Raw genomic sequence first — 133,002 nt, 5'->3', positions numbered from 1 at the left:
AAGAAAAACTTCCCCGTCTGACACTACATCCCTGCTTCTCTTCTCAAGGGCTCATTTTATTTTGGATCCTTGTAAAATCTTCTCTTTTCCTGTGTTCAAATATGTCTGTGGAGTTATATTATGGAAAACAACCCTGTTCCAATCCCTGAGCTGTCTCCATGCCATCTGTGAGCTTAATGTTCGAAAGGATGAGAGTGGCCCAACAAAGCTGCTTTCCTGTGTCCACAGGGCTCGGGAGCGAGAAGGCTTGTCAAGAGGCCACAGGGGCTGAGGGGCACCAGGGTCCACTGAGGATGCCCTTCTTTGATGGAGTCATGAATATGCAAATGTGAGAATGACACACCAAGTCTACAAGCCCCGGAATCTCAAACCCACTTTAGGGGTGTAGCCTGGGGATTTATTTCTGTCTAGAATAGGTTCTGCAGAGTGGGTCAGCTACCTTTCACGGACACATGACAATGGTTTCTATGGATTGTGACATACACTGCATGTTCCTTTCTCTCTCTCTGTCTTTTTCTTTCTTTCCTCTCTCTCACTCTTTTGCTTTCTTAACTCTTGTCATGGAAAATTTTGCCCCTCTATAACTGTAGAGAGAACTGTATGTTGAACTCCCGTGGATTCCTCAGCAGCTGTGACAATTACTCACCCAGGGCCAATCTTGTTTCACCTCTAGCCCCCGACACCCCCATTTCCAAGATTATTTTGAGGCAAATACCAGATATTATATAATTTTATTTGGAAACATTTAAAGAAGTATCTCTAAAAGACTAAGACTCATTAAAAAAAAAACAAACATAGCACAACACCATTATCACAACTAAAAAACAATAATATTAATTCCTTAGTATCATCAAAAACCCAGAAAGTGCTCGTTGATCTTGCAATGTGCTTTTCGGTTTGTTTGTTTGAATTAGGAGGCAAACACGTTTCATACGTTGCCATTGGTTGATAGCTTTTATTTTACTGTTTATCTTTTCATTAAAAAATATAAATATATTATATAGTCATACCTTCCCTTTCTTAGATAAATGGTAGCATACGATATACTTTTTAAACTTAATGAAACATCCTAGAGATCACTCACAGGAACACAGGGAGAGCTCCCTCCTTCCCTTTTCAGCGGCACAGTGCTCCACTGTGTGGACGCAGCACAGTTCACTGAACCCATCCCCTGCTGATGGACACGGGTTGTTTCCAGTCTTTTGCTGTAACCAACAGTGTTGCAATGAGCTGGTTAAGTATTTTTACATTTTTGTGAGTGAATCTTTGGAATAAATTCCTAGAGGTAGGATTGCTGTGTCAAAGGGCAAATACTTAATGTCCTTTTGCTGGGTATTGCCAAATCTCCCTCCCTAGGATTGTACCATTTTGCCTTCCCAGCAGCAACACATGACAGTGTCTGTTTCCTCACTAACAGGTTATGTTGTCAAACTCTTGGATTTTTGCTGGGTGAAAAAGGGTGTCTCAGGGTAGTTTCATTTGCATTTGGGGAGGGTTTTGATACCAAAAAGTGAGCTGTCATTTTCTTATTTAGCCAGGATTGTAGAAACCCCAGTTGATGCCCTCTGTACCTGTGAATGACCAACAGAATGGGGTGGAACTGCAGAGCACAGATGCGACTTCTGGGTTTGTTTTAGTAAATTCTGTCTATAAACTCCATCTGTAGCCCTTATTCCTGCACGTTACCTCAGGTGAATGACTCCTCGATGTAACATGCTACCAGAAATGGCATACCAGGCTCAGGGCTCCAAGGAGAGCAGGGCCTCCCAGGCCTGGGAAGATGAGAGGTGCCCCATGGGCAGCCATGTCTGTCTACCATCTTGGTAGACTTCCCACTGAGTCAGGCCAGGACCCAGTTTTAGGGAGGGGGGCCCCTTTTCACATGCCTTCCTGCTATTCCAGCCACAGGGGGGTATGGTAGCTCCCCTGGGTTGCTGGCAGATGGCTAGAGCACCTTGGAAAAGGTGGTTCAGCAGGTGAGGACTGGCAACGATCTTGCCCACAGTGAGGACGTGCTCCGGTGGGCAGATTCAGGACACTCAATGAGGAGATGCTGTTGGTTGTGACAGTTTTGTGAAGAATAGAACACTCTCTACGTTATCTACCCCTGCCTACCTCCCCAGTCTAACATCCTTCTGCAAAGAAACCTGGGTCCCAACTTTCCAATCCTGTGGCCCCATAGACATCTATTTGCAAGGAAAATGCCTCCTGGAGAAGAATCCTGGGTCCTGTGGAATCCTGTGATTTCTGTTGGGCAGGCATTGATGTCGGGGTTAGGGGTGTTGCCCATAAGCTGGTGGAAGCCCACACATGAGTTCCAAGGCTGTGCCAGGGAGGTGATTGTGCTGCATGTCTCCTGACCTGACAGCCCTACACAGGGGTGGAGACCTCATGGTGTAGAGGCCCACCAACCCAGATGACACGACCGGGAGGATTTTGGTGGAGTTACAGACACCGAACAGGATGGTCCCTCAAGGCACTGGTTCAGCTGAGAGACAGCATCTTGTACAGTGGCATAGCTGGGAGGAAATCAAGAAGTCAGTCTTTGAGTTTCAGTCTTATTTCAGTCTTTAAATGGCCATTTCATCCTATGGGAGATGGAAAGCCTGGAGATGTCATGATTCCAGGCCTTGCCATGTCTTGACAGTGTTGTGGGAATGGTCTTTGGTCAGAAGCAATTACTAAAGGAATTTTTAAGTGCAATGTCATTAGCAATTAGGTTATACCAGAGTCACTAAGAGGTGAGGAAAAGGTCAATATAGTTTATCTGCCTACTGGTGGCCAGTCAGAGTACCTCCCCTGGGGACATGCCCACAAAAGTACTAAAGTGGGAGGTGGAGGCAGGTTATCTGAGAAGCTGGGCAACCATGAGCAGCCATCGCCAAGTTTTAGACAGAAGACAGGTGTAGGCAGACTCTTGTTCCTCACGGTGTTTGGTTTTGGTACTCCTACTGGGCCAGCGGCTGGGTAGAGGTGGCCAAGGTTTGCTCGGTTTTTAATCACTTCTCTTGAGCAATCTTTCTCAAGTAGTTGGTGTACTTGGGCCTTTAGGGTTTGAGACTTAACAGAAGATTTGTAAATTTTATGTTTTCACTTTGATGATATTCTTAAAATATATTTTTGGTCAGTAATAAATTTGAAAACAATATGAATTATATATATTCACAACTTTCCCCACTTCCCTGACTTTTAAGGAAGATGGTGGCTTTGTGTACTTAACCCCGGCCTTCTTATGGAGCTGAATTATTCAGAGGTGCTGGGTGGAGGGGAGGATTGGAGGTGGCCCTGAAGGGCTGACAGTGGACAGAGAAAGAGTAGGCAGCTGCCCTTCCAAGAAGAGGGGCAACTGGACAAGGGTGAGGGATGGGGGTGTGGTGAGGAGACAGGGCGCCTGGCACAGGGTTAAGGACTTTTCAGAATTGTTATGACCATATATAGGCTTTGTGCTGAGTATGGAACCCTGGGTAAGACATGACTCCACTGGGTCTCCATTTTCAGAAGAGAATGAGATTAAGAGAGGCTTTCTGATGTGCTCGAGATCACATGGGTGGAGTTGCAGGGCTGGGGACTGATTTGTGTCTGGCTCTCTCTGACCCCAAAGCCCAAGGTCTTAACCCCCTATTGTCTCCTGAGTGAGGCATGATCTATAGGGATCTTGGCATGAGGGATCTGATAAATAAGTCCACAGAGGAAAATCCCAGAGAGGAAATAATTCTCCCACGTCATCGTCAATATGGAAGCAGAACTTGAACCCCTGTGTGAAATGAAAGGGCAGGGCATATATTGTAAGCAGAAAAATCTATAAACAGTTAAAGATTAATGTACCTTAGTGAGGCTCTGGCCAGATTTAAAAAGAACAGATCTTGCCAGACCAATGTTTTTGTGTTCTTGGGGTGGAATTACACAATGAAGAGATGAAAGGGAAGCAGCTGGTCAAACACACGTTGATTTCTAGGAAGCACACGACCAAGGCCTCGGAGGACTTCCCTGGGAGTGAATAGAATCAGGGCTGGCACTGACCCATCACGTGGGAGGGGGTCTCGAGGGGAGGAGGGCAGGGGTAGGGTGGGCCACGATCACCGGTCAGTTCAGGGCCAGCCTCAAGGCCTCAGACTATGCCCTGTCTCCTTAGAAGCAGTGGAGGGTAAACACGCTTTTTAGGAAGCTTGGGAAGGGTTTGTGCTTCCTAAAAGGGAAGGAATAGGCCAGGAGCTCACTGATTCAGGGACAGAAAACACATTCCAAAGAGCCTTATAATCATCTTTGTAAAGACCCTTCTCATCTGTCCCCTTCCTTCCTGTGATCCTGCCCACTGCCTCTGGATTGATAGAGTCCAGTGGAATGAACTGAGCTGGGTTTTAGAGTCAGACTGGTTTTGAATCCCAGGTTCACCATTTCCTAGCTGTGTGATCTTGGATAAGTCAATTAATGTCTCTGAGCCATCACCTCTTAGGGTAGTTTTGAGGAGTCTGGCACACACATCCTCAATAAATTCTAGTTTCCTTCTCTTCTTTGTCACATGAGGTCCTTGACCATCTGCCCTCAACGTCTTTTCCCAGCCTTATACTCTTTTCCCTTCCAGTCACCCGCCACTGCTCGTAGGTTTGTCTTCTGTGCCCTCACAGCCAAGCCCGACTCCTGTAGGTTCCTCGGCCCAAATATCCCCCCCTTGCCTTCTCCACCCATCAAAGTCATCATATTCCAATTCACCACGATCTCTTCCCTGAACTCTGAGAGCTGAGCTCACCCATCATGTCGTTTTTGCCTGCACTGCCTCGGTGGACAGAGCTTTCTCGTGTGTGTACACTTGTGCCCGCCTGCTGCGGCTCCCTCAACAGGACTGTCGATGCTTTGTGGCCAGTGACTGTGTCTGACGTTCCTTCACGCGCCTGGTCATGGGCTGGACACACAGTAAGAAGAGCCCAGGGGACACTCACCAAGAGAACTGGGGGACGTGCCAGGGCTGCGGGTTTACAGATCCTTTTAGTGAACACTTACTGAGCCTGGAACTGGGCTGGGTGCTGAGGACGCTGCCGTGAGTGAGACACGACCCTAAGGAAGTCAGTCTAGTGGAGACAGAAACATAAAAAGTAGAGGCTTGTACAAAGCGTTTCAAGGACTAGTTGGCGGGCGAGCACAGGGACAAAGTTGAGAAGGAGGAGTGGGCGTTTGCCTGACTGAGGGTGGAGGGGAACTCCCACGGGGGAATGGCACATGCCGAGGCAGGGAGGTGTGGGAAAGCCTGGCATCTCCAGGGAAAGTGGGATGATCCACTGTGGCTACAGCACGGCTGAGGGGAGTCGTGGGGGGCGGGAGGGGCGGCTGGTCTCATACAGGGGGAGAAAATATGGGAGAGACTAGTGGGGCCAGGCCATGGAGAGCCTTCTCTGCTGGAACAAGCACTTGGACTCTATCCTGTAGGAAATGGGGAGCCACTGAGAAGTTTAAGTACAGTAGTGTCACCCTGAGCGAAAGGAGGAAAGGAGAGACATGCAGTCATGGCAACAGGCCCCGGGAGGGAGCCTCTGTGCAAGCCAGCCAGCCCACAACAGAGCACATGGTGGGGGCGCAGTGGGTGACTCATTCCGCCTGCCAGGAGATTGCAAGGACTGTACAATGGCAAGCACCGTTGTCATCTTCCTGTGTCACCATGCCCTCGGATCTAGGGATGAGTAGAATGTGAAAGTGATCTGCCCACCCATCCGCAAATCCACATCCATCTAAACCACCTCCTTCTACCCACCATCTAACACACTGCCACAGAATGCACCCAACCACCTACCCTTCACCGTCTACCCACTCACTTGTTCATATAGAGCACTGCCCACCCACCCAGCCATCCATCCATCCTTACTTTAAAACAGTTTTCACTTCAAGGCATCACTAGGAACAGAGGGGTGCAGAGAAATCCTTGACGCCTGTAGTATATTGCAACAGTGGCCATAATACACAATACTTTGTAGCTATTCTCATCAAGAGATGGGGGATATTTTCTCACCCCCTTGAATCTGGGCTGGCCTCCTGACTTGCTTTGACCAGTAGAATTTGTGGCAGAATGAATGTTGTAACAGTTGTGAGCAAGTACCTTTCGGCTTCTGCTCTCGTGCTCTTGGAATTCTGCCACCTTCTTTCAAGTGAACGACCCTGGGCTGGTCCAGTGGATTATAAAGAGATGCATGGCCCAGTCACTCCTGTTGCCCCAGCCAACAACCAGTCAGCCACTAGACATGTAAATGAGCCCAGCCAAGATCAGCTGATAGCAGCACAGACGCACCCAGCTAACTGCTAGACTCATGAGAAATAATGAATGGTTCTTGCCACCAAGTTTTGGAGAGATTTGTTTCACAGCAAAAGCCAACCAATACAAGGACTCAAGGGAGTAGCATATTCAAAATCCTGCCTATCTGCACTTGGAAGAATTCTATCTGCACTTAGGTTCCCAGGGCCCTCGCCATGGCACTTGCTTTTATTTTTCCTGGCAGACCAGTAAGCGGATGTGGAGCGGCCCCAGACAAGATGTGGTAGCCTTAGAATGGCTGGTGATAAGCGTCAAGGAACAGCGAAAGAATTTCCTTTCCACAGGCCTGATGAAGAGGATGATGAAGATGATCCCAGTGTCTGGGTGCTCATGTGACAAACATGTTGCATCATTATCTCCCACACTGTGGGGCAGGTAGTCATATCATTCTTTTACAGATATGAACAATGAAGTTTGGAGAGATTAAGAAAGGGGCTCAAGGTCACAAAGTTTTAAGTAAAAAACCTGTGATTCTAACCCAGTTCTGTGTGGTCCCAAATCCTGCGTCCTTTTCTGTTATTGGTGCTCTGTGGAGTCATTTCTTTGGGTCACTTCCTTGGAGGCGTGGGGTAGGTTTCGTGAATTTTGTTGAACTCACATCTTTCAGTTAGTTCTTTCTATCTGTTGGGGGTCTAGCTAAGGAACTAAGGGAACCGTTGTGTTTGGGCCTCTGGATGATTGGGCAACCACGTTGGATCCGAGGACCAGAGGGCACAGTGCAGCTTATAGCAGAGAGAAGACAGGAACAAGGAAGGAGGTTCAGAGAGGAAGGGGGTGATAAAACAGGAATGCAGTTGGTCAACTTTGGGCTTAGGATTGGGCCGAGACGTCCAGTGTACCACTGAGAATCCACGTAGTCGGCTGGAGACCCCAAGAGTCTAACTGAGAATTGGTCTGGAAATCTGCCCACCCAACCACCCTCAGTCCATTCCAGTCTTTCCAGGTTAGACAGTGTGATTGGATTTCTCTTTGTTGACTCTCTGACCTTTCTCTGCTTCAGAGGGACAGAGAAGCCCCTTGTCAGCCTCAGTCATCCAATACAAAGTGATACCAACACGAGCCGGGAGCTTGGAGAAGGGGAGGTCCCTGTGGACCAGAGTGGGCAGGGAGGGCTTTCTGGAAGGCCTGGGGCTTGAGAGGGTACCAAGGACTAAGTGGTATTCTGAGAGGTTTAGAGCAGAGGGAAGGGCATTCCAGGTTAGAAAGATGGCTCTCGCAAAACTTGGGGGGTGGGAAACCCATGGTTGGAGGAGATCTCCAGCTGTCCAGAGGAGAGGGCTCATGGAGGAGCACTCGGAGAACAGACAGGAGCGAGAGGGAGTGACTGGACTTGGAAGCTCAAACACTGACTGAGAAGAAGAGCCTTTTTCCTTGAGGTGATGCGAGGATGTTGAATGTTTTTGACACCAGAGTGACAGCAGCACAATATGAAGCTATTCCAGGACGAATTATCTGGGGAGGGGTGAAGGACAGATGCCCTCCATCCTCTAAAAGCCCAACAGAGGATCAGCCAAGCTGCTGGCCGCCTCAGGACACACCCATCTGCATTCCTTCTTCCTTCTCCCTACTCTCAGATAGTGTCTCCCAAAGAGAGACCGCTTGCCTCAGAGTCCTGGGGCGTTGTTATACCTCAGATTCCTGGGCCCGCTCCAACTTACTGAATCATAGTCTGGGTGAGCCCAGAAAATGGCACCTTTACCAGGCTCTCCAGATGATTCTTACGCTCCCTGATTTTGAAGACCTGACCCCTGGCCTCTTTACTGCTGGGTGGTTCTGGCCCCTTCCTGCACCCTGACCCTGGCACTAGAGAATTGCTGTGTGTATGCTGGATACAGGGGCTCTCCTAAAATCCTGGGAGCAATCTGACGGTGGGGGCCTTGGCTTTCCTGCCTCTATCAGCCGGAGCTCTGTAGCTGTCTGTTAGTCATTACCATAATGGGGGAGGACACCATGAGCTGGGGACATTTGTGAGAGCTAAGAGAATTTTCTAAAATCATTTCCACAGCTGGCCCAATGTTAACATAGACATGAATGTCGGGCTTGGCCTGGCTATTCCAGGAAAAATAATATTGCTTATCACGGCTACCATCACCATTGCCTACCACCACCTTGCTGACGGCAGGCTTTCCCGCTGGACTGGGGTCTTGTCCACTCATTCACTCACTGAGGGTTTGAGTTAGTCTTCCTTCCTTCCTTCCTCCTTCCTCCCTCCCTCCTCTTCCTCCTCCTTTTCCTCTCTCCCTCTCCGCCTCTGCCTCTTTCCCCCTTGCCACCCCCCTCTCTCTGCCCCTCCCTCTCTCCCTCTCCCCACTGCAAGCAACAGAAACAAATTCTGGAGAACTTAAGAAATAAGGAAATTTACTAGAAGGATTACCAAGGGATCACAGAATTCTGGGGAGAGAAATAGGAAACAGAAGTGGGACCTCGTGTCGGGAACTGGTTAGGACACGGCCACAGGACAAACTGCAGCCGTTTTTAGTTGTCACTGTGTTCTAGGTTTAAATTCGGGGGAGTGAGCATCTGGGTATGCCCCACCAGACTGAGTCCAGTGAGGAAGAGAAGTCCTTAAAAGGAACTCACGTGCCGTTAGGAAGGGGGAGTGGATGGCAGCCTACTAGACCATCCGGATGTCCACTCCACGGGGCACTGAGCCGATTCTGACACAGCCCCTGTCTTCACAGGGCGCAGTCAGGTTGAGGAGACAGCCACGGAAATGTGGCGACCAGGGTGAGTGGGGCTGTGATGGAGGGATACAGAGGGCTGTGGGAGCATAGAGGAGAGGGCACCCCAGCTTTGGTGGGAGGTAGGAGCGGGGAGGATGTTAGGAAACGTCTCTGGACGACATGACATCTTGAGATGAGAGGGAAATCCACACCTCACAAACACCCATTTGTACAAACTTGCCATCCTGCTGCCCTGAAGCCAGTTGAGTTTTGGCCGAGTTACGGCTCTCAGGGAGGTTGTGAGAGTCGAGACAAGGCTCTGGGGCTGCTACGGAGGATTGGGACCCCACGCCTGGCTCGACACCCCGTGTCCTGTGCCCGATGCAGCCTCTGGGGAAGGAAGACTCTGGCTCCTCTGCAGGATCAGCCCGAAGGTGAGCGGCCCCCAGTCCAGTTGCGGTACACTCACTCTGCCATCCTCTGTGGAAGCCAGACTCCCCAGACCCACGCTCACTCAAGCACAAGCTGCCTGTAGGCCCAGGGGGAGTTCCCTCTAACTTCTGCCAAACCCACCCTTGGCCCAGCTCCGTCTGCACACAGTGGAGGGACGAGTAGAGAAGGAGTGACTGACACCCAGGTGCCATCTCACCCATCCTTCCCATTCCCTCCAGGGGCATGTCTCTTCCACCAGCATCCCTTCTTACTGCACCCCCTCCGGCAAAACAGGAGCAAGAGGGGGGGCGCACACAAACATGGGGTTACTCTGCGATTTTGTGGGCGCCTACCTGAGTGTTGGAAGTGCTCATCACTTCTTGCCTGCCTGCCCATCCTCTGCCCTTACAGAAACGTCACTGCCACATGGACCTGGTGGAAAAGTCCATCCAGGGCCAGTGAGTCTCCCTCTGGGAATCTGGAATTGTGACACTGAGACGAGAGGTTAAGGTGGGAGGGTGCACGGGCACAGGTGTGAGGGCTGCTAGAGGATGAGCAGCGGCTGTGCTGGGGAGGGGGTCCAGGGCGAGAGGGAGGGAGGAAGAGAGAGAGGAAGAGGAGAAGAAGGGAGAATAACGGGGGAGGGAACTTCAATTTCTTCTTTCCTCCTTGCTTCTTGTGATCCCTGTACATATGTCCTGTCCTTGGGTCCTCCCCATTCCTGACATCCTCACGACACTGGTGCCCCCATGTCTCGTATTTAGGCTGGTCTGAGGAGCTCCTGTTTACCAAGCAGAAAAAAGAATCCTTGACCAGGGCAGCCAGCAAACACCAGGAACAACGTTTGCCTACAGATTGCTATGTCTCTCAATGGCCAGTGATTCCTGAGATTCTTCACCACAGATTATCTACTGAAATAAAGGGATGGATATTGCTTTGCTTGTATAGAAGATAATGAAGGATAGTCCCTGCAAGGAATAACAAAATTAGAATTTCAGCAGCTCCATGAGAATCTGCTTTTTTAAAAAAAATTCAATTTACTTAAAAAAAAAATCTAGTGTCTACAATCTGGTTAACATCGATTAGAATAAAAAGTACACATACCATTTGACCCAGCACTACCACTCCTGGGAATCTGTCCCACAAAAGCACAGGTGTGTAAGGGCTTATGTTTCGGGGTGTTGATTGCAGCATTGTTTGTAGCAGCAAAAAATTGGGAAAAATCTTTAGATAAGAACTTCCTGACCTGCTCCTTTGAGTACTGCGTTCCACACAGCATGAAGTGTACGCGTGTAAAAAGGACTGTGCAAGCATGCTTTAAACACACCGATTTATGCAAAGTTCAACAGGTATGTTTCCTATGGGCTTCTCAGAGCTGCTAAGGTGCTGGTTCAGATACTATTTGATGAACTATTTATTGCGCACCCACCATGAGCCAGGAGCTGCGCTGGGGAGAAAAGCAATGATCAAGATAAATTCTTGCTTTCAGGGAACTTCGAGTCACCATTGGATCAGTAATTTCAAGAGTGATGAGATTCTCTTACAAAAGAGAAAGGCGGGGAGCTGGGAGTACACCGGGCAAATCCAACTTGATGGGGACTCAGAGAGGGCTTCCTGGAAGAAGTGACGTGGGGTGGAGAACTGAAGAAGAAATGGAAATTAGCTCAAAGAAGGGGAGAAGGGAGACAGCATGCCAGGCGGAGGGAACCACATATGCAAAAGCCCTGAGGAGAAAGAGAAGGGTGGGTGTGAGAAACTGGAAAAAGCCAGCATGGCTGGAGCAGAGAGAAGGAGGTGAGGGGCGGAGTGGGATGATTCGGGGGTGGGAGGAGTCAGGCCTTCACTCCAAGGGCAAGCAAAGGAAGCTCAGAGGATTTTTGAAAACACATTTATTGAGGTATAATTTAAATACCACAACATTTACCCATTTTACGGGCATAGTTTGATGAGATTTAGTACATTTATATAGTTGTGCAACCACTACCACTGTTTAGTTTTAGCACATCCTTACCACCCCAAAAGTTCCCTTGTGCCCAGTTGCAGTCCATCCCCACTCCGGCAACCTCAGGCAGGTCTGCTTTCCGCCTCTATAGTTTTGCGTTTCCTAGAAATTTCATATAAATGGAATCATACAGTGTGTCGTCTTCTATGTCTGGCTTCTTTCACTGAGCATGTTCTTTGATATTCATCCACTTTGTTGCAGGTACCTATCACTAGTTCCTTCTTTTAAGTGCTGGATAGTATTCTCTTGCATGGATATAATACATTTGTTTATCCATTCATCATTGATGGACATCTGAATTTTCCCCGTTTTTGGCTATAATGAATGATGCTGCTATAAACATTCACACACAAGTCTGAGTGGACACCTGTTTTCATCTCTTTTGGGCGAATACCTGGGAGTGGCGTTGCTGGATTGACTTTAACGGTTGTAGCGGATGCGAAGTGCTATCTCATTGTGGCTCTCTACAGACTAAGGGTGCCGAGCATCTCTTCTGTGCTTATTTGTCATCATATATTTTCTTTGGTGAAGTGTCTTGTTTCTGGGATTCCACACTTGGTGACTTGCTTGAAAGACTCACAGGACTGAGAGGCACTTATACTCATGGCAATGCGTTAGTTACAGCAAAAGGACACGCAGCTGGACTAGCCAGGGAAAAAGACACATCAGGCGGAGTCTGGAGGAGCCCAGGGGAAGGCTTCCAAAGTTCTCCCTCCTGGGGCGGGGGCCACACAGAACAACCTGCTTCCTCCAGCAGTGAAATGCAGCAATAGTGCGCATTGTTTCTGCCCAGGAAAGCCTGCTTGAGACTCAGAATCAGGGTTTTTTATTGTGGGCTGGTGATGTAGGCACTCTGCCTGCACGACCAGCTGTGGTTACTGAAATTCCAAACTCCTAGAAGGAGGGCAGGTGTTCAGTATAAATCACATTGCCTGTACAAACAGTCTAGGCACGCTGGTACAGTAGGATTCAGTGCCCCAGGCAGACAAAACAGACTTATCAGTTAGAAACGTAGGCAACATTCCAAAAGCCAATTTCTCAGATGCCAGCCAAGGGCCAGCCTCACAAGCAGGCTCTTAGAAAAGAGTAACATCAGGCCTCCTGCACCTGTCCAGTCAAATCTTCCGATCATTTTTTTAATTGGCTTTTTAGTCTTCTTATTTTGAATTGTTAGAGTTCTTTACATATTCTGGACACAAGTCATTATTAGATACACATTTTGTAAATGTGTTCTCCAAGTCTGTGGCTTGTCTTCCATTTTCTTCATGGTGTCCCTTGGAAGGAGCTAGACAGGGAAGTAATATGACCAGATTTGCACACACACACAAACTGCTCTGGTTCCTATGTGAAAAATGAATTGCAGGGGCTGGGAGTGGATTGGGGAGGCCATTACAGTGGTCCAGGGAAGAGATGATGGTGGTCTGGACTGGGAGGTGACAAAAGGGATGGAGACAAGCGGCTGCAGATGAGCGATGTACAGAAAGGAAGACTGACAGGGCATACAGACACTTATTACGGATTTCCAACAGGAGAAAGAAGGGTAGGGCTCCTCAAACTTGTCCACAGAACACAATTATTGTTTTTAATAGTGAAACTCTCATAAATTTGTGGGATTCTAGTGGTTTGATAATTTGGGAAAGGTGGACCAGATGAATTTTAGGGTCCCTTCTAGTTTTCACAGTCTATGGTGCCATGAACAAGTCCTTTTGGGGTTATTTTAACAATTCTAAAACATTCTGAGGTGTGTGCCCAGGTGCATTATTTGTTTATTAGTCACACGTATGTGTATCCATAATGCTGAGTTTTGTCCAAGAAAATAATTTCATGACTGAAATTGAACACCGTCTATGCATGGAGACCATTGCGTAAAGGGAAGGCAGAAACACTGTTAGCAGGAGGACGGGGATGAGGAAATTCATATTCATGTATTAACCCAATTACCAAATGTACCTTGCAAATCCAGAGTGCTATAGGTTTCAAATGGGATTTCACATCATTCTGTCCCAAGTGACACAGACAGTATTACAAATGAGAAATCCTTCCCTCAAGCTGGTGTATGGGGCTCCTCTCATCTGGGCAGCAGATGCCACCACAGGAGAACCGTTATTTAAGGCTGGAAATTCTATTTACCCAGGGGCCCAAACGACTGGTTTTCTGTTCTTGCAAAATAAACAAAACTCCCTGGCAAACTAGATGCAAAGAAGGCCTCAGGGAATGGAAAGGAATGTGAAATCAGGTATGCAGGGCAGTGTCAACGCAATAAATCAGGGGCACAGCCGTGATACAAATTTTCTCTTCTGATACCAAGAAAGGGAGGCTACATGAATCAATGAGACAAAGTGAGAGCACAGAAATTGAGACATATATACAGAAGGTAGGTTTTGTTGTGTTGTTTTATTTTAGACGAGAACAATGTAAAGGCTCAGAAAGTGATGTTTCGCTTGGTGGGAGCCATATGATGCAGTCATGAAACAGAGAAATGAAAGCATCTCCTCCAAGCCTAGTTGGGCCTGGTGCCCTGAGACTGTGGGAAGGCTGGACAGGGAGATGGTGGCACACAAGGACACTTGCTCTCAGGTGCACATCATAATAAACCCCTTCTTAAGGAGGCGATGATGGATCTAGCTCATCGCGCTGGTCATTTTGCCCTCTCCTGCCTCAGGGCCTTTGTACATGCTGTTCATGCTGCCTGAAAGCCCAGTTGCCTCCACCCATCCCCAAGTCTCCTGAATTCATCTTTCAGGTCTCAAATCCATTCTCTCTTCCCTGCTGTCTACACTTTGTCATCAGGGTGAATCCCTGTGCAATTTTGAAGGCCCCTTTTCGGAAAAAGAGTAAAAATCATGAATGTGAAATTAGATACCCACATAATTCGGGCCCCTCCAGGGTGCTGGAAAGGCCTGGGCAAGTGAGGGACCAGAGCTTAAGCTTCATGAGCTCCGGAGGAACCTACTGCCTCTGCTGTTGGAGCACACATGTATTTGCCATCAGAGCCTGGATCGCAGTTTGTAATCATATGTTTAGTCATGTGAATTTCTGAATCCTTCCATCTCCCACTGGCCTGTGAGCCTCTTGAGGATAGAGACTGTGTCTGTTTTGCTCACATTGTACCCGTGGTGTTTAGTCTAGTGCCTGGCACATGAGAAGTCCTCAATAAAGATGATTTGAATAAATGCATCCTGAGTTTTGAATCATAATAACCATAATCATGAAACTACCAGCTTCCCCTCATTGGGAGTCTCCACTTGCCAGGCCCCAGGTGTCAGCACTGAGGCGCAGGGTGTATTGGGAGCCTCCGCCTGCAAACACACGGGAGAGAAAGCCATTATGGGCACTTGGAAGTAAAGGGAGACTGAAGTTGGGGGTGCCTCTGAGTCAGGACGTGGCTTCTAGTTCCTACTGTCCACAGCACTGTGTCCCCCAGAATCAGCACGACTTCATGAGTGGTAGGGACCCACCTCCAAACTAGTCCTTTATCAAAGGAGACTATTCTTTTTTTTTTTTTGATTTTTTTTTTTATTGATGTTTTAATGGTTTCTAACATTGTGAAATTTTGGGTTGTACATTTTTGTTTGTCCATCACCCCATATATGACTCCCTTCACCCCTTGTGCCCACCCCCCACCCCCACTGCCTGGGTAACCACAGTCCAGTTTTCTCTGTCCATGTGTTGGTTTATATTCCACATATGAGTGAGATCATACAGTGTTTGTCTTTCTCAAAGGAGACTATTCTAAAGCTGCTGCTTCCTGATTGTCCCTTTTGGGAAACAGAGCCCTGTTTCACATACAAACCTCCCACAGCCATGTCCTTAAACCAGCGGGTCTCAACCAGGGTGATTATTTTGTGCCCCAGGGGCATTTGGTAATGTCTGGGGGCATTTTTGTTGTTACAGTGCGGGGGTACCACTCTATCCAATGGATAGAGACCAGAGACTCTGCTAAGCATCCTACAATGCACAGGGCAGCCTCCTGCAACAACGCATGATCCGGCCTAGAATGTCAATAACGTCCAAGTTGAGAAACCCTGCCTCAAACGCACAAGCTCCCTCTTGATTGCTTTTTCTGGACACCACAGCTGTTGGCAGGTTTTTTTTTTTTTTTTTTTCCTCCTTTGCCTTCCATACTCCACACAGACCAGTGGGGCAACGATGCTCAGAGGGTAAGGAGGAAGATATTCACCAGAGTAAATGTGATGTAATTTCATACATTCAGTTGATTAAAATAAACTAATATTTATTGTAACAGGCACTGTTCTAGGCCAGGGCATCGAATGGCTTGGGAATCTCATTAAAACACAGATTCTGAGTCAGCAGCTCTGGGGAGGAGCCTGAGAGTCTGCATTTCTAACAGTTCCCAGGAGATGCAAACACCAATGGCCAGGGACCACACTTCGAGGAGCAAATTTCTAGGCCCTTGGGATATATCAACAAACACACAGAGACCCCTGCCCTTGGGGAGCTTCCAGTCTGGCTAGAAGTGTACTGGATGCAAAGAAGGGTGGACAGGCTGAAGTCAGAGGCACTCAGAGTCTTAGAAAATCAGAGCTGGAAAAGAATTTAGAGGATATCTAATCAAACCTCCTCATTTTACAGGTAGGGAAACTGAGGCTCACAGTGGAGAAGGGAGCTAGTCAAAGTCTCCCCGCTTGCTGTGGCAGCTTTTGAACAAGGCTGTTTGATTCCTTTTCCCCTGAATTATCAGGGTCCTTAGTGACCTCTTGAGGTGGAGCTCAATCAGGATGGGGAATGGCCAGCAGCTGTGGAGGCTGCAGCGGTGGAAATCTGGGGACCCCCACAGGAGGGTCCCACTATTCTAGACCCAGGAAACTGATTTCCTGCTTCGCTCATCTCCGTCCGGACACACATGCAAACCCTGGGACATATCTGGGGAGACAACAGATTCTCCCTGGCTGGCCCTTTGTGTTTCTGCACGACTACATCTGCACAAGGATGCACCCGGGTAGAAGGGTGGAGAAGGAAATTCTGGAGGCATTCAGTCCTCTGGTCAGCAAGTGTAGAGTAAACTCAAACAGAATTAGGCCAATCAAAACCTCCTCCTAATTGGCAGTGGCATCACAAATCCTGAACACACTTGAGGCTCCTGTTCTCCTCTCTCAGGGCCCGCCTGAAGAGAGCCACAGACCCAGATTAGAGCCCTGTTTGCATGGTGTGGAAAAGCGATTGCTTCCTCCACTGCTAGTACCCAGGAACATAAACTTTTAAATTCATGCTAGTTCGATTGGAACAGTAGCAAATTTCATGGAGTAGCTAAAAAGAAGGGCAACCACCAGGACAGCAGGCATGAATAATATAACAAAAGAAGAAAAAAGAGAAAGTTTTCATTAGTACTTTTTGATGTCAATTTATTATTTATTCCTTTGCCAATATTCAAACAGGCAGGCAGTCATAAAACATTCAAAAAGATCCTCTAAAACAGTCAAGGCATCTGTTTTACCTCAGTTCCTTTTTAGAAACTTGGAAATCAGGAGCCCTGGCATTTATAGAAGAGCTGTGTTAAAAATATCTGCTGTATCAAAAATACTGTTTGAGGATCACTACTTAGAAAGAATTTAGTTTAAACTTTAGTAACGGCCAGTAGGCAGGCAGACAGTAGTTCATGAGGGAAGGTTCAATGTAAATCAGCAAAGTGCTGCTTCCAAATTTTTGACTCAATTAGTATTATTTTGTTTGAAGTGAGGCGTTGACAAAGCCCACTGTTTGGTAATTAGCATCCTGTCAGGTCTCTCCAATCAAGCCCCGCAAGCTGCACCTGGTCTGAGTTAAAAATCGCACCTTGGGCAATTCTGACCTGACCCTCGGGGGCCCTGCCATGCGCAGAACTGCCTTCAGTGGCACGCACGCCATGAAACCATTTACGAAATACGGCCTCTGCAGCCAGAGGTTCTGAGAGCTTCTGCCTAAGCCTAATGACCTGCCACGCCGTTTTAACTTCTCTGTCCATCCCTATGATGTACACACCTGCTCCTCCCAAAAGAAGGTGTCTCTTCCTGGGACAGAAGATGCCTCGGAAGTAAAATCACTGTCAAAATAGAACAAATGAAAGATGGAAAAGCAAAAAAAGGAACACAAAGGCCCTAACAGCGTCTCCTCAGGCGGAGCTCGGTGGAGGAGGAGTGGCTGGCCCTCCCCCGCTCGTCTTTCCCTCGTTCCTCTGGGTGCTATTGTCTTTCCAGGAACTGTCCTTGGTGTAGAGGTTGTGTTCCTTGATGTAGTCGATGACGGCATCGGGGAGCAGGTACTTCACGCTCTGCCCTTGGCTCAAGGCCCGCCGGATGTACGTGGCGCTGATCTCGTTCTGCACGGGCTCCCTGGCCAGGTGAACGTTGTGCCGGTACTTCTGCAGGATGGGCAGGCCCAAGATGGACCGCTCTGGGTCGTGACCTGCCCGGCCCACGCACACCAAGCCAAATTTCTCCACTATTTCCTGGATGTGCGCATCCTTCCAGAGGTGGGGAGTCTGGAAGGTCTTGAGGACATCTGCCCCGCAGAGGAGCTTCAGCTCAGGCACAGCTGGAAAAACAAGGGCGGGTCCCAGCAAAGTTACAGAAGGGTCATGGCCAGTAAAGACAACGTCATCTTCTGTTTGAAAATTATGCAAAATGCTGTTCTTGGAATGTATGGGGGAACTCAGTGCCTCTGTGTTCATGACTTAAAAAGAAAAAGCATATAAATGAATCTGAAGCTACTTCAGAGACATACAGTTATAAGTAATAATCAATAAATCTTTTGTTTAATATTGGCAAAGTGCCAAGTAATACAAGACAGTTTTTTTCTTTTTTCCAGTGTTATACCACAGGTCTGTCTATGGTTGCTGGATCCCATGGCAGAGTGGTCCAGAGTATGCTGGACCCTGAACCCCATCTTCTGATAGAAGATATTGTCGTGAGAGCCCTGGGACCACCAAGGGCAAGTCACTGCCCTTCTTGAAATCTATTTCAGCCTGAACACTTGGTCCTTCTATAAGTAAAATCTCACCATAAAGGTTAGTTATAAAAGATCTGTGGATAACCAATAGATCTCTAAGACCCCAGCTGGTGACCTTTTCATCTGTTTTCAATAAAACAAAGCTCTAGAAAAACTGATCAGTGTGGATAATCCTCTGGCATTTGTTCTAACAGAATCATGATTGTGATGATAAAATACCTAACATTTCCCAGGAGCTCACAATAAGCACTGCTGGCAAGCACCCTGTGTGTGTCATTTCATTTGATTCTCAGAACAGCTTCATGAGGCAGGAGTTATTGTTGTGCCCATTTTGCGGAGGGTGAAACTGAGGCCAGAGAGGCAAGTGACTGTAGGCCGAGTCAGGATTCAGACCTGACAGCCAGCCAACAGGTGGGGCATTTGTAACCCTGAGGCTCTGCCGCCTCCTGCTGGCAGGCACCGTACATGCATCAGACCCGAGAAGCCCTTCCTCGGTTTTCCTGGCTAGTTCAGGCTCACGGCCCTTTTGAATGGGCAAAGCTGGGAAGCAAAATTCAAGTCCAGGTTAGAAGCATCCAGCAGGATCTCTGGTCCTTCTGGAAGCTGATTCTAGCTTCAGTAAACAGCAAAGGCTGGGCTCCTAGAGCACTGGCATCTCGCAGTCACCTTGAAACCTCAGCTGGGAGGGGCTTCAGGGATCCCCCTGCTGGGGAAAGGCCATCAGTTTAGGCTCCTCTACTGTGAAGCCTTTGCAGGAATCTGGACGTGGACCAGAGAGACAAGTGTACAAAGGACTGCAAGACCAGCTACGGACTGGAAAGTGAAAAACTGGAGGTGTCACGGAGAGGTCTGAGTTCCGGCCTCAGTTGGGCACAGTCAGCTCTGGGGCTGGAGCCATAATCCTTCCTTCTCTGGGCCTCAGTTTCCCCATCCATGAAATCATGGGCACCAGACTTGTTTCCTCATTTTAAAGCAGCAGATGTAATTACGGAAACACACTTTGCAAACACTCCAGCAGCCTAAGATTGGTATAATGACACGATATTCAAACATTTATTAATGCACAGATTCATGAATTCTCCATGGCTAAGAACTAGGACTCTGGAGCCAGACACCTTAGATTCCAATCCTGGCTCTGCCATTCAACAGCTGGGTGACCTCAACTTTAAAATGAGGATATTAATAATACTTATCTTATAGGATTATTTTACAATTGAACAAGTTTATAAATGTAAAATACTTAGAGCACTGCTTGGACTACAGTGTGATATGTGTTAACTACCATCCATCCATCCATCCACCCACCCACCTACTTAGCCACCAATTCATTCATCGACACATCCATTCAGCACTTATGGAGTATCTCCTAAGTGCCTGGCCTTTTAAAATCAATAAAACCGCATTTAAAAATTATTCAATAACTCACATTTTCACTAATTTGGGCTGGTACCATTGCACACAACATATACATGGATTTGAACTGTTCTGCATCTGTGAGGTCTTATTCTAATTTCATATTTATTCAACCATTGTAATATAGCAAGAGACCAGCATTTGACCTTTCAAAAAACTGGGTGATTTGTATGTGGTCTTCCTATGGGGGAGGTTAAATGATGTGCATTTAATTCCAGGGTCTCCTGAGGCCTGGGGCACACACCCTGCTGTTCTCACAGGTCAGAGAACAGAGAACACATCCCTTTCTTCTCCCAGTGGATTTTTGTGGGGACGATTTCCACATATCATCTTTGATATTAGATTCTGTTTGATTCATTAACAATGATGGTAAGGAATACGATTCACTCTGAGCCCTTGCCTACAGGCACAGTGCCCACACCCCGCCTCGTCCCTCAAGTCAGAGGCATGTCTGTGGGGCTGGTGCCTCAGACCCCAGCTCTGGGCCGTCCTGCCGTCAGGCCTCACAGAGGCACGCCCACACCCCTTCAAATCCAGTCACGTCACCACTAGAGTCTTCAGATCTAGTGACTGACTGTCCAAGTCCCAAGTACGTACCTTTGAGGCGTTGAACAAAGGCTGCCAATGTGATTTGTCTTAACAGTGATATAAATAGGATGTGGGGAGTGTTTGGGGGGCAGTGTGCTGCCTTTGAATAGCTGCAGGCTTTGAAAAGCAGATGAAGCAGAGATTTACACAGAATGTGAGGGAAGTGCCACCAGGACCTTTTCTTTGAATGTCCAGTTGCTGCAACTCTTTGACATAAAGGGCACCGACCCTGCGGTCAGTCAGCCTGGGTTTGAGTTTCCCATCTCCTGGGACCCGGGATGGCTGTAGCCGATGGCCTGTTTCCTCAGCTGTGAAAAGGGGATAATAAAGCCTCCTTTGGCAGTTATGGAAGTTGAGGGATGGAGCGAACGCAGTGTGAATTTCCTGCCCAGTGCAGCGTGTGAACACGGCCACACAGGCCACGTAGACACACACAGGAGTGTGGGACCTCTGAGTCTAAACAGGAGGACACCAGAGATGAAGCCAGGTACTGGCATCTGAAGGGCAGCACCCAGAGGAACCAGACAAAGCTGCCCTGGAACAGTCAGTGCAAAATGGAACCAGGGGAAGTCCTGCTCTGGTCTGTGGGGAGGAGATCTTCTGAAGGTTGCTGAGCTGTGCTCAGCCCCACCAGCCGAGGGCAGGGACCACCTTCACAAAAGACAAGACATCACAGGACTGAGACATCATTCATCCCAAAGGGTCACACGCGAGTAGCACCCACGTGACTCTGGGTGAGTCCGAGGAGGACTGCACATCACAGGAGTGACGGGAAGGCAGGCTCCGGCAGCCAGGAAGCGCTGAGCCCAGCCCATAGCCTGCAATCCCAGAGCAGAAGAGCACACAGCAAAATACACAGCACACAAAAGGGCCCTTTGGAAATAGGTCACGGGAAACATGCAAGTCGTCTCATCAAAAGCCACACTTAATGCGGAGAAAATGTCTACCTTTCTTTTTTTAATCACCCTAGTTGTTTTTTCGATTATAAACAGGAAACCCGTGTCAATTATGGAATGTATGGAAAATACATATTTAAAATAGAAAACAACAATTAACAATAATTCTGCTTTCTACAAAAACTGTTAATATTTTGGTGTACTTTTTAGTCTTTTCTATCAATTTAGACATGTAAATAGATGTGAATGTATATTTACATATTTTTTATATAATATGTATTGTATCCTGATTTTTTTCCACTTACCTCATAAGTGTTTCTCCATATCATGAAAACCTTTTGTGTAGATTCTTCGTCCTATGTATACAGTATCATCTACTTACACATTCCCTTATATTTAAATATTGAGGTTGCTTTTATTTTCGGCTCTTATAAAGATTGCTGTGATAAACATCTTTCTGCATAAATCTTTGTCCCAATCTCTAATTATTTCCTCAGCCAGATTCCTGGAGGGGAATACATTGAGCAAAGGGCATGAACATTTTTAAAGCCCCTGATATATTTTGGTAAAGCGAAAAGCCCACTTTTCATTCAACGTAAACTTCCTTTTCTAACAGTTGCTTTAGAAGAGAATAAGGTGAGTAGGATTTAGGGTTTGAACAGAAAGAGAAGGGATACAGGAAAAACTCCCAACCTTATAGGGCTAAGCAGAGTAGGCTAGTAGCCCCTACAGAAATCAATCTGCAAAGAACGTGGGGTGAGCTTTGGTGGACGGAAGGAGAGAGCCCATCTCAGGGAAGCAGCGGGGGCTGGTTCCATGGGGAAGGTAGGTTCCAAACTGGGCCTCACAGGACAGATAGGTTTTCAATAGGGGAGCCAAGAAGGGAAGGGGGAGAAGGGCAGGCCAGGCAAAGAGACAGGGATTCTGGAAGCACTTGCAGAGACGGGAAGTGTGAGAAGGTGGAGCCTCAGCGTGGCATCCCTCCCACCTCACTGGCAGTTCCTGCCTCTCACTGGAGCCCCGGCATGCCCACTGGCACGGAAGGCCCAACTAAGCTTACACTTTGTGCCTTGCTCAGCTGCCCTTCTGCCCAGAAATGCTCCAACCCCAGATAACCTACTGATCCTATGAGTCTCGTGCAGGTGTCTCCTCCTCCAGGCAGCCTTCCTCATCTGTGCCTGGACTCCACCATTCACAGCTTGGCTCCAGCCAGGGTCAGGGGCTGGGGCAGGCTGTCTCTGTTCTCACCCTGAGGCTCTGGGCTGTACTCTGCGAGCTTCTCGAGAATCCTATTAGGAGTGACTGCTGAGCCAGAGATAATTCAGGGAGAAGGCAGAAGGCTGAGAATTAATGCTCCGCTGTGCTCATGAGTGGGGGCGGTGGGGAGAAGCCCATGCAGGCAACAGAGGAGAGGCAGGCAGAGACCAGAGGAACACAATAAACACTGTGTAAACTGATTATACAGGAGACTCCCTAACTTGTTTTTTTTCTGATTCATACTCTAGTACAGTTCCCTAAACTGCAGTAAAGCAGATCCCCCAAGTGCCTATTAAACATCCCAATTCCCAGGCCCCATTCCCACTCAGGAGGTCTGGGGCCGGCCCCGGAATTAGTGTTTTTAATAAGCCTCTCAGGCGATTCTGCAGTGAGTGATCCCTCCACCAGCATTTGGGGACTGCTGCATGACACCTTCAGGGCCTGGTGGCTTTTTCAAGTCTTTTTGGAAGAGCGTTTCCCAGTCTGTGTTCTGGGGATCCTAGTTCTGAGAACTACTAATATGCATTCAAAAGAGTCTCATGATTAACAAGTGATAATGGCTGCAGGCTATGTCCCTTTCCTGTAGGGTCACAATGCACTTGAACAGAGTCAAGGCTCTGAAAAGTCCTGCCGGAAAGAGAGCATCTTAGGTTTGTTTAACCGTGACATTCCCCAGCCCTTCTGATCTGGAAATAGGGTCCCACCAACCCAAGGTGGGGGAGCCACAGTGGGAAACCCTGCAGATGGGCCTGCCGGAATGTCAGCCAGTGGGACCGGTGACTCCCTGCTCGTGTCACATCCTGCCCTCCCATCTCCTGGTGCTCCTGTGGATTTGCATGAGGGGCATTTGACCCCAGCACCAGGGCTGCCCTTAGAGAAGGAAGAGACTTGGAAATCACAGCTGACAAGGTTCCATCAAACACCAGGAGCTGACAAGAGGGTGGAAACCCAGGGTTACACATTGAAAAGATAATCCAAATCGACTTTATATTCCCTTAAAAATGGTTTCCTCTTCTGAGTAAACCACTGAGTAACACTGCTACAAGCACCCGTCTCTCACCTTCAGGGTTATAATGGCACATTTTGTGTGCAAAAGGCTAAGGATTTTAAAAGAGCCCCGGCGTCACACTCCCCAGTGTGTAGCCCTGACAGTAATCCACGTCACAAGCACAGGTCACAAGGCAGAAAATCCCACATTAGCATAACGGTTTACAAGGGGTGGTGGTGGATTGTTTAATTTGGCCTTTCAACCTGGGAAGTGTCACCCCACCCAGGCGGGCCTCAGAATCCTCCATGCCCAGAGGGGTGTGACTGCCATCAGTCCTCACCCGAGTCCCTGACAGACAAGGTCACACCCACCTGTGGGGGCCGCAGGGAGAGCCTTGTCTCGGTCCGGGCCTTCCTTCTGGGGCAGGGATCTGAGCAGTTCGCGGTGGTGGTGCCTGCGTGGTAAACAGACGCTCAGGGCGTGTCCGAGGGGCCCACAGTCCCCCAAAGCCACCCAGTGGGTCTTGGATCTTCAGTCTCAACCTGCTTTGGTCCATTTTAGGTGGCTCAGCCCACAAATATTTGTTGAGGGCCTACTATGTCCCAGGCCCTGGGCCAGATGCCAGGACAGAAAGCAGAGGTGTCGGGGTCCTCCCAGAGCGCGCTAACCAAGACGGCTCACTGCCTCCTGCGAGCCCAGGGTGACAGCGGGGAAAGAGCATATTTCTACTCTTTTAACATTTTCTTTCAATATCTCACTTAAAAAAAAATGTTGAGTAGGGATTAAGGACATGGTCTATCAGGATCAGACAGGCTTGAGTTCAAAATACAAATTTCCATTTGTAAAGCTGGGATAAGAACACCTCTTTTTTAGACTTTTGTGAAGGTAAATGAGCTGCTACACAGGAAGCACTGGCACGGGGCCTGGCCCCCAGCTGGCTCTCAAAACACAGGCTCGCTCTCATCATAAGCTAGTATCTTGGAAGTCCACAGCGGGATGGATGGCTAAGAGTCTGGCTGGGAGCCAGACTGCCTCAGAGAATCCCAGCTCCTCTCCAGTTAGCTGTGTGACCCTGGGCGGGTGGTTCAGGTCTCTGTGTGGATGGCTCAGCACCTGCAAAACGAGGAACGACAGTGCCTGCCTCTGGCGGGTGGTCGTGAAGATTCAAGGAGTTAGGCACGAAAAGGCACCGCAGAGTGCGAAGCACAAGCAGATCTCATTACACGTCAGCAGCTCAGACGTGATTAGACTTACACCAACTGGGCACGCGCGCTCTTTTAGCAATCTATCTTCTGCGAATCAAGAGGTACCTGCATCTTCTTTTTACTCAAACAACGTAATCGCTACGTCTTGTATCAACATGATTTTCCCTCTTCCACCTACTGTATTATGCACTTATTAGAGCTGTACTTGGGAGGGACCAGTGCCTGGTGGAAGACGCATGTGCTTTGCAGCCAGAATGGGTGGGTTCAAGTTGAGGTTCTCCTTCGTGTATGACCTTGGATGCATCACTAACATCTCAGAGGCTCATTGACCTTGTCTGTTAATTGGTCATGAAAGTTAATGCCGGCCGTATACACAGAGCATCACAAGACCATGAAGGAGAAAGTGCTTCTACCCTCCAGATGCTGGGCAAGGGCTCAATGCTGATTACTATGGGGAGAGGGGCAGCATACAGGTTATGTTCCAGGATTAGACTGCCCGGGTTGGAATTCTGGTTCCAGCTTGTAGCTGTGCAATCTTGGTGGGTTCCTCGGTCAATCTGCCTCCAGTTTTCTCATCTGTGGAATGGGGCATAAGGACAGGACCCGCCCCAGAGAGCTGCTGTGAGGATTAACTGAAGAGCTTAGCACCGGCCCATATACAGAAGGCGCCCAATAAACATCAGCTATTCTTACCATCATTATTCTCAGTCTACCTTCCCCACCCGACTGTGAACAGGGAGCTCATTTAATTCATCCTTATATTCTTAGTACCTAGGAACTGCTGACCTAAAGTCGAACGATGGAAGAATAAACATTTAATTCTGATCCAAAGTCCTTTCTGGTGATCTCAGAGACTTGGATGAGTCTTCTCAGGGCCCCGCTGGACTCTGTCTGTGTGTCGTTCACGTCTTATTACTGTGGTTCAGGAAGCTCCATCTGTGAGGAGTCTCTCCTGGGTTATTCCGGAATCTAGCATCAGACTGAAGGAGCCTGGAGGCTCACCTCCACCTTCTAACTGTAGGACTTTGAGGATGTTACTGACCCTTTCAGAGCCTCTATTTCCTCATCTGTAAAATGGGGCTAAACCCCCCTACTCCTCAGAGTTGCTGAGCTGAGTAGATATATGCTGGAAAGAGCCTGGCACACATAGTAGGGGATCAATAAAAGGTGGTGATCAGGGCTGGCCCCGTGGCTTAGCGGTTAAGTGCACGCGCTCCGCTACTGGCGGCCCGGGTTTGGATCCAGGTGCGCACCGACGCACCGCTTCTACGGCCACGCTGAAGCCGCGTCCCACATACAGCAACTAGCAGGATGTGCAACTATGACATACAACTATCTACTAGGGCTTTGGGGGAAAAAAAGGAGGAGGATTGGCAATAGATGTTAGCTCAGAGCCGGTCTTCCTCAGCAAAAAGAGGAGGATTAGCATGGATGTTAGCTCAGGGCTGATCTTCCTCACACACACACAAAAAAAGGTGGTGATCATCATCTTATTTTACTTACCTTGAAGCTCCTAGTTCAAGTTGCCCCTACTTTGAATGTTAGCTGGATCTCTGAACTCTGGTGTGCAAGTGATTACTCTCAGTGCCAACTGCGTCCTCCTCACAGACCTCCACCCTGCCCTGTGGGGCAGTGGCCACTGCTTCCTCTTGTCGCCTGCCTGCCCTGTCCCCTGGTGTGCCTAGCCCTGGGCCTGACCCTGAGAGGGTGTTCCCTGTGGTCAGTAGCCCCACTGTTCTCCAGGGATGCCCGATCAGAGGGTCACTGTGGCAGGAGCAAAGGCAGCCACATTATGCCCCCACCTGTAGATCACTGGTTTTGAAGATGGCCATAAGCATGGCTTCAGAGTCAAACAGACTGGGGCTCCACCACTTGCTCATTTGTTGTGTGACTGTGATTATCTTAGCCTCTCTGAACCTCAGTTTCTTCATCTGTAAAATGAGGACAACATAAGGTCATGTATGCAAAGGGGTACATGAGACGACGACGATGATGATGGACCACGTCAAGTGGCAGTGTGACCAAGGCCCTCCCCCCACAACATGGGGAAAAGGTGAGTGAAATAAGTTATCAAATGCTCTAAAAGCATGAAAGCTGGCCTAGATTAAAAAAATTAGAGTAAAAGTAAGCAACGTGATAAGGAGAAAAAGAATCCTCAGTAAGCCTCACAGCGAATTTATTTCATAGTGACATCTGTCACTGTCGCCATGATGTAAACGCACTGTTGCCTCTATCAAGAAGGTACTAAATGGAGCAAAGCGTGGGGTAGACTTCTACCACGTTTCTAAAATCACCTAACTTTATAATTTTAACCAGATTTTCAACTTAAAAAAAATGCTTTTGGTAGTTTTAGGAAAACATTAGCAATCAAATTTTCTAATGCAATGGATACACTCTGGAAATGAAGCTCACTCCAAATACTGAAAAAAAAAACAAACTCTTAATCAGTTATCTGATAAAATGGCATTGACTATTTATATCAGTAGATTCTCAACCTTGGCTGCACAAAATAAATCATTTCAGAACATTTTAAAAAATACCCATGCTTAGACACCACCCCAGACAAATCATAATCTGGAGGGGTTGGGGGGAGGAGTTTGAGTATTTAAAAAAGCTTCCCAACTTCTACAGCCAGAGTTGAGACCCCTGGTTTGGATGGATCTTAGTACTAATCAGAGGCATGATTCACATACTTGGTGACTGCGGTTGTGACCTCAATCCTGGCCACACGTTAAAATCACCAAGGAGCTCTAAAAATCCTGATGTTCTACTCCAGGCCAATGACATCCCATCTCTGGGGTAAGACTCAGGCATCGATAATTCTGAAACCTCCCTAGGTGATTCAATGTGCAGCTAGGGCTGAGAAGCACTGAACTAAAGGATAAAGTAAAAAAAGGAAAAGAATGTGTTGGGTAAAATCTTAGCTCACACCTGCATTTTGCAGCAGAAGCACTAGTAGTATTATGTAGTGCTGTGGCAGTTTCAATTTACCTGAGAATGGCTTATCTGTTTTGAGGATAAGTTATGGGCTAGTGCTAGGGATACAGTGAAGGGAACGAACATTAAGCACCTGCCATAAACCAGGTGTTCTGCCTACACCATCCCATTTAATTCACACTGTACCCAGTGAAGTAGGTGGTGTCATCCCCACTTTATCAGGGGAGGAATTGAGGCTCAGAGAGGCTAACTCACTTTATGCCAAGTCACTCAACTAGTAAAGTGGGCTCCAAAATCTGGGCCCTCGGCCCCACTGCCTCTCACAGGGTGGAGGTGGAAAGTGTCTATTTGCTCTGACCACTGTTAATGCTGAATGATTTGTCGGATTATCTGTTGTTTTGTTTCTAGTCCCCTCTGTTAGACTAGATAAATGAGAGCTGACTATACTGCTTATTCTGAGGGGATGATCTAGGTGTAAACTTATTCCTTATGTTAAAAAAAAAGCATGTGTCCTAACAATTATTTCATATTTGCTCTCCTTTCAATTGGCAACAGCTTCTGAAGTAGCACTGTAACTGCTGAATTCCTTCCCAAGTAAAAGGTAAATAATAAGAACCAGGATATGTACCTAAATGTTTACTTCTACTAAAAAGGTAAACATTTTTCTCCCGAGTGACTTTGAAGATATAAAAAACAAAAACCAAAACAGATTATGAACAGGCCTGCTAGTTATTCAACCTTTCCCTTGTGCTTCCTATTCCCTGATGATCCTAGTGCTCCCAAATAGAGAAGAGAGACAGCCCACAGTCTGCAAACCCTTCAGGCAGAGCCGGCTGTCATTAGTGACAGACAGGTCCACCTCACAGTTTCCACCGACAGCCAGGACAGAGGGACTTCCTGCCTCTCCAGCAAACTCCTGGTCAGGTTTCCCAGACACGAGGCAGTGACCCATCGTCCTACATGCGGGACTTGTAGGACTTTCAAACAGCAAATTACTTACGCTGAATGCTAACAGCAATTCCAAAAGAAAAAAATCCCGAACACCTATGTCTAGATTTATAGTCTTCTTTCCTTCAGTTTTACATAAAAGTCTAGATTTATAGAACCCAGGATTTGTACAATTAGAAAAGATGACTTATTCAGTAGATGCTGTTTTCAACCTACTCAGTGAAGACAATAAAAAAGGTCCCATTTACTGAATATTCTTATGTGGTTCTGGGTCAGAAAAGTTTTTTACATTTTTAAAATCCTCATTAGGTTTTATTGTCCCCATTTTGCAAGTGAGAAATGTGTCTCAGAGAAGTTAAGTCAAGTGCCTAAAGTCATACAGCCTCTAAGTGGCGGCACTGGGGCCCCGATGCTACAGCCCTCGGAAACAAGACTAGACCTTTCCACAAAGTGCCTCTTGCAGGGCAGGCAGTGGTTAGTGATGTTCTTCGCCCAGGACCTCTCTGAGACCGTGTCTGTTGGTCTCTCTCCCTCTAAGGAGAAACACATCTCGGATTCTGGCTGAGAAGGCCTGGCTGATGGCCCACTCACCACTCCGCCCCTACCTTTCACCCCACGGGTTCTGCAGATGCGTCCTGTGGCCTCTGTCATCACAGGAGAGCGTGCCCACCATTACCTCAGCACCTTCACCGTCTCCATCCACTGCGCCTGCTCACTCTCCCAGGGGTCCACCCGGATCCAGTCGGACGTCTGCAGGGCCAGCCGGGCCATGGCCACCCGGTGCCGGGCAGCCACGAGGTCTTTCTTCCCGTACTTGTCGTTGACAGGAGAGATGATACCCCCGATCACCTGGTACATCCCTACGCAAGGGAGAACGGTGGTGCTGCCCAAACGCTCGCCACCTGGCAGCCTGAGTTCAGGCAGGTGCTAAAAATCTCCGTGCCTCATCCTGAGTGGGAGCAGACCCCCCCCACCAACACCGGCATTCTCTCTGGGGGGGCCAGCTCCCCTGAGCAAGGTAAAGGCACCACCTCAGGGACCATGTGCCTCTCCTCCAGAGTCTTCTACAACCCAGAGAAGTACTTCTCCTGAGAGGATGGCTGTGAGGGAGGAGCCAGGCGAGGCTCCCATATAGCAATGCAGATAGTTAGGGTCAGAATACGTCTGAGGAACATGATGACTTCCCCTCTGTGGGACTTCACAGGGGCACTATCATCCTCGAATCATGTATGGGAGAATAGTTACATACAGTTTCTTAGGAAAAAATAGGGGATTTTGTGGATCAAAGATGAAGGGATGGGGTTTAGCATGAACTAGGCAGGTGGGTGATGGGAAGTAGATTGCATAGACCCACGACTGGCTTTGGAGGAATGTGCTGCTAAGGTAATGGGAAGGCCTACTTTGGAAAAGACATGGGCTGTGCTGATGAGCGATGCTGCGTGGTGCAGGGACTGGAGAATTTTAAGTATAGAGCTACAAGGACATTGAAGAAGCTACAGAGAACCATCATGGAAAAAGTATGACTGGGACTCAAGGAGCCTGGGGTGGGAGCTGCAGCCCCATCACTTACTAGGATGCCTTAGGTGAATTATTGAGCTATTTGGAAAAATAAAATACTTAGCCATTTGAACTTCAGGTTTCCTATCTGTAAAATGGGATAATACCTGCTTGGTAGGACCTTGTGGTAAGGATGAAATTAGATAATGTTTATGTAGTGAGATAATATTTTAATTTAGTATATATCAAAAATGTATTATGAAATATAACAGGCACATAAAAGGGCATAAAACACATACGGTTTGATGAAGAGTTATAAAGTCTATCCCGCTTTAATCATCACCTAGGTTAAGATACAGAACATTCTGGAACACCAGAATTCCCTATCACAACCCCTACTCTGTCGGAAGTTAATCGTTATTCTTATTTTTATAACATTCTCTTGCTTTCTTTTATAGCTTTACCATGTATTTATGCATCCTTAAAAAACAGATTCATTTTGCCTGCTTCTGAAACTTTTATAAACGGATTCATACTAGATGTATTCTTTTGTTAAGCCTTTTTCACTTTATGTAAATAAAATTCATGTAGTCCAACCAGTTTTATTGCTGCAAAATATTCCACTGCAGGATTATATACCAAATAATTGATTTTACTGTTTTAATATTTTACTGTTGACGGACTTGGTTTGATTAGACAATTACAAACAATGCTGCTGTGAAAATGCTTGCATTAAGTCTCCCTGTGCACAAAAGCACATATTATTTCTTAGGTTACTTACTTAAGAGTGGAACTGCTGAGTCATGAGTGGGTGTCTTTGCAGCTTTACTGGATAATGTCAAACAGTCTTCTAAAGTGGTTGTAGCTCTTTACCCTCCCACCAGCGGGTGTCTGAGTTTCCTTTGCTCCACACCAGGCCATATGGGGTTATTCTCAGGATATTCCCACCCTGACAGATGTGTTGTTACATCTCATTGTGGTTTTAATGTTCATTTTCCTGCTTACTAATGAGGCTGAGCATTTATTCATATATATTATTAAACATTCAAGCTTAATTTTTTGTGAAGTGCTTGTTCAAATCTTTTGCCCATATTTTGGGTTGTCTGCCTTTTTATCATTCATTTGTAGAGTACTTCACATATTCCAAATACTAACCCTTTGTTGGCTGGTTATTGTGTCATGAATATCTTCTCTTAATTTATGGCTTGTCTTACTCTTTTACGGAATCTTTTGAAAACAAAAGTTCTTAATTTTAATGTAGTTGGGTTATTAGTTTTTTCCTTTATGGCTAGTGCATTTTGTGTTATGAAGACATTTTCCTGTATTATCTCATAATATAATATTTTTTTATAGTTTTGTTTTTCACACTTGGGTCTTTGTGCATGATGTGAGTTCTATTAAGTTATTTTCCATTTGGATAGTCAATTATTCCAGCAATGTTTAATAAAAAGACCCCCTCCACTCTGCTGTGTGCATTGCCACCCATGTAGAACATCAAGTGTCCACAGGTACAGAAACAGTCTCTCTCTCTATTCTGTCTTGTTGCTCTATATGCCTGTCTTTGCTCAAGGTCACACTACTTTGCTTAGTTTAGCTTTATTGTACATCTTGACATCTAGTTAAGAAAACCCTCCCACTTTGTTCTTTTTTAATAGTGTCAGCAATTCTTGACTTTTTGCATTTTCCATATAAATTTTAGAAAGAGCTTGCCAAGCTCCAGAAAAATGAAATTGTCACCACCAAAAAAAAAAACCAAAATGCTGAAATTTTTATAGGAATTGAATTGAAGCTATAATTCAATTTAGAGAGAACTGATATCCTTACAATATTGAGCCTTCCACTCCACGAGCATGGTATATCTTTCCATTTATTTAGGTCTTCTTAAATGTCTCTAAATAAAGTTTTACAATTTTTCTTGTAGAGTACTTACAAATCTTTTGTAAGATTTATTCCTAGATATTTGATTTTTTTGATGCCACTGTAAATGGCATTTTTAAAAAATACTTTTTTTCTGTTTGTTGCTGATAAGTAGAAATATAATTGATTTAGGTATCTTCAATGTGTATTGGTAACCTTGCTAAACTCTCTTATTAATTCTAACAGTTTATCTGCAGAATCTTTTCATTCTTCCATGTCCAAAATAATACCATTTGAAAATACTGACAATTTTGCTGCTTCATTTCCAATCCTTATCTTTTATTTATTTTTCTTGTTGTATTACCTAAGACCTCTAGTATAATGCTGAATAGAGATGGTGTTAGCAGGCATCCTTGTCTTACTCGCACGATTAGAGGCAAAGCTTTCATGTTTCATTATTACATATGATGTTTGCTGTGAGTTTTCTGTAGATATCCTTTTTCAGTTGTGGTACAGACAATGCCATGTGTTCATTAAGACCTATTTTTATTTTCCTCTTTCTGGGCACATAGTAAGCTAATAATTCTGTTCCTCTTGAAATCAGGTTGGGTTTATGTAATTTGACTGAGTGACAGTCAATGGGATGTGGGTGGAAGTGAGGTATGCCCCATCTAGCCTTGGCCATAAAAACTCTTGTGTGACCCTCCAACTCTCTCGTGGTGAACCTGAAAGCAACTATTAAGTTAGCAAAGCCACAGATGGGGCCTGCTAGGATCTCTGAGACACAGCTTGGAAAGGAACTGCCCTGTAGACCTGCTGGACCTACATGGGATTTATCTGATGAGAGACAAACTTTATTTAACGTTTTAAGCTCCCGAAATTGGGGGATTTGTTATTGCAGCCTAGCCTGATCCTGACAAACATGTTACTTTAAGAAACACTCCCAGCTATTCCTAGTTTAAGAGCTTTCCTCATAAATGAGTTTTGTTAAGTGCTTTTTCTGCAACTCTTGAAATGATTGTGTGATTTTTCTCCTTTAGTCAGTTAACCTAGTGGATTGCATTGATTAACTTTCTAATCTTTACATTGCATTCCTGAGATAAACTCGATTAGGTCAAGATATATTATCTTTTTAATGTATGGATGGATTCATTTTGCTATTTTTTTTATTAGGAAGTAAGAGAGGTCTATAATTTCCTGTTCCCCTAATGTCCTAATGAGGTTCTGGTACCAAGGTTATGCCTTATAAAAAGTGTTGGGGAGTTCTCTCTCTTTATATGCTCTAAAGAGCTTGGGTAGGACTGAAATAACACTTTTTTCTTAAGTGTTTGGTAGAACTCACCAGTGAAGTCTTATGAGACTGGAGTTTGATTTATGTGAAATTTCTTGACTACTGATTTCATTTCTTTAATGGTGATAAAATGATCCAGATTTTTATTTTTTCATTATAATTTTTGGCAACTTACATTTTTCTAGGATTTTGTCCATTATATCTGAAATTTGAAATTTATTGACATAAGGTTGTTCACAATATTTTCTTATCTGTTTACTGTCTACACCATCTGTAGTGATGTCCTTTTCATTCCTAATGTGGGTTGTGTCTCCGTTATTTTTCCTTGCTCAATCTTGCTACAGGTTTGTCATTTTATTAGTCCTTTCAAAGAACCAATTTTTGGCTTTATTGATCTTCTCTACTGGATGTTTCTTTTCCATTTCATCAATTTCTGTTCTTATTTTTATTAATTTCATCCTCCTACTTTTTTGGTGTTATTTTGCTGGTCTTTTTCTAACTTCGTGTGATGGATGCTCAGCTAACTAATATGCAGCTTGTCTTATTTTCTAATATAATCAGTTCCAGCTATAAAATTTCCCTCTAAGCATGTCTTTACAAGCATCCCACAAGTTTTTTTTTTTTTTTTTTATAATTTTATTTATTTATTTTTCCCCCAAAGCCCCAGTAGATAGTTGTATGTCATAGTTGCACATCCTTCTAGTTGCTGTATGTGGGACACAGCCTCAGCATGGCCGGAGAAGCGGTGCATTGGTGCGCACCCGGGATCCGAACCCAGGCCGACAGTAGCGGAGAGCGCGCACTTCACCGCTAAGCCACAGAGCCGGCCCTCACAAGTGTTGATATGTAGTGTTTTCATGATCATTCCGTTCAAAATATTTCTAATTTCCATTATTATGTCTTTTTTGATCCCTGAGTTATTTAGAAGCATTTTTCCTAATTACCAAACATATTGAGATTTTGGTTATCTTTTTGTTATTGATTTCTAGCTTAGTTGCACTGTAGTCAGAGAACATACTCTACATTGATTTCAGCCATTTGACATGTGTTGATACTTGCTTTATGTCCCAGGTTATGGCCAGTTTTGGTAAATGATCTATGTGTGCTTGAAAAGAATGTGTAATCTATGATTGTTGGGTGCCATGTTCTGTCCACTTAGTCAAGATTGCTAATTGGTTTGTTTAAATCTATGTTCTTACTGATTTTTTGTTTGCCTCTTGTATTAGTTACTGAGAGAGGCATGTTAAAACTTCCCACTATGATTGTGGATTTTTCTATTTTTCCTTTTAGTTCTTTCAACTTTTGTTTCATATATTTTAAGAATATGTTACTGCCTACATGTGTAGTATTCTTACACATCTTTCTGTGAACTGAGCCTCTTTTATCTCCAGTAATGCTTCTTGACTTCAAGTCGTATGTGTGATATTAATAGAGCCTCAACGGCTTTATTTTGGTTGGTATATGCATGGCATATTTTTTTTCTCCTTTTTTCTTTCAACCTTCTATACTTCTGTTCTAGGCAAGTCTTTTGTAAATGGCCTATAGTTGGATTTTAAAATTTTTTTGTCTAGTTTGACAATTATTGACTTTTAACTGCAACATTAAATTCACTTACATTTAATGTGAATGTTGATATATTTAAGTGTCAAGCTACCATCTTATTTTGTTTCTTTTTTGTCACACTAGTTTCATGTTTTTTTTTCTCTTTTCCTGCCTCTCTTTTGACTTTATTTCATTTTTTATTCTCAGATTGGAAGTTACATATACAGTTTTATATCCAAAGTAAACCCAGACCTTTAACCTCTTCCTCAACAAGACAAGGACTTTAGACTCTGTAACTCCATTTACCACCTACTGACTTACATGTCATTGTTACAGATATTTTAAGTCTATTTTTCCTTAACCCTCTTAGAACTTATTCTGTTTTATACAACAGTGCTCATTTAAATTTACCTACGTATTTGTCATTTTCTTTGCACCCCATTTCTTCTTGCATATCAGACCCTCTATCTGGGAATCCCTCTCCTACTGACAGAATACATCCTGCAGAATTTCCTTAAGTTAGTGACTTCACTCTTGAAAGACATTTTCAAAATATTACCCTCATTCCTGAAAGAGATTTTCACTGGGTTTAAAATAATTGATTAGCAATCATTTTTCTACAATACTCTGAAGTTCCACTGTCTTCTGACTTCAATTGCTGCTGTGGAGAAGTCATCTATAATCTAACCTCCATTCTTATGAAGGTAATCTGTATATTGTGGTTGCTTTCAATTTTTTCTTTGTCTACATATGGATTTCTTTTTACTTATCCTGCTTCTGAATCACAGGACCTTTTAAATCTGTGGATGGGTGTCTTTTATTAGATCTGGAAAATTCTTAGTTGTTATCTCTTCACAAATTGCCTCTGCCTCCTTCCCTCTTCCCTTTGCTTCTAGTTCTCTGATTGTATATATGTAGCCTCCACGTCTCTTACCCTCTCTTCTGGAATTAAAAAAAAAAAAGACAAAAAAGAACCCCTCTTTCTCTCTGCTCCACTCTGGAGAATTTAGTTTGATCACTACTCCAGTTCACTAAGGCTATATTTTGCTTTCTCTAACCAGATTCCAAATCATTCATTGAACTTTTGAGTCTTCTAATCTATGAACATGTATATCTCTCCTTCTGTCTAGGTCTTTGATTTCTTTCATAAGCATCTTGCAATTTTCAGGACACAAATTCTATACATGTTTTGTTGATTTATACCTAAGTATTTCATTTTCTTTAGATCAATTGTAAATGGCATTGTGTTTTTAATTTTGGTTTTCACATATTTGTTATTATATAGTATACAGAAATATACATATAGTATATAGTATATAGAAATGTGATTGATTTTTGTTTGTTGATCTTTATCTTACAACTGAACTCCCTCATTCTAGGAGGTTTTTTTTTTTTTTCTTTCTTATAGATTCTTTGAGATTGTCTACATAGACAATTACGTCACATGCAAATAGGGAAAGTTGTCTTTCTTCCTTTCCAATATATATGCCTTTAATTTCTTGATTTGAGACTTTTCCTTTTTTTCTAATATAAGCATTTAATGTTATAAATTTCCTTCTTAGTACTGCTTTAGCTGCATCAACATATTTTGATATGTTGTATTTTCACTTTCATTCAGTTCTATGTATTTTTTTTTGTAAGGAAGATTAGTCCTGAGCTAACACTGATGCCAATCCTCCTCTTTTTTGCTGAGGAAGATTGGCCCTGGGCTAACATCTGTGCCCATCTTCCTCTACCTTATATGGGACGCCACCACAGGATGGCTTGATAAGTGGTGTGTCTGTGTGCGCCTGGGTGTATCGATGTGCGCCTGGGATTTGAACCGGTGAACCCCTAGCCGCTGTTGAAGTGGAAGCGTGTGCACTTAACTGCTATGCCACTGGGCCAGCCCCTAGTTCTATGTATTTTTAAAAATTTTCTTTGAAACTTTCTTTTTGATCCACAGATTACTTAGTTGTTTAATTTCCAAGTGTTTTAATATTTTCCTATTGTCTTTCTTTTATTGATTTCAGTTTTATTCCATTATGGTCAGAGACCATAATCTGTATGACTTCAATTCTTTTAAACTTGTTGAAGTTGTTTTATGACTTAGAATATGGCCTTTCTTAGTGAATGTTCCATGGGTGTTTGAAAAAAATGTGTATTCTGCTATTGTTAGGTGGAGAGTTCTATACATATCAATTAGATCCTGTTGGTGCACTGTGTTGCTCAGTTCTTCTATATCCTTGCTGATTTTTTTTTGTGTGTGTGTGAGGAAGATCAGCTCTGAGCTAACATCCATGCCAATCCTCCTCTTTTTTTTTGCTGAGGAAGACCGGCCTAAGCTAACATCTATTGCCAATCCTCCTCCTTTTTTTCCCTTTTTCTCCCCAAAGCCCCAGTAGATAGTTGTATGTCATAGTTGCACATCCTTCTAGTTGCTGTATGTGGGACGCGGCCTCAGCATGGCCGGAGAAGCGGTGTGTCGGTGCACGCCCGGGATCCAAACCCAGGCCGCCAGTAGCGGAGCGCATGCACTTAACCGCTAAGCCACGGGGCTTAGCTTGCTGATTTTGTCTAGCATTTCTGTCAGCCGCTGAGGTGGAGTGTGAAGTCCCCATCTATAACTGTGAATTTCTCTGTTTTGCCTTTCAGCTCTATCAATTTTTGCTTCGTGTGTTTTGAGTCTTTGTTTTTTGGTGTACACACATTTAGGATTCTTATGTCTTCTTAGTGGACCGTCACTGAGCTTTTAATTTTGTTTATTTTAGTCATCATTTCTAGAAGTTCTGATTGGTTCTTCATCAAATCTGGTAAGTCACTTATAGTTTCTTTTTGCTTTAAATAAAACCAAAACTTTTAAAATCTGTGTCTGACAATGCCAATTTCAAAGTCTGTACAGGTTATTTTTGCTTGTCTGTTGTTTCTGCTAGCTCTTATTCATATTGTTTTGTTTCTTTTGTGCTTAGTTATTTTTGACTGCTTGCTGATCAATGCCCCTGACTAGTTACTTGGGGGCCTCCCCAGGCCTAAGATAGATATGCCCTCCAACAGAGAGGCTTCATGCTTGATTTTTCCAGGCACCTGGAGTTATTAAAGTCACAGATGACCTTAAATCAAGTTCTTGACTTGAGCTTCTTTGACTAATCCAGGCAAAAGGTTGCAAATCTGAGCAAAGGCTGATGTGTGGCCATTTCTCCTTAGCAATATTTTATCCTTTCCTTTTTCTTCTTCGGCTTGCCTTAGTACCAAGGCACTAAGTCTTCTCTGAAGTCCTCTAGGATTGGGGAAAGGATGTGGGATCTAGTTCACACACGTGTGGGTGTAGCTTCTTGGGAGAGATCCGTAAAAATTCCCAAGGCTCCTTGAGAAGAGTAGTGAAGGAGGCTGAGAATTAACAGTCAGCAGGGCTACTGGCGGGGGAGGGGTACTGGGTAGAGGGTGTGCCGCCCAAAGCCAAGGACCATGGCATTGGCAGTACCAGGGAAAGCCCAGGCATGGGCCCAGATGCCAGTGGTAGTGCCTGAGCCAAGAGAAGCTGAGGAGGCCTCAAGAGTGGAGGCAGAGAGCATAGAGGCCAATGCCCAAGGTCAAGGGCAGACCACTCAGCTAGAGGGCATTGAGGGCTGATGCCTCTTTTCAGATGCCAGGAAGATAAGCCACCCAGGATGCTTAACTCACTCTTGGGGAAGTAGGCAGGAAAAGATGAACCTGATTAAAAACTGATCTATAAGAGAATAAGCTTTAAAATCGGAAGATAGTTACCTTGAAGTGGCAAATTTTTGCACCATTCATGGAAATAGTGGCTTAAGAGCAAGTTGAGTGTTATAGAAAGCAAAGTAAGTTATATTTCTGCACATTCGAGTCCCATGTTATACATGGAACGTGTTAGTTCTTTCTCTTTTCCTTTACAAACAGTGGGGGCTGGAGGACCAATTCTGTTGGGTGCCAACTCTCTTGGGCAACTTGCATACATTTAACCTTCACCTTAATCTCTGTTTTACCGGAGGAAACTGAGGGTGGGGGGTCAGGGGCCCCTCCAAGAAGCTCTCCTGGCATCTTGGATACTCAGGTGTCACCTGTAATGGTTTAGCTCATCTTGATAAGGCAGGTCGTACACTGAGAAATCAATGCTTTGTTATAGCACCCAGGAGAGAAGAGTCAATACAAATAACAATTTAGGCTAAAACTTCCTCTTGCCCTCCAAATGGTCATGAGTTCAAGGTTTTCGCTTTCTCCAAATCCCAGTGTTGCCTCTCATGTGACTCCCTCTCCCCCTGGTTAGATGCAGGTACTTCTCTGGTGACACTACTGCCGTCCAGACACACCTCCATTACAGCACTTGTATGGTAAGGATCTGTTTGCCTTTGTCTTTTCCGTGAGACTGATATGTCCTTAAGGACGTGAACCTGTCTTCTCATTGTGGGTAACATGCCTAGCACATCGCTTAGTCGGAAGTACTGTCCTTACCTTGGGGTTACTAGAGCAACACATGGCTGTGCGTTTAACATGGTGGATAGAACTCCTTGTTTATCTCCACTCCCTCTGGAAACTCTAATAAAATGGCAATAAAGGAATGAAAGAAGTATGAAATCACAAGGGCAAAGAGAGTGGGAAAGGAGACAACAGAAGATGGGAAAGGGCATCAAGGTTTTGGAAGCTGGACAGCTGATGAACAATGGTTCCCAGGTAGAGTTTGCGGCAGGGAAGGCAGTAAGAGGCAAGCCGCTCTGCGCGGTGGAAGCCTAGAGTGGCGCAGGAACTGGAGGAGCCAGCAACCTCTCCAGGTGGCGGTGCCAGGGGGCCTGAACACAGGAAGAGTAGTTGAGAGTTTGTCTAAGGAGCCCTTAGATCCAATCGTCTACCTTGTTCTCCCATCCTGGCAGAAAGCCAGATATCTGCTTTCCAGCGACGTTGGACCAGAGACACCCTGGATTCCCAGATACAGGCAGAGCTGAGGGGAGGGGGAAGTACCATCCTTAAGGCAGGACCATTAAGTGCGGCTCCCAGAATACCAGGCTGGACATGTCTCTCTGGGCAACAGACGCACCTGGGAGAAGACACTTAATGGACACTCCCATTCAGGGGTCTTGGACCTAGGGCCTGATCATATGGCCATGATGCCTGCCAGCTTCACGCACACACCCAGAGCTTCTGGCCAGCATCTAGGGCCTATTTGCAAATATGAGTGGACAGCCTAGGACCAAATTTCAGAAAGGCTCTGACTACGAAAGACAGAGACCAAAACAACCCCCAGGAGAAAAGGCACTCGGAGGACACACAGGCAAGGCAGAGAGCAAACAAAATTCCAAAAATCTCCAAATAACGTCGTCAGAAAGATAAGAGATGACAGCCCACCCATGAAACAAGAATGGGACGCTTTATAAGGGAACTATCAGAAGGCAGGAAGAAGTTCTTAGAAATTAAAAAACATTCACTCATTCAACCACATTCACCAACTGCCTGTTACATGCCAGGCCCTGTGCTAGGTGCTGGGGAAATAGTGGTGATGAAGCAGACCAAATCTTGTCCTCAGGGAACTTATACTCTGGTGGATGACAGCAGCAATAAAATCAATTAGTAGAAGAACTGGAAGATAAATTTGAGGAAATTATATGCTAAAAGAGAAAATAAAATTAGAGGCTTGATCAAGGAGGTCCAATAGCTAACTAACAGAAATTCCTGAAAGAGAACAGAGGGAGGAAAACATCGAAGAAACAATATAAATATCTTTCCAAACGAGAAGGACATAAAATTTCATAATCGAAGGCCCTTTGAGTGCTCAGCACTTTGAACAAAAGAAGGTCCACACACTGGCAAACCATTTTCAACTTCAGACCACCAGGTTTAATGAGAAGATTCTAGAAGTTTCCAGAGAGAAAACCAGAGGTCGATTACACAGGACTGGGAAGCAGGGCAGCACTGGATTTCCAACAGCAATTCTGGGATCCAGAAGACAGTGGAGCCAAGTCTTCAAAATGGAAAAGGAAAATTATTTCCAACCTAGAATTCTATATTCGGCCAAACAACCAATCAATTAGAACAGGGGTCAGGAAATTTTTTCTATTAAGGGACAGATAGTAAATAGTTTAAGCTTTGTGGGCTACATATAGTCTTTGTGTCATATAGTCCAAAAAAATCATTCTCAGCTCACAGAAAGAATGAAAACAGACTATGGGCCAGATTTGGCCTGTGGGCTATAGACTACTGACCTCTGAATTGGAGTGTGGAATACAGTTGTGTTCAGATATGCAGGGTCTCAGAAAATTTATCTCCCATAGATCCTGTCTCAGAAAGATGCTGAAGGATGCATTCCACCAAAACAAAACAGTAAACCAAAAAAGCAGATGGCAAGGGATCCAAGAAACCAGGGTTTGAAATCAGGAGACAGGCAAAGGGAGTCTCCAGGAAAACAGTGAAGGGAAATATCCCAGATGACAGTGGTGTAGCAGACACCAGGAGCTAGCCATCCAGACAGGAGCCAGAGGCCTCCAGGAAGGAGATGAGCAGAAACAAAACGGAACAGACAAATTACCCAATGAGTCTGTTTGCACTAAGACGAGTTTTAGAGATCTCTTGGAAAATTTAGGACTGAATTAGTGATAGGTATAAGGAACTTATGGAAACAAGTAAATGAGGCAACTATTAACTCTAGGAAAAACCGAAGTTAATATGAGAGGCAATGGAATCACAATGTGCTACATGGCTTAGTTAATGCCATTTACACAGACATAAATGTACACAGTAAATATTAATGTAACCCAAAGTTGTGAGCTAATTAATTTGGGAGCATGTGGTGGGGGGAAGTGTGAGTGAGAGGGTGGAGGTGTGAGAGAGATGAATCTTCATTTTTCATAATTGGAAGCCAACGGATAACATCTAAATCTGAAAAATCAAGAAGCAACAATATAAGCTTATGATTTAGAAACAGGGAGTCAAACACTAGAGAAAACAGCCAACAAAGTTAAATGTGATTGCTCTGGGACCAGGACGCAAGGGTGGGGAGGGAGAGAACAAAGTTACTATAAGCCTTATAGTAACTCCACTTTTATTACATATATGTTTATAAATATAGAAAATAAGTTTAAAAATTGATGCACTTTGTAGAAATACTTCAGTATACTGAAAAATGTAAAGAATCAAAAATTAACAAAACATATCTAAGAGGTTAATACTGTTTATATTTTTGTTTTCTTTGTCTTTTTCTTCTATATATTTTTCTTCATATAATGTAAATTCAATTTTTTATCTTCTTTATTTAGATTATATCATAAGCATTTTTCTTGACCATTAGCACTCTTGAAAACACCATTTGTAATGGCTGCATAATAATGGAGATTAAAAAAATAAAAACAAATTTTTTTGTGTGCTAGAATCAGTATATTGTGACCATTTTTGTAGATCTTGGTTGCAAGTTTTACATAATTTTTTAAGATAAATTATTAGATAGGAAAATTACTGGCTTGACTCTTTTGGGGGCTTTTGCTACATCTTGCTAAACCACTTTTCTGAACAAGGGGAGAGAGCCACCGGCAGGGTATGAGAGCCCATATTGCCCCATGCTGGCTGGTACTGGGACTAGTCATTAAAAACATCTTTGCCAATTTGTAGGATTTTTGTGGCTTACAATTTGTATTTAAAATTACTCGTGTGATTTTTATTACTTATTAGACATTTATATTTCTCCTTTTGTGAACTGCCTGTTCATATCCATTGCTCACTGTCTACTGATGTGTATGAACTATTTTTAACAAGCATATTGAATGTTTGCCTGTTGGGTCTGTTGGCAGCCACATCGAGAGGATTCTCCTCCCAATCTAGACCCTCCCCCAGCTGCCGTCTGGCTGAGAGGACTTAGGTCTGGGTCTTCAACCAACTGAGACCCTCCATATGCACATGGAGTACAGCCTCAAGTCTTCCTCAGGGATACCTTCTTCTGCCATTTCTTTGATTGTTATTCCTCCTCTGCTCTGTTCTCTCGCATCTATTCTGTCTCAACTCATAATTTTCATATCCTTATCTTTTTCCTCAGTTCTGGAAGAATTCCTTGTACTAGTCTTCTACTTCTCTATTTAGTTGCCAGAACTCGCCCCCCTGCTGCCCTGTCACAGTGAGCACGAATTTGGCGATGATGTTTTTCATTCCAAAAGCCCTTCTCTATCCTCAGAAGGGGGCTCCTTTTTCACGACAGACTGCTCTTCTGCTATTGTCACATTCTCCTCATGAATCTCACGGAGAACCGGAGATTTAAAAATGTCCTTTTCTTAAGTGGAGGGCCATTGGCCTGAATCTGCAGGCTGGGACTTTCTTTGGAACTGAGGTGCCTTCTCAGATGACCTGCGACTTCCCTCTGACCGGTCAGCCACCTCCAGAAAGGTCTATCTGTCCAGTAGGGCTGCTGCACAGCCCTGTCAGAGCCTGGGTAGGTGCCTGTTTAATTATTTTGTTCACAGCAAAAGGATAACGGCAACACTTAGGTTTACTGTAATTTTTCTTTGCATCTTAGAAACAGACTTGCTCTGTAGTTCAAGGAGGGAGCTGCAGGTCAAAGGAAACAGCCATTGACAGGGAATTCTCCACTCCTAAGGTTGATCTTTAGTCTACTGACTGAAATATATAAGGTAGGAAATCAAATTGATTTTTTCCTTCAAATACTTAAGTGATTGTCCCGTTTCCTTTTATTAAATAACCTGTCCCCGCCACCTCTGATTTCTTCATTTTCCCTTACCACCTATTTTCTTTTTTTTTTTTTTTTGTAAGGAACATTGGCCCTGAGCTAACATCTGTCAATCCTCCTCTTTTTGCTGAGGAAGACTGACCCTGGGCTAACATCCATGCCCATCTTCCCCCACTTTACATGGAATGCCGCCACAGCACGGCTTGCCAAGTGGTGCGTCGGTGCCCGTCTGGGATCCGAACTGGCGAACCCCGGGCCGCTGCAGTGGAGCGCGCGCACTTACCTGCTTGCGCCACCGGGCCGGCCCCCCACCTATTTTCTTTTTATATAGACTTGATGTTCTACGGTGCTGTCTAGAGTCAGTATCACACTCATTTCATCACTTTTTAAAAAATTACATTTTAATGTCTGAGAGAGCTTTCTGAGCACTGGTTAGTCTTCCAGGAGAACGCTGGGATACTTTTCTCAAGTTAAATAAAGAAAAATAGCCATGGATAGTCTCACTGGAAAGCCAATCAATAAATGACCATTCCCTGAGCAGCTGGTCATTTTCCCATTCAGTCAAGCTCTCTGCAGAGGGCAGAGCCGCTGCCCTCAGGGCCCTCACTTTCCTAGTTCAGGTTAACCCTGGGGACACACATCCTTGCCTGGTTCTCTTGTGCATGGATCTTTTTACCCCTCATATTTTATTTTTTATATATATATATATTTTTTTTTCATTACAGTGTATTACAACTGTTATATAGAAAACTCTGTACTTTATTTTGAATCTGGGCTACCTTACCGAACTTATTCGTTCTAATAGTTTTTCTCCTGGATTTTCCAGGGCTATAGTAACATCACCCGCAAATAATGAAAACCGAGTCTCCTCGCTGTAAGTATATTTCTTATTTTTGACTGAGCCATTGGAAAATAACAGTGGTGAGCAGGCATTCTTTTCTATTTCCTTGCTCCTGTGGGAATGCCTCTGAAGTGTTATGCCATTATGTATCATGCTAGATAAGTATCCTTATAGTTCTAATTTACTAAGAGCTTAAAAAAAAGTCCCTGAGAGGTGTTGGATATTACTGAATGACTTTTAAGTGTGTATCGAGATGATGATTTAGGTTTCATAAAAATACATTGTCTTAGTAATGTGATACATTAATAGACATCTTTACGGTATATTGTCCTTGAAGACCTGGGATAAATGCTACCTGGGCATGTTGAATTATTCTTTTATTAGAAATTTGATAACCTACTACGTTATATGGGTATTTTGCATCCAAGATAATACTGTTAAACACTCACTGTAATGCCACAATATCCGTATCCAATTTTCTTTGTTCTAGAAAATGGTTATGGTAGATTGAATTACTGGTCCTAATTCCTCACTCTGCCATTACAGTATGACACACCCACACCTCTGCCGCAGCCTCACAAAGGCAGGAGGTACTTCCTCGCCCTTGACTTTGGGCTCGTCCCTGAGACTTGCTTTGGCCAATGGGATATTAGCAGATGTGAAATGAACAGAAACTTAAAACTTGTTTCCTTGTGCCATCCCCATGAGAGAATCCAGAAGGTAGCCACTACCCCTTCTATTCTCCTAGACGCCAGAATTATTGAAATACTTTAAACTTGCAAGAATTAGATGACAGATGAGCAGTTTGTGGCACTTAGCTGGTGCTCAGCAATTATTACTCCCTCTACTTCCTGGCCTGTTTCGGTCAGCAGAGGAGGGAATTGTGGCAGATTGTATTTTCCAAAGATGACTACATTACTCCCAGCCCGCACGCTCTTCTAGAACCCTGACACTCCTCCATTGAGAGGTGAAGTCTGTGCCCCTCACCTTGGACGTGGGTGGGCACCTTTGCTTGTGGCAGAAGTTATACTGTGTGACTTCCGAGGCTGGGTCACAGAAATGCTGTGCACTTTCACCCCATGATCTGGGGACACTTGGTCTTTGAACCCAACTGCCAGGCTGTGGAAGCTCAAACTAGCCTACGCAGAGAGACCCCACAGCACAGCCACGTGCACATGTTATGCTTAATGTCACCATCCCACCTGACATCCTGCTGATACGCAGCATGAACTGTCAGGTCGATGTGATGAAGTGAAGAAGTCTCCAGATGATTCCTGCTCTCAGCTGTCAGTCACTCCCAGCCAAGTCCCCAAACATCGTGGAGCAGAGACAAGCCACACTGTGCTCTGTCCAAATTCCTGAGCCACTAAATCTCTGAGACTAACAAAATGGTCAGTTTAAAAACTAATTTTGTGGTGGTTTGTTATGTAGTAATAACACTGGAACAGGAACGGAGATTCAGAAAGGTTATGTGATTTTCCCATGTTTACACCACCAGAAAATGGCAGGATTGCGATTTGAACCCAGGTCTGCCTGTACTGATGCACTGACAGTGAGGTTTGGAGAGCCCTAAGCCAGCCAGGGCTAAAGAAGGGTACCACTGGGTAGCCCCACCTCTGTCTATGTGCAGCCCCAAACCAGGTCCTTCTGGCGTATGACAGAGATTCCGCCCCCTCTAGAGCTGACCTGAACAGACGAGATCATCTCCCCCAGCAAAGACTGGGCTTCAATAACATGTTACTGCTGCTTAAAATGCTAGCAGCCTCACAAACCATGAAGCAAAGACTATATAGTACTCCAAAGTGTAAAGACTTCATTATTTCCACAGAGAATGCTCTGGCATTCTTTTTGTTTTATTTTTTTATATTTATTTTATTATATTTTATTTTATCAGCATTTTATTAAGAATTATCCTACACATTTAAACAAAACTACACTTATCCAAACAACTAAGAAGAGTGTCAGGTAATGCTCAGACTTGGCTGCCCTGTCGTGCAGGCTGATCCCTAGTCCTCCGCCCTTTGGCAGACTCCAGTTCTGGGCTTCTGCTGGGAGAAGCTCAGCGTCGCCGTGCGCACAGGCACAGTCCAACCCTGACCGCTTCATAGACTCTTTTGTCCATTTTCTTCTTGCTTTCCTTGTGTGCTGAAAAGCACCCTTAGAAACAGGCCTTGAAAGGCAGAAATCTTTCCAGAAATATCAAGAGTGCTGTTAGGAATCAAGTGAATAAGAAAAAGTGGCCAGAGTGATGATAAGCAGTTTGAAAACAGAAAGACTAGGATCTCAGCCAAACGGATCCACATGCTTTTAAAAAGCGGTCATTGTGATTAAGCTTGGCCTCCACGCCGTCTGGGAAAGACGAGGCCACTGAGGCTTTGAGGCCATTTTAGCATCCTTTTCTTTATTTTCTTCACCAGATTTGAACCTAATTTAACAAGTTTTGCTCTTTGTTGTTTGTTTCTTCAGCCAGATTTCTCTCAGCTCTTTGGTCCAAAGGAACTTGAGACCGCCTATTTATCGCTCTGCTGGCCAGAAGCACTCAATAATTTTGAGGCCACTGCGTGCCTGGATCGCAGACACCTGGAGCAGGGAGACCAGACCCAGGCATTCTCCATAACCCAAAGTAGAGTCCTCTAGAACCAGTGGGCCGGCTAGGACTGTGGCAGCCTTCACTGGAAGTGTAATCATCCCCCTTCCCTCTTCAGGGCCCTTGGAGTATGTGGCTCTTCTGTCTGCTCTCCGTCTCCCTCACTTCTTTCTGTGCGAAGAGTCTTGCTCTCAAGCAGCAACTCCCTGCACGCTACAAAGCCCCCTCTGGTCTAAAGAATCTTTCAATGCCTGCGCTTGTCAGCGTGAGGCTTCTCTTTCTTTCATTTCCAAATGTCCTGCTTTCTTTGTGTGCAACTTCTTAAAAACTTGGCAAAGTAAACAACCAAGCAGCAATATTTCATGGGGTCTAAACTTCGCTTCTGGTCCTGGATAGGACTTTTTTGTCCTCTCTCCTGCCCGTTTCTCTACAACTGTTTCTCTGAGTCTCAGGCACCTGGTGCTGATCAGCTGGCAGCGCCTTCTGCTGATCTGAGCATGGACAGAGCCTCCGACGCGCTGCGGGCTCCCCGGGGTCCTGCGTGCTTGCGGGGTGTTAGACCCTCCTGTCTTTGCATGCCTCTGTCTTCCACCATTTAACTCCAGGCTGCGTCTCTCTGCCTACCGAACTGAATGTGTGTCCCTTCAGAGCAGGTAGGTTTTAAAAAGAACTCACCAGAACTCCCAAATGCTAGGGTCTCATGGCTCCTCAGAAACTCGTTACCTTCTCTTTGGGGGCCTCAGATCTGGCAGGAACCTCACACGGGAAGAAAGGCAGCGGGGGGCAGGTTGTCATCAGGCAGTGCTGGCCTGGTGTGCAGTCCACTGAAGGAGTCGGGAAAGCAGCTCACAGCACCGCCCTGGGCAGCCTCGGTGTGAGCGGAAACTGTGCAGAGCAGCCTGGCTTCCCATGAATGAATAACCAGTCCTGGGCAATCCTCACTTCAACTGTCCTCTCCAGACAGGCTTTGCAGTGGCGGGAACTTGAGGGCGAGCCAGCAGAGGGACACCTGAGCAAGAGACTCAGCTCGTGCAAATTATTTAACCTCTCTGTTCCCATCTCTTCACCTGAATCAAATGAGCTAACAGAGGAGATGGAGACCAGTGCACGGCAAACACACGGCTGGAGAACACCCTAGAAATACCAGATGAATCTGCATTTTCCCCCACCTCTCCCTGTTTTTACTACAAACACTATTTCTCTTCTTCTGAAGGCAAGAGGGGGCCACACTCATTTATTTAGCCGACAGCTTGGCTGACTTTAAGCCAGGTAGTGCGCCAGCACTGTGAATTCTGAAATATATACAGTGGGAGCCTTGCCCTCAGGCGGCGATCAGTCCTGGGGAGCCGGACAGTCACCATAAGGTGATCAGCGTGGGGCAGAGGCACATGGGGAGCCTGGAAGAGTCTCTGAGGAGGTGGGGCAGATTTTCTAGGGGAGGGGACATCTAAGCTGAATCATGTACGAGGTAGAAGGCAGATGGGGACCTATGAAAGGTAAAGTCACGTTAATCAATCAAATCAATTCTTTGCACTTCAACTGTATTGAAAAGACATTTTTTTTTTTAATCTTCAGAACAACTGAAGCTTGATGACTCCTTGATTCTGCACTAATATCCTTGCCCGTTTTTTGATACATTTTCAATTTACCTTCATGGTAATTTACACTCAAGGGAACTGTCCAAGATCTGCTAAGGGATTCAATAAAATAGGTCATGGAGTTAAATGCTGTGGTGAAACACGGGGCTTAATTTTATGGATAAAATTTTAATTGCTTAGCTGACTATTTGCATTATTCGTGTCAAAATTAATGATTACTCAGTGAATGGGAAGGGATCACGGTAGGAATCAGGAACCATCTTCCTAACTCATTAAGCATATCTGGTGGGGGTGTGGACTTGACCCTCGAGGTTAACAGACAGTGCATTAGGGAAGAGACCTGAGCAGCCCACCAGCCCACCTCCACCACTCGGGCTGCTCCTGACACTGCTGCAGAAACAAGGAGCCCGAACCTGGAATCTTCCCTAAGGTTGGCCTTGGGAGGGATGAGGAGGAGGACAACGTTTTAACATCAGTACTTTTCCAGGTATTTCTCAAAGTGACGTCTGCATTGAGGTCATTGTTAAAAATGCATGAATCCAGGTTGCCCTAGACCAGCTCTCTGGCAGCGAGGATTAAGTACTTTAATTTTTCCAAGCATCTCAGGTGATTCTTATGCACCAGTGGGTCAACACTGACGGTAGAGGGTCCGCATCCTTTCAGTTATCCAAGGTTCTTTTATTAACCAGCACTGGGCTCTAAAGTAAACAAGGACCACTTTTCTATAATGACCAAATTACCAATTTTATGAATATAGAATAAAAGGATAAAGTCAATTATATCTCAATAAAAAAATGTTTAGAAAAAAAGGATATGGGTTTCTTAGGTTGTAAATGTTTTATGGAGTTTAATGCAATTTCATTTTTGAGGTTTGTTTCTAATAATACCCTAATTTACATATCTAATATATTCATTGGTCAATTCTGATTATGTAAATTGTAGACGATCTTCTCCATTTGCAATATAAGACATAATTTAGAGTTGCAAAACTAACCTAAAGCTAACCATTCTCACCAAGCACTAAAAAATTTGTCCCTCTGGGGGAACATTTTCCTTAAAAGTTTTATTTTTCTTTTCATTTCAAGTGTTGTTTAGATTAGTGTTTCTCTAGCTGTTCTGCATAATGGTTTACAGGCACCTACCAGCACCCCAAAGAAACAGGGTTCAGGGATCAAATAAGCTTGGGAAACACTGGGAGAGACAAAGTGAAACAGGTTTGTTGCAGTTTTCAGATCCTCTGAGAGCCCCGAACATGCAGATGTGCATAGTAACTCTCCAAGTGGGGAGAGAAATCTCAGGGTTTACCAAGCTCATTGAGCTTTCATGGAACATTCTGCTGGATGAATGTGTGGAAGACCACACGTTGTGAAATACTCAGTTAACTCCACTGGCAAATCCTACCAGGGGGATCAGGCTGCTTTCATTTAGATGCACTGCCCATAAGACCCAGGCCTAGGAAAGTGTTTTACAGCTAGGGGTATATATTAGATCACTTAGGGAAAGCTTCCTCAAATGCAAACCTCTCACCTCGACATCCAGGTTTAACCCCTGATCTAAATTATGGAATCACAATCTACTTGACCCATCACCAGTACTGCCACCATCATCAAATCATGATCAGCAATTATGACCAATACCACAATCTCTACCACTACCATCACATTGATAGTGCCACCACCATCATACAATGACCAAGACCACTGCCATCACTATCACCTACCCATCACCATGGCCACCACCATGACACACTATGAACAACCAACACCACTGCCATTATTACACCGTGATCTACACTGTCACCACTGCCACCAGTGCAACCATCACCACCACTGCAGCCACTAGAACTGCCATCACAGCAGCCACCACCACTGCTCCCACTGTTGCCACCATCCTTCCCATGTCCAGACTGGAGAGGAGATAAGAAACACAGTGTTATTATTCCAGGTTGCACTCAAAGGCTGCAAGGCTAGATATAATTGCACATATTTATTTCTAGTTACTATGGCATCCCAATACCCATCAAGTGGAACCAGACATGGTGTCACAGCAGATTCCTGGGATCCAAAGTCTAGAGTCTAAACAGGATCTCTAATCCAAGGCAGGGGTCCCTCAATTACCTCTGGGGCTGGAGTAAAAACTACCACACAGGGCTCTGCCATGTCAGCTCGTCTGATGGGAAGATTCAGCCCCAATTTGATTTCAGAAATGTGGAAGCTGGACTTCAGATAGTTGTTGAGGAGCAGTCCCTGGTGTTGGCTGTGTGGCAACCATGGAGGGGCTTTAAAACCACTATAAAATGAAGCTTCTTACTGCCCGAGGAGCCAGTACAGTGGGGTCACAGCAGAAAAATACGTAACTTATTCAATGATATACTCCGGTTTATGTAATTAAACTACTTGCAAGTTATATTTTACGTATGCACTGCTGTATATCTTGTACATATATAACTGTATAATAATAATAGGTGGCATGTACTGAATGCTAACAAAGTGTTGGGAACTGTGCTAAAGGTTTTACGTATACTATCTCTTTAATCCTAACAACAACTCTATGAAAGAAGTATGACTTCTTTGTTGTTCCTATTTTCCTGATGAACAAACTGTGAAGCAGAGAGGTCAAGTAACTGGCTCACAGTCACAAAGCGAATTGATTGCAGTATTGGGGTGTGAACCTAGGTAGCCTGGTTCCAGGGCCGATGATCTTCACCAAAACTCCACACTGTTACCACAGTGTCTGCCCCTTGTCCACACATGTATGCAGTGTATAAACCTCAGCTGTGTACACGTCATCCCACGGGGAGTGATTTAAGGGATTTTCAAAGGTATTGTTGATTCTATGTGTTTTGTCTCATGTGCTAATTTTTGAGCCTAGCCCCAGAGGAGATTAAGTGTACTGAATTCTAAGGGGTACAAAGAGACCTGAAAGACCGCCAAGTGCAAAGCAATTTGGTGCAAAATATGATGGTGCAGTGATGACTATTCTCTAGGCAAAGTTCTCATCAATTCACATAATAAGTATGCAACGAGGGGCTGGGGCTGCGGGCAGTGGGCAAGGCGACAGCAGCCTCCTGCTCTTCATTCTTTAGCTTATCATGTGTGCTGAAGTCCTGAGCACACCTCAGGGAAAGACATCCTAGGTTCAAATAGCACTTCCATAGATGGCAAGAGTGCTAGAGACAGATCAGGGATGATTCTGAGGGCGGCACGGAGGGTGCCTGTCAGGTGACTGCCCGTCCTTCCTCCTCACCCCACTTCATTCCTTAGACATCTTGACATTAGAAATGATCACTTTGTGAATGTACCTATTGTTAACTCTTAAAAATATACAAATATATTCAAACTTATATGCATATTCTACACATACACAAACATGCACAGATAGAAAGATTTTTTTTAAGAACAGATGGTCTCCCTCAACTAGTGTTAAGCTATGCCCACTCTGAGTGTCCACAGTGGGGCCAGAACCACTGTCAGGGATGCTCTGACTCCTGCACTGGGGGAGTTGCTGGGGCTGAACTTGAAGGCACCCTCAGCTCTACGATGCCATCATCACCACCATTGTCATGGTTCTCTCCTTCTTATTAAATGCCCAGGAGGAGTCAGGCTCTGTGCCAAGTGTTTACAGGGTTTGATCCTCACAACAATCTCAAATGGGGGTTGCCATCATCCCCTAAGGTTTCTTAACTGGCTTGGCCAAGGTTGCACAGGCTGGAAACAGCAGCACTGGGATTTGAAAGCAAGTCCATTTGTCTGGATCTGAAGTTTTGCTTGTTTACGTGTTCTGTGCTTATTCTAACTACACCAAGTACCTCTTAGATTAAGATTCTTCATCTCTAAAATGGGGGGAAAATAATGCCACCTCATGGGGTTGTTTTGGGGATTAAATAACAGAATGTATATAAAAACAATTTGTAAAAGGTAAGGAGCCATTCAAATGTAATATTATTATTATTATTTTGGTTTCATGTGATAAAATTAATTTTTTTACTGTATAACAATTTTGCTTAGCTATTTAGATAATGATTTCATCATAATTATTGGCTTCTTTGGTAATTTGACGTATTTTAACTTTTTATTTTAAAATAATTTTAGTTTTAACAAAGTTGCAAAGTACTTAAAGATAGTAGAGTTTCCATATATCCTTCACTCAGCTTCTGCTAATGCTAACATCTTATATAACCGTGGTACAATTATCTAAACCAGGAAATTAACATTAACACTGTTCACTAATCTAGAGACCTTATTCATATTTCCCCTACTGTCCCACAATGACCTTTTTTTGGTGGAGGGTCCAATCCAGGATCCCACATTGCGTGTAAGTGTCCTGTATCCTTATCGGGCACAGCTCCTCAGTCTTTCATGACCTGGACACGTTAGAAAAGTACTGGCCAGTTATTTTGTAGAACATCCCTCAGTTTGGTTTGTCTGATGTTTTCTCATGATTGGAATGAGCTTATGTACCTTGGGCAAGAATCTCTCAGAAATGATGCTGTGCCCTTAGTGCATTGTATCGGGTGGTCCATGACGATCTGTTTTGATTCTGGTGATATTAACTTTGATACTTGGTTGAGGTGGTGCCTGCCAGATTTCTCTACTGTGAAGTTTCAATTTTCCCCCATGTATTTGTAATTAACAAGTATCTTGTGGGAAAATACTTGAGACTATGCAAATATCCAGTTTCCCATCATACCTTTCCCCACCAATTTTAACATTCATTGATGATTCTCGTGTGCAACGATCATTACTGTGATGTTTGCCAAATGGTGATTTTCTATTTCCAATATTCCTTCTACAGGAAGGATTAATTAGAATTCTACTGTAAGGAGGAACTGTCCTTTCTCTCACATTTATTTATTCATTCAATCATTTACTTATATCAATATGGACTCATGGATATTTATTTTATTCTATGGGGTGTAATCCATTATCATTATTTACTTTGTTCCTCAAATTATCCCAGATTTTCCCAATGGAAGTTCCTTTAAATTGGCTCCTGTATCTTTTTGACATGATCCTATCATCTATTAAGCACCTTCTTGCTTTCTGGCACCACAAGATATTCAGGCTTGTCTTGCACTTTCCCCGCTCCAGCTCTGGAATCAACCATTTCTCCAAGGAGCCCTGGTTTCTTTTACTGTAGAATGGCATTTAGAAACCAAGAGGGCTAGTTGTGGTCTTTGCTACTGGGGTTTTGTGGTTTCTAGGCACCTTTAGGAAGACATAGCTAGGAAATTATATACCTATGCACACACATGTACACACCCCTCTCCATATTTATTTCCATAACTATCCATCTGTGTATATATCAAAAACCATGAGTTCATACCGAAACCTCCAATTCCAATCCAACACCACAGAGTTCATCCCAGCCTCCCGTCCTTTCCTTATTTGTATCTTCTTTCTTCAACAGTGAGAAACCTGGCTCTGTCAGCCACAATAATTTGCTCATTTGCTTGATCCTAGTACTCACATAAGGTAGTTTCAAAATTGCTCACCTCTACTCTTGTGGAAAATAAATTTTCTAAACTGGAGAACAGTACTTATGTCACTTCTTTTTGCCTCAAGCCTTGTAGTATCCGTCACAATGCTGCTTTCCAAGTCACTGAGGCTGGTTCTTCTCTTCCCTCTGCCCTCAGTGTGGTTGTGTATTTATTGTAAGAGAGCTGGGCTCATTTGTTACTATTTGCATTTCACCTTGGGTTCCCCTCACATCCTGGTTGACGTTAATCATACACGTTATTTAGTCTTTTTGGTATGTGATTCCACGGTTCTAAGAGTCAGACTATAAAAAGAGGTACACTCAGAGAAGAGCCTCTCCTCCCTCATCCTAGCGTCTACCCTGTTCCTATTTCCCCATTCTTTCTACTCTGTTCCTATCCACCCCCTGGAAGTAATCAATCGCCATTAGTTTATAAAATCTATTAAGTGAGTCTGTCCTCTTAAGATTTATTTTCCCTATAATTATCAGTGACTCATAAATCTCCCCAAGGTCTCTTTCTCAACAACCTCATCTTTAGAAATATTTATACAGACACATCTTTTCAATTCATTTTAATTAATGCCCTTTGTGCTGTTGGGAATGTCACTTCGCTGTTTTATCCGATGTTGGCCTGGGTTTTCTGAATGCTCTTTGCATGACTTCTCTTTATGATCTGCTTAGCAAAGAAGCCAAATGCTGGTGCCTGGCTCCAAATGATCTTTGCTTCGCATTTGGAAGACAGAGATGGCTGCAGGTCCTGGCATATTAACCCTGGAGCTGTCTCCTCAGGGAATTGAAAGTTCGCCTGACTGGCTGGTGTAGCAGCAGCAGCAGAAGGCAGAGACAACACGGTTTGCTTAGGAGATGGAGGACCCCCACAGTGCCACATGAGCACTAGCTTTGCATTCTAAGAGACTGGGGCTTTGCCTTTTACTTGCTGGGGAGGTCTCATGCAAAACATGTCACCTCTCCAGGTCTCAAGTTTCCTTATACTTGTAAAATGGGAACACTGATACTTACTCACAGGACTGTTTTGAGGCTGACATGACTCTATCTGAAAACCTTTGGCACGGAAGAGGTCCAATGAAGGACAGTGTCACCTCCTCACTTCACCCTCTCATCCTTGCATTAATCAAATATGTGCTTTCAATTATTTTTTTGTATTTTTAAATTAATGTATTAAATTATTAACCTTTTATAAATTATAAATTATTAATCTTTTTATTTTGGGTTAATGGTAGATTTATACGCAGTTGTAAGAAATAATACAGAGCTATTCCATATGATCTTAACCCAGTTTCCCCCAATGGCAACATCTTGCAACCCGCAACTTGACTATATTTGTTAATTATTTCTAATAGTTGTTTGGTGGATTCTTTATGGTTTTCTATATATAAAATCATGTCACCTGCAAATAGAGACAGTTTTACTTCTTCCTTTCCAATTTGGATACTTTTTATTTCTTTTTCTTGCTTAATTGCCCTGGCGAGGACTCCCAATACTGTTCTGAGTAAGAGTGGTGAGAGTGGGCCTCCTTGTCTTGTTCCTATTCTTTGAGGGACAGCTTTCAGTTTTTCCCCGTTGAGTATTTAGCTGTGGGTTTGTCATATATGGCCTTCACTATGTTGAGGTACTTTCCTTCTATACCCATTGTATTGTGAGTTTTTATCACAAATGGATGCTGAATCTTGCCAAATGCTTTCTCTGTATCTAATGAGATGATCATATGATTTTTATTCTTCATTTGTTTCATGTGGTGTTATCATATTGATTTGTGAACGTTGAACTATCCTTGCATCCCTGGAATAAATCCCACTTGATCGTGGTGTATGATCCTTTTAATGGACTATATTCGATTTGCTAATATTTCTGGAGGATTTTTCTGTTTATCAGTGATATTGGCCTATAATTTTCCTTTTCTGTGTTGTCCCTGTTTGGTTTGGTATCAAGGTAATGTTGGCCTCATAAAATGAGTTAGGAAGCATCCCTTCCTCTTCAATTTTTTGGAAGAGTTTGAGAAGGATAGGCATTAAATCTTCTTTGAATGTTTGGTAAAATTCACCCAAGAAGCCGTCTGTTCCTGGACTTTTGTTTTTTGGGAGGTTTTTGATTACTGTTTCAGTCTCTTTTACTAGTGATTGGTCTATTCAGATTCTCTATTTCTTCTTGATTCAGTTTGGGGAGATTGTATGACTCTAAAACTTTATTCATTTCTTCTAGGTTATCCAATTTGTTGGCGTATAGTTTTTCATAGTATTCTCTTATAATCCTTTGTATTTCTGTGGTATTGTTATAATTTCTTATCTTTCATTTCTGATCTTATTTGAGCCTTCTTTTTTTCTTAGTGAATCTAGCTAAGAGTTTGTCAATTTTGTTTATCTTTTCAAAGAACCAACTCTTAGTTTCATTGATCTTTTCTATTGTCTTTTAAGTCTCTATTTCATTTATTTCTGCTCTGATTTTTATTATTTCCTTCATTCTACTCACTTTGGGCTTCATCTGTTCTTCTTTTTCTAATTCTTTTAGGTGTAGTGTTAGATTGGTTGAAATTTTTCTTGTTTCTTGAGGTAGGCCTATATTGCTATAAACTTACCTTTAGTAGTGCTTTTGCTGCATCCAGAGATTTTGGTATGTTGTGTTTTCATTTTCATTTGTCTCCAGGTACTTTTGACTTCTCTTTTGATTTCTTCATCGATCCAATAGTTGTTCAGAACATCTTGGAGTATTATACAACAATATCACAACTAGCACACCGAGATTGATCCAATCCACAGATCTTGTTCAGATTGCACCAGTTCTTCATGTACTAGAGCATGTGTGTGTATTTAGTTCTATGAAACTTCATCACATCTGTAGGCTTCATGTGTCCACTTCACAGTCAAGCTACAGAACAGTCCCCTCACCACAAGGACCCCTTGTGTTGTCCTTTTATAAGCACGCCCACCCACTTCCCTCCTGTCACCCCCAAGTCCTCATCCCTAACCCTTGGAAACCACTAATCCATTCTCATTTATATAGTTTTGTCATTTAAAAAATGTTATATAAATGGAATCATATAATAAGCAACCTTTCAGGATTGGCTTTTTTCACTCAGCATTAATCCCTGGAGATTCATCAAAGTTGTTGTGTGTATACTTGGTTTCTTTTCATTACCGAGTCTTACTCTTTGCATCATAGTTTAATTATTCACTCCTTGAAGGACATCTGGATTGCTTTCAGTTTTTAGCTATTATAAAAGAAGCTGTAACGAACATCGTGTACAGGTTTTTGTGTGAACATAAGTTTTCATTTCTCTGGGATACAGGCCCATGAGTGCAACTGCTGGGCCATGTGGTAACTGCATGTTAGTTTTACCAGAAACTGCCAAACTGTTTTCTACAGTTGTGCCATTTTATGACCCTATCAGCAATTATGAGTGGTCTAGTTTCTCTGCATTCTTTCTAGCATTTAGTGTTGTCATTATTTTCTATTTTAGCCATTTTGATAGGTGTGTAGCAATACCTTATTGTGGCTTTAAAGTTGCATTTTCCCAATGGCTAATGCTGTTAAATATCTTTTCATGTGCTTATTTGCCATCTGTATATGCTCTTCAGTGAAATGTCTCTTCTTGTCTTTTGCCCATTTCCTAATTGGACTGTTTGTGTTTTTTTTTTTTTTTTTGTGAGGAGATCAGCCCTGAGCTAACATCCACCAATTCTCCTCTTTTTTTGCTGAGGAAGACGGCCCTGGGCTAACATCTGTGCCTATCTTCCTCCACTTTATATGGGACGCCGCCACAGCATGGCTTACCAAGCAGTGCGTCGGTGCGCGCCCGGGATCCGAACTAGCAAACCCCGGGCCGCCGCAGCGGAGTGCGCACACTTAACCGCTTGCGCCACCGGGCCGGCCCCTGTTTGTGTTTTTATTGTTAAGTTTTGAGAATTCTTTATATATTCTAGATACTAGTCCTTTGTTGGATATGTGGTTTGCAACTTCAATTCTTTTTGAGGAATGAGACAGGGTAAAACTAAATAATCAAAAAATTAAACAAAAACGTTGATTTGTTTTAGTCTTGTATTTGGTTGGGGGAAAGGAGAGGGGGATGAGAAAATAGGGAAGAGGTGGGAAGCAACTTATAGTCTATGAGGACATGAGTAATGGTTCCTATTTTTCATAGCATTGTGTATATGAGCAATAGTAAGGCAGAATGGAAGTCAGAATGCAGGGGGCTCGCAAAGAGTCTGAGGGCCCTGGTAGAAAGCACACTATGAGTGAAGTGCTGTCACACCTAACCCACTGCAGCTGAGTCCAGTGTGAGAGCACATGCCATGGAAACTGCCCCCTCAGAGACCCTTCCAGGACCTGTTTCATTTAAGCCACATCCCAAGGTAGACATATAAGGATAAGAAAAATGCTGGTTTGTTATTAAATCAGAAAAGTGCCTCCTTTTGAAAGAATGTGGAAAGTAACACTTGTGTAGCCTCAAACCCTTGAAGCCTCAAGTGGTAAGGAAAAAGTTATCTTGGTTCCAAATAATTGCTGGAGTAATTCAACATTCTTAAATCTATCTACTCCAGAAAAAAATTTTATATTAGAAATGTGAAAACAGTTTTTCAGGCCAGGCTGGAGAATTGCCCATGAATATATATTAAAATCAGTCTATTTGATTAATAAACGTCGATGTGAGCCCAAGATTAAAGGAACATGATGAGCTTATGTAATGTTTACTCACGCTCTCATGGCGTCTCCCAAAGCCCAGAAGACCCACAACTGGGCAGTCACTGCCTTACATGGAGTTAGTATAGCTTCATTTTCCCCCTTATCTCAGATTGTACTGCACCACTTTATCATGATTCATTTAATTCTCTCTACATTCACTGTGTAACAGAGAATCAAAACTAAAAGTCACAGGGGTAGCAACAGTGATTGCATCACACTGGACACTGAACAGACATTTTTATTCTACACAGACAACTGCTGGTGTAAATGATGTTGCAATAAATATGCTTCAATTTAAAATGCAAGTTGCCGCGAGGAAAACCTGGGAGCCATAAAATACCTTTCCCCTCCTCAAGGTTGTCCAAAGGGAAAAAAGGACAAGGCTTTCGACTGGGTTGTTATCTTTACGATGCAATTTAATCTAGGATGCCACAAACATGTGGGGCAGGATCGTTAGGAAATAACATCATAAAGTATCAAGAAAGGCTAAAGAAAACAGGAGAAGTTGTTTTGCGGTTTTCTCACTTCCATGCAGAGATACGAGAATATTAAGTTAACCTCTCTGGGCATGGCCACAGAAACGAACGGGAGCTGCTTCGAGCCGGTACTGGGTTGGGGCCTGCCCAGGATGCAAGTGGAGAGCCAAACGTAGACTGGATATGTTAACGTGGGCTGTTGCTTCATGACAGCATCTCATTTAAGCCTTAGACTCAAGAACCTTGTAAGGTTAGGAGATATCATGCCATGTTGCAGTTAAGGAAACACAGGTTGGAGGGGTGAAGTAAATTGCTGAAGGGCAAGGACTAGTGAGCGTTTTGACACCAAGTCTGACTTCAAAGCCAGTGCTCTTTCTGTGACCCCCCAGTCACAGGGAGGTGAGGTGTCCCCTCTACGGTTCACCATTCTGCAAGTCTTTCTCTTGGGAGTGGTGGCATCCAAGGGAAAGCTGAACAAGAGATGAGACTCCCAGGAGCCAGGAGCAACCAAGTCGGAGCTAAGTGTGGCTGGGGAGCAGCCAGGGCTGGGTGGGGTCTGCTTGTTGGCAGGCTGCCAGGCATAGGCACAGCTTCCTGGATCCTGCCTCAGCCAGGACAGAGATTTGGCCAAGAGTAGATCTGTGCCTGCTTCCACTCCATGAGTCTAGAAAACCAATGCTCTTCTTTTTGGAGGCATCTGTTGAGTCAATTATAGAAAAAGCAAAAAGGATAAATTCTGGACTATAGTTGCGGACCCTGCATTCAAACCAGAGCAAAATCAGGGAACGGAGTCTGAAACTGACAGTTTCTGAGCACTTAGAAAAAGTGATGACCGCTCAGAGTCAGCAAGTGTTCACCGAGAATAAGGCATTTCCCTATTCGGCAGAGTTTCCAGATGGGCAGGCAAGTAACAGGCATGAAGGTAGAACCTTATCCAGGCATTTGACAAGGTCTCACAAGGTCACCTTGCAAGGAGGTGGGAAACGCTGGGCCAGGTTGCAGGAGTATTTGTCCAGAGCTGTGCACTTGCCCCCAAGGCTGGGTCCTGCTCGCCCTGGAGAGGAGGGCCTGAACTCTCAGAGCCAGCCAGTCCTGGCACTTACACAATCCTCTGGGCTACCCAGGTACAGGCTGCTGAGAGTGTTCTAGCAGTGGCTTTTCCAGAGACTCTCTGAGGACCCCTGTGCCAAGGCTCCTTCCATGGCTGAGACTTCACCTGGTAGGTACCTGGTGGCCACTTGATTGAAGAATTTCAGCGAGTTCCCTTCACCTGAAGTCTGCATTATTTACCCGGCATTTCAGACTCCGAGAACTAGCCCGGACCTCTTCCCTGCTTTTTGCTGGTCCACCCAGACTCTCCACTCTCATCAAGTCTGTCTTTGGGACTTGCATGCTCAGGCGGCCTCACAGAAGCCTGCTGTTGCATCTCTGCAGCATGGGGCCATGAGAAGAACACTGGCCTTGGTGTCAGAGGCCTGGATTCAGGCCCCACACCCCCAGGAACAGCTGGATAAGTGACAACCTCTCCAAGCCTCAGTTTCCCTATCTATAGAGGCAGGCATAACACTACCTCCTGACCACTGGACATCCTGTGTGTTCCATCCTTGCACTGACACAGTCTCCTTTACCCCTTAGAGCCCACGCAATGTTCTCTTGCACGCTGCTGTTATTCTTGTGCTTAAAGCATTCCTTCTCATCCCAACACCCCCCTGCCCATGACCCATTTGATTCACAGGTTCTCAAGAGTAGGACTAGAAGTACTTTCATCTTTGTAAAATCCTTCCGTACTTGGAGGTTTGCACATTATAAGGCTCTTATCTCTCCCGTGGTCATTTTCACAAGGTTCCATACTTCCCTGCCCTGACTCAGCTGCCCACACTCCTGAACTCTTCTACTCTGCCCTCCATAACAGCACATTCCCCTGTACCTCCCTCTTCACCAAGGGCTCCTGGTCACCCCCTTAGCCTCTATCTATCGGTCTACAAAACCACGGTCAGACTTGGGCCTTAGCAGTTGGCACACCACGATCCTCTCCATCTTAATCTGGCCATTCCCCGGGGAAATTTCCAAGTCCACACAGACAACCTGTCTAACACACTGGTTCTCTGCCTCCTCATCTCCAAAGGTTTCTCCTTTGCGCCCGGAAGCCACCTGAGGGTTCCTTTATGCGCTAGACCTTGTTACCCTCAAGACTGCTCCCGAGTCCCTGATCCCTGTCCCTTCAGCTCTTCGCAGTCGCTTATTCTACCACTTCTGATGAGACTGTACTTCCACCTCACTAGGGTCTGCAGCCCATTCTTGACCCTGCCCAGCCCACCTACCCTCTCCTTCGGCACTTATTTCTGAGCCACTTGAGATCCCAGGTCAGTCCTTTCAAGCATGCTCACGGCAATACCTGAAATCCCATGCCCCTCCATACTTCCATCACATCCAGCTAGCAAACTCCTTCCTTGATTGAACCCGCTTATCCTCTTTCTCTGTGGTTGCCCCAGAGTAGCAAAAAGTTGCTGGAGAAAGCCACCCTATGGGGCTTCTTGCAGCACTGACCCTAGATGGACTGGCCACACTGCCCGACAGTCCATCAGGAAGTTCTGGCCCATGTGGTGTTCTACAGCACTTCCGACATCTTCTCTCCTCAAGCTTCTGAGCTCCCAGCAACCCTCACTCTCAGCTGGGGACCATGTTGCCTACCTGGGAGGACAAGAGAAGCCACACAAGGGAGTGTCCCCATCTCCCGGCTACCAAACACCACTTACCAACATCCAGCCTTGTCCTGCCCATCTGCCCTCCAGTTACAACAGAGCAGCAGCCTGGAGCCAGTCCACCTAGCTGGGCTTGGGCTCCCAGCCCCTCCTGCCCCCACAGGAACACACCACGGAGGCTGAAAACCAGTCAGCTGCAGCCTGAATCTGCCCATGGCAGGCATGTCTTGCTTGGTCCACACAGTGTAATTGTTTTTTTATTTTTTAATGAACTAATATTTTAGAGCTTTTTAAAAAAACTTTTTATTTTGATATAACTTCAGGCTTAAGGAAAAGTGCAAGACTATTACAGAAGAATTTCCATCTACATTTCACCCAGATTCCCCAAATGGTAACACGTTACCCCATTTTCTTTATCTTCCTCTCTCTCTCTCTCTACATACACACATGCACACACACACACATTTTTTCTGAACCAGTTGAGTAAACTGCATATACAATGCCCCTTTATTCCTAAATACTTTTGTATGTTTCCTTTAAACAAAAACATTCTTTTACATAACTACAATAAAATGATCCAAACAGGAAATTAACATTGATACAATACTATTATCTGCCAGACCTAACTCATATTGCACCAATTTTTCCACTGATGTCCATTAGAGCAATAACATATAAATACTGAATCGATCCCTGCTCATGGACGCAGTAGTCGTCTCCTTACCTCTTCTTTCATTTGGAATAGCTCTTTACTCTGTCTTTCGTGACACTGGCGTTTTGTACAGGCTAATTATTTTGTAGACTGTCCCTTCCCTGAGGTTTGTCTGATGTTTCCTTGGAGGAGACTCAGGGGACGCACTTGTGGTGGGAATGGCACAGAAGCGACGGAGTGCCCTTCTCAGTACATCAGATCAGGAGACACACGAGGTCATTATGTCCCATTCTGGCGGTGGTAGCGTTGATCATTTGGTTAATTGGGTGTCTGCCAGTTTTCTCTGCTGTAAAGTTATTATTTTTACCTTTCTGATTAATAAGTCCATTGTCAGGAGTTACTTTGAGACTACGTAAAGACCCTGTTATTTCAGCCCACTAGTTTTAGAATCCATTAATGATTCTTACATGAATCAATTACCATATGATTTTCTAACTCCACCATTCCTTCTGTTTATTAGTTGGCATTCTACTGTAAGAAAGAGCTTTCCCTTCTCTCCCATGTATCTGTTTGTTCATTTAATTAACTAATAAATTGATTTGTATCAGCTTAGACTCATGGACTGTTACTTTATTCAATGAGTTATAATCCTTCACTTCATTATTGATTTTTATGCTCAAATTGCCCCAGATTTTACCAGTGGGAACTCCTTCAAGCTGGCTCCTGTCTGCCTTTGATATGTCTCTATTATGTGAGTACTTTCTATCTATCTACCTATCTATCTATCTATCTATCTATCTATCTATCTATCTATCTATCTATCTAATCTTTCTATCTTATCTGTCCACGAGTTCACACTTATACCTCAAGTTCCAATCTCACATCACTGGGGTATTTCTATGTTCCCTCTGCCCATATTTGTAACTCCCTTGTACAAAAGTGAGTGACTTTCATTATCCACAAGATATTTACTTACTGCTTAATCCTAGGACACACAGAAAGTAGTTTCAGGATTGCTGGGGCCCATTACTCTGGGAAAAAGAAACCTACTTACTAGAGTTGAATATTTGTTTACAATTGAATATTTTGTTTCCCACATTTTGCAATCACAAACAATGCATCAATCAACAATCTTTTAAACATGAAAACTCCTATTTGCAGCTTCTCTTGAGAAATCAGAAGGTATGGCTATGCTCCCCTTTGGATGGGCACACGTGCTCCCCCAAGGCTGCTAGCCTGTTTGCTCCCGCTGCCTTTCACTACAAACAATCCCTCTGTGCTCTTGTCCATTCAAGCCCTCTTCACCTGGAGCCTGGTCATTCCTGGGGGACTGTCTCCACGGGGGTCTCCACTTCCTCTTCTCTCATTCTCACCATTGGGATGTCCATGTGACCGCTTCAGTAAGGGCGCTCTCATGGAGAACCAACTCCACGTTGCTAAACCCCACAGGTGTGATTCTTCAGTCTTCCTCTCACTTGGCCTCTTAGTTGCATTAAATGCTGGGACTCCTCGACTTTCCTGTCTTCTGTGACAGAACGGTTCTGGTTCCTTCCTACTTCCTGGCCTCCTTGGGCTCCTTGGCAAGCTCATCCTCCTCTGTGGGGTTGCTAATGCTGCAGCTCCTCAGGGCTTGTCTCTCCCCATAACTCTCTCTGTGACCTCAGTTACCCTGTGGGGACCTTCATTTATTATCTACAGGTGACTTGCACGTGTCCCTCTCCAGGCCTGCCTTCTCTGGGCTCTATTCACCTTCTCTTACACGTTGCACAGGTCTCACAAACTTATGTCTGAAGCTAAACTTGTCCTTTGCCCATGTCTGGCCCACCTCCAGGACTCTCTCTCAGTGGGTGGCACTGTCTCTCCCCCTAAGACCCAATCCATTATTAGGTCAACTTTACCTTCACATTACCTTCCAGATCTGTCAACTGCTTTTCATTGCCATGTCACCCTCTTATCAAAAGTACTGCTCGGGGCCGGCCTGGTGGCGTAGTGGTTAAGTTCACACGCTCTGCTTTGGCAGCCTGCGGTTCACAGGTTTGGATCCCGGGCGTGGACATATGCACCGCTCATCAAGCCACACTGTGGCAGGCAGCCCACATATCAAGTAGAGGAAGATGGGCACGGATGTTAGCCCAGGACTAATCTTCCTCAGCAAAAAGAGGAGGATTGGCAACAGATGTTAGCTCAGGGCTAATCTTCCTCACACACAAAAAAAGTATTGCTTTAAGTGCCTCCTTTAAGTGGCTTCCCTCCATCCACTCTTTAGTGTGTATGTGTGTGGGGGACGGGGCAGAGAAAGGGAAGGATGGAGGAAAACAGATCTTCTCACAGCCTTTAGGATGAAAACCAAATTCTTACAAGGCACTCGTGGTTTGCCCCTTTTCTCTCTCTCTCTCTTGCCTTACCTTCAACAATATTTTCCTTTGCTTCCTGCTTTGCAGTCCTCACAACCTGTTCACTCCTGGTGGCCATGTTCTCTTCCACCACGGGGTCTGTGCACATGCACTTTCCTACGCCAGGAACGCTCCCTCCCTGCATCCCCTGACCTGGCCAACCTAACTTTTAACCTAAAAAGTGCCTCATTATTCTTCTCCAGCTCAGTCCTTGCATTTTCAGAAACACTTCCCCTGGACTCTCTGCCTGCGTCAAACTGCCCACTGTTCACACTGAGAGCACTGGGAATTTCCCCTCAGTGCATGTCACCTGAGGGATTTTACCTGTGTGGGACTTGATTAATGTCTGCCTCCCCATCATGGATGAATGTTTGTGTCCCCCCCAAATTCACATGTTGAGACCCTACCCTCTGATGTGATGGTATTAGGAGGTGGGGCCTTTGGGAGGTAATTAGGGTCAGATGAGGTCCTGAGGGTGGAGCTCTCATGAATGGGATTAGTGCCATTTTAAGAGTCACGAGAGAGCTTGCTTCCTCTCTCCGCATCCACATGTGAGGACACGATGAGAAGCCAGCAGTCTGCAACCCGGAAGAGGGCTCTCACTGGAAGCCCATCATGCTGGCACCCTCATCTTGGACTTCCAGAAATAAACTTCTCTTGTTTACAAACCACGCAGTCTATGATATTTTTGCTTATAGCAGCCTGAACTGACTCAGGCACTCCCGCAGGAGCACAGGGACCACTTTTGCTCCCATGTTGTCTCTGCATCTAGCACAGCTCTCAGTATAGAAAGGTGCTCAACAAGGAATCTGTTGAATGAATGGAGGCAGCATGGCACGGTGGTAATGAGCAGACTCTGGGGCAGACTACCTCTACTGCTTACCGGCTGTGTAACCTTGGGCAAGTTACTCAACCTCTCTGGGCCTCAGCTTCCCCATCTGTAAAACAGGGAGAGTAACAGTGCCCACCTCGTAGGGTTGTAATGAAGATTAAATGAGTTCATGGAAGTCACTTAGAACACGACCTGGCAAATGGTAAGGATGACATGTGTTTGTTCAACACATAAAACAAACAAGTGCTAAATAGCTGTCAAATAAGTAAGTATTAATTAAACTGACAGTTTGATTTTAAAAAAGAAATACAAGTGGACTGTTGTTGAAATATAGGCCAAAGGCCAAATCATATTGACTAGAAATATTAAACCGTTTAAGTAACAGAAAACAGGATTTAAATTTAATTCAATCTCCATCAGTAAGTTTGTGACTACATGTTGAGAAAACAAGTACTTACAATTGGGAATACATCCAACATCTTAAGAGAATGCAGGCTCGAATTCTGAATATATTCAATGAATGCTTTAAGCATGTCTGCTGCTATCGACTAGTCATATGTTGGGCTGAGTTACCTCCGTCAAAAATCAGCAAACCAAGAATAGAAATACCGAAATGAACTTTTTCAAACCACCCATGCCCACTGCACAAATTCATCCATCAAGCCTTTGAGAATCTTCTCTGTGAGTGCCCCCACAGCACACAGTATAAGGCAAAGAAGTGCCTATGATTAAAGGACGACGCTATTAAATACAGAGAATCCACAGACACCACACATTCCTGGAAGACCATATCTTATTCCCAAACATTCTTTCAAGTAAAGGAGTGTAAAAAAATAGCTGGGTCAACATTTTATCCTCTGAGCATGTATGACTTGGTTAGTGTATTAACAATGAAAATCTACAGATCTAAGTTTTCATCTAACATATAATATTTTCATTATAAAGGGGTGTGTTGTCACAGGACTAAAGATAGTTAAAAGTTTTATATATTATAGTGCCTCTGCTGGTTTCTTGTTTCAGGAGAGAAAGGAAGAAGTAAACAGAGGAAGGACGGATCATTGCTGTCTGAAAAAGGGAGCCTGTGAAAGGGCAAAGAGTTCAAGACCAAAAAGGGGTCAGAGCTACTGCAGAAACCGGGATGACACTATTAATTCCTATTTAAAGGTGCTAAACAAATTGCTTCCACTTGTTTAATTCAATTTATATGCATATGATATCGAATTAAAATTGTGAGTTGTTTTAGCAAATATGCACCAACAGAAGCGAGATTTAGTTTTCTTCATGTCAGCTGTGGGGCCAGATTTTCATCCAGCCTTAATCGTGAGCTGATTCTGATTGAGAGAAAAGGCACTGTTTAAATATTTGTCCCTGGAGAGACGAAGGGTCAGGTTGCAGCTCAATGCAGGGATCTGCTGGCTGTGGGCAGCTGCAGCCAGCGACTGGGGCTGTGGGTAGGGGGAGAAGATGCCCAACTGCACAGAGAAGGGAAATTCACACCACACAACCCTCACAGTGACAAGAAAGTCCCCTTCTCCGTGACCTGGGTCCTCCCTACCTTAACAGCCTCATCTTTCTCCCAAGTGCTGGAATGTGATTCTTGTTCACCTCCATGTTTTATCCATGCTGCTGTCTCTGCCCATAATGCCCCCTAAACTGCGCCTGGCTAAGTCTTTCACATTCTTCAAGGCTTGGGTGTCACCTCCTCTAAGAAGTTTCCCCCTACTGCCAGGTGGGAGACATCCCTCCTTTGCACCCACTGCCACACCACCTGCTACCATGTGCCTCTCACCACCTCCAGTGTGCCTTCCTTTTGGGCAGGATATGCAATTCAATCAACTCTGTTTCCAGCAACAGTGCCTGGCGTGGAGAAGAGGCAATAAATATCTGTGGAATGTTGAAAGGTGTCAACTCAACGTATAACATTCAAAGACACAGGCAGAAGAATCCACTCTGGACGTTCCAAAATGACCAAGTACTTTCCATAGAGGAATGACTGAGAATAAAGGCAAGAAGGTGTGCTTGAGGTCATTGGTGATCAAGGCCCCTGTACCTATTAATACCCCGAGTGACAGAAATCATATATAATATAAATATATAATGTATCCATATGATTCATTATCCATGCACTCTGTGGTTACCACGACCTGCGGGGACCAGGAATACTCTCTGACACCTTGCTGGGCTATACCAGGGCCTTAGCATGTGGCTAAAGGAAAGTCTGCAAGTACATCAGGTATCTGAAGTCTCCAATACACTGTAGAGATGTATCTGTCTGTGAAGCCGCACATTCTACAAAGCAGGGTACAGGCCCTGCCCTGATACACCTCACAGCAAAGACGATGCCCATGAAGCCCGGGGCATTTCTGATGAGTCCAGGTTGGCAAAGAAAGCCACTCAGTGGCCAAGAGTCAAGCAGACGTTTATATCAAGCCAAGCAGAAGCTATTTACCCTGAAGAGAACATTCTTCCACACACTATTTTAAGAGACATAGGGACTGCATTTCTTCTTTCCCCCAAACAGAAATACTCTTTTTTCCCCCCACACACTTGCCTACGGATAAATTTCATGAAGTGGAATTGGTGAACCAAGGGTATATACTTCTCTTTCTAAGAGATAAGCACACTTTTAATTTTAACGCAATAGCAATTATTGGCCTTAAAAATGAAACAGTAATTCTTTAATACCATCTAACATCCAGTTGGTCTTCAGATTTTTCCAGCTCTCTCGTGAATATAATTTTATAGTTGATTTGTTTGGATCAGATTCAAATAAGGATCACATACAGTATTTGGTTTATGTCTCTCAAATCTCTGTTGAATCTCTGTCCAATTCCTCTTTCCTTCTTGCTATTTATTTGTTAAAGAAATTGGGTCATGTGTCCTACAGAATTTATCACATTTTATATATAACTGAAGCAACTTGGTGGAATTTTTGTTAAGTTTGGTATTTTTCATCGAGGTGTAACTGACATACAGTAAACCGCACGTATTTAAAGAGTATAACTTGTGAAGTTTTGACATATGTATACACCTGTGAAACCAACACCACAGTCGAGATAATGAACATGTGCATCATCCTGCCAAGTTTCCTTATATGCTCCTTTGTAATCTTTCCCTCCTGCCCCATGCCACTCCCCCACCCTCCAACCACTAATGTGTTTGCTGTCACTGTAGATTCATTTGCAATTTCTAGAATTTTATATAAATGAAATACATATAGCATTTTTGGGTCTACCTTCTTCCACGCAGCATAATTATTTTGAGATTCATCTGTGTTGCCGGTTCATTCTTTTTTATTGCTGAGTACTATTGCAGAGTATGGATAAAACACAATCTGTTTATCTAGTCACATGTTGATGGATGCTTAGATTGATTCCAGTTTGGGGTTATCATAATTAAAGCTGCTCTGAACATTCATGCAAAGACTTTTTGTGTGAACATACGCTTTCATTTCTCTTTGGTAAATACCTAGGAATGGAACAGCTGAATCATGAGGCAGATAAACATTTAACTTGTAGGCAATTCCCAAGCTGTTTTCCACAGCCATTGCACCGTTCACATTCCCATACTTGGTACGGTCAGTCTCTGTAATTTCAGCCATTCTAATAGGGATGCGGTGGTATCTCATTGTGGTCTTAACCTGTATTTCCCTTATGCAGTTGAGCGAGAACTTTCCATGTGCTTATTTGCCATCTGTACATCTTCTTTGGTGAAGAGTCTGCTCAAATATTTTGCCCATTTTTATTGGGTTTTTTTTTTATTACTGAATTGAGAAGTCCTTATATCTTTTGGATACAAGTCCTTTATCAGGTATATGCTTTATAAATCTTTTCTCCTAGTCTGCAGCTTGTCCTTTCATTCTCTTAATAATGTCTTTTGAAGAGCAGAAGCTTTTAATTTTGATGAAGTCTAATTTATCTATTTTTTTTTCTATTTTAAATCATGCTTTTGGTACCTTATCTTAGAAATCTTCACCTAACCTAAGTTCACAAAGATTTTCTCCTATTTTCTCCAGGAAATTTCATAGGTTTAGGCCTGTAGTTTTCTTTTTTTGTAGTCTTTGTCTGGCTTTGGTATCAGGGTAATGTTGGCCTCATAGAATGAGTTAGGAAGTGTTCCCTCCTCTTCAATATTTTGGAAAAGTTTGAGGAGGATTGTTACTAATTCTTTAAATGTTTGGTAGAATTCACCAGTGAAGCCACCAGGTGCAAGGCTTTTCTCTGTCGGGAGATTTTTGATTACTGATTCAATCTCCTTACTACTTACAGGTCTATTCAGATTTTCTTCAAGATTTAGTGTTAGCAGATTTTGTGTTTCTAGGAATTTGTCCATTTCACCCAGTTTATCTAATTTGTTGGCATACAATTATTCATAATACTCTCTTATAATTCTTTTTATTTCTGTAGAATTGGTAGTAATGTTCCCATTTTCATTTCTGATTTTAGTAATTTGAGTCCACTCGCTCTTTTTCTTGTTCACCTAGCAAACAAGTTCACCAGCAAAAAGTTTGTCAATTTTATTGATCTTTTTGAAGAACCAACTTTTGATTTCATTGATTTTCTCCATTTTTTTTTATTCTCTATTTCATTTATCTCTAATCTTTATTATTTCCTTCTTTCTGCTAGTTTTGGGTTTAATTTGCTCTTTTTCTAGTTCTTTAAGTTATAAAATTAGGTTGTTGATTTGAGATCTTTCTTGTTTTTTAATGTAAGCATTTATAACTATAAATTTCTCACTTAGCATTGCTTTGGGCTGTGTACCATTGCTTTGGCTGTGTACCATAAGTTTTGGTATGTTGTGTTTTTGTTTTCACTTGTCTCTAAGTATTTTCTTATCTCCCTTGTGATTTCTTCCTTGATCCAATGATTGTTTTAAAGTATGTTGTTTAATTTCCACAATTTTGTGAATTTTCCAGTTTTCCTTCTGTTGTTGATTTCTAACTTCATCCCACTGTGGATGGAAAAAACAATCTCTTTGAAATTTGTCTTTTTAAATCTCGAGACTTAATTTGTGGCCTAACATATGGTCTATCGTGGAAAATGTCCTATGTGCACTGGAGAAGAACATGTATGCTGCTGCTGTTGGTAGAGTGTTTCTGTATGTCTGTTACATGTAGCTGGTTTATTGTGTTGTTTAAACATTCTATTTCCTTATTTATCTTCTATCAAGTTGTTCTATCCATTATTGTGAGTGGAGGAACTGAAACCTCTCACTATTATTGCAGAAATGTCTATTTCTTCAGTTCTGTCAGTTTTTGCTTATATATATTTTGATGGTCTATCATTAAGTTCATAAATGTTTATAATTGTTATATCTTCTTGCTGTATTGAACCTTTTATTAATATATAATGTCCTTCTTTGTCTCTTGTAAACTTTTTTGATTTAAAGTCTATTTTGTCTGATATTAGCATAGCCACCACTCCTCTCTTTTGGTTACTGTTTGCATAGAACATCTTTTCCCATCCTTTCTCCTTCAACCTGTTTTGTCTTTGGATCAAAAGTAAGTCTCTTGTAGACAGCATATAGTTGGATCATGTGTTTTATCCATTCTGCCAATCTCTGTCTTTTGATTGAAGACTTTAATCCATTTACATTTAAAGTAATTACTGATAAGGTGGGACTTACTTCTGTCATTGTGCTATTCATTTTCTATATGCCCTATAGTTTTTTTGTCCCTCATTTCCTGTTACTGTCTTCTTTTGTGTTTAGTTGACTTTTTTGCAGTGAACTGTTTAAATTCCTTTCTCACTTCCTTTTGTGTATATTCTATAGCTGTGTTATTTGTGGTTACCATGGGGATTACATTAATATACAAAAGTTATAACACTCTAATTTGAATTCATACCAGCTTAACTTCAATGACACACAAAAACTCTGCTCCTTTACAGCCCCATTTCCACCCCTGTTGGTTGTTGACGTCACAAAATTACATTTGCATACACTGTGTGCCCCAAAACATAAACTAATAATTCTTTTAAATGCATTAGTCTCTGCAATTATGTAGAAAACAAGATTTGAAGTTACAAACCAAAGTTACAATGATACTAGCTTTTAGACTAATAAAGTTTTTTTTCTCTAAATGTATTAATCTCTTCAATTATGTGGAAAACAAAAAGTAAAGTTACAAACCATTGTTACAATGGTGCTTTATAAGCACCTGTGTATTTACCCTTATTGAGATCTTTATATCTTCGTACATGTTTGAGTTACTGTCTCGTGTCCTTCCATTTCACCCTGCAGGACTCCCTTGAGCATTTCTTACATGGCAGGTCTAGTGGTCACAGACTCTCTCAGCTTTTGTTTATCTGGAAATGTCTTAATATTTCCCTCACTTTTGAAGGGCAGTTTTGCTGCACGTAGGATTCTTGGCTGACAGTTTTTTTCTGTTAGCATTTTGAATATACCAGCCCACTGTCTTCTGGCCTCCAAAGTTTCTGATGAGAAATCTACTGAAAATCTCATCGAGGATCCCTTCCTTGTATGTGACGATTTGCTGTGCTCTTGCTGCTTTCAAGATTCTCTCTGTCTTCGTCTTCTGAAAGTTTGATTATGTGTCTCAGTGTAGATCTCTTTGAGTTCATCTTTCTTGGAGTTCTTTTTGAGCTTCTTGGATGTTTATATTTATGTCTTTCATCAAATTTGGGAAGTTTTCAGCCATTATTTCTTCAAATGTTCTCTCTGCCCTTTTCTTTCTCCTTTCCTTCTTGGACTCCCGCAGTGCCTATGTTGGTCTGCCTGATGGTCTCCTATATGTCCCTTAGGCTCTCTTAACTGTTCTTTAATCTTTTTTCCTTCTGTTCCCCAGACTCAATAATTTCCATTTTCCTGTCTTCAAGTTACTGATTGTTTTTCCTGCCACCTCAAATCTGTCTTTGAATCCCTCTAGTGAATTTTTCATTTCAGTTATCGCACTTTTCATCTCCAGAATTTCTTTTTGTTTCCTTTTTAAAAAGGTTTTCTATCTCTTTATTGATATTTCCATTTTGTTCATATATCATTTTCTCGACTTTCTCCACATCTTCTTTTAGTTCTTTGAGCATCTTTAAGACAGTTTTAAAGTCTCTGCTTAGTATATCTACCATCACATCTTTTTCAAGGACAGTTTATGTTGATTTATTTTTTCCCTGTGAATGGGCCATACTTTCCTATTTCTTTGTATGCCTTGTGATTTTTTTGTTGAAAACTGGACACTTGAATCTACTGATGTGGTAACTCTGAAAGTCAAATTCTCTCTCTTCCCCAGGGTTTGCTTTTTGTGGTTATTGTTTTTATTGTTTCTGTTTTCTGGTTGTTGTAGGCTATGTCTGTGCCAAGGATCAGCCTGAGGTATAAACTTAAGGTCTTCTCAGTCTTTTCTCAGTCTTTCTCTGGACATGTGTGGTCACTTTCTAATTTTCCCCATATATACAGCTGTTTTTAAATGTCCTAATCTTTAATGTCTGGTTCCCAAAAAGGGAAAAAGGAGAAAAATGAGGGAGAGGGAAAGGGCACTAGTTCTTTGAATCCCCTGGAAGTCACTTTAGCCAGGGGGTGTGGGGCTTGCAACAATGGGGGGAGGTGCGACAATAACGGCTGCCTGCCTCTTTGGCTGCACCTCTGTGATCAGAGGCAGCAGCCACACATCAGAGCACAGATCCTCTATATTTGGAGGACAGGGTCCTTTTTGCCCAACCTGCCTCCCATAAGCTATGTACAAGCTGCTCCAGGAACACATGCACAGCTGCCTGCCAAGTGGCTGGGGTCAGGGGGGGTGGGTAGCTGCTACTGTGCTAAGAGCTGAAATGGACCAAAATTAACCACGATTTACCCTCCCAAGTCTTCCCCTGGAAGTTGCAAGCCTTCAATAGACTCCAGAGTTCCAAAATAGTTACATCAGACAGATTCTGCCAGTGCAATTGCTATCTGGTGGGGAAACAGATTCTCAGTGCTTCCTATTCTGACATCTTCCCAGAATCCTCTGTGGAATGGTTTTTAAACCACAAATTAAATTTTTTAAATTGATATAGAGCTATTCAGGTCACCCATTTCTTCTTCTTCTTTTTAAAAAATCTATTTATTCTTGAATGAGCTTTGGTAGTGTGTCTTTTGAGGCATTTGTCTATTCCAATTAAGTTGTCAAATTTAGAGGCATAAAGTTACTTATAATATTCCCTTATCTTTTTAGTATCAGTAGAATTTGTAATTATGTCACCTCTTTCATTCCTGATAATGGTAATCTGTGTCTTTCCGTTTTTGGTTTTTTTTTTGATGCTGATAGTTTGGCTAGAGTTTTATCAATATTACTGATTTTCTCAAATAAACAGTTATTGGTTTAATCGGTTTTCTCTAATGTGTTTCTGTTTTCTATTTCATTATGTTTGCTTGGACTTTCACTATTTCCTTTCTGATGCTACTTTGTGTTTCCTTTGCTCCTCTATTTGTAATTTCATAAGGTAGAAGCTGAAGTCATTGATTTGAAACCTTTCTTTTTTTTCTAATATGGTGTTCAGTGATAGAAAATTCCCCCTAAGTACTGCTTTAGTGATAGCCCAAAATTTTTGATATATTCTATCTTCATTTTCATTCAGTTCAAAATATTTTCTAATTTCCATTTTGATTTATTTTGTGACACATGAGTTTTTAGAAGTGTGTTATTTCATTTCTATATTTGGGTATTGCCCAGAGATCTTTCTGTTATCGATTTCTCACTTAATTCCAGTGTGGTCTGAGAATACGCTTTGAATGATTTCAGTCCTTTTATATTTATTGAGACTTCTTTTATGGCTCAGAATATGGTCTCTCTTGATAAATGTTCTCTGTGCCCTTGAAAGGAATGTGTGTATTCTACTGATGTTCGGTCGAGTGTTCTATAAATGTCTCCTAGGTCGAATTGGTTGGTAGTGTTGTTCAAGTCTTCTACATTCTTAATAATTTTCTGTGTACTTATTCTATCAATAAGTGAAAAGAGAATTGAAATATCTGACTGTAATTGTAGATTTGTCTATTTCTCCTTGAAGTTCTATCAGTTTTTGCTTCTTATGTATTTTGAAATTCTGTTATTAAGTGAAAAAAAGGTTTAGGATTATTATTTCCTTTTAAAGAATTGACCTCTTCATAATTATGAAATGACCTTCTTTATCCCTGGTAATATTCTTCCCTCTGAAATATCCTTTTGCTGATATTACTATAGCCATTTCAGCTTTCTTTTAATTAGTGTCAGCATGGGATAGTTTTCCATTATTTTACTCTGAACCTATTTGTGTCTTTATATTTAGTGTGTTTCTTGTAGGCATCATATAGTTGTAGTTGGGTTTTGTTTATTTTATCCAATCTGACAATGTCTGCCTTTTAGTAGGAGTTGTGAGACTATTTATATTTAATGTGATTATTGATATGGTTAGGTTTTAGTCTATCATTTTATTATTTGCTATTTGTCCCATCTATTCTTTGGTCCCCATTTCCTCTTTTTCTTTCTTCTTTTGGATTAACTGAGTATATTCTGATTCTATCTTATCTCCTTTGTATGTTTATTAGCTATAACTATTTGCTTTTTTATTTTAGTGGTTGCATTAGGGTATACAATCCACATCTTTAACTTATCACAGTCTACCTTTACGTGATACTATACCACTTCATATATAGTATAAGAACCTTACAATAGTATTCTTCCATTTCCCCCTCCCGGTCTTTATGATTCTGTTGTCATATATTTTACTTCTACATATGTTATAAACCCCACAATATATTATTATTTTTGTTTAAACAGTCAATTATCTTTTAAAGAAATTTAAATAATAACAAAAAGAACTTATATAACTGCCCATGTGGTTACCAGTGCTCTGCATTCTCTTGTGTAGATCCATATTTCCATTTGGTATCATTTTCCTTCTGCATGAACAATTTTAACATTTCTTGCAGTGCAGGTTTGCTGATGGTGAAATCTTTTAGCCTTTGCATATCTGAAAATGTCTTTATTTTGCCTTTGTTTTTGAAAGATATTTTTGCCAGATGTAGAATCCTAGGTTAACAGTTTTTTTCTTTCAGTACTTTAAAGATTTGTTCCACTTTTGATTCCCTTTTGCTAAATTCAGTAACAAGAAATCTGCTCTCTTCCTTATCTTTGTTCTTCTGTGGCTGCCTTTAAGATCTCTTTATTATTGGTTTTGAGTAATTTGATTTCATATACCTTGGTGTTGTTTTCTTCATGTTTCTCATGCTTGGGGTTTGTTGAGCTACTTAGATCTGTTTGTTGCGCTGGCTGATGAAACCTGCTTTCATCAAATTTGGAAAATTTCAGTGATTATTTCTTCAAATATTTTTTCCTGTTCTTCCTCTGTTTTTTCCTTCTGGGCTTCCAATTATGAGTATATTTGATGCTTTAAGTTATCCCATATCTCACTGATACTCTTCTCTTTCTTTTTTAAAATTCTTTTTTTTCTGTGTTTCATTTTGGATAGTTTCTATTGTTATATCTTCAAGTTTACTAACCTTCTCTTCTGCAATGTCTAATCTGTTGTTAATTCTATCCAGTGTATTTTTCTTTTTTTTAAAATTTTTTTATGCTTATTATATTAGTTATCCACTATCTCTAAGAAATTACAAACCAGAAGTTATGAGGGGTTTTGCTTGTTTTTGTGAGGAAGATTGGCCCTGAGCTAACATCCGCGCCAGTCTTCCTCTACTTTGTATATGGGACACCGCCACAGCACAACTTGATGAGTCCACACCCGGGATCCAAACCTGCAAACCCCGGGCCACTGAAGTGGAGTGTGCGAACTTAACCACTATGCCACCGGGCCGGCCCTCCCATCCAGTGTATTTTTCATCTCACATATTGTAGTTTTCATCTCTAGATGTTTGATTTGAGTCCTTTTTATACTTTCCATGTCTCTACTTAATTTTTGAACATACGGTGCCAAATTACAGTAACTGTTTTAATGTCCTTGTCTGCTAATTCTAACATCTGGGTCAGTTCCCTCCCTCTCATGCCAGCACTGAATTTTGTCAGTCTTTAATCTTTGCCAAACTCATAGGTTAAAACTATTTACTCCCACAAGAGATATTTATTGAGCACTGACTATAAGCTCAGTGACGGATGGTGGCAATTCTGTGGTATTCAAGCAGCCACAGTAGCCACTCTCATGGTGCTTACAACCTTGTGGTATTTATCATGTTTTTATTTGCATTTTCACTGATTATTGGTGAATCAATGAAAGTTTATTGGCCTTTTGTATTTCTTCTTTGGTATATTGCCTACTAATGTTCACTGATCAGTTTTAACTGCATTGTTTGGATTTTTTATGCCTTTGTAAGAGCTATTTATTTCTAGGATAAACACCCACTTTCACTTTTGAATAATAAAAAAGATTATGTCCTGTAAACAAAGACATTTCCTTTAAAATAAACTGATATTTGCACATAATTTCTTTGAAAACATGATTTACATGTTACTCAAATACTTTTTCCTATATTAAAAGTAAACGGGAATTGATTCTGGTGTAAAAACAATGCCCTTAAAGGTAAACATTTTAAAACAATATAGAAATACAAAATACACATATGAATACACAACATATACATAAATACATAATAAATACATTCCTATATATCTGAGATCAACATATAAATAACATATTCCTTAGAAATAACCATACAGATTTCAAATGCCATTTTACTCTCTTAATAATGAAATGCGAAGTCAAGAAGATGAAGCATTCCCAGATTAAATATTTCCAGCTGATTAAATATTTCTGGCAAAGCCATGCCATCTGTATCGGAAATGTCCTATATACAAGATTGTTAATTTATAATTGTCTAAGATCTATTCTCTCAAAGGAGAAAATGTCAAGTCCCCATTATAGAATGTTTGCTTACCCCCTGAAGAGTAGCGGGAGTTCTCAGAGGCACGTGCTGCCTCTTCCTCTGGCCGTGTAGGTAATGCTTCCTGCAGCACCAGGAAGGTAGCCCTGACTGAGACAGGGGTTCTACAAAGTGCCCAGAGTCTTTTTAGCATTGATGGGCAACATGAGGTGGGCAGTGGGGGGTGGACCCTGAGAAATGTTCAACTGTATGACCGGGCATATGACTTGCACACATGTCACACGGCTAAGGGGTGTCAGCCCTCGGAATATACGATGGCTGTAATGTACGCCACCAGTTATGCTGTAAATGAATAAATGGAGCAGTTTTAATAATGTGATGACGGCAGCAGCCAGCAAAGCCCCACGAGGCCCAACCCACCAGTTCTTCTGTTGGACCTGGGCCCCTGACTGACCTGTCTGGTGCAGGTGGTCTCTGGCCACCTCAAACAAGCGCAGGTGCATGTTGGTGATAGGGTTGAAGGAGCCACAGGCCAGGAGCACCACAGGGATTCGGCTTTTCATCTTGTCAGGCCCATCCACACCTGCTGCAGCGGCCACCCTGCCTTCATGGGAACAAAAACTCACATCAGGGAGCTGGCACCAAGACAACTGCCCAGGTCAGTGTCTCTAAACCACACACAGGCCCTTACTTCTCACTTGGAAGGTGACTGAGGAGGCAATAATAACAATAACAACATCTACGGAGGGCTCAACACAGGCCAGGAACCGTGCCAAGCATGATGCCAAGGTATATCCTTGTCTCACCAAATCCTTTCACTCAACCCTGAGTGGTCACTTACACAGCTCAGGGACCTTCACAGGTGCAGGGCCAGGATTGGAACCCAGGCGGCCTGACCCCAGAGACCATGTCCTGCTCATAGCCTCTATACCCTCCCTGTGTTCCATGGGTCACCTGGGGGTCAAAAGGAGGTATGTAAGACCCCCATAGTGTCATCTCTGATAGTCCAAATAGAACTCAAGAGGTCCCAGAGTAGACTTGTACTCTTTAAAAACTTATTTAAAAGTAATTTAAGACTTACAAAAAAAGTTGCAAAATTTGTACAAAGAATTCCTATATACCCTTTACCCAGATTCCCCAAATGTTAACATTTTACCACACTTACTTTATCTTCATTCTCTCTCTCCATACACACACCTATCTGTATACACCTATAAATATTTTTTTCTGAAACATTTGAGAATAAGCTGTAGACATACTACCTCTTTACCTCTAAATAATTCAGTATGTGTTTTCTAAAACAAAGACATTTTCTCATATAATTGCAGAGCAATGATTAAAATCAGGAAATTAACACTGTTACAGGACTATTATCTAATCTACAGATCTTTCCTGATTTCACCCATCGTCCTTTATCAAAGCCCAAGCATTTTGAGGGGGCCCAGCCCACCACCTGTTGCCCCACTCCCTAGCTTTCAGCACCAGAGTGAGGTTAAAGAAAAGCAGAAAACAGCCTGGGCTCCAGGCAGGCTGGCAGACATGGCTCTCCTGCCTCTGCGACGCTGCCCCCTGGAGGGGAGGTGAAGAGCTCCCCTGGAGTAGGCCTTGGCGGGACTCCTAGTTCTACCGCTGACTGGCTGTGTGACCTGGGCAGATCATAGTTCCTCTCTGAGCCTGTCTCCTCATATGCAAGATGGGGATGATATTACTCTTATAAGGTTGTCGTAAGGATAAATGAGCTATGAATGGAAAGTTTCTGGTGCATAAGAAGCATTTAATAAATAATCACTGTGGCTGTGGTGATGATGATGACAATGATGAAAAAGGTGCTGCTACTGCTGACCATGACAAGGGAGAAGGAGAAGGAGAAAGGAGGTGGCAGTGTGCTTGTGGCTGGCAGCTGCTAAAGTGACTCCCCAGGATCCTCACCTCCTAATATTCACCTGTAGACGTCTGCCCTTGAGCGTGGGCTGGACCTAGTAACTTCCTTCTAACGAACAGAATACGGCAAAGGAACAGGATTCACTTCTGAGAGAAGGTTATGAAAAGTCTCTTGCTCACTCTTTTGCTTTCTCACTTGCTCACTCTGATAAAGTCAGCTGCCCTGTTGTGAGCTGACTCATGGAGAGACCCACGGGGCAAGGAACTGAAGGAGACCTCCAACAGCCCAGGAGGAAACTGAATCCCACCAACAACCATTTGAGTGAATGTGGAAGTGGATCTTTCCCCAGTCGAGTCTTCAGGTCAGACTGCAGCCCTGTGAACACCTTGATTGCAGCCTTATAAGCAACTCTGAGCAGAATCTAGCCACATCTAGATTCTGACCCACAGAAACTGTGAGATAATAAATGTGGGTTTCTTTAAGCTGCTAGGTTTTGGGGTAATTTGTAATGCAGCAGCAGATAACTTATACACTGACCAACAGGAGGAATGCATTCTCTTCCTTTCTTACTCCTCTTGTTATGGTGGCCTTGACTGTAATTCTGCAGTTCCAGGGGTGACATGGAGAGTTGTCAGTCACTGGAGCCCGGGACCCTCTTTGTATCTAAGGAAACTATTTTAATCTGGCCCCTGTTGTCTGCTCCTCCAGACTTATATCCAACCACTGCCTCCCTCATACTCGATACTGTAGCAACAACGAACTACTTGTCAGTGGTTTCTTTGTGAGCTCCTCATGGTTTCCTGCTTCAAGCTTCTCGACACGCTATTTTGGTTTCCTCTAACTGGAATAGCCCCAGCACACCCCAATCTGTTACGACTCATCTCAGGTGATCACATTATTTATGACATCAATCACTATTTCTTGACTGCCTGCTAGGTGCCTGTATCAGTTAGGGATGCATTTGACTGCAAGTCCCAGAAGCCTAACCTCAGTGGGTTAAACAAATGGAGGTTATTTGTTTCTCACATGACAAAAAGTCTAGCAGTAGGCAGCTGCTGGTGTTGGATCACTGGCTCAACAACGACCTACAATTCTCTCAGCTTTTCCCTCATGGTCACAAGATTGCTGCTGTAGCTACAGCCATCATGACTACAATTAGGCCAAGAAGGAGCAAGCAGCTATACTAGACTGGCGTCCTTCTTACTCAAGAACACAAAAGCTCTTTCAGAACTCCTCCTATAGATTTTGCTTCTGTCTCATTGGCCAGAACTAGGTCACATGGCCATTTTAGCTAGAAGAGAGGCAAGAAAAGCAAATATTTAGCTTTGCAGCCTCTCCAGCGGGAAGCAGCAAGGGAAAGGGGGTTAGGAACAGGATTAGCTAATCCATAGTGTCTGCCACACAGTTGCAGATACAACTGTCCAGGAGCTGACAGTACAGAGCGCTGCCAAGACGGCTTCTCTGACACCTAGCTTGGGTTAGCTGATCTCTGACCTACCTTCACTAAATCACATACCACATGCAATTGGAAAAACCTGCTCTGGTGTCTTTCCTCCCACCTGACAGTAAGCCCTTTAAGAGCAGGAGTGGTGTCTTCTTGTCTCTGGATCTCAGCTCCAAGCACAGACCCTGGCCCGGAGGAGGGCTCGGTGAAGACTGAAAAGGGCACTGGCCGGCTGCAGAGTGGACCTGTGTCCTGGCAGTGGGAGGGCCTAACACACCACCGAATGTAGAGAAGTCGTTCTGGATGTATGCTGAGCCCCGGCGTGAAGATAAAACACTCTCCACCTAGTCGGGCTGTGGTTTCTCCAGGCTTCCTCTGAGGCAGCAGGCACCCCCTACTGTGTGAGAAGAAAGCAGTCTGCCAGCCGCCGCTGCTCGCTTCTTCCCTGGGAGGCTGGAGGGTTTAATGAGATATTATTGCAGAGTGCGCTGAGCTATTCATAAGAGCAGCCTTGTATGAGTGTATCTGAAGAGGCAAGTTGTTTTTCACAACTATTATGAAGCCTTTCAAAATTCTATTTCATTTTGACAAAATATAATTTTCAGAGCCTTTAAAACATGTAACTGAAGCATCTCAGGTAACCTAGGGTTTTGATCCATTTTTCCAAAAGTTCCCAGAAACTGTAAATTAGAACATTCATTTGAATGGTGGCATCAATGGCAGGGAAATGTGGTTTTGGGAAGAAGAATAAATGACACCGAGTAAGTGTCTGTCTGTCTTCTTTCCTTGCTGTGAGCACACTGGGTTGCACTGCCCTCACAGTGACTCACCCCGTCCGAGCTGCATCTCAGGTGGAAGGAGGTAGCACATATCCCAGGCTCAGGGAGGAGGTCAGTGCATCTCCGTCATCCGTATACTCTCACTCACTTCAACTCAACACCCTCCCAAGCCCAAACCCAGAGAAACACAACAATGGGGTTGAAATGGACTCACTCCAGCAATCCCCCAGGAGAAGAAACCAGGCTCCGATTTGAGTGTCCATCTCATCAGACACAAGGCCAGACACCATGAAAGGGACTCACGTGCCCCATTATCTAGTAATATTCAGCGAGATGAAGCAGGCGTGGGAGACTTTGGCTACTGGGAAAGGCTTCTCATCAATACACACTTTTCATGGGGGTCCACAGAGTGAGCAATAATCGTGCTGAAGGCCTTCTTGGAATTTATCACTAAACTGGAGACAGGGCAGACAGACCCTACCTCTGGCCCCGCCCCCTCCAGGTGACCACTCCTCACTTTACAGCCATCCAGACAGCATTTCCTCCTGCTCCTCACATACAATGCACTGCTCCCTTTCTCCTCGCTCCTGCAAATGCTGTTCTGACCACCTACACCCTCCCCACCCCACCTCCAGGGTGTTCTTCCTGGAGTCTTTGCTCAATGCCACCCTCCCCCACCAAGCTAACTGTCCTGTACACATTTTATCACTTTCTTCTTTCAACTACCAGAGCTATCACGGCTTTGTTCCCACGTCACTCTTCCCCAAGCAGAAGGTGAACTCCCACCTGGTGGTTTCTTATTTATCTGGGTCCCCTCAACTCCTGCCCTGTGCCTGGCACACAGGTGCTCGGGAAATGTGTGTGGAATGAACAAGAGAATGAGTGACTGTCCCCAAACAAGCGTCGTCCTTTTCAGATGGCTACCTCCTCCCTTTGGTTCTGTCCCAAATACTCAATAGACTGGGCCTTCCAGAGATATAAAGTGACCTTTCCGGCTTCCTAGAAGCACTTAAGACCCCTCCCCAAGACCCCACTCCATCCGACTCAGACTGAAATCAAACAAGGCATTCCTGCCCTGCTGTGCCATCTTCAGTGTCATGATCTCATCAACAAGGACATAGTGGCCTCCTGCACACTGACACCAAGGTCATCCCTCTGCCCTGGAGAACTGGAGGTCACCAGCTGCTGCTCTGCCAGGCAAAAGGACTTTGCAGATGTGATTAAATTAAGGAAGTTGAAAGGGAGAGGATATCCTGGATTAACCAGGTTGGCCCAATTTTATCATAAGGGTCCTAATAAGAAGGAGGCAGGCGGGTCAGACAGATCAAGATGTAAGGACCAAAGCAGTGATCAGAGAGGAGAGAAGATGCGATGCTGCTGGCTTTGAAGATGGAGGAAGGGGCCAGGACCCAAGCAGTGCCAGCAGCCTCTGGAAGCTGGAATCGGCAAGGAAACAGACTCTCCCCTAGAGCCTTCAGAAGGAATGCAGCCCTGCCGACACCTTCATTTCAGATTTCTGACTTCCAGAACTGCAAGAAAATAAAATTGTGCTATTTTAAGCCAATAACGTGTGACAATTTGTTACAGCAGCTGGAGGAAACTAATACACTCCCCTATTTAGGGACCAGTCCTCCAAAGTGACCTTCAAGCTGGGGCAGTGTTATGAGAGGTTCAGGGATTCGATCGGAGACGTAAAAGACACTTTCCACTCCAAACAAATGGAATGAAGGTATATTTTATTATATAGAGGATAGTAAAGGTGACAGTCTGCAAACAGATCCAAATAGGTCAAATATTAAGAGGGAAAAAACATCAGCCCGACTGGAAAGGGAAAACACCCACATCGGCTGAAGAGAAATGACACAAATCAACCAGAAAGAGAAACACCAGGTTGACCAAAAAGAGAACACATCAAATCAATTACTTCATATCAAATCAATTGCTTCACATCAAATCAGTTACTCACAACATCCACGCCCCACTGCCGGGAGAGCTCTGTCAATCGACACGGCAAGGATCACACGTCCTGGGCAAGGCGTCCCTTCCACAGGTGGAACTCTCACCGGGTCTCAGTTTCCAGCAGTTTTTATACCATCAGTAATTTTCAGAGTAAGCAATTACAGAGTTTGCAGAGCAAGCATTTAGTGTTCCCATGCACAAAATGGTTATCAGTGGCGTACGTGCACTGAGCCCCCTGGCTAACGTCCCAGCCCAGTAGTTGTGTACGTGCATTGTTCTCTTTGGTTATCGTCCCAGCCCGGCACAGATGGCCAGTCCATCCCGTGCTACGACGCTCCAAGAGCCTTGAAATGTTACAACTTGCAACTCCCTCCGTGAGAGAAGGGCCAGTTCCCACCACGCAGAAAGCAGCTTTGTATTTCTTTTTGTGCTGGTGGCTGTAGGTCAATGGAGCGGCCAAACATGGCTGCACTCATGTCAAGACAGGCAGGAAAGGCAAGGAACCGAGCCTGTGAGGAGGATATTGAAGGCTGTATTGGACACAGGGGCCAGCATTGCAAAGGTTCAGAAACCACCACCTAAGGTGGGTGAGGAACTAAAAGCACGTCAGTGTGGCCGTGTGTGAGTGTGAGCTGATGTGTGGGTGGCCCAAGATGAGGCTGCAGAGGGTGCAAGGATCACACGGGCCCCCAAGGGGTCTAGATTTTATCCTACGGGCAATGAGGCGCCTCTGAAGGATTTTAAACTGGGGGGTGACTTACCCATACTTCTGTCTTGGAAAGAGCTCTTGAGTGCTCCCAGTAGGTGCATCAAGAAGCCCCAGGACGGCCGCCCCAGAAGCCCTCTGCCTGGTGAAGGTCAGGCGGTCCCCAGGTTCCCAGAGGATGGCCTTCCCTGCTGCCTCAATCCCCAGGTAATGTGATGCTGGCCAATGCCCCACATGTACTAAATCCTAACCAAGCACGTGCCCTCGGCCCATTTGTCACAGGCCGTCGCAGAGACACAGAAAGGAAAGGCCAGCAGGAAGGTTAAGTGCTGTCCCTGCAGATGTAATGTGCTAACGCTCATCGCCTGGGAGGCAGGTAATCTACCTTCCCCTGTGGTGAGCGCCTCAAACGGGACCTGGCCCGGGAAAATGGCTGAAAACATCCCTGTTTATTATAGACATAAAGCAAATGGCTTCAGGCAGAAGGGAAATGGATTCTACAAACATCTTTCATTACATGGACCTCTTGACCGGACTCCTCATCTTAAAGAAAACAAGAGACGCAGTTTGTATTTGTGGGGTTGACGAGCACATTTTTCAGGACCCAGGGAAACCACTTCCATCTGTGTGAGGGCGTCAACTTCTCCAGGGCAATCAACCCTCCCCGCGAACTCCGGGCACTTCTTCTTTTCAACTTTGTCGGCTTCACTGCTATTGCTATGGGCACACAGTGCTGCTCAGAACAAAAGCAAAGCGAGGCTTCTTTGTCGGTGTGAGGCTCCTCCGCCAGCCTCTCCCCGGAGGAAACAAACATGCCAATTAAGCACTTGTCCTAATTATGAGACGCCCAGGAAGGCAGGCAGCCAGCTCTTGAGTTCTGAGAACTTTGAAAATATGTGAAAGAGCACAAGGAATGGAACGAGGTCTCCTGTAAGCCCACACTCAGGAGTGGGGACTAATTTCGGTTGCTGCAGGAAGGTGGAACTGAGTAACAGCCACTTGGTTTACTAAGTGACAGGCTGGGCACCATGCTAAAAACTTACATCGATGCTGATTCTTTCAACACGTCTGGAAGGAAAGAGTCCAACCAATTTCTCCCCAGCCTCAGTGAGCCACGTGGAAAACAGAGATAAATCAGTTCCTCCTAGGGCTGTCACGAGAGTTGTTGGAATTGACCCACCTAGCACAGAATCTGGCCCATAGGAGGTTCTCCAGAAATATCAGCTCTTTCCTCTTCCATTATGTTTAAAACAGAACTCACCACCCCCACATCTGCTTCCATACGCTGGTTTACCTCGTTTGAAAAAGGTCCCACCGTTTTCGGAGTCACCCACGATCACAACCTGGCGGCCCTTAGGAGCACGTCCGCATCCCCCTGCCAGTTAGGCAGGTTGCTCCGACTAGCTGGCCTGGGAGAAGTCACCGCAGCAGAGTGCTCGGGGAAGGCCACGCCCACACACCGCTGCGGTAGCCTTCCATCCAGCTCCAACGGTAACGGCTCAGCTCTAAGCATCACCTGGCCCTAGAACTGAGGAAGAGTCAATACTGAGAAACAGAAGGACGGGTAGTTTAATGTCCTTCTGGTTGGAATAACATCTTCTGATGATGAAGAATAAACATGTCCCAAATCACAGCCGACTTGCCAACTTGGAACAGAGAAGGTGGAAGAGGGGAGAAGGCAAGGAACAGCGCCTGGCTCTGCTGTGAGGGGCGCAAAGTGGCAGATAATTAACATCACAATCTCCCAGCCACTGTGCTAGCGCCTTAGAGGTACAGGGTAAATACAACCTGGCCCCTGTCCTTAAGAGGGTTACCATCCAGCAGGAAGAACAAACGTCGAGGACTCAGGTAGGGCAGAGTCCACTGGCGACCTCCCAGTATCCATTCCGCCTTCCTCTTTAGTGACAGAATTCCTGTCTTGAGCTGGGCATACTGCTACATTCCCGTGTCCTCTGCAGCAGGGTGAGGCCACATGACGAAGGTCTGGCCAGTGATCTACGAATAGAAGTGTCAGGTGATACCTCCAGGAACTCTCTTTGAAAGGGGAAGGCACACCTGTCTCCTCTTCTCCACTCCTGCTGTCTAGAATGTGATGGCTGGCATATGGCAGCTATATTGGATCCTGAGGACAAGAATCAACTCCAGGTTTGACAGAGAATAAGCCAAGAGAAAGCCAGTTCCCTGATGACCCTGAAGCTGCCAAACCAGATTGCCGACCTCCAGGTTTCTTTTATCTCAGGGAGAAATAATCTTCCATTATTTTCCACCATTATTTTCTATTTTTCTGTTATATGCAGCTAAACCTAATTCTAACTGATATACTGGTACCTAAAGAATGTTTATTGAATTAGGATATAAAGGGATGAAAAGTGTGCAAACTTTTAGAAGTTTCTATTGCCCCAGTTAAACCCATTTTATATGCAGAAACTCAAATGGATATTGTTTGAAAGGGAAAATACACCTAAGAAATCTACCATAACTTGATTTTTTATATGAATTTTTCATGGGAAGAAAAATCCTTACTCAGGACTCTGGGAGGCTGAAATGTGCTGCAGCGAATCTGCTTTTCTGTAGATCACAAAAACCAGACTCTGCCCTATCTCCTTCCCCCAAAAACAGATCCATTACGGTGCGTTGTTGCACTCTGCTTCGAGTGGGCATTTGCCATATGGCTTGGCAGTTTAATGGTTTTCTGATACTTGACAAAAATGAAGCACAATCATTTTGCAAGGAGTTTGCATTCCTAGATGGGTCTTTTCTAAATAACAGCTGTGCCTCAAAATTGAGTTACTCAATTTGCAATTTGTGGACACAATACTCAAACATTTACAAGTGAGCAAAACCTCAAATCGCTTGGGCTATTTCCAGGCTTCAGAGTTGATGAAGTTTTTAGCAACGTTATGAGTGTGCAGCTGTCAACAAACTCAAGCCAGCGTCTCTGCACCACCAGGCCCGGCAGGCAGCAGTGATGCCCTACTTAGCAGCAGGCCATGTGGAGCTAACCATAAACCCTCGGGAGAGAAAGAACAAGAGGGGGAGAAGCAAGCCTCACGCCAGTCCACAGACTAAATCCTATGCCTTTCTCTCCCCTCCCTACCACCTCCGTGTAGACGACATTCAGATTTACAGCTCTAGTCCCCACCTGCTCATGGGCCCCTACAGGTCCACGGACAGCCACCTGGCACCGGCTGGCTAACAAGCCAGACAGACATGGATTCAAGGCCAACTAGCACTTCCCAACTGAGTGACCTTCAGTGTAGCAGTCAGGAGCGGACAGGTGAGATGCACTAACAAAAACCCCCAAATATTAGTAGTTAAAACAGTAAAGGTTTATTTCATGCTCCTGTTACATGCCCATTCCATGCAGGGGGAATTCTGCTCTCACCCCATAAATTGTGTCTGCTGCCTTGGCTGGGCCCCATGCAGGATCCTGATTCCTGATTCCCACCTCAGAGGCGTCATTAGATTCCTCCCTCCTCTCCGTGCCTCTCCCATGCCTAATCCAGGGTGCATGCCCAGGGCGCATGCCCAGGGCCCCACTCCAGTTCAGCAGTGGGCAACGACCCACGGTCCCACCCCCTCTCCCGCCCTGCGGGCTTCCCTGTAGGGCAGCAAAACGCAGAACTGTTCATAATGATGGCAGGGGATGGCACCATGGCCCTTCTAGTGCCCTAACCACAAAAGTGGCAGCCATCTGGGCTCTTCCCGCTCCTTTGCCTCGACAGCCTGTCAGTCCCACCTCTGCAATATCTTTAACACCCATCTCTCTCTCTCAGGCTCCACGGTCACCGTCTTAGATTGAGGCTCAGTATTTCTCAGTAGGACCTGAGTGCACTCTTAACCTGTCTCCTGTCTCCAGCCTCACCTTCTCTGAGCCATCCTCTGCTCAGCTGCCCAAGGGATCTTCTAAGATGCACATCCGATTCCCTGCTTTATCTCTCGCCACACAACTGCCCTCTGGATAACGCTGAAACTCCTCAGCGTGGCATCCATGGCCCCTTACAATCCAGTCACGATCTGTTTCACCAGCCTTGTTTACCTTCCAACCCTCTCCCCGTGTCTGCTCCATCAAACTGCTTTCCATTCTATCCTGAAGTTCCCCTGGACTGAATTTTAGGACCAGCCCTAAAATCAAATATAAAAATTCTAACAAAGGAGGCAACTTTGTTTTAGCTTGCTTGTTCATTCATTCACTAAAGAAGAAAACAAGTTGCCAGCGCTATCAAGTTCCTCGAGGCAACAGGAGGATGACAGGGAGATGCTGAAATACCTGGAAAGGTGGAAAGCTGGCCAGGCTCTCCGTGAAGGCAGAACAGGTGAGTGGAGGCCCAGTGAACTGCGGCAGGGGAGGTGCAGGCAAGACTCCTCTTGCTCAAGGACAGGTGTTCACTTGAGAATTTCACTGAGCGCATCACCAAGTCCAGAGCCATCCTTTCCCATCTCATGTAATATAACTTCCTCCAGAAATTATACGCCAAGCAGCCCATCTTCCCTTCTTTACTGAGCTGTAAGCAGGCCTGCCACGGTCATGAGCAGATAACTGCAAATCTGAGCAGTGATCTACGAAGCCAGAACAGACCTGAGCCAGGTTTGGGGCTGTGATTAATTAAAATTTTTAACCAAGCTCATCCAACATACATTTAATGTTACGTATAATCGCTTTTGAGTTGGCTAGAAATTAGGCCCAAACGATAGGCAGTTATAGAAACAAGTGCAGTCCTTACGATTCTTAAAAAGACAGACGTTCTTTTGTTTCTTCCCTCAGTTACTGCTTCAGAATCCACTAGCAGGACATGCTCTGTCCACGCCCCCACCAAAGCCCACGCACAGGCTAACATTTCTCGTGCACACAAGGATACATGCACACGAGCAGTGAAGGGCACGGGGCACTTCTTCTGGCCTTCAACTGAGGGTGCCTGTGCTTGCACTTGGGGGACCTCTGGAATGGAGAAAGCTTGGCACTTACAAGCGCTGTGACCTTGAACAAGCCCTTCAGTCCTCTATAAAAGGAGGATAACCCAACACTCATCCATGGAGGTGCTGTGAAGATGCACTGAAGAGACACACTCGGACGACACCTCCTACACGGCTTTCAGAGGAGGAGGAAGCTTCCCTCTCAGAGTCAGGGAACAGGATTCACGTGTGCAAACCCTGTGTGAAGACACCACTGTCCACGACAGAGTCTACCCACTCCTGTAAGAGCAGGCCAAACGAAGCCACTATTTGTCTGAGGGAATCCAGCTCTGCACAGCACAGAATCAGGGATTAATGGAGCCAGTGTTCCGGCCGACTCGGGCCTGGGCTGGGGCAGTCTGAGAAGCCCAACATATCTACCTGCTGTCACACACAGCACTCCAGCTGACCTGCACCAGGCTCCCTCCTACAAACTGTTCACTTTCTTTACCATATATGAATTAAAAATGCAGCAAAGAGGTTAATTGCCTTCTATGATTTCTTAAGAACTAATGTATTTATCTGGCACACTTTGGCTGATGGCTTTTTTTTTTTTTTTTTGCTGAGAAAGATTAGCCCTAAGCTAACATCTGTGTTAGCCCTGAGCTAACATCTGTGCCAATCTTCCTCTACTTTTATACATGGGTCACCACCACAGTGTGGCTGACGAGGGGTGTAGGTCCGTGCTCGGGATCCAACCCCTTGAACCCGGGCTGCCAAAGGGGAACATGCTGAACTTAATCACGATGGCTCTTTTTACATGCCATCGTGATACATGGTGATCTATGAGTGTGCATGCCACAAGCAGGGGGCTCCTGGGAGGCGGGGCAGAGAGGCTGCCCAGAGGCCCAGGCAGGGAGGGTCCTGGCCCCAGAGGAACTGGCAGATCCGGGGCCTGCAGGTCAACAGGCAGAGCTAGAATGCAGTCAGGCCAGAAGAACTAAAGGGCACCTCACACCCGAGGTTGCGGTAAAGCCAGACGCAGACATCTGGAGGTATCAGCTCCAAAGTTAAGACAGTGAAGCTTCATCCCACAGGCCTCGAGCCCGTGTGAATTCTCCTGCGTGTGCTGGCCTCACTAAATCAATAAAACAATAATCTAAGTGTAAAAGAAAACGTAGCCAAAATGAAATGATTTAAGCTCACTGTTTCCCACCAGCAGATGTTCCAGAGGGAGTGTGATGTGGCCGAGAATCTGCTGGCCCTTCCGCGGCACAGGGATTCCCCTTTCTCCTCGCTCACAAACCCCCGGACGGGAACCACGGCACCACGCCCACCAGGGCGGTGCACCCCCTCTGCCGTGATTGGCCAGGCATGCGCATGGGAACCAGTCCTGGCCAACGAGGTGTGAGCGGAAGAGCCTCGAGGCCTCCGGGCAGGATTTCCCACCTGACGGAAGAGCCAGGAGGAGAGGCCCTCTTTCTGCCCCTTCCTGCCCCGGACACTGGGTGCTGGGATGTGAGGCCTGGGGCTGCCACAGCCCTCCTGTCACCACGAAGGGAAGGCCCAGAGAACCGCAGAGATGAAGGGCAACCCAGGCACGTGGTCTCAGTGCGTCGCTGCGTTAACCTGGTACTACCTCCCTCTAGACTGAGCGGCTAAAATATCTGCACTGCCGCGGCCACTGCTGCTCAGGTATTCGGTGACTTGAGGCCCGAAGCGTCCAGACGCACCTCAGGGGGCCTCGGCTCTTGCCCGCCCCTCACGGCGAGCGCACGCCGTGCCAAGGGTGCCTCCGGTGTGTAAAGACCGCTGCTTTCTGCACAGCGTGGTCCCCAAGTCAAGGCAGCACCTTCATCCGGGTTGCAGGGTGCGGCTGAGGAGAGACTGCGTCTGCGCCTGAGGACATCCCGCCGTGGGGGCCCGGGAGGGCTGGTATGCTGAAGGCCAGCGTGGCGCTGTCCGGGGAGTTTTCCAGGGACCACTTTGAACAAACATGAATTCTGGGTGACACTGTGACCTCACGACCTAATCTCAGGGGCAGCTGCCTCCTGAGCCTCTTAACAGACGCCTCCCAGCTGCACTTACTGCCCCGTGGGCAGCGCAGCGGCCTCTGCGAGGGCAGCTCTGTGTCTGGTGGGACCGTCTTCACGCGCTGGACGGCTCCCCGGGAGGACAGCCTCCTCGCTCCTGCTCTCCACAGGGGGGGCAGCTGTGCCCCTCCTGCCTCGGTGCTGGCTGCTGGCCTCCCTGTGCCCATGGCCCAACACAGCCTGGCGACTCGAGGAAGCCTGAACACACCCACACCGTCATCTCCGCGCCTTTGCTCCTGCTGCTCCCTCTGCCTGGAAGGCCCTTTCCGCCCATTCCTACTTGTTAAACTTTGTTCATTCCCCTGGCACTCAGCACATATGAGGCCAACATAAAAGGTCTCCTTAACAACATCAAAAACAAATAACTCAATTAAAAAATAGTCTAAGAACTGGAATGGACATTTCTCCAAAGAAGATATACAGATGGCCAACAAACACAAGAAAAGATGCTCAACATCACCAATCATTAGGGAAATGCAAATCAAAACTAAGATTCTACCTCACACTCATCAGGATGGCTACTATCAAAAACAGAAAACAACAAGAGTTGGAGAGGATGTGGAGAAACTGGAACCCTTGTGCACCTCGGTGAGCATGTAAAATGGTACAGCCATTGTGAAAAACAGTAAGGCAATTCCTCAAAAAATTAAAAATAGAAATTTCCATATGATCCAGCAATTCCACGTCTGGGGATATACCCAAAAGAATTGAAGGCAGGGTCTCAAAGAGAGATTTGTACACCCATGTTCATGGCAGCATTATTCACAACAGCTAAAATGTGGAAGCAACCCACGTGTCCATTGAAGGATGAACAGGTAAGCAAAATGTGGTGTGTACATACAACAGAGTACTATTTGGCCCTCAAAAGGAAGGGCCATATGCTGACCCATGCTACGACACGGATGAACCTTGAGGACATTAGGTTAAGTGAAATAAGCCAGTCAGAAAAAGACCAGCACTCTATGATCCCATTTGTATGAGGTACCTGGAGCAGTCAAACTCACAGAGACAGAAAGGAGAAGGGTGGCTGCCAGGGGCGGGGGAGGAGGGGGGGGAGTTGTGTAGTGGGTGTAGTTTCCGTTCTGCAAGATGGAAGACGGTTGTGTAACAGTGTAAGTGTACTTAACACTACTGAATTGTATACTAAAAGTAGTTAAGATGGTATATTTTATGTCATGTGTATTTTACCACAGTTAAAATTTTAAAATAAAAGGTCTCCTTTGGTAAGCTCTCCGACGCCAGGCTCCGACTGCGCTGCGTTGCTCATCAACCTCTGCCTCATTCCTTGTTTTCTGTGCTATCAGGATTGTTTTGAGACCTACCCAGTAGCCTAAACCAAGAGAATCACCTGGAAATAGAGCCAGAGCCCTGATGGAACTGCTCCTGAAGGCACCCCTAGCTAGGCCATTTCAATACGTGAGCCAATAAATCTTCTTTTCAACATTAAGCAAATTTGAGTTGGTGTCCTGTCTACTTGCACCCAAAATCAACCTAACTGATAATACACTCGATCTGAAATATCAGAACACCAACAATAAAGAAAAGATGCTGAGGATTTCTAAGGAATAAGAGAAAGAAATTTCACAGGCAAGGGGATGGAAATCAGACTGGCATGTGACCTCTCATTTGCAGCATTAGATGCGAAAGATAACAAGCAACGCCGGCACACTTCCGAGAGAAGGCGACTCTGCATCTGGAATTCTCTACTGGCTAGACCAGCAGTTGATTATGGGGAGAGAATACATACATTTTTAGATCTGAATGGACTTAAAGTTTACCTCTTGGGTACTCTTTCTTAAGAAGTTCTTTGAGGGTGCATTCCAGCAAAGCCAAGAAGAAAATCCAATAACGTAGAAGACAGGGATCTGACCCAGGAGGATGGTGAAGCTAGGATGAGCACTGTGCAGGCTGCAGAGCTACAGCCCGGGGCAGCACAGGAAACGGTGGGCCTCTAAGAAAAAAGGTGAATGCTCGAGATGGTGGGTAAACTGAGGTTACAGTGAAGCATTTCTCTCTCAACTATAACCCACCCCCCAAAAAAAATCCAAGAAAAACAAAAAGCTATATAACATGGTCCAAAAATACTGTAAATTAAAATGTGGCATAATTTTAAGCCTTTAATAGAATATGAGAAAATTCATTTGACCCTCATATTAGAAGTTTCCTTTTGGCTGGTCCAGGGCAACTTGACCCTGGAGTGAAGATTTATGTGGTCAAAATGACTTAAATGCTATTTAGTGGTGTTCAACTTTTAGAGTCAGTCTAGCGAAAGGCACAGAAGGCTTAACTGTGAATACAGAATAGAAAGATAATGTTAACACCCTTGGCAATGGAAGAATACAGCTACCAGAGAGGGAGTGGTTGGGGAAAAAATGATGGAAAGAAGGGGAGAAACAGCAATATTTTCCTCTTAGCTCATGGAGAGTCTAGATACTGACCACAGTTTATGAACAAGAAACAGAGATTTGGTTGTGAGTAACAGATATGGGGAAAATACTGCTTTAAACAAGAGAGGGCATAAACTTTTCTCCCATAAAATGAAGTGGAAGGTAGGCAATTCAGAGATAGTGCTGCAGCTCTGATGTCATCAATATCCCAGGATCCCTCTAGATTTCTCTGTTATTCTTAAAACATGCCATTCAGCTACCCTCAAGATTGTCTCATAGTCACATGATGGTTGCTGCAGCTCCAGCCATCATATCTGTGTTCCAAGTAAGAAGGAGGAAGAGGGGAGAAGGACAATAGAGGCCTACCTACTGAGTCAGCCCGCTTATAAAGAGCTTTCCTGAAGCCCTACAGAACAACTTCTGCTTACATCTCACTGGCCAGAACACAGTAACAGGACTTCCCCTATCACAAGGTAAACTGAGAAGTGTAGTTTTTTTAGATGGCACATTGCTGCTTTCAACAAACTGGGTTTGTTTGTAAAGAAGAAGGGGGGAATGGATATTGAGCATGCAATTCACCATCTGTGACTCAAGAGATAGAAGTTTATTATTTAAAGTAAAAAGGTTACCAATAAAAGAATAAAAAATAATAGCACTATCAAAAATGAGAGGAAGGAGGAAGGGTAGGGTGCAAAGCATAAATGAGTTAAATCAGTCTTTCATAATGGGACTCATGGCTGTCTGATTAGGATGTAATTTAGAATTGTGCATTTAACTCCCAAAAGAATTTAAAAAGACTAAAGAGGCTACCTTTGGGAGGTAGGCAAGGGGGTAGGGATGGAGCTGAAACTTTTTATTAAAAGCCCTTCTGAATTTTTAAAAAACCATGTACACGCATTATTTTGATTACAGCGTTTAGTCTATTACATTGGGAAGCAAAGCATCCTCCTGTCTCCCTTACGCTTGGCAGCCTGGTTCAGCGGTGGGCATTTTGGTGGTTTTTAACTCCCCTCACTGGCTTAGAAAGTGATCAAAAACCAGCCATATTCAGCACTTTCTTTATTTCACTTCTTTCAATTGATAACGTTATTTTTTAAACTCTAACTATTCACATTCAAGATTCTTCATGAGAAGACAGACAGACACGTCACCCCTTCTGTTTCTGGTGGGGCAGGTCCACCTACGCCCCCCAGCTGTCTGAACTGAGGCAGCCAGTGTCTCCCCATGCTCTTCCCCCACCACCCCAGGCGGCTCGCGGAGCTCTCTGCAGGGAGGCACGTTCTCCACCCGCCTGGTCCACACTCCCAAATCGCTGTCCTAATGTGTCTGTAACACACTAACAGGTGGGGGCCAAAGGGAGTTCTGCTGAAATAGGCAGTAGTTTGGGCCATTTTGGACGAAATCCTAGAAGGCACACAATAATGCTGAGCGAGGCAGTTTAAGCTATGAGCATGCAGGTCTGCTGTGAAACTGGGAAATGGAAGTGTAAGACGTGAGCATTCACACGGCAGGGCCAGGTCTAGAACTGTAACGGGCCTCTCACCAGGAGGACTGGCACCTCCTCCTGGCATCTTAATGCCCCGACCCCCAGGGAGGTGCCTGCTTCTGCTGGCCTTATGCCCCTGACACCGCCCACACCCTCCCTTGTTTTTAACAACAGCAGAACATGTGTATGCACATCTTCTGGGCAGATTAAAAGATGAATTTCACGGTTTGGATGTGGTTTGATCTGCAGGAGGGAAGATAGAACAGGCTTCTCAACCTCCCTCCAGCCAGGGCATGTAAACTGTTACACAGGGAAATATCTCCAAACGACAAAGGGGAGGCAGGGCGTCTGTAACCCAACGCAGAGCACTCGTACACACGGTTCATGCCGCGTCGACTCCAGTTGAAGGAGCTCGTCGGCCAGAGATTTTCTGTCTGACCTTGACGTTCTAGCCCATTTTTCAACACGCAGAGGGAAATAGCATTGCTTTCTGGCTTCCTTATGAATGATAATACATTCTTCCAGAGTTCAAAGGAAATATCCAGCGTGCCCCAGCAGTAAGTTCAAGAATATTGGGAAAGAGGTGGAAAATCCCATGGTGGGAGGCTGACTGACGTCCCCCAAAGACATCAGGTCCTAGTCCCTGGAACCTATGGACATCACCTTATTTGGAAAAAAGGTCTTTGCAGATGTGATGAAGTTAAGGATCTTGAGATGGGGAGATTTTCCTGGCTTGTCCAGAGGGCCCTAAATGCAGTCACGTGTATCCTTAGGAGAGGGAGGGAAGGGGACATTTGACAAAGACAGAGGAGAAGGCCACCTGAAGATGAAACAGAGAGAAGTCTGGGGATGCTGCCCTTGAAGAGTGGAGGATGTGGCCACAAGCCAAGGAATGCCAGCCGCTACCTGAAGCTGGAAGACGTGGGGAGCAGATTCCCCCCGGAGCCTCCGAAGGGAATGTGGCCTTCCCGACACCTTGCTTTTGGCCCAATGATAGTAATTTCAGACTTCTGGTTTCCAGAACTGCGAAAGAATAAATTTCTGTTGTTTGAAACCACCAAGTTTGTAGTAATTTGTTACAGAGCCCTAGAAAATGAATACACCCATAGAGGTGCTGGAGGGGGTGGGGGTTCAGTTTGTACAAAAAACATCCCAAACACTCTAGGGTTCTTCGGATGGTATTTGGCAGAATTAAACTTCCTGCCTCCAGCCAGTGGGACATAAGAGGGTTCAACGCAGGGCAGTCAGGTTGAGAGAAGCAGTAGCCACACGCCCAGGTCCTGGGGGACTGCTCTGAGCCATGTCCCCTCCTGAAGCACGGGGCTGAGAGCATGAAGAAAACATGTCTAGTTCTTAAAGCAAATATCTGAATAGATAAGTGTGAAGTGGGTACCAAGGATTTAAGGAACTTCCCATAAACTACCCTCATGGCTCAGACAGGGCTGCGTGGGTCTGTGCGTGGGGGGGAGCACATCTTTAAACAAATGCAGTGTAATTATTAATAAACATGGCCAGATGCCTGTAAGCATATGTTACGAGGCTGTTCTCTGAAGGTTTGTGTGTAATAGTGAAAAATCAGAGAGATCAAAATGTCTACCAACAGAGAAATGGTGAAATCCCATATAATCCTATGCAGCTATTAAAAAGCAACATATTTCTACATGTACTGACATGGAAAGTTATTAAGGAGTAAATGTTCGGTAAAAACAAGCAAGTTGCAGACAGTGTTATAGTATTATCTCCTTTTGGTTAAACAAAGCTATGTTGCTGTAATACACAGAAATAATATATACTACATACACCTCTCTCTGTGTCTACCTCCACTGGATGGGTACACGTCAAACAGGAAGCCTTGACCTCCAAGGAGAGGGAGGGTTGCTGAGGGGACAGCAGCAGGAGTGGACAGACTTGGACTTCTTACTGGACATAGATGTGCTTCTCCCCTAAGTAGGTACTCTTTCTGTAGTTCTAAGAAAGAAAAGATGAACATGCAGTAAAGACACGCCCTGAGAACCTCGTGTCTGGTAAAGCATGGAGACCCTCAGTACCTGTGCCTGGCGAAGGCCGGCGCCGCAGGTGGTCCCTGGAGACCGGCTGAGGCTTCCTGAGGTGGCCTGTAAGCCAGCTAACATCGCAGGGCTGGAGGCAAAAACCTTGGCTTTTACGCCAAGCTCCCTAGTACTGCTGCCATGTTTTTATTTAAAAAAAGAAACAAAAGCACAGTCAGTAGACCACAGTCCCAGCAGGTGTGTATTCTGTGTCGTCCACAGGAGTGGGGCAGAGTCACTATTCACCAACTCGGCGGTTTGCACCAAAGCCCAGGGGGACCTGCCTGTTGAACACTTTCTCCTGAGCAATCCTGCAAGGACGCTTCTAAAGGCTGTTCTGCCCCCTGGAAGGGCGGTTTTCTCATGGGACGCAGACAGCTCCTGCACTGGCGGTTGAGCACAGCCCTCCTCATGCTGGTGGGCCGCCTGGCAGGACAGGAGGCCCAAAGCCTTGGAAAAGAACCCTCCTGGCCTCCCAAAGATCATCCCAACCATGCGCCACCACATACGAGGGCAGCGCCCTTGGATCAAGAGTCCCGGCTACTGGTCCACTGGAGACGCTGCTTTGGATTAATTATAGTCGGGCTGATCAACTGTGCACCAAAAAGGCGTTAACACAGCCAGGGGAAACGTGCACGGACCTCACCCCGTTCAACTCGGGGCACTGAGGAGAGGCATGGGAGTGTGTCTCGGGACCCAAGGCAAAGCTGAGATTTCTGGACAAGAAACCACAGTGCAAGTCCCTCTCGGACAAACACAGGGCCTGGGTCACTCCCACCCCAGACACACTACGTGAGCTCTGACGGTGACGGGTCTCTGCAAATACTTCTCAAGGGGTGGCTCTGAGTGAAGTCACTGCTTTTGTACAATGAAAGGAATCAATCCTCTTTCTCCCCCACATAATATGAAATTTTATTTTTCAAGGTATGTTTCTCCAAGATTTGCTGCAAATCTTAAAAAGTCATGACATTTTATGGTTCCTTATTACAAATTTCAGGAAAGACTTTCATCTCCTGTATTTTAAAGAAACTGTCACAAAAACAAAGACTGGGAGCTGGATTTCTCCTTCCGCAGAGGGGCTGCTGTATCTAGAAGGCTTATGCTTGATCAGAATATTGCACCCTGCTGGTTTTGCACTTCCATTTGCAGAATGTCAACATCTGGTCTAAACCTCCCATTTTATAGTCTAGGAAACTGAGGACCAGAGAGGTGAAGCTGCTTTGTCAAGGTCACACAGGAAGGTAATAACAACAGAGCTAGAATCAGGGCTGGGGCTGAGACTTCTATCACACTGTGGCGCTGCCTTTTAAACCAAGCTCTTTGGTTACAGAGATTTTTAAGTTTTATCCAAGGAACACATCATGACAGAGAAGCCTCATCACAAGGCCCAGTGAGTCCAGCACCCTGGGACAAATGCGGGGGATGCAGACGATCCCTTTTGGGCAGGTAATAAATTGAGAGAAATGTGAGGCTGGAAAGCACCTGGAGCAATTCTTGACTCCATTCCCCTCCTCGAGGCAGACGTCACTGACTTCATTCCAGGGGGAAGCATCTATCTTATTTCTAAAGCCCTCAGGGAAGATTTCAAGACTTCACTTATAAAAAGGAATATCTGATTTCCTCTCAACAGTTGGATCCAAGAAATAACCGTCGAAAACCACCACATAGTCTTCTACATAAAAAACATAAAAGCTTCCTCACCATGACACCTCAGAAGTGATTATTTAAAACCATCTTCTAATTTAGTCCAACATGAACATTTCTACTGCAAAAGGAAAACATTTTGGAAAATAAGTAGAGTACATGAAACCTCAACTACGATTTTTTAAGAATCTGTAAGAATGCAGGAGACTCGCTCGGGCCTGGCTGAGTGAAGAACTCTGACAGCAACGACAACATAGACCTGCAGAGCATAAAACACCGTAACATGAAAACTCCTGAATGAGGAACTACACAGTGGCTCCCACTGCATGATTCTCACCTCTAAGTTTTGTATAAAGTCCCGTTTTTTGCAAAGCAGTTTTTGTATTAGCCTTAGCTCGAGAAAGTACATTTCTAAGTAATCTGAAACGGAAAAAAAATAAAAACACAATAGATTAAAACCCCACCAATGACTCCACATATGTTCATGCCCAATGATTCAAAAGCCAGAGGGTATTCTGGGAGGACGAAGTCTGGCTAACACCCGTGAGATTAAGAGCGAAGCTAACAACTCGTGGCACTTTATCTGAAGACCGATACGGCTGACCCACCGCCAACGGCTCTGAACCGCTTCTCCATCAGCGATGCTGCGACTCCAGGCTCCTGCGGATCAAGGGTGCATCTCAGAGGAAGCTGCAGGAGTTGAGGTGGCCCCAGCCTGTGGCACAGGGCAGGCTGTCTGTGTGGGAGCTGGCAGGTCTGAGGACACAGCAAACACCAGAGGCCTGGCCTCAGGGTCCTGGGCAAGGGGGCGACATGGCCTTCCTCAAATTCGCCCCCACCCCAATCATCTCCTAATGGCCCGTCAAAGCGCCTCACAGCCAGGACTTGGCAGTGCTCCTGTTCCAGGCGTTTCTCCTCTGCTGTTCCAAAGCAAGCGCTTCTCTAAACGCTCCCCACCCCTCCCCCAGGTGTCCAGGAACCGCCCATCCACTGAGGGTCTGGGGATCCACGTCCTCCTCTCCTCACAGAATGGTACCACTGGGGCCCACTCCTGGATCTGTGTCCAGCCCTCACCTTCCATCCAGCTTCAGACCCGACAGGGCAAGGCCTAGGCCCTCACTTGGAGCCCTGAAAGCCCAGGCTAGGGGTAGTGCTGGGAGCACACCATGCCTGGGAAAGACTCTTGCACCCTGGGTCTGCCCTCAGCCCGCCAGCGCCCAGCCCAGGTGTGGGGTCCCAAAGGAGATCCAGCAGCAACTCAGCCCGGAGGCAGCCCAGGGCTGGGGAAGAGCACATGAGCGACAGCCATGACCCGATGAAGCATGGGTAGCCACCACACGCAAAGGGACCCAGAGTCAGGCTAAATGGCTGAGTGCAGCGCCAAGGAAAGCTACAGAGTCAGTGTCTGAGCTGGTAACATCACTGCTAACCATTTATGGGGCACTGTTGCTAGCTGCTGTACACATAGTATTTCTCTTAGATGCTGCTATTCCTCCTTTACAGAACTGGGGCTCAGAAAAGTGAACTAATTCGTTCGAGGTTACAAAGCAAGGAGGAGTGAACTGGGATTTGACCCCACATGCTGGCTCTCAAGCTGTCCCCCAAGACCTGGTGTGAACAAGGTGCCAACAGCCCCTCTCAGTCTTGCCTGAGCTGTGAGCGCACACATTGGGGGACTTCACAACCTGGATGCCTAGGTCCCCAACAGCAGAATGTTTAAGTGCAAAATTCTCAAAACCAAATTAAATTCACTTTAATTTTGAAAGCAAAAGCGAACAGATGCCCCGCAGCCTGTTTCCCTAGGAGAGGGATAGAGATCCAATAAAGTGCCCTCCCTTCCCTCCCTCGAGAGAGGTGGGAATCCTTGTAGAACCAAGTGCAGCTCTGCTTCTCGGAGAGCACACAGCTTCGGCTGTAACTCTAGATGTCCAGAAGCAAACACAGAGAAGAAGAACCTGAGCTGATGCGCTTACTCAGTGCGATGCATGTTCACTCAAGAGAGGATGAAAAAATTCAAAGTACAGAGCCAGCCCTGATGGTCTAGTGGTTAAAGTTCGGCGCTCTCACTGCTTCAGTGGCCCCGGTCTGTTTCCTGGTCGTGGAACCACACCACCTGTCTGTCAGTTGCCATGCTGTGGTGGCGGCTCACATAGAAGAACTAGAAGGACTTAGAACTAGGATATACAACCATGCACTGGAGCTTTGGGGAGGAGGAAAAAAAAAACAATAGAGAGGAAGATGGGCAACAGATGTTAACTCAGGGCAAATCTTTCCCTGCACACACACAAATTTGAAGTATAAAATGGGTTTCATGATAAGCATCTTACTCGTATTTTATTGAAACAATGGAGGTAAAACGTTAAAGGAATGGATACATACAGGAAGAATAAATGCCAGATGTTCCAGTTTAAGTTGTTGATTCATAGATGTCACCTTATTGGTGTTATTCTGTCATTTTCTGTGTCTACTCCATTTTATAAAAATACTTATGTTCGGATTACAGGTTCCTAAGAGGTCATTCTGCAAATAAAATGAGACACAGAGACAGTTTAAAAAAAAATTCTGATGTAAAAAACCTCACACCTCTCAATGTGTCATGGAATAACGCAAGAGGTAAGTGATATTGTTAAAAACCTCATAATTTAAAAAATCTGTTTAATTAAAAAATAACAGAAAACTACAAAATGCTTATTCGAGTTGAAGCCATTATTTTCTGAGCAAACAGGCAACTTATCAGCAGTTCCTCAGGTACCATTTTCCTACATCAGAACCCTGTGTGCAGTGAGGGAAGCTGCATCTGAGACCTCTAACCCCTTCTCCTTCTGTGTCCACACCCGTGACAGGCCTCCTTTCGGCCTGACCTCTCTCTCCACTCCTCTCTCTGCCTCCACTTCCTAAGGCGAATATCTGGCCTCCATCCAGGGCCCAGCATGCTGGCACCCCCATTTTCCACCTCCTGGGACTCGACCTGCCATGACGCATTGTTTCTCCACAAGCATGGCTCCTCATCCCACATTGTCAACCCTGTCAATGGCACCTCGGGGTGGAAACCCCATGCCTCGCTGCCCTCCCAGCACCCAAGCACCTCCCAGGTTAGCCCTTCCTCCTCTGTGTCTGAGACCAACAGCCTTGTTCTTAGCATTCCTGCCTTCAACCTGGTACACAGAAGGTGCTTAATAAATGCTTGCTGAATAAATGAGGGAGGCATCTGGCCAGGAGCCACTTGCTCCCTTCTTTTCCTTGGAGCTCTCCTCTCCACCTGGAATGTCCTCATCCCCTCAGTGTCTCCATACCCCCTTCTCCAGTTTTCCACAAAGGAACAGCACCATCATCCAGTAGTTGTGTGGGAGTGATTCTGGGCCCCTTTCTTTTCCTCCCACCACCCTCCTCTAATTCATCCATCACCGAATCCTGTACACTCTACTTCCTAGATCTCTCTCTGCCCTCCCTTCCTCTCCATCCCCTCTGTAACACCCAGATCTGGCCTTCCTTGCGTCTATGGGGCTACCTCGTGGCCTGTCCTGCTCCGAACTCCCCTGTCCAGCCTCTCCTGAATACACATCTGAGCTGTCCCTCCCCTGCTCCCCTCTGTCCTCAGGCTGGAGCCCAAGCTTGTTGACAATGCAGAGACGTGGCCCATGATGTGGCTTTTGCTGGTCCACACTTCTCAGCTCCTAGCAGTCAGCATTCAACCCCATCTCAGCAGTCACTGGGCACCCAGCCGCCGTGGAAGCCCTCTGACCCAGCCTTGGCTGGCTGGTAAAGCAGAACAAATGGTCAAAGCAGAGAATCATTCAAAACATGTCTACATGAACTTTAGCTTTAAATTAAACCTATACAAGTGATTTGATGCAGGGCCTAGGCTTTGTTTTTGGAGCAGGGACTGGAGCGTTCACAAACCCCAACCATCAGCGACAGTTCCCCACCCAGTTTCGTTTCTGTGGCAAGGGTACCGAAAAATGCGAACAGCACACGGGGCAAGTCTGTCTTGACTTTCCGATTCTCCTGCCTCCACCACCACTTATCTCTTATAGTCTAGTTCTTCACCAACACCTCATGGGGGTGGGGAGGGCAGGCACTCTCACCATTTTGAGTCTTTTCAAAGCATTCAAATCATTCCTCAAAAAAACCTTTTATACTCATAATCCATCAGTTTATGTAATATTTAATAAAGTTATGTGGCTTATTAACAAGTACATCTGGCAACAAACCATTTGGAAACAAAGACAACTGACTGGTCCGTGTAGCACATACGACGTGGGGGCAGGAGAAGGTGGGCAGGGGCTCAGCCAAGGCCTGGTGGGGGGGGGGCCCCGGCGCGTGCGTGTGCGTGGCCTGCCTGCCCCACCGGATTACGAGCTCCAGACGGCAGGGCTGAAGCTGGCTGCCTTCTTGGTCTCTGTGTGTAGCACAGGACTGGAACCTGATCTGGGTTGAGGAAACCCTGCTGAATGGAGAGCTGAGCCTCCCCTCAGACCAGCCCTACCCCCACTCTGGACACTCCTCCAGCCAACCCGGGCTTCCCCTCGCTACTGGGTCTCACTTATTGCCCAAGTCACAGAGTCGGTGATGCATCCTAACTGAGACCCAGGCTGTGAGGCATTTCAGAGCCAGATGCCAGGGAGCAGAGACACTGTCTAGTGCAGCCCCATGGGTCACAGGTCAGGGAGCTGGGGACAAGCCAGGAGATCTGTCAGGGGCACACGGGGCCTTGTGACCAGCGCTTCTCCTCCTACCTCCAGCTTGGACTCCTTTGCTCTCCTATCCCTGGGTCCCCAGAGCTGACAGAACACAGAGCACACACAGTCCAGCCGAGGACGGCTCTGGAACAGCCCTGCTCGCCTCAGCGTCTTATGGGTGAGAGGCCTTGGGCAGGAATCACACCTATTATTCCTTTTTCTCCCCCATGGCTGGGCATGAGAGGTACCTGATTAGCTGAAAAGTGAGCCTTCAGCAAGTTAACCGCAGCTAAAAATAAAGTCAACTTCAGACCAGGGGCTGATTCACATGTAACGCCGCACCGCGCCCCCCAGGAGCTGGAACTGACTCAGAATGAGGGCGCCGAGGAGAAGCCCTGCCGCAGGCAGACGTCCGGCAGGCGGACGGAGCTGGACGCCGAGTTACAGAGCAAGGGCATAAACGGAGATCCGCTTGCTTTCTGGGCTCACAAACAATTTTTTAACAAGACCGACCTTCTTTTCACGCTCAAAGCATCCACGTGCCCTTCAACACTTCCAATAATATCACAGAAATAAGATGCAAAGCAGTAAACATGCTGCTGTCCTGATTACAGTACAGAGGCATGCAGAATTTAAGACAGAAGCAAAACCATGATACCTCTCAGGCCAGATTTGCTTTTGACTCGAAAAGGGGGCAGGCCTCCCTCTTGACCCCCCTTACTTAGTTCATCACAAAATCTACATGGACACAGAGGACCCAAATATCCCAGTGGCTGTGAATGCATGGGACTGATTTTACCAATGACTCTGTGACAACTGTGCTTTTTCCAACACAAACTTTAAAATCGTTTCAAACTCCTTGACTGCCATTAGTAATCCTGTCACTCAGCAAACATCAGTCGGCACCTACTGAATATGAGGCTGATGCCAGGAACCAGGGAGACAGAAGGGAACGCTGTATTCCTGCCTAGAGGGCTCACCTGTCTGTGCTGGCAGGGCGCGGCCAGGCTAACTGACGCTCACCAAACAGAGTGGTAAGAGCTGGCATAAATGGAAACGGAGGGAGCCTGAGTGCCCAGAGGAGAGCCCCCAGCCTAGCCAGGCTGAGGGAGGGGTGCAAACGGGGTATGGAAGGGTTCCAGGAGGAAGTAACAGGTGTTTTGGGTTTTGAAGGATGAATAGGAGTTAGGCAGGTAAATGAGTTGGGAAGAGGAAACAATGTTTGCAAAGCCTGAGAACGTGGGAGACCATGGGGCACGTCTGGGCTACAGGAGGGTCACCAGAGCAGCCATGGTTGTGGGGGAAGAGGTGAATGAGGTTCTCAGGGCCAGGTTGCCAAAGGCCTTGTGTTCTGTTGACAAGGTCGAACTGGCTCCTGTGGTGGCAGCTGGTGAGCCCCTGCAAGGTTTTACGCAGGAGAGTGGTCAACCCACAGGTGATTACCTGAGGGTCCCCTGAGCAGCCAAGCAGCACGCAGAGACAGCTTCCTCTACTCACTGCGCCTGAGGCAACAGCAACGTACGACCCTCATCAGCAGGCAGCCCGCCTTGCCTTCTGTGACACACTCTCTCTGAGGCCACAGCGACTTTCAATTGCATTCTAATTTCTAGAAGTGATAAACATATGCTCATGTTTCCATTTACAAGTTTTTGATTATCAGCCTGGCACTGTAGCTGCAAATTACCCATTTTCTATTATAATTATTTTTACTTCTCTAGATGAAGAAGGAAAAGAAGCACTTTTAAATTACTAAAGTGCCCGAGCCACAGAGGGAGGGAAGAATTAAGCACTGATGCATCTTTTGCCAACGGCAATATAATAGCAAGAGTTTGAAAAATGAAATGCAAGCTTGTGGGCTGCATTAGGCCAGGCCTTCTGAATGGGTGCCTCTGCTCACCACGATCAGTTTACCTAAAACACAGCCCACACTGCAGCAAACCAGGAGGCCTCAGCTGGCGGCAGACCTGCTGCTACCAGGGCTCTGGAGAACGGCTCCTTGAAGACTGCGCTGCTTTAGGTGCCAGGCAGGACCCTTGTGCTCTTGGGCACTAACTCCTGCTTCTTCCGCTTCTGGTAGGAATTTTAAAAGATGGGAAAGTCACTAACTCAGATGCATCCAAGCAACTGAAACGTTTGGTCATATTATGATTGGAATTCCGCAAGCATCCAGCCACGCTAACTTGCATCGCGGACTTCTCTCCGCAACAAGACCTGGCCCGGGGCCATGTCAGGTGGCCTTTCTGTCCTGGTGGGGGCTGGCTGGGATGGAGGGGAGAAAGAGCCTTGGAAATGGATGGGAGGCAATGAATTCAGGTCACTAACTGAAGTGAGGAGGATGATAGCATGCAGAGGTGCAGACCTATTGGCAGCCTAATGTCTCATTTAACTGGTCTGTAACATTAACTGCAGAGTGGCATGTGAACGAGAACCACGGCTTTGTGGCTTTGAAGGTGCTGTTGACGCTCTGTTTCCAAACCGCAGCTAGGAAGAACTACACGGTTTGTTATTGGGATGAGATGCTCATCAAGAAACCATGTCCAGACCATCCAAATACCTAACCGCTTCCATGTGTGATGGTGCTCAGTCCTGGGGACCCGGGTGCAGAGGGCACAGTCCCTGCTCTCAAGGCACTCTCTTCTGGGGAGGTCGGCGGAGGGGGGGGGTCAGACATGGAAAAAACAAGCAGTCACTTAAATGTTCAAAATGCCATTTGCGGTCAAAGCAAAAAATCCTATCATTGTAGCTGTGGAAGTTGCAAATACTGCTCTCTTTTCACATTTTAAACCCTCAGGAATGACAACAATAAATCACAATCATAATCAATCAATAATAATAGCAACAATGGCAATAGCTAAACGTTATTTAGTGCACTAGAGAGTAGGCACTCTTTAGGTCCACTAACTCACATTTTGGCAGCACCTACACTGCGCCTGTAGCTTCCCTGTCTTTGGTGTTATCTTTAATCTTTGCAAACACTGTGCAGAGAAGTATTATCATCTTGTTTCTGAGGGCACATGGGAGCTCAGGGCTCATCCGGAGATGTGGCAGCAGGAAACACAGAGGATAAGTTCCTGTCTGGTCACAAAGGCTGGGCCTTCATTCCCCGCTGCCTTGAAAGCATGACACCCACAGGGGCCCAGAGAACCCAGACAGCCCTTCCGCCCCAGCCCCAGGCTTCCCGCTATCCAAGATGGGCTCACTCATTTTTGTAGGAAACAACAGATGTAATCGGCATGTTAACCACCCTTTAGACATCAATGATAAATTCTTCCCTCATGAGCAAATTGTTCTCCTTCCTGTGTATCTCAAGATTCTTGCCTGAGTAAGGAAAGAGCAGGTTAACGTGCAGGGACTCATTCCTCAATAGCAAAGGCAGGGGGCCTCCACTCAAAGTTCAGCAGGGGTGCATGCGTCACGGGTGTGTGTGTGTGCACGCGCGCACAGTGGGGACTGTTGCTGAGGTGTGTTGGGGGTGTGTGTCATAGGGGGTGTCATATGGGAGCATGCGCTTAGGGGGTGTTGTGGGGGCTTCTGTGTTGGGGAGTCTGCCATGGACAGGTTTGATGGAGGATGGGTCTCTGGGGCGTCTCATGGGGAGGTGAGGCCGGGTGACAGAGGGGCTATGCTGCACAGTGTGTGATGGAAACCATGTTGTGGGGCGGAGGTTTCATGGTGGGCATGCTGTGGGGGTATATTGACGGGGGTTTGCCGTGGGGGGTATGTTGTAAAAAGTGTGACGTGGGCATGTGACATGGAATGTGTTGTGAGGTTGTGCTGTGGGATCCATCATGGGGGGCATAGGGATGTGTTGTGTGGGGTGCAGTACAGTGTGTTGTGTGGGGTACACTGAGGTGTGTCATGGGGGTACAATTGAGGTGCGTTGTGGGGCTGTGCCGTGGAGGTGTGTCATTGGTGTGCTGCGCTGTATCATGGGGGTGTGCTGAAGGTGGGGAGGACCCTGAAGTCCAGAAAGGTGCCTCAGGTCCCTGGTCAGTGCCGTAGGGCACCCTATAGAGCCCACTACCAGGCCCGAGAAGGCCGCTGCTGCCCATTGCACCTGCCCAATCCCCATGATGGTAAGCTCATGCCCCAGCACCCCTACTCTCTCCCCAGCACATCCTGGGCTCAGGATACCCAGTGGGACATTGGGTGGCATGTTCTGGAGTTCTGCTGGTTGGAGGAACCTGAGAAGCCCCCTCTCTGCCTCACCCACTTATACCCACCTGTCTGTGGCAGGGCCCAGGTGGTATTTGCAAGTCATATCTAACGAAGCCTCTGCACAGCTCCCCCAGGTCTCACTGCCAAGACGACCCTCCCCGGGAGCCTCCAGGACACCGCACAGGTGAAGGGAGGGAATGTCCTGGGCCTTCTCCTGGGCAGGTGGCGGGGCCCAGCACACTGAGCCGCGGCCCTCCCTCCCAGCGCAGCAGCCTCTCTGAAGCCCCTCCCCTCCCACTCCGGCTCACCTCTCCGAGCCTCCGCCCATCTGATGGCAGGAGCCATCCCTGGCAGGACCCATGCGGCCGCAAACACCAGAGAGCTCGGGCACACAGGTGAGGCACGTGTGTGTTGTTTGGAACATATATGTCAATTCTTCCCCAATCTTATTGAAAGGATTTCAAACACAGCAAAGCTTCAAGAACACCTGGATGTTCTCAAATGAACACCTGGCTGTCCCCCACCCAGGTTCTACGGTTAACATTTTTTTTTTTTGAGAGGAAGACCAGCCCTGAGCTAACATCTGATGCCAATCCTCTTTTTTTGCTGGGGAAGACTGGCCCTGAGCTAACATCCGTGCCCATCTTCCTCTACTTTATACGGGACGCCGCCACAGCATGGGTCTACAAACAGTGCGTCGGTGCGTGCCTGGGATCCGAACCTGCAAACCCTGGGCCACCACAGCGGAGCTCGTGCACTTAACTGCTTGCGCCACGGGGCCGGCCCCTCGTTAACATTTTATTAGGCTCATTTTGTCATATCTATCCCCAACCCACTCATCAGTCCACCTTGTTTTGCTGATGCTTTTCACAGTAAGCTGCAGACGGCAGTGCATGCCCCCTGAACACTTCACCATGCACGCCATTAGCGAGAGTCAGTATTGGTTTAGTGTTCTCTTTTCCTTTTTTGAACACACAATGCAATGCACAAATCTTGATGACACCATTTGAGGAATTTCAACAAATGCTGCACCCATGTGACTCCAACCCCTCTCAAGACACAGAACATCCCATCACCCCAGAAAGTCCCCTCGTGTCCCTTCCCACTCAATCTACCTGTCCCCCTTCTCCCAGGCAACCACTGTTCCAAATTTTTCCACCATGCACTAGTTTTGCCTGTTTTAGAACTTTAGACATCAATGGAGTCACATAGCCTATAGTCCTCTGTGTCTGCCTGTCACTCGGCATGATGTCTGTGAGGTTCATGCAGGTGGTACGTGTAGCCGTAGTGTGCTCCTCTACACTGAGCAGTACTCCATTCTTTGGCTGTACCCCAGTTTATCTGTTCTCCTACGGATGAATTCCTTTTTCTAAAGTAAAGATTATCACCTAGTTGAGGTTCTTCTGTAATGAAGTCACTCTGGCTTGCGTCCCAACCTGTTTCTCCTGTGAGGGAAAGATGAGGCCTGCTCAGAGCTAGCACAGCTCTGCCTGGCCCATGAGAGGGTGTGAAGAATAGAAACAGCTTATTCCATCACCTTTGGGAAAAAAGAGTGAAAAGCACCCTCCTAGGATAGAGACCCCTCAAAGTGTGATGGAATGCAAGATGATTCTAGGCAGAAACCTTAATGTTTGTTTTTACAGTTACATCCCATTTCTGGCCTCTGAAACTAGTTTTCCTACATGAAGGGTATACATAGTTTGCTTTTTAAATAAATATGTTTACATTAAAAAACTTTATTTAAAGAAAAACAATAAACAAATATACATGGAGTAAAGATATGGAAAAAATCATGAGACTCGTATGCAGACGACTGAGGTGCAGGAAACATTACCTAGAGCAGTGGTTGTGGATCCTGGATGCACAAGAAAATCACCTGGGAGCTTTAAAAACCACCCACATCCAGCAGCCAGACCAGCGGCATACTGGTTAAGTTCACGCACTCCGCTTCGGTGGCCCGCGGTTTGCAGATTTGGATCCCAGGAGCAGACCTGCGCACTGCTTATCAAGCCATGCTGTGGCAGTGTTCCACATATAAAGTAGAGGAGGATGGGCATGGATGTTAGCCCAGGGCCAATATTCCTCAGCAAAAAGAGGAAGATTAGCAACAGATGTTAGCTCAGGGCTAATCTTCCTCACCAAAAAAAAAACCAAAAAACAAAAAAAAAAAAAAAAAAGAAAAAACTCCCAGGAGATTCTACTATGCAGCCAGGATGAAAATAATGGCTTAGGAGGCCATGGTTCTCCAAGTGTGGTCCCCGGACCAGCAGTACCAACAGTACTTGGGCACTTAGACATGCAAATTCTCAGGCCCCACTCCACACCTTCTGAACCAGAAATTAGGGTTGGGGCCAGCAACCTGGGTCTGGTGGTTCTGATGTAGCTCAAGTTCGAAAACCACTGCTCAAGGGTGGATGTGATAAGCCCTAAAAGCTGCCTCTATCTAGCTCCCAAGAGTGAGGTTTGCATCATCATGGTACCAATCCAGCCAAGGTCAGCTAGCTCTGCCTGATCCAGCCCCAGGGGAGCCCTTCTCCTCCCTAGAACAGAGAGGGTGGGTGGAGGCCAGGTGGTGAGCAGCTGCTGCCCAATTACCAAAGTGATGACATCCTAGCGTCCACTGTGTCTTAACCTCAATTAATCCACAAAACAGTTAATCAGGCGCCAGAAAATCCAATGTTGACTATAATTTTATTTTCACCATGATTTTTGATCATCACTGACCTCCTTCCACTCCATTACCCTTGTTAATTGAGAATTGACTGTGCAGTTAAAACGAATGTTTCCTCCATTAACAGAGCTGTACCAGATTCATCTTCAAGTCCCTCACAGCTCAAAAAATGGGATGAGTCTACAGATATATTGATCTGATACAATTCATTTCACCAAGAATTTATGAAATTACCACTCAGAGGTCACCTCTTACACGTTCATGTGTCTGAAGGCTTACAGGAAAGAAACAGAGTTTTAGTTAAAGGATAACATTGTATTTAGAGAGCTAAACTAGTAGTTGGCAAAGGCTGGCCTCTCGGTTAACAGTGATGTCTGTATTACAAGATGCTCAATACAGTTCTACAGATTTGGCAAAGTCTTTGAAAATACTGAGAAGATAAGGTAAGAACAAACATTTTGAGGGCTGCTCCTCTTCACCAGCTGGCTGTTTTGATGAGGAAAAATGCAAAGAAAGAAGAGGCTAATGAGAGATCAGGGAATCTGATTATCTTATTCCAGCGCTAAGTCTGAAAAATAAACTTTCATGTAAAACCCAAAAGATTACAGAATTTGCCAAAGAAAATGTGCTAGGGAATCTGCAGTGACAAATGGAATTCCTAAGTATAGCAGTGCCCCCTTACCCACGTTTCGCTTTCCATAGTTTCATTTGCCCGCAGTCAGCTGTGGTCCAAAAATATTAAATGGAAAATTCCAGAAATAAACAATTCATAAGTTTTAAATTGCATGCCAATTCTGAGAAGCATGATGAAATCTCATTCCATCTTGCTCCCTCCCACCCAGGATGTGAATCATCCCTTTGTCCAGTGTATCCTCACTGTATACACTACCCGCCCCTTAGTAACTCAGTAGCCGTCTCGGTTATCAGATTGACAATCGCAGTATCGCAGTGTGTTTAAGTAACCCTTGTTTTCCTTAATAACAGCCCCAAAGTGCAAGACTAGTGATGCTGGCAATTCAGATACAACAAAGAGAAGCCGTAAAGTGCTTCCTTTAAGTGAAAAGGTGCAAGTTCTCAACTTAATAAGGAAAGAAAAATAATCGTATGCTGAGGTTGCTAAGATCTACGGTAACTTTTATTACGGTATATTGTTATAACTGTTCTATTTTATTAGTAGTTATTATTGCTAATCTCTTAATTAAACTTTATCACAGGTATGTGTGTATGGGAAAAAAACAGTACATATAGGGTTCGGTACTATCCGTGGTTTCAGGCATCCACTGGGGCTCTCGGAACATATGTATCCCCCACGGATAAGGGGGCTCTACTGTAGTATGTACCATGAGAAGATGTTTGACAAAACACCACAGTCTTTATTCGTATCAGAACACCGCAAGGGAACAATGCCACCATGAAGGACAATCAGCCCAGCTGTGGAAGGACAGTCGCACACCGCAGGGACTCTCAGTGATCAGGCCTTAAAAAGGACTTGGCCAGCTGTCTCCCAGTTACTTGACTCAGGACTGACTATAAACAGCTCGACAAACGCAACTGTACAACTGCAGAGCCAGAATCACGTCCATTGGTGTGACCTCCTCTAGGACCCACCCCTCCGAGCACTGCCATCAGGCGACATCACGCCCCTCCACCTCTGCAGTCATTCATTTGTGGGTCTCCAGAGTGTAGATAGGGCTGGGTCCAATTCAGCCTAAGACTGAGTACATCCTAAGGGCCCGGCAAATGACTTTTTAAAGAAAACTTTTTATTATAAAAAATTACAACATACAGAAAAGTCGAGGAAATGGTATAATGAACAGCCACATAGAGGCCTCCAGATGATCATTAACACGTCTCCATATTTACTTCACCTTTTTTCCCCTGAACTATATTAAAGTACACTATGAACACCAGGATATTTCACCCCTAAATATAAAGGACACTTTCTAAAATATGGCACTTTCTCACTTATTTACAATACCATGATTAACAATGTTAATTAACAATAATTAACATTAAAATTCCTCAATATCATCTGATACCAGTCCAAATGCCAGTGTATGTCTTTTCAGGAAATAAAATATCCATACAGCTGCGGGGATCCCGAGAGAGAGCAGATGTGAACGCCCCCACCAGGCCCCCAGAAAGCAAATGTGTCCACCCCTGTCCCACCAGGGGCACCATCATTCCTAGAGGTGCAGGAGGGCAGGAGGGGGCGTTCCCTTGAGTGGGGCCTCCTTCTGGAGAGTTGGGGGACCTTGCTCTCCAGCCCCTTCCAGTCAGCCTGTGGTGGGTTATCTCCCTTCTCCTACTCAGTGACCAGTTTTGTCCAGGAGGCTGGCTCTGGAGTCAGACAAACCTAGCCTGTAGCCCCAGCTCTGCCTCTGACAGGCTGCCTGATCTATTTTTTTTTGTGTGTGTGAGGAAGATTAGCCCTGAGCTAACATCTGTTGCCAATCCTCCTCTTTTTGCTGAGGAAGACTGGCTCTGGGCTAACATCGGTGCCCATCTTCCTCCACTTTATATGGGACACCGCCACAGCATGGCCTGACAAGCGGTGCGTCGGTGCGCGCCCTGGATCCGAACCTGGGCCGCCAGCAGCCGAGCGCGTGTACTTAACCACTATGCCACCGGGCCAGCCCCAGGCTGCCTGATCTTGAGCAAGTTGCCTAACCTCTTGGAGCCTGTTTGCTCCTCTGTGACATGGGAAATAAGGCTTGCCTCAGAGGGCTGTCACGAAGACTGAATGACAGTGACACAGCCATCACAGAGCGCCTGGCACACTGCCTGGGCCGTAACAAGCCCACTGCAGTCCAGCTGCTGACACTGGGGGTGGCAGGGATGCTCTTTAAACCACAAGGGCAGCCAACGGCATTAGGGTGAGTGCGGGCGAGGCAGAGGAGGCCGGCATCCAACCAGGTCTCTAGGGCAAGGCCCTGCCTGATGCAAGAGATGGAAGGGTCAGCCCTTCCCTGGCTCCTGCTTCCTCCACGTAGGATGGTAATGCCAGATGGCAATGCTTAGGAGCTGGACGAGGAAGGCCTTGTGGACTACCAGAGCAGAATGGTTCCTGCAGGGGCCTTTGGCCACGCATCTGGGCCATATCGAATCTCCTACTGGCCTCCTACTAGCCCTGAACCTCACCTCAGAGGCACCAACCTTGGTTCCTCAAAGACACCTGCCACCAGCTTCTCTCCCTTTACTCTGTATTAATGATCCCCACCCCCCACACCCCCCCACACCCCCTCCCTCCACCAGCTTCTCTCCCTTTACTCTGTATTAATGATCGTCACCACCCCCCCACCCCCACCGTCCACCAGCAACATCACTGTTTATTAAGCATCTACTACATTCTAGGAGCTCTGCTGGGTAATTTTCAGACATTATTTCCCTGACTCCATACTCCAATCTTTCAAGAAAGGCATGATTATCTTCCTTTACTTAGTGGCTTAAAACTACATCTACTTTATTATCTTATAGTTTTGGAGGTCAGAAGTCCAAAAGGGGTCTCACTTGGCTAAAATCAAGGTGTCAGCAGGGCTGCATTCCTTTCCGTAGGCTCTAGGGAAGAATCCATCTTGTCTTTTCCAGGTTCCAGAGACTGCCACACTCCTTGGCTCACGCCCCTCTTCATCTTCCAAGCCAGCAATGGTCGCCCAGTCTTTCTCACACTGCGTCACTCTGACCAACACTCCTGCTTTCCTCTTTCACTTATGAGGAGGCTTGTGACTACAGTGGGCCCATCTGGATGATCCAAGATCATTCTAAGGTCAGCTGACTAGCAACCTTAATTTCATTGCAACCTTAATTTCCCCATGCCATGTAACCGACATATTCACAGGTTTCAGGGATTGGGATGTGGACATTTTGGAGGCCTTTATTCTGTCTACCACAACAGGTGAGGAGACTGAAACTCAGAGAGGTACTGGGGCTTACTCAAGGTCACAAAGCTCTTAAGTGGTACTAGACTCAGAAGTCAGATTATGGGGACTCACATCCAGCTCTGCTCTTGCTACTTCACTGTGTGATCTTGGGCAAGTCACTTAACCCCTCTGGCCTCAGTTTCTTCACCTATAAAATGAAAAGGCTATCTAAACGCTCTCTAAGATTTCTTCTAGCCGCCAGTCTGTGACTGTCTGAGGATCTGGGCCTTCCCCTGACAACGTACATGGGAAAGTCCAGGACACATGAAACCCTCGCCTGTCTGTCCATACTGACTGAGGCTTGAGCACTGACCACAAGAGAGAGAGATGCAGACCTGGTCATGGCACGGACATCTTTCTCTCTCCTGGCTGGAATTTTCCAAGCCTTTTGTGCTGGGAACCATGGAGACGCGCACTTAGGGACACCTGACTGCTTCACCCCACAGTCCTCCCAGCACAGGACACAAATCTTAAGTCAACTCTTACATGTTTTCCTCCCAATCCCCAGCTTAGAGGAGAGTAAGGATTAAGGTTTCTTTATATGATGAAAAGAAAAACAGAGTGAGAAAATCAGACGGTAAACATAAGGATGTGCAGGCTCCTTTGGTGCAAGTTCCCACACCAAGGCAGAAGAAAGCTCCTCTTTTCTTTTTCTAATGCACTTTTTAAAAAAGCACTTTTTATTACAGAAAATTTCAAACATATACAAAAGCAGAGAGATTAGCACAATGCACCTTCTCGACTCCTAGGCCTACCACCTCCAATTCAGGTACAGACTGAAATTCACATTTTGAATCACCGTCTGCAGTGGGCAGCCCCATGTGTCCCTCTTGCATCTCTTTGTTTTGAAAACTGCTCTGCCACCACTCCTGATGATTCCGGAAAGTCTGTCAATCAAGATGGCCAGAAAACTTTAACTTACTAGAAAAAGCGATTGGTCCAGGAGTGGAAGCATGTCCCTACAGGACAAATCAGAGCCCCTTTTCAATATGGACACTGGACAAAAGGGTGTCTTCCTCTGAAATCAGGAGCTATAGATTCTACATAAGCCTGGAGCTTCCATTGTCCCTACCTTAGAGAGTGAAGCCAACACAGTGGTAGGAATTGCTTAATGATAGAGAAGGTGAGATTCCTGGTGCCATCATCTTAGCACCTGGATCCAGCTGTGCCTGATACCCTGAAACTTTTCTATTATAATAGCCACAATCCTAGTTTTGCTTAACCTAGTTTGAGTAAAGTTTCTATTCTTTATAATAGAAAGAATCCTGAACATCCACCACACCAGAAAGCCTTCTTTAAAGCAAGAATTTTGTCAATTTTTCTTGAGGTTAGAGTTTTGCCTCTTTAATTTAACAAAAACAATCTGTATTCCTTAAGCAATACATTTCCTAACAGAAACAGTAAAATTACGTGATTTAAGGATACTTCCTCAACCAGGGAAGAATTCTACTTTGCTAGATTTTTATCAGGACAGCAACTCATGGATGATACCCTAGCACTGTGTGATGACCACCCCCACCCCTTCCCCCAACGAGCCCTGCTGGTGAGAGTTTTGGATACGACAAGCTGCCAGAGAGTGGTCCTGGGCTGGCCAGGGAGACTGCACAAACACTGGGCTTCGAGTCTGAGCCTCCTGGGGTACACCCATGAAGCCAGGCAGGACAGGGTGGCATCAGATTCCAGTTTCAGTGACAGACTGAGGGAGGAACCACACAGGCCTGAAGAGGGAACTGCCACTAAGAGATACGGCTACAAGCAAAATTAGAGGGGGTGGAACACAGGTCACCCAGAAACCTGCATTCTGTCACCTCCCCTGCCCTTACTTCTTCCCCCTCCTCGGCACAGGCCTCCTCTGTACGGGGTGGACACAGAGCTCACCATGCTAGGCAATGTGGCAAAGAGCTACAACGGCCACCGTCCATGACCTGTGGGAGCCCACGGTCTGGGGAGAGGAGGCACAGTAAGTCACAATGGATGAGACGTGGCTCTGGCGGAGGGGGATGCAGGTAACTGGCTCGAGCTCTCAGGGAGGGCTTCCCAGTTTATCTCCCACAGGAAAGAGGGCACCTACCTGTATCCACTGCAGCAGGGTCTGCAATAGCAGAAAATGCAAACGGCCGGTGCCCACCCCCAGAGGACTGATGAACAAACGAGGCAGAGCCACACGACAGAATACTGCGCATCTGAGAGAGAGGTGGACGAGAGAGAGAGACAGAGGAGGAGCTGGAGGGAGGGAACCTCTATGTACTGATACGGAAATCTCTCCCAGACACATCGTTAGGCGAAAAAAAAAAGCAAAGTGCAGAACAGTGAGGACAGAATACTATGTTTTGTAGAAAAAGGGTAAAATATAAAAATACCTATAAACTCTGAAAGAATATAAAGAAACATAACACTGGTTGTCTACGGGGAGGTAGGGGTATGGGATATGGGATGAGAAAGAACATTTTCATCGCGTACATTTGTATTTATTTTTTCTTAACTTTCCAATCATGCAAATATGCTACCTATTCAAAAACAAATTAAAAAACAAAATGTGAAGCTTCTGTGGTATTTAGGGTAGTTTTCAAAGGCACAGTTAGACATGTTTGGGGGTGGTGGCTCAATGTATTTTCCAATTCAGCCACGATGTGACCCTGAGGTCTATGTTCTGCCCCCTTGAAGCTGTGCAGGCTGGGAAATATGGCAAAAGTGATGCTGTGAGACTTCTGAGGGGGGTCATGAGAGGTGGCGCAGCTGTCCCCGGCCTCTTGGGAGCCTGCTCTTAGACCCCAGCTGCCACACTGGGAGGAACCCAGGCCACACGCTGAGGCAGTCCAACCACCAGCTGGCCCAGGCCCAGCCGCCAGGCCCTGAGTGAGGAGGCCTCTGCTGCGGCTCCAGCCCCAGCGGCCATCTAACTGCCACTGAAGGAGAGACCCAGAGTGGGACCTGCCTTGCTCAGCCCATCAGCCCCCAGGAACTGTGAGCGGGAACAATTAAATGATTGTTTTCTTTTAAGCCCCTACATTCTGAGGAGAAGTTCTTGGTTGTGCTTTTGTCTTATGCTTGATTTTCCAAGATGGAAGCTTTCTGACACTCTTGAAACAGTTTACCCATAAGCCAAGGAGGCAGCAGAAACCACCCGAGAGGGGCAAGCATTTAGGTGGCCCTGTGAAAGTAGGAATAGTCTAGAACAAATGGACATCTCCACTCTGGATGCCTATAGGAACCACAAGAGACACCACTCAGCAGGCTGGAAACAAAAGTTTGAGCTCCAGAGAGGGGATGTGACAGAGACAAGAATGCGGGAGGCATCTACGTAAAGGTGGTAGTTACAAACCAGGCTGTGGATGAAATCATCCAGATGGAGTGTGTAGACAAGGGGAGGCCAAGTGAAGAGCCCTGGGATGCCCCACTGAAATGCCAGCAGGGGAAAGGCAGCAGGTAGAGAAGTCAAAGAAACAATCAGGAGGAGCGAGCAAAATCCAAGACAGAAGGGTTCAGAGGTGGGTGTGGTCAGAGGTATCAGATGTTGCACAGGAGATCTGGACAGAGAAAGCCTGGGGGACTCAGCAACATGGAGGTCACTGGTGACCACAGCAGAGCAGTCTTCCCAAAGCGGCAGGAAAAAAAAATTAAAATCTCAGTGCATTCCCCTTAATACAAATTACTTCTGCCAAACTTTAAGAGACCAAATAGCAAGTAATACGGGGCTCCTTGCTTTATCTTCTGAGCAATGTTAGAAGAAAAAAGGAAAAAAGAAAAAATCAAAATGCACTTGATAGAAGGGAAAAAGGAAGAGAGACAAACACTGACAAATTGAATAACTACTGTCTGTCGGACAGGTGACTAAAGAGGCACAAGGTGATCTAACCAACTGCCTCTTGAATTCACCTTATTTTTGTAGACTGAGAGATTCCTTTGTGGACCATTCACAGCAACGGCAAGGACGAGTGAAAAGGTGTGCAATAGCCCGAGGAGTCCAGAGGCTTCATCTACTGACCAAGACTGCTGAGTGGTCGCGGCTGCAGGGAACACTTTGTAGAGGAGGATGCAGGCTCGGGAATCAGGGAGCCATGACTGCCGTGGGTACAGGACGCGGGAATGGGGCACAAATACCAAGCATTCGCCGTCTCGGTCTTTATGGAATGCACGCTGAACCAGCTGAAAGGGAAATGGCCTCATTTCTTGAAAACACCGGGACCTCGAATCCTTTCTATATAAATTCCAAAATGCCCATAAGGCAAAGCATATGAACTTTAGCCACTAAACCCTATGGAGTTTGCTACATGAGCAATTTTAAAGCATCACTTGGAGTAAGGCCTTCATTTGTAGTGACAAATATTCCAATAGACTTAATAATAACAAAACATGGAGAATGTTTCCAGAATCTGCCATATGCCCCCAAATTTCTACCATTATTCTTCCTCCATGCACAGAGAAAAACAAGCAGACAAAATGGACTGAGACCCACAAAACTATAGAGGGAATGAAGTTGAAATGTCAGCACGACCATACTACACGCCTCAATCGTTAGCAGATATTTTGATGAAGAGCTCACTAAATCTTTAATTGGAGACAGAGTATTTCTAGATAAAGGCAATGAACACAAAGCATTTATCACGCTGCCTAAGCCATAACTACAGAAATTCTCTCCCATCCTCTGGTATCAGTGTCAGTATGGTGAATCCAGCATGAATATTAAAACATGGCATATAATCGTGGGTTGATACAACCGAGGCTAAATGTTTTCTCCCAATAAATTTTTCTTTTAAGATCATCTTTATGTACTCAAGAAATAACAGGAAAAATCAAGCTACAACAGAGGGGGAACATTGCCACCATAAAGATAAATCTGATTACACACTCTGGCCCTCTTTTAAAATGTTGGGTCTCACACTGCACAGCTCAGAACACTAGCATTCTTCCCCCTAAATCAAATATTGGTAGTCTACCCCAGTTCACAGGGAAAAAAATATGGTAATATTTTCCTGATTTAAAGTTTTCTTCCCATGATTTTTCTTAAACTTTTGGGGTTGGCTACTACTTAATGCAGTCTTCATTTTAGTATAAACAGGTCTCTGATTCAGCACAGAATTACGGATTTGGTTATTTCAGTTTAGTGCATGGATAGTGTTCATGGTGTTCAGGGAGGAACGTCACAGCAGACACGGTCAGTGCTCTGCCTGAGCTCTCAGGCCTCCCCGTTTCAGAGAAGCCAGCTTGACCCCCAAGTGCCAGCATCTGCATCCCTTTGCGTTGGTCCTTCACCTGGTAGCTGGAAGCTGCCAGAAGTACCCAAAAATTAACTCCCTCTGAGGAGCAATGCTCAGCCAATGACGGACAGCAACGGTCTGCATGCACCCGGCCCCAAGCCCCACGAGAGGCTACCTCTGGGTGGGTATTCTACACTGGTTGCCGGAGATCCCTAGCAGGTTTAAACTCCAGGGGTCCACACTGGTGACCTGCTTGATGGTGCACTCCTCTAGCTCATTTCCCTACTTCCTGCTAGTGCTTCCTGCAATCTCCTCCCAAATAAACCACACAGACTCGAATGCTTCTCTCAAACAGAGACATGTGTCCCAATTTCCCAATGTATGGCCAACTGAATGAGTTCGAGAACTGCTGCTCTAGGACACACCACTGGCCACACACTAGGCCCTTGTCAGCACCAGGCAGCAGAGGGTACAGGGGTTTAGGGCCAACACAGGGAGAGCCGGCATTAAGAATACAAAATCCAGGCCCTGAGGTACTGGAGCACCAAGGCCCGAGCAGGACAAGGAGCGAGGGTGATGCAGGGCTGCCCCAGGCAATTGCTGACCTAGGGTATGCGTGCGTGCTTGCGTGTGTGCGTGCGTGCGTGTGTGCTGGGGACAGAGGTCGCTGAAACTTCACCAAGGAGGCCACCAAAGGTTGCAAACCCAAATCCCCCACCCCTAGCCCACCACTGGGGACCAGGTGGGGAGCAAGGATGAGTGAGACTGGCAGAGGGATATGAGGCTGCAGGGCAGGGAGGGGCAGTGGCCTTCTTCAACTTAAAACCCTGAGAAGCTGAGTCTGCAGGGCCAGAATGCGCACATCTGTGGGCCATTCAGCCAGTCACGACCAGAGACATGGAGGCAGGGAGCCAAGCCTGGCTTCAGAAACTGTTGATTGAAAGATTTAATAAGCATAAGACCACAAATGTAGTGCCCTTAAAACTGCAAATAGCACAGAGATCATTATTTAACTTGGTTCATTTTAGGATTTTAAAAAAGTTATAGGAGTAATAAAACAAAATATGAAAAAAAGTTATCCATACTTCCACCTTTCAGATGCAATTCTACTCCCCTTGAGGCTTCCCTTGCAGACTGTCTTCCTCAGCACGTCTTTAATGTACTGGCATTCTGTTCACCGAGCATGTAACCCTTTCCCACATCACTAAACTTCATATTTCTAAATACTGCATAATATTCCATCAACCTGGTGTTCTGTAATTTGACTATCCTCCTCTACTGTATATTCAGGTCACTTCTAAGTTTCAACCATTATAAATAAAGATGCATCTTTATACAGTGGCATTTTCTACTTTTCAAATTATTTTCTTAAGACAGAATCCCAGAAGAAGCCAAAGAGTAGTGGTATTTCAGTGACACCTGAAGCGGGCAGCCCTCCCACTTTTCTCATCTGCAGTCCTTTGTTGCTCACAAAATATGAAGTGGGTAACAGACACTGGCATCCTTTTTCCACAAAAAGCATTAAGACAAGATTGACCAATAGCATCATAAAAGTTACACAGAAGAAGGCCAGATGGGAGAATTAAAAAGCAAAGCAGTCTCTGATACTAAGTATAGGGTTCGTGCAAAAAGCACTTATTTCTGATCTTTAAAATGAACATTTGAAAGTCAACAATAATTTTAAGTTAGACTCCTACACAACAATTCATGTAACAGGCATTCTGTCCTAATGATCACCTACTCACAGAGAAACTTCTAGCCTTTTGAGTCTGCTCTTTACCTGGCCTGCTGTGATTCCCTTACTGACACTGAGTTCATTCTCTCCCATGTGACACTTTGTTGTTGTTGTTACTGCCGTGGAGTTGATTCTGACTCCTAGCCACCCTGTGCCCAGCAAAAGGAACTCTGCCCGGTCTTCCTGCGCCACCTCTCACCTTCCAGCGCTCTATCAGACAGTGCTCGGCTGCTACTCACAGGGTTCTCGTGGCCAATTTTTTCAGAAGTGGGTGGCCAGGTCCTTCTTCCTAGTCTGTCTAGTCTAGAAGCTCCACTGAAACCTGTCCACCACAGGTGAATGACATAGCTTTCAGTATCACAGCAACACACAGCCGCCACAGTACGACAACTGACAGATGGGTGGTGTAGTTCCCTGACCGGGAAATGAACTTGGGCCACGGTGGTGAGAGCACTGAATCTTAACCACTAGACCAGCTGGCTATATGCCACTTACTGAGCGCAAAGTTAGGGGAGTTTGCATTACTTGTTTTCATTATTCTTTTTCCCCACGACTGCAAAGCCTTTTCGGTGAGCAGGCTGGCTGACAGCAGAGCAGCTGATGGCTGTGGTTAGGAGGCAATTAGGTTGAACGTGTTGGTCCACCTTGCTCCACACTCCCCTCTCTTCCAAACACTGTGATTAGGTGGGAAGGATGGGATCAAGGCACTAAACCCTCACCTGTCTGCCTTTAATACGTTAACTCTGCCTCTGCAAGTCGTCTCCAGCACTCCTACCCGGGCTGCGTCCTGCCTTGACAGTTCATTTTTATAAGAGGAAGCAAGTGAGGCGGGGCTGATGGAAGGGGGAAGGCAGGAAGGAAGCTTGGCTCTAATTTAAAACCATCTTAGGAGCTCTAAAAAGTTCCAGGTTGACTGATGGACACATTTACTCCTCAGAACCTTTTCATAAATACCCACCACTTAACATGCACTTGCAAGAAGCATAAATACCGTCACCGTGTCGGCCTCACGGAAGGGAGATTTCCAGAGCCACACAATTACAATCCTATTAGAGCCGTATCCTGAGAATACAGCAGTCAAACCACCACCCCCCCCCCGCCCCCAAGAGTGGTGCGGAGGCCTTCTCGATCTCTGCACAGAGATGCTAGTTTCCTTCTTTGCTTCGGGGAAGATGGCAGCTCATCTCTCGTAATAGGGTCTACATCTGAGACTGGCGGGATCAAAGATGTATTTTGTCATCAGCTCCAGCCAAACAAATAAAATAAGTCTCTAATAATATTCAGTCATGGAGAAAGAATGTTTCCTGGGGCTGTTTGGATCACATCTTATTAAAAACTGGTCTTTTAGTGTTATTTTCTCCTTGTTCTCAGTGGAACTGAATGGGCTTGACGGCAGGCGTGGTGTCCTCAGGAGGGACCGTGCTGGGATGGCACAGCTCTGCAGGGGTGGGATGCTTTGGCCCACCCTGCCTCAGCTGCCTGCAGACAGGTGGTCCTGCCTTCTGGACAACAGCAGTCAGCTGCGCCCTTCTTTCCCCTTGAATGGCAGGTCACCAGCTACAACGTGATAAAATCTACCCTGGAACCTCAGCCTGGTGGCCCAGGGGTATCAAAGAAGGAGAAAACAAACAGGGTCTCAGACAGACCATGTCACTTGGAAGGGAGAGGGCTCCAACACCCACCGTGCCAGACCTACCCTCAGGTGACCTGCCGCCACCCAGCACGAGATGTATGATGCCGAGAACCAGTGCACCCAACGAGACAACATCCAAGGAGGGGCTCTGTCAGCCGTACGGGGTTAAGTCAACTGAAGCATTAGCATTATTGTCCCATTTTGAAGCCAAAGCACAGTTACTTTTAAAAGGACACATTCTCATAAGATTATCTTGCCAGCATAAAACATTGTTTACCAGAATTTATAGAAAAATACCATCCAACGGTCTTCAAAGGTATGTAATTAAATGAGCACAAGCCTTCAACCAATATTTATGGGCCCACTCTATCTATATTGATACTGACTATATTTCTCTACCTGTCCCACCTTTACACATTCTCGTGGCATGCCAGGCTTCTTCTTCCTGGCAGTTAATCCAGTTTATAATTTGACATTGTGTGTGTGTTTATGTGCTCAATTCTGTCTTTATTAATAATTGGCCTCATGACGCCTGTGGGTTGCAGGAGGGTCGAGACTGTGTCATTTTGGCTCAGCACTCTGATCCCCGGGACACTGCCTAAAGAATTCATAGAAGGAAGGGAGGCAGGGAGAGAGGGAGGGAGGATAATCAGCCAGGCACGGTGCTGGGTACCAGGAACACTTGACCCAATAGCTGTGGACGTGCTCACAGCCCAGCAGAGGAGGCAATCCCAGGGCAGCTGGAGAAAGCCGTGCCTGGCAGAGGTGCCCACGGGGACTACGGGGAGGCAGGGTCGATTCAGAAAGGCTTCCCTGCAATAGGCTGTGCCCTGCAGCTGCTCCAGGGATCTTAGCTTTAGGGGCAGCTCTGGCCAGAGGCAGGGAGGGCAGGGAGGTGGAGATGCAGATCAGACTTCACCAGGCAGGAGGCCAGGCCTCGAAACTGCACTCCTGGCTGGAAAGAGCCGACAGCTCTGACTTCCAGAAGACACTGCCACCTTCATCCAAGGCACTTTTACCAAAAACTCATCACTGAGATTTCCCCAGATTCATACCAGCAACAGAATGCCTTTCTATTCCTAGTTCCTAGACTGGCACTGTGGGGCCACGTGTACGTGAAAGAGATAATGATGAGGGAACCATGAGCCCACCGTGGTTTGTTCACCACCACCAGGCAGAACTGCGCAGCTAAAACAGTGGGGCAGGAGCAGCATCCTGAGGCCCGCCCTGCAAAATGGGACCTGTCTGTCTTTACCAGGGAACTATGACAAACGAGCCAAGACAGACACTGGGCAGCACAAGCCACTTTATTTAAGAGCTTCGACAGCCCAAAGTGGTTTAACATAAATGCATGGAAGATTTAACTAGATGATAAAATACCTGAACTTGAAACGCGCATAAATTATAATTTTGAAATTTTTTTTCTTTGAAGATTTCACATAGTCAAGAGCTTTAAGTAATGAATGAGATGCACATAACGTTGACTTCATCTCACACAAGCTGTCTGGTTAGTGTCTGTAGAGAGCCTTTGCTTCCAGATGGGACTGAGTTCAGAATCAACACCACCCATCTGTGTCTGTGGCCTTCTGTTTCCTCATCACAGTGGAGACCATTGGGAGGATTATAATATAATAATAGTAACAGCAGCTATTGTTGACAGAGCACTTACCACACCACGTGCTGTGCACTGAAGACGGCACTCCATTTACTTATATATGAGCATTCCAACAGGCCTGGGGGTTTACTGTACCTATAGGCACAATGACTCATTTTACAGACGCAAAAACTGAGCTTCAGAGAGCTTGTGAGATGCACCCGAAGTCACACAGGCAGTTTTATCTGACGCCAAAGCTGCGGTGTTCACCACCAGGCTGCAACATACATGGAAATGCTTGGCCCTTAGCAAACGCTTACAAACATTAGCTGTCTTTCCCTATCTTCCCACTCCTTTCTCTTAACAGACACTAAAACACAGGGAAGTTCACCTTGCGGGTTTATGCACATTCATTCCTTCATTATGGGCCCAGGCCTCTGCTGGGTAGGGGCTTACAGAACTGGATTCCACAGCTCCTACACCAGTCTCATACCCACATGGGGGCGGCGGGCAGCTGGAGCAGGGGCAGCCACTCACAGGTGACCCACACCTGGCTGTGGGTTAGAGACAACCAAACAAGGCAATTTTAGGTCTTTTTCAACCCTAGTTTTCCCCCATGCTTTTGCTGTGTTTTCTTTGGCCTAAGTCTTCAGGCCTCTGACAGCCTGGCTGCGCAGGACGCCCTTTATCATGCAGAACACCCCTTTCTCCTGCCAGGGCTGGTGCTTTCTGGTAAAACCACTGCAAGAGATAACCCAACTCCCTGGCTAATCACCCTGCACAGGCCCACAGAGCCACCCCTCACCCCTGCTCCCACCCTCTGCCTGCCTGGTTTCACCAAATTTTGCCCAGAATAAGGAATAATAACAGTAGCAGCAGCAGGAGCAGTAACTTCATACATATCAGGCACTGCTCTATGTATTTTAGGTACATTAACTCATTAACACCCCATAATAGCCCTCTGAGGTAGGCATTATTATTATTTCTATTTTAGTTTATTTAAGGGAATAGGGAGGGAGCCAATATTTCTTCAGGGCCAACTTATGTAAAGCACTGTGTTGAGGTTGCACAATCAAGCAATAAGTGACTGCCCAGAGCCAGTCACAGAGCTGGGAAGTAACAAATAAGAATCCGAACCCAGGTCTGGAACTGCCTACCCTGGCACTCCCCTTCTCTCTGTGACTGGCACTGCCACGGGCTGCAAGGGAAACAGAGCGGCTGCACAAAGACTGTCCTCTCTCTCTCTCCCTCCAGCTCCCTTCTGTGAACATCTGTCCTCTGCTTCTTTACCACTACCCACAAACAGGGCCAGACTCCTCTCTCAACTGTGCTCCCCCACAAATGGGACCAGACTCCTCTCTCAACTGTGCTCCCCCACTCTCTGGGCCTCCAAGCCTGTTTGCATGGAGCTCATCCTGAGCCTACACCAACAGTGTAAACAAAGCCAAAGAAGGAACTAGGCTCATTCAAGCCAATAAAATATACCAAGCAGCTGACAGGTGTTTCCTGAAGCCCAGAGCCCTCTCCCAAATCTTGGGGTTTCAGGATCTGAGGGGTCCTCAGCAAAGGACCAGCCGGGTTGCTGCCTCTGGGGAGTTTTCTGGACAGTTTTACAGTGTGACACCACCAATGAAAGTGAGGAAGTAACTGATGCTCAGTCAAAGAGTGTGAGCTCACGTTCTGGGGGATCATGGAGCTGGCAGTTACAGGTGAGGCTTTCTGGGAAATGTGCACCTGGCAGGAAGCAGAGGGGCTTTCCGTGAGACCTCCTCCGCTGGGCTTCCAGAGCACCGAGCCCGCCAGGCTGGAACTGTCAGCTTACTTCACCTGGCCCACCCTACATGAGCTCCAGGAGGGCATGTCTGGTTTCTCTCTGAATCCTCTGAGCCAGCGTGAATTGGGCACCAGGTACACGTTTCAAGAACGAATGACTAAACCATTCAACACGTTAGAGAACAAGCTGTTTGGGAGAGTCTACTCAGACAAGGAAACAGGACTTGAGGAGAGGGGAAGTGAGTGCTCAGGGGCAGGCACACTGTGTTCAGTCCAGACCAACGTCCCGCTCCCTCCAGACACAGCTTCACCTCTGCTTCACTTACTGCACACCTGGAACACTGCCAAGTCATTTACACTCACCGTCTCCATCCTCCATGGGTAGGAACAGTGCCACTTTACAGAGGAGGAAGTTAGGCAACTTTCTCTCCCTCAGCTCTCTGCAGGCTGCCCCACTGAGCTACCTTTCCTCAAACAAGCCACATTCTCTCCCTACAGAACATGTTTGCTCTGTCGTTTTCCACCCTGGACTCGGAAGTTGGACTTGGACTTCGGACATCCTGAAGTTGAGCTCCAGCATCCTTCAAGACGGGACCACCGGTTAGGTGCTCTCCCAGCACCCTGCACTTTCCATCTCCACAGCCTTACCCCATGGTTTTAACGTACACCTCATGTGTGTAGACTATCTGTGCACCGTGGGTCTCTCCCACTAGACAGTGAGCTCCACGGGGGCGGGCACCACGTTCATTCGCCACCACTGCACCCCAGCACTTGGCCCAGCGGCGGGCACTCGGTGGCACACAAATATTTGTTGGATACTTCTTTGCACCTGTTGAGTGCAGGAGTGCTGAAGCTGGGATCCCAACTCACGTCTGCTGGGCTCTGGGCAGCCACAGAGGTTAAGGGGTTAGGTTGACAACGCTGCGGCAGAACCGGCGGCGCGCGGCGGGAGAGGGGAGCCGTCCTGGGGTTCATCTGACCCCGGGCTCCGCACCCCGCCGCCACCTGTCGCCCGGAGCCGGGGCCCAGGCCTCGGCCAAGGCGGGCTGCGCAGGCCCGGCCCCGGCTGCGCTTACCTGCGCGTCGCGGGGCTCCGCAGAGGCACTCGGCGAGCCTCGGGGGACTGCAGGGGACGGGGAATCGGGCGCGCCGAAACCGGGCTCTCCGCCCGCGCGCGGCCCTGCCCTCAAGGACCCGGCGGGGACGGCGTCAGGTCTCCGCGCGCGAGGCCTTCGCGGTGGGACAGCCCGGGACGAGCTGCCCCGCCCCCGCGCTGGGGGGCGGGTCTAGAGCCAACTTGACCCCGCCCGCCCCGGTCCCTGCTGCGGGCGGAGTCAGAGGGGAACTGAGCTCCGCGCCCCGCCCCCTCACTGGGGGCGGGACCTCATGAGACGGGGACCTGAGCCCCGCCCCTTCGCTCCAAGCCACGCCCACTCGGCCCACCTCTGCTCCCACCCACTGGCCCTTTTGTGTTGTATGCCGTTTGCTTTTTATTTTCGTATGTTTTGCATTCCGTTTTATTTCTTATTGCAATTTAATTTTACTTTCTTTTTTAAAGATTGAATTTAAAAAACATACCAAAGTAATGCATGAGCACTTTTTACAAAATAGAATTATCTAGATGTTCTTATAATGAAAGCAACAGGCTCCTCTCCCTTGCTCCGCACACACAGCCCTTTATATCAGTTCCTCCTTTAGTTCTTCTGGTGGTCACCCCCTTGTCGCTAAAAAAATAACCTTACATAGCGATTTCTTGATTTATCTATTGACTTTCTGCCATGTTAGATGAGGATTTACTCTCTTACTGAGCCCTTGCCTCCCTTCTCTTGACAAATTTACACCTCTATCCTCGAGTCCTGCCCTGGTGAGCTCTGAGGCCTCAAACGGGAGTGGAGGAAGGTTTTCTGGGACCTGCAGCTTACACAATTGTGGAGGAATGGGGGGCTGTTTCAGAAAGCCCTACAGAATTAATGCTTGCAAGTGAACATTTATTTGGAATGAGAAAAGCAATCACAACAAAATCCTGGGGCCTCGGAAATTCAGGTCCCTATCCCCTGAGATCTTAGGTAATTTACTTGCTGAATTTGCTTCTCCAGTGTGGCCTGGCTTTCTCTGCCCACACAGAACCCTCCATAACTCCCAGCCCTCCCAGGGGATTGGGGTGAAGGTCAAGATTCATCAGTTTCTGCCAATAGGATTTCCTAATGGCCTGACTTGGAGTATGCAAAAAAGAGAGACGTCAAGGATGATGTCAAGGTTTTGTGATTGCTGCACACTTAGTTCCCAGCTTTTCCTAGCATTGGTGACAAGTTGTCACCTTAGTATGGAGAGTGTTTTATAAGGTTGGCTCTGGGCCCCTGCATGGTTACAGATGATCACAGTGCTCCCATGAGGCTGGCTGAACAGGCCCACTGTCTCCACTTTTAGGAGGGCCAGTCTTGTCCCTCTTGTATCAACACAGGGGGCACAGCTAGCATCCAGTGAGTGCCCAGGTGAAGGGGCTGGTCCATCCCACCCCACTCAGACTGAAGAAACAGCATCCACACCCTCCCTAACACCCCTCCTCTCCTCAGAGAGTTCACCTCCTCCCCTTCCTCTGCTCTGCCTCCCTTCTCTTCTGCTCACTCTCCTTCTCCTTCCCTCATCCAGCTCCTGAGGATCAGGGACTTGGGAGTAATTCCGACTTAGGGTGTGAAATGTGGCTCCACAAGGTGACCTTGGGCAAAGTCACTTTTCCACTTCAAGCCTCAGTTTCCTTCTCTGAAATTGGAAGGAACAACCTCTACCACGTTGGGTTTGGAGGAGGATTAAGTGGCTTAATATCCATATATGCAAGGATAATTTTTTTTTTTTCAATTTTTAAAACCTTGCTACTTTTTTAACAACTCAGAAATTTTAAATATTAGTCGAATTTATTACTCTTTTCTTTTTATTGCTTCTGGATTTTGTATCATACTTAGAAAGGCCATTGCCACCCTGAGATTTAAAAAAAATTTCAAGGATAATTATCTTTGGATGTTCTCTTATTGATAACTGTCTCCCAGCAGAGTGGGAGGCTCATGAGAAAGGTAAGGGACTTCTAAGAATCTGTGCGTAGCATGTCAGTACCACAGCCAAACTGAGCCGGGGCCCTGACCCTGCACACAGAGAGCAAGAGTGAGACTAGACAATGACTTCCCCATGCAAAGGGTGCTTCTTTCCCTGGGGTAGTGAAGACTAGGGCTTGGTCCAGGAGGAAGCCTGGCTTTCTGGGCATGAAATAGTGTCTCCTAGTGGTGGGAGGTAAGAACTTCACATGCTAGCCACACCACCTAATCTAAGTCGGGAAGGGCAGTAGTTGAGAAATCCATTCTGGAGAGACCAATCTAGATGAGAGTCATGTCCTTTGCTTGAGGGCACAAAGGGCTGCTGGGTCATGGGTTTAATGGGGATAATATTTCTGGATCTCTCCTTTATTGGTAAGTTTTACTTCTGAATCCGGTCTGCCATTATGGCTCAAGAAATGGGGCCAGGTAACGCCACCTCAGGAAGAGAGAGGATTTTACATAGAGAGTGTCTCAGTTCGGGTCCCTCAGAAGCAGATCCCGAGACAAGACTTCAAGTGCAAGTTGTGTTTATTTGGGAGATACAGTGAACGCCAACAGAAGCACAGAGAAGGAACACAGAGAAGGAAGGGCAGTCCAATCAAGGGTGCATTGTTAAGCCAGCTACATTTTACAAATTATTTCTAGGCGTAACAATGTGGTTACCAAATGAGATCAAGCTATAACACTACTGCACAGCTTCCTTCTCTCACCTAATAGTGTTCTGGTGGAGTTTTAGCAGGAGCACTTCATTACGGCAGTAATGAAGGTGCAGATGCCTGAGAGTCCTGTCTCAGGCCTAGAGGTGTGTTCTGAGAACATTCTGGAAAACTCACTGCGGGCTGGCTCAGCCTCTGCATTTGGATGAGCCCATAACCATGACTTCTGAGTTCTCACTGAGAAAGGGCAAGCTTTGGCTGAGTAAAAATAAAATATGAAAAAGTAGACCGGTGGACTTTTAAAATGACCAAAGAGGACAAACTTTTTGGTCAGTCCGAGTACTTCAGAAAGTGGGTGTCTTCTCACAAGCGGTGAACAGACAATGCCAACCCCAAGTCTTTCTTACATGGCCTTTGAAGCAGGCCTCTGCTAGAAAGCCGTCACTTTGTCAGCCTGACTCCATTGGCCATTTCACCATTGAGCTAAAGAGATCCTTTTAAAACGTAGAACAGAGCCTAGTACACCCCTGCTCAGAAGCTCTCAGCAGCTTCCTCCACAATCAGCGTAAAATCCCGAGTCCTTCCCAGTGGCCTCCTAGGCCCTCACAAGATCTGCCCTGACAAGATCTCCCTACATTGTCTCCTGACGTGACCACTGGCCAGTCCTTGCTGACTGAAGTAGTACACTTCCCCCACCCCCAGATAACTTGCCCAATTCATTAGCTTTCTAATAGACCACCCTCCCTAAAAAACAGACAAACACGCACTGCCATAGCAGCCCATTCACAGCGCTTATCATCTGTCATGGGAATATATTTTTATGTATTGTTTGGGTAATAAATAAGCGTAAGGTCCAAAAAGGGCTGAGCCTTCATGTATTTTGTTTTCTGATATATCCTTATACTTAGAACAGTGCCTGCTGCCTAGTAGGTGGTCAATAAATAGTTGTTGAATGAATGAATCAATTGAACTGAGAAAATGAAAAATATAAACCATATCAGTAAATATACAGTTCAAAAATATTCTAGAATGCAGACTTTCAGCTAATCCAAACTGGATTCCTCTCAAATTGGGAAGAATTGTTGGAGAAGAGTGAGAAAAAATAAAATAAAATGAAGTGGTTGAGATGCGTTATATAATCTGATTCATAATTACAGGTGAATATCAGATTGAGAACTTTTGCTATTTTATATTTGACTCAATGTCTGTGTTCAATATTTAAGCAAAGGTTAGCTTGAAAGGCTACATACTCGTTTAAAACTAGTGAGAAGAAAAAAGTTTCCCTTAGTCCTTTTAATAATTCAGAATGGTGTTCTGTGGCTTCTGTTGGCATTTGAGGGCCCAAGATGGTAACTTCTTACCTTAAATTAGAGGCCTTGATCAAATATTTAAGATCTCACTTATTTTCATTTTCTGCATATTTTTTATTCCTGCTTCCCACTTTTTTTTTTTACCCATTCTGCAGCCACACAATTCACACACTAAAGTTAATAGAAATGTTTCATGGATTATTAAATGCAGCTAAGCAATGAGCTTTTGCTAGAACATAAGGCCAAACTGGGGCCACTTTGCTGTTCTAATGAAGTAATTTTTCCTTGAAGGTATGGACTATGAATTCACAGAGCCTCTGCTCCATATGCTGAAGTTTTGTAAGGCAGATGCATATCTGCTGCAAAAGAGACTTTAAAGTGGGAAACAAAGACACCCTAAAAACTGGTTTTCCAGTGATGCAGTTAAGCAGTCTTAGAGAAATCATAGAACTGATAAGTGGACCCTTGAAATTATGGCAAGATGACACTAAATAGCACCTGTTTGCTAATGAAAACATCTGGTGCCACCAGTAGTGGAGTGGGTTTTGGTTAGTGTCTACCTGGGCGTAACTGTCTAAGAAATCTTCCATGGCAGCACCCCAATGCTGTCAATTATCTTTCCTAATGGAGCTTTTATATTCTGCCCTTGTTGCTAAAACTCTAATCCGCGCTTTGATGTCCATCTGGGGCCTCTTGGTACAAAGACGGCCTTCTGAAGGAGGTCACAATCGTACTACATTGTCCACAATGGAAAGCACTTCGGGACTAACCCGTCGTTTTTCTAATCAAAGAGACTAGATGATTTTCTCAAGATCACACACAGCTGGTCAGACATGGGGTTGGAGCATCCATCGGGCTTTTTGTTTCTTATAAGCAACAGAAACAGTCTCTGCGAACTGAGTAGAAGAGAGTTTGTTGGTAGGATTGGACCTTTAGAACTTCCAGGAGGGTTGGAGATCCAGGCTTAGAAAGGGATGGGAGAAAGCAGTTCTGAAAAGCTAGAAAGTGAAAGCCCTAGGAATTCTTTCTTAGTAGAAATGGTCTAGTCAGGGTGTCACTGCAGGGATGGACAATTAAATTCTAGCCACTTCTTCTGTCTTTATTTCATTCATTCACAAGTCAAAGTCCTGGGAGAGAGTCTCTGATTGGCCAAGATTAGGACGTGCTCCCCTGGCTGTCTGCCCTGGAGAAGGTGTGGGCAAACACCTCCTAATATGGATGTTGAGGGCAAGGCATCCAAATTTACTCTCCCTCTAAGGCTCTCAGTGGAGAGAGGCAGATCCCCAAAAGGAAACCCCAAAGGTGCTGTCAGGAGGAAGTCAGAGCCACAGGGAAGCCAGGATACGATGAAACCCCGATTTAGTTTAGAGTGGTAGACTCCTGTGCAGCTAGAGGTGGCCAGAAGATGCAAACAGGACTTTGCTTGGGATTACTAGGAAGGTGTTGCTTTCCAAACACAGGAGCTCCCCGTTCCTCCCTTCCTTCCTGCTTCTGTCCTGGGAGGTGGATATGAGCCTGGAGGCCAAGCAGCCATCTTGAGTCTATTAAGTGACAAGCATGAACTCCAAAGTCACTTGCTATGGATGCCTGAGTGGATAATTAGAAGCAGTCTGATCTGCTAAATACACCACAGGGCTGCTGTAGCAGGTCTGACCTGCCTACCTGCAAACTTCTTATTTTATGAGAAAATTAAAAACCTATTTGGCCAGGTCGCTGTAGTTGGGTATCAGTAACATGCAGCGTAGCACAATCTGATAATACAAATTGGTCCTAGAATTCTGGTCTCTTGACTCCCTA

The 133,002-nt window shown here is 45.6% G+C and overlaps 1 protein-coding gene across 2 annotated transcripts; it reads right to left on the bottom strand.

Moving 5' to 3' along the window:
• Nucleotides 1-16,738: 16,738 nt before the first annotated feature.
• NMNAT3 (nicotinamide nucleotide adenylyltransferase 3) lies at nt 16,739-127,358 on the bottom strand. Of its 2 annotated transcripts, XM_058552029.1 has the most exons (5): nt 127,230-127,358; nt 77,926-78,075; nt 29,249-29,432; nt 23,854-23,936; nt 16,739-17,926 (listed from the first exon to the last, which is right to left on the bottom strand). In XM_058552029.1, exons 2-5 carry the CDS (start codon nt 78,032-78,034, stop codon nt 17,505-17,507), a joined length of 798 nt encoding a protein of 265 aa, XP_058408012.1. In that variant the 5' UTR covers nt 78,035-78,075; nt 127,230-127,358; the 3' UTR covers nt 16,739-17,504. The 2 variants fall into 2 exon arrangements, with proteins under 2 accessions (XP_058408012.1, XP_058408020.1); XM_058552037.1 differs by lacking the exons at nt 23,854-23,936; nt 29,249-29,432.
• Between the last annotated feature and the right edge of the window lie 5,644 nt (nt 127,359-133,002).

Source organism: Diceros bicornis, chromosome 2 (genome assembly GCF_020826845.1).
Source record: "Diceros bicornis minor isolate mBicDic1 chromosome 2, mDicBic1.mat.cur, whole genome shotgun sequence".
In the NCBI taxonomy this organism is placed as follows: domain Eukaryota; kingdom Metazoa; phylum Chordata; class Mammalia; order Perissodactyla; family Rhinocerotidae; genus Diceros; species Diceros bicornis.
Note: the sequence above shows the minus strand (reverse complement) of the source record. Positions and strands in the feature narration are given on the sequence as shown.

Coding starts and splice junctions, on each gene's coding strand:
- NMNAT3 (XM_058552029.1), bottom strand. CDS start 78,034: ATGAAAAGCCGAATCCCTGTGGTGCTCCTGGCCTGTGGCTCCTTCAAC. Junction 29,433..77,925: donor AGACCACCTGCACCAGACAG/GTCAGTCAGGGG, acceptor TCCCTTGCGTAG/GGATGTACCAGGTGATCGGG. Junction 23,937..29,248: donor GAGACGGTGAAGGTGCTGAG/GTAATGGTGGGC, acceptor TTTACCACGCAG/GCACCACCACCGCGAACTGC.